Below are 144,179 nucleotides of genomic sequence, written 5' to 3' on the forward strand. Positions count from 1 at the left end.
GAAGAAGGAAAGATGTGGACAAACACATCTGAGTGCACCATCAGGGGAATACTAGAAAGCACCTCTCAGACACAAGGTTGGCCTTCGCTGAGCTCCTTGGCATTGCCATTTGTGTTGCACCTGAACTTACTACGGAGGAGAGACAGCAACTGAACAGTTTTTGTGTAAGGCGTTCATGTTCTGTTAGCAACTGGAAGAAGACACACAAATTCTCTGTAACCTACTGGTGTTCTGGATTTACTGTCTTCTTGAAGATGAGACAGCATGGCCTCTCTGCACTATTCTCTTCCAGGAAGGAAAACAAACAAACAAACAAACAACCTATCAGACCGCTTTCTCAGTGTGGCTTTCCCCTAAAACCTTCAAAGGCATCATCTTCTGTGAAAGAGCAGAGATGAGGACACACACTGTTGTAGCTAGGTATAACTGGACTCCATACAGAGACTGTAACTCACACAGCATTCTCTAACAGAGTCTAGCCACATAATTTTCTAGGGGAGGCAGAATAATTTTGGGGCAGAGGACATTCCCCTACTTGCAACAGGTTACCAGTTCCAGCTGTACCCACACACTCCCGCAGTAGACAAGAAGTCTATAAACCTCTACATGGAAAAACCTCAGGCAATACCTGCACAGCTCCATTTCAAATGACTGTTAGAAAGGAGAATGATGTAGTTAAGGGAATGGTACAATTCAAGGCAATAAAAGATCTCCTTTTAAGCAGTTGCACCGTGTGGGTACAGTTTTTTGTTAATAAAGGAGACGAAGCAAAGGAAAAAAATTGTAAAGGAGCTGTAGGCCTAATTGCCAAAATGAAGAGACTCAAAACTTCTACAGAAGCTAACGGGCATCATTAGTAGAAAGTGTACCTAAAGTTGTTTACACAAAAGCACATAATAATTTCAGTTAAAGAACTACATAAAATTGGCAATGCCCATTAGTTAAATTTGGGTGACGCTACTTGATCTGGCATTACAAGACATAATGGAAGCACTAGTGTTCAATAAAAAATAAATAAAAAAATCTTGTGGTCAAACTTTATTTCGTGTCTTTTAAAATACATCTAAGCATCAAAGAAAACAGCCAAATCTTGCAGCAATGCAGCACTTTGTTTTTGTTTGAATGAACTGCCTTAAACTTCTTAAACATTTAAAGATGTTGCTGTCTTGGTTGGCCCCGTCTTAACAGTTTTTCATTTTCTTCTTGTGAATCATATTTATTCTTTGTTTCTTCAGAGTTTCTCATCACTATTTCTCTTCTTTCACCACACCTATGAAGTCTTAGTAGTCAACTCCATCCATTTGTACATAAATGCCAATGTCCAGACTCTAACACCACCTTCTATGAAGCACAGCTTCCCCAGTGGCAGCAACACAATCCTACGGTGCTGTGCATTCTTGAATTATTCTTCAAGGATGACTGTATGTTCCTCACATTTCCAAGCTTATGTGCTACTTGTCACCTACTTGCTTCAAAATCAAAATGCACTATAAAATCCAATCGTACGTTTTCTTCATTAAGCTGTGATCAGATTTTCCTATCATTCAAGATTCATTAACACTGTAATGAAAGACAGCTTTCTGACCTGGTTTCTCATGTGAAACATTTATCCCGTATCTTTTTACCTAGTTGGGTCTCTAAGTTGACTAACATGGTCAGTGCAGTAAGGACAGCACTGCCTATGCAATCAAGGGAAACTGGCTGAGAGGAGCATCCCACTACTTGCACCTTCAGGTAATCAGGGAGGATATTGATGAGGTCTGTATAAACTAGACAGAGTAGAAGCAACTATGTCCCGAACATGAAAGGACACGTTCCAAGGCTTCAGTTTCCCTTTGTTCACTTTTTCCTCCATCATCATATTTAATACTACTGCTTATCTGTCAAAGAATTTTTGATGTGGTTTGAAAAGTAGCATTATATTCAGATTGACAATAAAGACACAATACAACTTAATAAAGGAGGCAGCACTTCCCCTCCCTCCCACCCCACAAGAAAGAAAATAAACCAACAACAACAACAAACTCGCACTCAAGAATTGAAATTCATAATTTCAGCCAATATTACTTGGATTATCTTTATTGAATGCTGTACTTTCTTAGAATACAAAACATTACATTTTTTTCTATCAAATTTTTTCTCTTTACATTTCTGCCAGCAGTACTTTAATTACCCCGACCCGTATTCAATAGCACCTTAGAAACAGTGGAATTTCAAGTTAGAAAAGAGGAAAAAAATGATTGTCAAAAACAGGCAGATATTAAGAATGTATATTAAATCTTCTGTAATGCGCACAAAAATTACTAGAATTGAGAATTTCACTATTTAGTATCACTTGATACACACTTACTAATGTACCTTTGGCAATCAAGTATTTAAATGACGTGTTCTACAGCCAACAACAAAAATATGAAAATCGTGACATTAATGCTTGTGCAGTTGATCATAGTAGTTGAGAGGCAACTTACTAGAACAAGGCTTACTGGCACCTAAGAAAAAAAGTTAACTAATTATTCACAAAAGATATGTCAAGTACAATTATTAAGTACAAAATGTCAAAGATTCTAGCCCATATAGAATCTATAAATAGACTGTAAAAAATAAAAATAAAAAAATCACATATTACCAGGAAAGGGAGCCCTGTACAAAGAATCTGATGTAAACAAAGCTGACAACAATAAAATGTCTCCATTGCGTACAGTGATTAACTGAATGGTAATTTCAAAAGGAAAAATAACCAAAATTCACACTTTCTAATATTTTTCAATATAAGTCTTTTAAAGAATTTCCAATCTCAGTTTAGCTGGTTAGTTCTGTTCATCCTCTGAATGGATACGTGGCACAATCTCTTCCACTTGAATTCCAATATCCCTTCAGATTTTGCCTCGAGCAAACAGAACTCAAGATGTCCCCCTTAACAAGAAATAGCTCGTACGTGTTACAATACACTTTTATCTCCACAAGGTTAGAAGCATGAAGGTTCTCACTGAAAGAGGGAAGCAATGCTGCTGTAAACTGAACAGCTACTTGATTTGTTTCGAACTTGAAGCACCAAGATATTTCATTTTTCAAATGAAGGATGTCTCCAATTCTTTCCATTCTGTTGTAAACGAAAAACCTTGCATCATAGGAAACTTTTTTTCTTATCGTACAGTTGTGTCCATGACTAGAGAGCATTTAGCCATCAGCCTTAGCACAAAATACATTACCTATTACATTCCTATTATTTTTTACCGACTTTTATTATTAACTTCACCTAATTTGAATAAATCTTAATAAAATTTTGTTACAAAATTGGAAGCAATATACTTAAGATTTAAATCAGGACTTAAATATTATAATAATGCTTATTAAAAACAAAATTAAATGCAAATTAATTTGCCAAAACGTGCACAAATGTACATAAATATGCATGAAAACATCATGAATGCAACACTGCAATATAATTCACAGCTTAATGAGACAAAAAATTAGCAGAATTTGTTTCCAGCTCAAAAAAAAATGAATTAATCTCTGCAATGTTCAGCCCATTAATCACAATTTCTGTAATACATAAAGAATACCAAGATTATCAACAGTCACGTACACTTTGAAATCAGGGGACACGTGTATTGACTTAAGGTTAGTTCCATTTGTGTAGAACGTTTGTAAGGATTCTCCAGTAGTTACATTCCACCACTGTAAAATAAAACAATACACTTTCAGTTAGTTAAAGTACGGTTAGAATAAATCATATAAAAAGGCCTAGCATGGCTAGCCCAATTGACTGCTTTCCTCGCAGAGGTAGAACTAAGAGAGAAAAATACAAGCAATCTTAAATAGAAGAGGTTTAGCAAAAGACTAATTACTAGAGATATAAGACTTTCAGACGAAAAGAAACTTCAAAAAGACTGAAGCTGTTCAATTTAAGGAACACATATAAAACAAATTCAGGCACTCCTCTTTCATAAAATACAATCAATAGAAGTAAACTGTAGCACAGCTAATTTTTTTTTAAGATTATGTATTTTTATACAACCAAATGAATACACAAAACTTATTGCCATACAGTATAACTGAAACTATAGCTAAACTGAAAAAAAAAAAAAAAAAAAGGCAAACCAAAAAAACCCACACACTTCACTAGAATCACAAAAGGATTAATCATTTATACAGATTAACCTTTTTCAGTTATGTCAGCAGGACAGACTTTTTTCCAGTTAGTCTGTACATCCTTTTTTGTTGTTGTTGTTTAGGCTGTACAGTAAGCAGTAGTAACAAAAAACAACCTTCTACCAACAGTTTATTCCATGCCTGTAGAATCGTTTCACATTTCTTATACTGCTCTCAGAAGAACTGGAGACCACAATGAACCGAAATCAGTCCAGCACAAACCTTTTACTTGTTCCAATAAGAAGTCTACCCTCTATTGTTCCAATATTTGAGTGCAGTAGAAAAATACTGAAACAGATTACCCTTAACTTTGATTACCTTCGACAAAAGCAGCTGACGTTACTACTTTTTAACTTATTTCATGAAGTATGTAACGATAGTAGTTGTGTGCATAATTCAGTTTTGTAACTACACAGCTATGTTTTGATTAAAAATACCTTTCCCAAAGTGTCTGTTATTTAATGAATCATTTGTTTAAAGGTATGTTCCATGTAGCATAATCTAACTCTGCTCGATATTCTGACGTACAAACTCCTGAAATGTTTCAGACTTTCACTGACTAGGATCTCCCTTTAAAAAGGGGTTTGTATGGGTGTGTTTGCATGCACATCATACTCATCCACCTGTAGATTTTGAAAGAAAAACAATAATACAATACTTTGAGAAGACACGGTGACAGAATCTGTTCTCAGTGACGAGAAAATGGCATTTGCCATTCCAATTTTCAAAAAAAGGGAAAGGACAACCCTGGAAAATACAGGCCAATAATCTTCACTGCAGTCCCTGGCAATATTATGTAACAAGTTTTCAGGAAGCCATTCCAAGGCACATGAATGACAAGACAGCAGTCATTAACAACCAGCATGGATTTACCAAAACAAATCATGCCAAACCACCCAGCTGACTTCTATGACATTAATGGTGGCTCTGTAAACACCACGGCAAGAGCAGTGGATGTGATTTACCTTAACTATAGTCAGGCCTTCACTATGGTCTCCCATATTATCTTGTAGTCAAACTGGACAGATAAAGACTGGGTGGGTGGAATATATTGTAGGTGACAAACTGGGTGGACTGCTAGATTCAAAAAGCAGCAATTTAGTCACTGTGTGTTGAGCTCCCTCCTCCAGTACAGGAAAGAGGCTGACAGACTGCAGCAAGTTCAGTATGTGGCCACTGAGACGGCTGGATGCCTGGAACAGGTCGTAGAAGAGAGATAGAGTATTGAATATGTTTAGCCTGGAGAAGGCTAACTGCCATCTTCAACTACCAAAAAGATGGTTAGTGATGACAGAGCCAGACTCTTCTCTCAGGGCCCAGAGAGCTCCCTGTTTCGGTTGGAGGGGCAAAATTTGTCAGGGCAAGGCCCTAAGCAATCTTACCGAACACTCTAAACAACTGGCTGGATTAGATGAGATCCAGAGGTCCCTAACATCCTAAACCATTTGATGACTAAGAACCGTCACAACACCATACTTTGTAACCACAAGACAAAACAGGAAGGAAACTACAAACAGGATGCATGCCTTATTCTTTAATAAGAAATGAATGTCAGAAAATGTTTTCAATGCAAAATTAGACAATTCAATGGTCTTTGTTTAGTGGTTACTAACTGACTTGAAAGAATTAGTCTGGTAGCACAACCAATGGTCATCCACTGACCAACAATCAACTACCCTTCGGCACTTTGTGAAATGAGAACTCCACAAATGGTCATCCATCCATCCATCCATCCATCCTACCCCTCCTTGGTCTCTAGCTGTTGGTACATGTGCACACACATGCACACACACACACACACACACCACTTCAACTAAGGTGTTAGCTACTGCATGAGGGGAAAAAATAAAACTCATGAGAAATTTAAAATTATGAGGAACCCAATTCACAGACTTAAAGACAGACCTATGCTTTTCCTGTCTAGTAGTTTCTCAGTTCTCTAGTTTCTAAGTTCCAACATACCATTTTCCAATAGTTACCCATAGAATGTCTTTCAAGGCAGAATATTCCCACTTGCAATTCCGTCTGAATTTTTATTTATGAAAAAAATTAAAACTCAGTTATCTTAAAAAAAAAAAAAGGAGCATTTTTCTGCTCATTAGAAAGAACATATTGCTGCTGAAATTGAGTGGATATTAAAGCAAACAGAAATGACTGAGATCCTTAATATTAAAAATGTTAATGAAGGGCTTTGCTAACAAAATTCTCAAGTTCCTAATTGTTTCTTGAACTCTGTGAGCAATAGCATTTATGGAGTTCAAAAACCAACTCCATCCTAGAAGTCTGAAGAATTCTTAAGACATATTCAAGGAGCTTTCAGATTGGAGAAGAAAAGTGAAAAGTGCCAGACAATCACGAAAATGGAGTGGTCTTGTTTTAAGTAAAACATGTAAGGCTTGTTTGTTTTAAGCATGTAAGATTTGTGTTTTCCTTTAGAATTATCACTGCATTGCCTTTTAATTAGGTATGTTAGAATATTTTATTATTTCAGGGCTTACCTTAAGATAGCCTCCAGATGACACAAGCATCTCACTGTCAGGTGAAAATGAGAGGTCAGTTACCCAGCCACCGTGTGTTGGTTCTCCTTCATCTACAGTAACTGGGGAGCAGAAGTGCAGTAATCCGCCTGTTAAAATGTCCCAAATCTAAGAGAGAGAAAAAGTTATGTATACAAGTGAGCTTAGGAAAAAAAAATCTCCAGTAAGGAAAGCTGAAATATGTGTTCCCGTGCTATTATTATCCTTTTTTTAAATAAATATTCTATTTGAAGTGACAGACTAACCACTCAAAATGGGCTCCCATCTTACCACTGTATCATATTTGCAGAACTTAATCATACATGCAATTCACAGTAGAATTGCCCATAAATCATGTGAATCAGTTCCTCAGCATTCATGGAGCATAAACCTATTAATATGTTTACAAACTACTGTCTCCCTGTATTAACATGCAAAGTATCTTTGTTATTTTCAACTGTCTGATATTCACTACAATGTTAATTAATTAGACATGCAGAACACAAACTATTAGAATTCTTTAGTATGAGAACTATCAATTGAATTATAAAATAAACAACAAGGTAAAAGCAGTACCCTTATATCTCCTTTGTCATCCCCAGTGGCTAGTAATTTGTTATTAGGAGAGAAAGTACAGCACCGCACACAGGCTTCATGACCTTTCAGCTCATGAAGAACACATAAGCTTTCAAAGCTCCATATCTAAATTAAAAAGAAGAGTAAAAACAGAAATTTTACAAACAATTATGATTTCATCCACTTTTTCTATAAAAGGTTTAGTGTTCAAATGTACAAAGTACTTTATACATATATAGGCATATATGTGTGTTTACTTATGTATGGATTATACCATAGTCTGTTTCTTTTTATTAATCACACAAGAATGCATTTGCTACAAATTACAGAACCAAGTGTGAACATATTTTTCGTTGGAATATGCTCTTTAATGCAACTGATTCGTTTATACGGAAGTTCACAGAATTGTCCCTAGAAAAAGGATTCATCAGTCAATTCAAAACCATATTTAAAAAAGCTAATGGGACACTTTAAAAAGCTAATGGGGTAGCCCCAGAACATTTAACATTTCACTACTTTTTGAGCCTAGCTTCTGAACAGAAATGATACCAGCAACTATGGACAACACTTTCTCTAAAAGTTTCAGAAATTTTCTTAATTTATATTTCCAAATTATATCACTAGGCTATTAATAGAGAAATCAATAGAGAAAAGTAAATGAAATGTTCTGCACAGACTTCTGCATTAAATGTGTATTTTATTTGTATTGAGGTCACCAGGACAGCCTCAAATTATATCCAGATCAATTCTGAATGCCTGTAGCAGCATTAGAAACATCTTCACACATATAGGAAACTTAACACTAGAAATACAACAGGATAACAAATAATCACCTGTTACCTCAAAATAAAAAGTATAGCAGACATTTCAGGCCAAACAAGGTATTGTGTTTATTTTTGTATACAAAGCAACCAACCTTTGCAGTTTTGTCAGCAGAAGTAGATGAAAACTTCCTACCATCAGGTGAAACAGCACAGGAAAGAACAGCACCTCCATGGCAAGCAAAATCTTTTTCTGTGTTTCCAGTGATGATATTCCAAACCTACAAAATACAAAAGTACCTTATTTTTCCACTATAACACTAAAAAAAAAAAATTAAAAGCATTCATCTTACAGGACAATGCATAGGAGATAAAGCTCAGCTTTTGCTAAAATGTAACAATATAAATCTTACTAGAAATAGAAAACATATTTTGTCTTAAGTCTCCGAGGCTTCCATTTTAAGATCAATAAACTGTATAAATAAATATAATAAAAATACAATAAAAAGATAGCAAAATGTATTACACAATTTATCAATAAACAATCTTTTACTTACCTTAACTGTTCCATCAAATGACCAAGAAAGAAGTTTTGCATTTTCCAGAAGCCTAAAGTCCTTGATAGCTTCCTTGTGCCCTCTTAGAAACACACATTCGTTCAGCTGCCAATTCCATACCTAATTATGAAGATGGAATACTTTAAAAATATATATATCAAACATAACTGAAGAATGAAATAGCTGATTTATTTTTAACCCGCAAGAAATACAAAAAGGTTTTATGGAGATGGCAACTTATTAAAAGGTAAGATATTGAAGAGGAATGCTGTAATACTTAATAATCAACCTATGGGATAATTTGCTTTAATATATTGATCATTGAAAAGTATGAAAGAAAACTGTTTCCCTGTAGTATACACAGAAACTGATTTTTTGAAGTGAATGTGATGCTTAATTGCTTGCCAGCCAAAAGAGTCAACTGTATCCTGGGGTACATCGAGCATAGCACAGCTAGCTGGTCAAGGGAAGTGACTGTCTACTGCGCTGGTGTGGCCTCACCTCAAGTATTGAGTACAGTTTTGTGCACCACAATATAAGGGCATAAAAGTATTAGAGAGCATCCAAAGGAGTGCTATAAGGATGGTGAAGAGTCTAGAGGGCAGGATGTATGAGGAGCAGCTGAGGTCCCTTGGTTTGTTCAGCCCAGAGCAGAGCAGGCTGAGGGGAGGCCTCATGGCGGCCTGCAGCTCCCTCACGAAGGGAGTGGAGGGGCAGGCGCTGAGCTCAGCTCTTTGGGGACAGCGACAGGACCCGAGGGAACGGCAGAAAGCTGGGACAGTGGAGGGTCAGGCTGGGGGTTAGGGAAAGGTTCTGCACCCAGAGGGTGGTCAAGCACTGGGACAGGCCTGACCACCAGACAAATGGTCTGATTTCTGTATTGTCCTGTGCGGAGCCAAGAGTTGGCCTCAATGATCCTTGCGGGTCCCTTCCAACTTGGAATATACTGGGATTTTATGATTCTATAAAAACTTAGTGGTAATTAAAAAAAAGGCAAAACCATCATTTTCTAGGCACCCCAAAAGTTTTCCGCTTTCAACCTCTGATTACTGCAATAAATACATTTCTGTTATCTGGAAGACCTCATACTTTTCTATACCTGATTTAAATTTCTTTTGTATTTTTAAAGTGTACTTTTAATGCAATATCATTTCAGTTTGTTTTGATAGCAAAATGACATTCGTATTTTTAATTCAACTATTCAATGAAAATTGAAGAAGTGTCATTTTATCTTACAGAAGCTATTCAACCTCAATTTAATTTAAATAGCGATGATTTAATTGCTTTTCAAATTAATAGGCTTTCTCCATCAAAGAAAGAACAGTAACCAAACGTGTTCAGATGACAACTGGAGCACTGTCCACTAGGGGGAGCTGAGGACCTAGGCAAGACAGCACCCACATCAGAAAAGGTGATAAACTGGCGAGCTGACCGTACTACTACTACCTTAACTAGTAGTGAGTGAGTGCCATAGCGAAGGCAGTCAAGCTAGCCTCAGATCCTCAAGTTCTGTGCAGTCAGAGCAAAACAAAAATCGAAGTAGGACATAGCATAGTCTATATGTACATTAGCAAGTAGGTAGAAGAGAAGTTGAAATAGATTGCTGAGCAAAACAGTGCTCGAGGACCAGCATCCATGGGGATTTTGGAGGTTTTATTTCAAACTCAAGTTTGGTTGTATTAACTGAATGTCCATACGTAGCTGGAGTACGCGCACTTTAGTTCACTTTAGGAATCCTGTCTGCATACCTGCAACTGTGCTGCAAGTGCAAACTAAAGCACAAAGTATAAAGGACCAGGAGATTCACTTCAAAAGTGCATCCCTGATATGAGCTCTAATACTAGTTTAGTAGCTAGGCTTAGTTTATTAATTTGAGCCTACGTTAGTGCAGTCATTCTATGTGTAGCTAGTATCTGTACTCAGCACCAGCCCACTCAGAGATGGGTCTTTTAATCCTATTCCCTTACACAATATAGGAGAGCCCACTGACAGACCTACGATACTTAGCCAATTCTGAGTTGCATCCCAAACCCTTCACTTATGTAATCTGAACTGTTATCTTGTTCGAAAATTAATCTTTCTTTTCACCCAACTTACAGGAGCTGATTCTATCATCCACAGTATTAAAAACAGAACTGTGTAATACTCATTAGTCTGTAGGGTATAAATAGAGGGTACAATTTCTAGAGCCCCTTGCCTCTGTCTGGTGCTCTAACTTGCTGCTTCCTGTTTCTGGTCATCCAGAGAAAAGTAACTTTTTATTTTCAATTCCTTGGCAACAAATAAATTACTCGCTATAGCATCACTTGCAAATTGCAAAAGCTGGAAAGCATCAATTAAAGCAACAACAGAACCAAGAGTACCAACTTACCCTAACACAACATAAAGATGCTCCATTCAAAATGCACAGAACCAAAATGGTTCCACACGCAGAATACAGAAGACATTGACTAAGTTTACATTAGGTATAGTAGAAAAGATTGTTTTAAATGACCTTTTGGGTACAATATAATCTTTTAAAATATATCTTCCAAACCTGTATGACTGCGTCATGAGCACTTGAAATCAGAGTCTGACAATCAGAGGTAAATCGACAATGCTGCACGGATGTCCTGTAGGCCTCCCGGTATTTCAGAACTTTCCCATCCAACAACTGTAATACCTTTACAATGAAGAATGCAATAAATCTATTTACTTTACATAGTTTATAGAAAGGAAGAGAAGAACTTCTAAATTCTTTTTAATTAATAAAGAGACTAAATACATCATTCTCAGTCAATGCAAAAATTGCATGAGCTCAGTACTTGGTAAAAAGAAATGCAGAGCTACGTTATTAATATTACCTCTAAATTATTGGCATTTCAGCAGCACTCAAATGTAAAAACTTTAATGTACTATACTAAAGAATATGATTGTAGAGTCATTAAAATGACAATCTTTTAAATAAAAGTATTTTTTCCTATTGTTTTAAATAAAGTTTACGATATAATACCTTTACTGTTCCATTCTCCTGTCCAAATGCTGCAAATTTTAGATCTTCACTTAAGCAACAGCAGCAAATTAGGGATTCCTGAGGTTCTGTCTGCATAATAACGTTGTCTGTATTTCCATTAATGAGCTGCAAGACAGGAAGTTAATTAAGTTAATAAAATATTTTAAAATGTAAAGTAAAATAAATTACAAGAGAGAGCTAAGAATGGTAAGAGAATAGTTTGTCAGTTTCTAAAATTTGAATTATCTGGATCAGTTACTTTCATAAATCAACTTCTTTAAAGGTCAGTGTAACCACCTCCAAAGAACGCTCTCTGAATGGGAGAAGTTTACAGAAGGAAGAACACCTCAGTATTAGAAGGCTTTTAAAAGTCTGAGTACAGAAAACAGTAACTTAACGTGTTATTCCTAGATTTCAAAAGCCATATAAGCAGCTCTGAGCTCAAAACTACTTGCCAGCCAGATTTTCCAATTCATGCCAAACAGAGCAGAAGCATGACTTAAAACTTACTAGCATATACAGTGCACCAAATTTCAACTCAGTGTTGCCCTCAAATTAATTCTCCAGGGGGAAGAAAAAAAAATCTTTAGAATACAATGATTTAAAAAAAAAATCTACCAGTATGATGTATTTAAAAACAACCATACAGTACATCAAAAGGTGACTAGGAAATCGTTTCTGAGAAATTACTAATTTACTAATTGCAAAAGGTAAAACATCACAGTTATGAGAAAAACTACAGATGTGATAGTAGAGATTTACTGTGGAATTACAGTACATATGCTTAACTGCAATTTGTCTTTTCGGTCAATTTCTCTTCTTGCACGAAGGTGAAAAATCTATTCTCTTACTACAATAAAGTCTTCTCTCATGACTGTACCTCTCCAGGATGTCAAAATACTGTATTTAGGGCAGCAAATCTAAGTACCAACTTCCTCAAGGAAAAGGTTCAACTAGAAAGCTATAATAGAAATGTACTACTAATAGACACACACCTCAGGTCTACTAATTTAGATGGCAGTCAGATTACACCATTACATAGTAGTTTTACAGATTTTATAATTCTGGAAAATTAAAAGAATAGACTATCCTACACCCATTTACATGCGAGGAGTAATTCAACTCCATTCATTGTGTTTTTTCTCTTCACTGTGGCTGTTACAGCTTCTTTTCTCACATATTTGAAATGTTCACACAAATTTTAATTTCAACATTTACCGCTTCCTGTTGGCTCTAAGTCAAAAATATCTTTATTGCCAAGGCTCTGATGGAGATACTTTAGTTATTTCTATATCCATATTACCTATTATTCAAATATCATCAATATTCCACTTAAAGTTTCCTTTTTTTTTTTTTTTTAAACAGGATTTTTAGGTAGAGTAAGAACTGGCTAATTTGCTGACAGGACAGACAAAAGACAGACAGAAAATACGAAGAGAAAAAGAGGAAATCCCAAGGAACTCTAGGACTAGAAATAAAGACGATGGTCATGCTGATTAGCCACGATTACATAGCTTACATGCTTGTGTCTGGCCGAACTAGGAGATAGGACACGACCCTACACAAAGAGATTATCTGCACCATGTCCTGCAGGGCAGCAGAATCTATTCCAACACTCACCTACCTACATATCCAGCAATAAGAATTCACTGATTTCACAGGCCAGAACAAAGGTTCTACCCTAGACAGCTGCTGCTTTAGGCTAAATACCTGGAATAGCTACCTCATAGCCAAAGGCACGGCATTGCCCATTTTATGGCTTCACACACAATCAGTTTGCATAAGCAGCACTCTGCAACAAATACGAAAATGTTTTTGCTTTTGAACAGTTGTAATCAAGTAAAAGAATAACCTGAGTGAATAAGAAAAGAATAGCCTGTTTGCCTTCACTTCAAAGAAAATCCTATCAACTGACATCATTTGATATATGAGAGAATCATGCTAAAAACAAACAAAACCAACAAAAAAAAATGTCTGTGCTTTTGCTATCACAGAATGGCAAAAAAATACGTTGAAAGTTGCTGTATTATTACTTGGCACACGGGGCGGTGGGGAGGAAGTCTCACAGTAAAAATAGTATATACACTATTAGTGATTTTTTTTAGAACACAAAAGGCTCTTTGCTGTCCTAAGGCTACAGGCTGACGTGGGCTTATATGTATCATTTCCCCAGTTTGAAATTATTACTTCAGCAGTAGGTCTGATGCATTAGGTACCTGTGTTGTGTAACACCTTGTCTATGTGTACTGTACACTGTGCACATTGCTGTGCATGTCTAAGCACACTTCCAGGGCTCACAACCTCCCCAGTCTTGAAGAAAAAACAGTTTTGTTCCTCCACATCGAGCTTCAGTTCCTACATCAGTGTGGAAACTTCCCCTCAATCTTGCAGTTTTTGCTTACTAAACTAGGCAGAGTTCCTAGAAATAAAAATGTTACCATACATTAAGAGTCATCTGCTACAGATTCAGCTGCTGAAAGTAATGAACAAGCAGTTCTTTCAGTTCTTCCTCTGTCTCCTACTGAGATTTGCAGATAACATTCAAATGTACCAATGCATTGAGAAATACAGCTTACTTGTATATGCTTCTGATTGTAAATTGCTAAAATCATCGCTTCACCATTGTGAAATACAGCGTCTAGTTCACTTTTTAGCACAGCATCAGAAGACTTGCACACCTTGTTCGTTTCCCAAATCTGTTGAAGAACACATTAGTTTTATTTCACTAGTTTTATTAGTTATATTAAAGGAACAAGATATAAAACTTGCTGAGTACCTATAAATCTAAGTCATATAAACTTGCAAGTAACATTAACTGTAAAACAGTGAAGTTATCCTCCTTCTATATTTATTTACTAGGTGAGGTTGTGCAATTACTACAGTGATTCCAATAGATGAAACAGAACTACTTTTTTTCCAAGGCTGACCAGCAGACTCCTCGGTATTTGGTATCATAGCTATACAGTCCACAATATTCCATTTCAAAGAGTGTTAAAATTCAATTACAATAAACATTAAGTACCGATTTCTATATTTCAATTGCTTTCAAAGTGTTAAGAATGTTAAGTGTTAACTTGGAAAGAAGGAAACGTTACTTTGGTAAGCTACAGTTCAACTTACACAATTTTTAATGAGGCATTACAAATACAGGAATTTGTCTAAAATATTAACACACAAATATATCTAATAATGAAAGGAACATCAACCTTGTAAGCTTACAAAAGAACCCTCAAAGTAGTTCACAATTTTTTATTTAGATAAAACCTAAAACAAGATAGGTTACAATTACTCTTGAACAGCTATTGGACTTAAATATGCAAAAAAAGGGGAACTCATTTTACTGTATATATAGATAACTTTATAATAATATTTACATTTATATTATATAAACATGTACCCATACATAATACCAAATACATGTTTGTATTATATATATGATTTTATAACAATTTAAACAAATAATATTATACACACATACACAAAATCATATTTAAAAAAAAGCGATCTTACTCGTATTGTCTGGTCATCAGAGGATGTCAGAAACAGAGATCCATCTGGGGAAAATGTCACACAGTGAACCCAGCTCATGTGTCCCCTGCAATCTGCTACTTTTGATAAGGATTTAACATTCCATAACTACAACAAAAATATGAAAGAAGAACTTAAATTGATTTAGATTGTATATTCAGGGAAAATAGTGCAAAACACAGAAGAAGTATACTTAATTACTATTTCTTCTAGTATTTTCTTACTTCTTACTCTGAAATCAGACAAGTAACAAGAACTGTGCCTGTTTATCACATTTTGATGGTCAGAGAAATGGAATCAGCAACCTCTTTGACTACTAAGAGAAATGAGGTGGGAGAAGAAATAACGAAATAGAAGGAACACCACATATCACTTGTTATAAAAACACATGTTGATCTGACCAAGTAGGTTGCAAAAATGAAACAAAAACAAACAAAAGCAAAACAAAGAGCCAGAAAACCCTGATACTTTACAGGCTTAGTTAGACATGCTAGTCAAAGTTATTTCAGCTGTTGTATTCCTCTTTAGTGAACTGCCACATTCTGTAACAGCATATAAGAGGAAAGAAGGGTGTTTTGTTTGCTTGTGTTGAATTAAGTAACAGGAAGGTATACACTCTGCAGAGTGGTAACAGTAACTTTAACTAAATACAGTAGCCTGGTGGTTTTATATACAACTAAGCTGAGTGTATAGCTTTGAAGTATTATTTCCCAATTTACATTTTATATTTTAGAAGCAAACAAAAATTATAACAATGAAGGACATTGAAAGCCTGTTAAAAGAGCTACATTTGTTTGAACTCTGCATACACAGAGTTAAAATGCATACAGATACAGACAAATGTATTATTTTATATTAGACCAAAAAAAAAAAAATCACTTACCTCAACAGAACAATGAGACAAAGCAACTGCTACTAACTCATCACCAGCGCAGAAGTCACAATATTGGATTGTACTGTGATGACTTACGATGACTTGCGTTAACAAATTGCTTGTTTTAACATCAAAAAGCTGTGAATACATAATTGCAATACTTAGCACAGTTGGAATGACTTCACTACAAACATAGTTTATCTACTCAGCAGCATACAACTTCAAATCTAAAACGTATTTCTCTCAGTCAATGCTTGTCACCCACATATTTTTACTTAACACACACTTAAAACTATGCAACTTATGTCTGAAACATCTAGGTGGCCTATAATATAATCTTTATTTGTAATTTTGATCTAGATAGTAGTATACTAACTACCTCTAGTAAATTATTAACGTGAGGTACTTACCAAAAGTTTATTTTTGGCGACGGCCAAAATCATGTCACTATTTCTGGACCAAGAGCAACATTTTACTAAAACCTCCACATCATCTTGCTCATCTGCATTTTGGAAGAAATCTTTTATCTCAATAGTTTTCAGTTCATTTGCTGAGCGCACTTCCCAAAGCTTCAGAAAAAAAATATAGAAAATACATGAAATCTCTGTTTACTGCTGAGGATAAAGAATACAACAGGGAAGAGCTATCTCCCAATCATTTCTATGGAGGAAAGCGAGGAAGACACACACACACACACAAAAACCACCAACAACAACAAAAAAAGAAGAGAACAGAAAGGAACACCAAAACAACCCTTTGCTACTTTCCCACTACCCCAATCAACAAATGGCATTAAATATTCACATGCCCAGATGGCCATCTCAACCTCTACTCTGCAAAAGAATAAAAACAAAAATAACATCCGCTCTGCAACTCTATTTAATAAAGCCCACTCACAATGAGAAATCTGGTATACATCCAGTTTTGTACCCTAATTTCACAGAGGCACCTGCCAATGAATTAGAGTACTTCTGTATCCTCCACCACAACTTTCCTTCTGAATGACAGCAGCTACTTCAACCCTTCTTTCCCAACTTCTTTTCAGCAACTCTACAGAAATATGTTTTAAGAACTGCAATTCTGGAATAACATAGATCTGTTGCAGCCAAAGGCAGTAAAAACAAATCTTACATTCTAAGGAAAAACAAAACAAAACCCTCTCAAATTCTCTTCTGGTACACACATGGCAAACAGCGCACAAATTACTTTTAATACTTATGTCTACTGATGGTTCATTTTCAGAGATGACAGATGTTTCAACTAAAATTAAAAAATATACATATGTATATATACATATTAACATTTTTTGTTTAAGTAAGTTTCAAAACACCCTCCACCCTTGCTTTCTTAGCCACGTACATTTTTTCAAAAAGATGGTGAAAAGTAAAAAGGATTCAAAATGAAGCTAGGTAGAATTTGTTTTGAACAGTAGACACCCAACTTTTTTTCTGGTAATGGACAAGCCTGTTCAAAGTTTTGCATTAAAAATAGTACCAATACTCAACTGTTTCAGGGTTTAATTCATTAAAATCTAATTATGCAAATGCAGAGCTTTCTTATACATATTTTGCATTTTATGAAAAAAAATCAAACCAAGCAGTTGATTTAACAAATATGCTGTGTACCTTTACTGTTCCATCTGTTGAGCAGCTGGCAACATATTCATCATTTGGCGAAAATCTACAGTGATTGACAGAATTTACATGACCAAACATTGTATTTCTACAGTACTTTCCCTTCAGATCCCAAAGCTGCATGAGAAACAAACAAATAAATATCATTATATTCATGAACTGTTCCAAGATAAATTTGAAAAGAGAAATTTCTCTTCAAAGAGAAATTTCGTTACTGAAAGTATTGTGCGGCATTGGAATAGGCTGCCCAGGGAAGTGGTTGAGTCACCATCCTGGAGATCTTCAGGAAACATGTAGTCTACATGTAGTAGCATGGTTTAGTGGTGGACTTGTCAGTACTAGGTTAAAGGTTGGAACAGATGATCTTAGAAGTCTTTTCCAACCTGAATGATTCTATGATTCGCACAGTTCACATTCTTAAAGTGCACTGGCAACCAAATCCTCAAACATTTTTTCTTAGTTTTACCCACATGCTCACAGACTTTACACTATGCCTGAGGCTCCCCCACAAATTATTTCAATCTGCTAGCTTTCATGAAAATTATTCACATCAGTATTATATAGAACATTTTGTACAGTGAGCACAAGGCCCTTAAACAGAACAAAGTTACTGAAATTTTCTTCAGACTGAAGAATAAACTTTGTCTTGCCTTTCTTTCAATTTCAAAGTTCAGAATTACATAGCTTATATACAATAACTAAAATGAAATCTCTCAAGTTATTCTTGGATTACTGCATCCTTATTAATAAAGGCAGAAGAACATTCCACGTGTTTAGGGCCACGTGCACACACAGACTGTTTTCCAAGCCTACAGCCCACACTTTCTTTCTGTTTCCAAATTTCTTCCCCTTCTCCTATATAAATGCAATACACTTGACTGCTCAAGTGAGAGTTCAAAACAAGAACAATTATCTGGACAGTGTTCTCTGAAAACAATCAGGTCTTTTCAACTATTATTTTACTATTCTATTCTATTATTGTGCATACTTCAGTTCTGTCATTCATTCCACATGAAAACTGTTGAACAGTCTAAAACTTCAGCCACATTTACAGCATGAGAGTGGTCATTTTAAACAGGTTTGTTCTAAATCGATTTGTTCCAAGATGTAAGTTTCTGGCAACAAACACATCTCTCAGGACATCCAGGTCAGCACAAAAGCCTCGTCTTTTCATCTTGATATTGGCTCCTTAAGTCTATTTTAACTCCAATTTACACAAACGCATGCTCTTGCCAGAACGCTTCAGATGAAATTTCACGTTGCAATTAAAACATCTCACAGCCTGCTACAACTGGAAAAGGCGGTCCTGCCCCCTCCAAAACTCCCACACCCCACTGTCTATTCCCAGCATTTCTCTTGTACTGACACTGGACAGTGGAGCCACTACAGGGAACTAAAGAGAAAACCAAGCCCACCAGAACTGGCTCCTTGAACCATACTATGCAGAGTAAGATCAGTACATGCATTGCAACAAATGCAAGACAGACTGCAAGCATAGTAGGTCCATCATCTTCAGTACCAGTAAACTATTTGATTTGCCCAACTGTGCTGTGAAATTCCACCCTTATCCAACAGCCTAAGTCATCCTTCATTCTCCTTTTTTCCCCCTTCCTCAAATACAGACTTCAGTTACCTTGTTTCTGCTCTCTCTGTACACATACCGCCTCTCAGTCTGAACAATGTCAGGTGGCTAACCTGACAAATCTCATTTTGATTACTCTTACTTTGTTGGCTTCCACTTTTATTTCTTTACTATGCCCTATGAATTTAGGAAAGAAAAAAAATTACACCTGCTACACTTCCATAAGGTAAAATTTTTAATCCTTCAGCACCCAGGGTGGATGTTTGTTTGTTTGGTTGCTGTTTTCCTGATGTTTTTTTTAAACACTCAAAATGTTTAAAATCTTAAATTTCTGCTTCATTTTTTCTTATTTTGTTTTTAAGCAGGTATTCCACTCCCAAACTTTCCCATTCCACCCTCTAAAAGTCTTGCCAAGAGTCCCTATCGTTGTACCCTACTAGTAAGGATTTGTTTATTCTCTTTCAGTAAGCACGAACATTTCTTCTATTCTGCCTTGTTGAAATCCAGTGACAGAGCTGCGGTAAGTACTCCTGATCTATTTCCTTCTCTCTTCTTTAAGTTAAAAAAACTAATTTACAATGTTTGAAGTACATTTATACAACAACAATTAGTCTGTTGTGGTTATTCTTATGCTGCTAATCATAACCTTTTCCACTTACTTTGATGAAAGTATCATTTGAGCACGTGGCTAAAAGATACTGACCACTTCTGTTATTGAACTGGCAGCAATTGACCTGCTCTGTGTGTTCTTCATATATGTGCATACACTTGCCTGTTCTTGAATTCCAGATCTAGACAGAATTGAAGGACAAAAAACACTTTAAAATATATTCAGTGTACTTGATTTCCAAATATACATATATAAACTATGCTGAAATACAAATAATGTCCTAAAATGTTCTCAATTACACATCAAAAATGTTTGGAAGAGAAATAGAAAACATGTATATTTATATTTAGGCACAAAAAGCTGTAATTTTAAATTGTTTCCACTAATGTAGCCGAGATAGAGATATATACACTTTTCAAGATAAGAATCAGAACACAGTATCTACAGTAAAAGTTTCTAATGACAAAGTGTCTACGACCAAACAGAACTGATCTGGTCTTGTTAAAATTCAGGTTTAGCTTATTATTAATTATACAAACTTTCATGGCAAAGTGTTTGAACAATTTAGAAATCAAAGGGGAAGGGGAAAAATCACAGTTCAGATTAGAATCTGAGAAAGACTAGAATATCAATCAAGGTTTTGCTGCAATACTGAAGAATTAAAAATAAACAAATAACTCATATATACCAGAAAAATAATATGAAAAAAGCTTTATGGGCATTCACATTATGTTATGGACAGGATTGGACTCATACATTATGCTCTACTTAAAATGAATCACCTGATAATACAAGGAAAATAAGCATCATACATACAGAATTGCAACTAACATAACTTCATTATAACCAACGAAGTATGCTTAATGTAACAAGGACGAGTTTTTTGTTTTGTTTTGTTTTTCAACATCGGGTTTAAGACCGTTTTTAAAAAAAAATTAGTCCTAAGACTCTCTTCTGTTTGAATTGGTTAAAACTGAAATCAGAACTATCGCACTGAAAAAAAAAAAAAAACTGTTTTCCATTTCCTTACCTTCACTTTTTTATCAGCTGAACAAGTTGCTACATACTTATCATCTGCAGAGAAAGCGCAACAGAGTATTTCATCTTCATGAGCAGTTATTTCCAGCAGCATCTCTCCACTTTCTGTCTTGAACACCTGAAGAAATACAATAAAGAATGAAATCTTGTAACTGGCATATAATTTTGAAACGTGATACGCAAGTATAAGTTTGTGTTCCTTCAAACAGATCTCTACACTCTTCATTAAATTGGTTGCATTTTGAAAGCATTTATAATTTCAAGGTAACATGAAAACATTTAATTGGAGCTTCAGTTTTGTAAAGATAATACAAATTGTTAGGGAAAGAAATACTGAAAAATTATTTTTAAAAAGCTTCTGTATGCATTACATGTTTCATTAATGACTTTTTCAACCCTTTAAGCCTAAGTCTAAACCTAAGTCTTCTAGCATTTAAGCCTTTTCTACTCTTTAAATCTAAGTCCATGCCCTCTCTCATTTTAAGAATAACTGCACAAAACAACATCTATTAACAAAACCTAATCTGTTATTAAAAGTACAAATTCCAGGTTGATATATCATGATATTCTTCTGATGAAAGAAAGAATTTTAACAGCAACTGATGATTTGGGGAAGAAAGAGGAAAAAAAGTAATAGTAAGAAGTTGTACAGAATTACACAAATCTGTCTTGATCTGGAAGAATAGAGCAGTTGGGAAGAAGTACTACAAATTAATCGTTTTTCCCCAAATTGTGAGATTTTGCTTTACAAGTGTGAAAAAAATCAAGTCATCCTTTCCTTTACAAGGGTACATACTCCTAAGTTATGTAAACAAATCACAAGCTCTTCTTTACAGCAGCATTCAGGATGCTACAATTGTAAAGTCCCTATTTTTCCCGCACTTTTTTTCATCAAACGGGAATATAATAATGTAATATAGTTGGTATTTGTTAAAACAAGAAGATAAATATCAAAGTAAAAGGAAATCTAAATTTACAGTAAATTCTGTGGAATATCTATTCTTAATCTAATGCTATATTTGATTCCATGGAAACAGTAGTAGTAGTTTTAAAACTTGAAAAACATTAGTTTTATTTCCATGCCACTATTAGGAAAAACACAATAAGTTCAAAGTTAAACAATGTAAAAATATTATTAATTTTACAATTATTTCTTTCATGTAAGTTTAGGTTAAATGCAGTCACAATCCACAAATTTTACTCTTTTTTTGCTAGAAAAATCAAGAAAAACAAGAAAACTGCAGTCTTAGTAATGAGGCCATGAAGGACAGAAGCATGGCACAGTAACTTCAACAGAGCATGAAACTAGTACATACACCAAGTATCTCCTTAAGTGGATGCCACGTAGAAGCCAGCAAATAAAATAAACAAACGACCAACAACACACTAAATAGGCAAATGAACAGCAACTAAGGACCACTCAATATTTTTACTTCAGTACTGAACTTATCAAGCATCCAAAACAATACCAAAGGCTTGCAGAAAAGTTGCTCTTTACCCTTACCTTTGTCTGTCTGGAATATGGATACTTTACCAGGTTAGTGGCTGGCTGATTGCTAGTTTTCTCAAGAGCTGTCTGGCTCCCCTCCAGGCAGACTGCTGGCAAATTTGGATTAGTCACTTTCCTCTCTGTCTCCCCATATCCGCTTCCTAAGCACTTTGTACCTGTTTCCCGTCTACTACTGTCCTCAACTTCTGGGGCTCATTTTTATCCATTTATAGATTTATTTCTTTCACATAAGAAAATTTACTTACTAAGCACCAACGTAGTATAACATCCATTACAATCCCATGGAAATTGCAGAGCTGTAACTAAAACGTCTTTTCAGTTCTGTAGAAAATCCACTATGATGGGAAATATTTTTGCAAACAAACAGAAAACATGCTGGGATTATTTCTTTGGCTGTTGGCTTTCTTGTATCATTAAACGGTATTTCATGTTCATGTATTACACTGGTTAGAGTAAAAACCCTGACATCAAAGTTTAGTTTTTGAACTAGAAAATAATACTCTAAACATGCAACTTGATATTTATGTAATAATACATTCCTTTCAATTACTTGTCTCCAGGATGTTCTAGATCCGTAAGATCTTCGTATCAAAAGAAAAGCAACAAGACTTTTAACAAACGTTATGAAAATAGTACACAGTGTTACATTTCACTCATGCATAGGTATTTTACCTGAAGTGTTTTATCAGCTCCACATGATGCTATTCTTTGTCTGTCCTGAGAAAAGCAGGCATGGTAAACCGCATCTCTATGTGGACGAACAACCAGACGGGAGAGGTTTTTCAAAGATTTTTTATTTCTGCAAGATAAGATAGTGGATATTAGATGAGTTAGATTTCCAAGAATTTATTATTCAAAATCCTCCCTAAAAAGATAACATTTGTTCAGACATCTTGAGCAGCAAGCTTTAGAAACAACTGGCCTCTCAGCCTTCATGCAGAAGAAGGGAAACACAAATTAGTCCTTTCACTGAGAATTTTCTTTGCCCTCCTCCAACACTTAAAGCTTAGGAACCATGAAAGATACTATGTGCATGAGAAACTAACATGCTACTTCATGTGCACAGCTGTTGCAGTGCAAGACAGTCTTCCTCATGACATCTTAATGAGGGGGTACGTGCTATGTCCAAACGTAAACTTCTTTATGAGACTTCTCGCTCTCCTACAGGTTCTCTTTGAATTTTACTCAAAATCATTCACTCATTTGTTTAGATCTAAGGAAAAATACTTCATTTTTACAGCAATGACTTATTTTTCATGGTTCTTGCCTCGCTTCAAAAAAGCCTTAGGATTAGTAGCAACTGTAATCATCCTGTTAAGCCAGGTGTTAATACAGAAAGCTGTCACTGTAATATGATGATTTTTGGTGATGAATATATTGTTACAAGATTTTTTTTTCTAGAGTCAATAAATCTATGTACTTTTTTGTTCTTTATGATCAACAGCTTCAATCTTCATGCTCAGCGATAAAAAAAAAAATGAGTAAAATATCTTGAGTATGGTTACTGAGCTTTAGAATGAAAACAAATTTCACTGCAAAACAGTGAGTCTTCAAAACATTTATTTTTCCCTCATATTTTAATAAGGCTCAAATTACTAGTCAAGAGTACAACTTATTCACCTGCATATTGTACAAACCATTTTGAAAACCCTGTTCTAGGATTCAAGACAAAGTCATCCATCTTCATTCTGCTGATTTCAGCTTAAGTCTCCTATATCCAAAGTAACTAAGATCCCTAAACTACCTGGAGATTGACTCTTCTAAAGCATGTATCTTCCCATTGTTTTGGTTACAATTCTGTTAGCTATGCAAAATGAAATAACCAAATATTCAAAGTGATGATAGAATTCAAGTCCGCCTGGTTTGATCTGCCTCGTTATTACCCTGATTACCCAAAAGTCATTTTGTTTTGTAACCATCAAGGACTGTAGAACAGAAACACTGAACGGGAGAATCTAATTGACAGTTACACGGTCAGATGACTACTGGGCTACTTGCTATCCTGGAAAAATATTTATATACATATACTTTTTTCCTTAAACAACTTAATAAGATACTAAAGCAGCAAAAAAATTATTTAAATGCCAGAAATATCAAATCTGGGCAGAGATTACAAAGCCTTTTAGTATTTCTCACCTCACTACTTCCAAAAAATTTGACAAGTTAACATAACTACTTTCTTTTTTTAAAGTGCATATTTTACTAGAAAATCTAACAACGTACTGCAAACACACCCAATATTTGCCCCACATTTCTAACTTTTCTAAAAAATGTATTTAGAGAATTTTCAAAGAATCTGAGTTTCACCTTTGTATAGATATTCAAAATAAACAATCACTGAGTAAAAAATATATTCCTTTATTTCTATGTAGGTATTACGAATTTGCAGCTTTACATATCCAGTTACCCTCCCCCCACAAACTCCTGAAAATTATTTCACATTCTTTTCCCATGGAAAATATTGTACTTCTTAAAGTCCTTATAAAAGCCATACAATGTATTTAGTTGTACATGACATGATTTTATTGAACCAAGGGATTAATATATCAGCAGATGGATACTTGCTACTTACATCCATTCCAAATAAAATGCTCCTGTTTCACTCTGAGCACGTAGCTTGGCTTGTTGATATACCTCTGATGTCTCTGGTTGACAAAGACCCAGCTGTATAATGTCAGGAAATGGCTGTCGTCCAAGAAGGTGCCCATTTAAAGACAGAAATTCCTGGAAATTCTCACGTACTATGCTATCCTATGTACAGAGCAAGAACAGATAATATTTGGTAACACAGAAAGTGTACATATTTTCTAAATGCCCTTTGCTTTTTTTAATTTCCTATACAGCTTATATTCTTACAGAAACTTTTAGTTCTTAGTTCTATTAGCAAGTACATATGATAGACTGAAATATTTCATTATCCTATGCAGAAAAGCATATTATCCTTATTTTTCAAGTAAGTTTAACTTCACACTGCCTTTATGTTTCACTTTTTAAAGTTTTCTACATAACACCCATAAATACATAAATAACATGCAGTTAAAGATAGAAAATCATATTTTGAACAGACTGATCATTTACCTTTTACATACCTTTTGATCCAGGACTGAACTATATTCCACATATTCATGAATCAGATGAGCAGGCCCTACCAATTCTGTTTTAGCTTTAATCCAATCTAGAGAAAACATAAGCTCACGGAGTTCCTGCAAGAAATACAAATTAAAGTTCACAGCATGAGTTCCAAGACTGCATCTACCTAAGAGGAAAATGAAAAGCATAGGAAAACACAAGAGGTATTTAATATACAATTAACTCCATGAATATACAATTAGCATTAACTGGAGTACAATTGACTCCGGTTAAAAAGTTATGTGATTTCCTGTTTCCTGCCTCTTACTTAATTGGATATGAAAATTCTGGATATAGAAGACTAAGCCTGGTATTATAGGGAACCAAAGGATTGTACCTTGGTACAACTAATCAGAGAAGGAATGGGGAGGATGAAGCAAATCTTGACTTCTGTAGTACAGAAGACCTGGTTTAGGGTACAACTCTGAAAAAAGCTTCTTCTAGTCCAGTCTAGCAAAGATCAATCTGCTAATAGTGATCTGTTGTTGTTGTTCACAAATGAAAAGTTTCAGTAAAATAAAAAAGATGCTATAGTTGCATTGAATTTAAAAATGAGAGAGCTACCTCAAGAAAAACAGAAGCAAGAAGTATTAAAGAAACATACTTGCTGGGGTCAGAAAAAACTGCTTAGAGAAAACACTTCAGACTTAAAGTGTATTACCAGTTTAAAAACAGTAAACACTGATTTAAGTACTGAATTAAAAACTTTTCATGACTAAATAAAGAAAATGAGTACCTCCTATCTTTATTAACCTTCCAACAAACAGAAATCATGTCTAAATAATGAGAAATAAGTAAAATAAAGAGTGTAAACTCTGGGAAGTGTACAGTCATAATGAGAGAGGCTGAAGAATTGTGAGATGCTAGTTCTATAAAATATAAAAAGGCTAATTATAAAAACATTATCTGTCTTTTTGCTTTCAATTTGTAAGAAGATGATCAATGAGATAAGTATGATTTTAAAAGAAAAGAACTGTAGCCCACAGTCATTTTGAAAGCGCCTGTAAGTACACAAAACATATTCTATATAATAAGTCAGATGAACCATCTCAGAAGAGGTTCAGATGAAAAGTTTTAGCACGTGAAACAAAGCAATTAGTCACCAACACCAAATGCTATTCAAAGCATAAAGAGATCCAAGTGAAATTACAGAAAGTAGTTTCTACTTCTGATCCATGGTTTGTATCTTATACTAACTTAGTACCTATAAAACAATAAGTGGCAAAAGCGACGGCAATTTTTTTAAAGGCTCCAAGGTAATCCTAGAAACAGAGATGTGCCCATCTAACTCCCGCCTAACATTAAATGGCTCCTGAAGTCTGTCAATATAGAGAACAAACATTTACACAGAAATGAATATGACATAATGGGAAAAACTAACAATAATTCTATAGAAAAAAATTAACTCTTCACCAATCTAATTGAATCCTCTGAATAAATCAATTTTACTTTTATCATATAATGTAGTGAGCCTGGATTTTCAGAAAAGCTTAAAGAAGATTTCTTACCAAATCTTCCTCAAAAGGAAGAGAAAAAACACAAACTGTTATAAGAAATCTTCTCATGAACTGGTTGAAAAGACAAAAACACAAAGGGTAGAAATAAAGTAGTTTTCATTGTAATAGACATTGTAATAGACAGTGATTATCAGTGGACACCCTAAAGAGCCTTATGTTCAGTGTCTGCATATCTGCACAAAAGCCTGGGAGCAGAGGTTTGAGAGGGAAGAAGGGCACGTGTAAGGGAGAGAGGTGGGGGATCTAGAAGAGAAACAGAAACCCAGTCAGAACTCACCTTCTGCATGTTGGCACCAGCCATGTGATATGCTAGGAAGTTATACCAGTACATGCAATCCTCTTGAGATGGAATAGGCATGTTAAGCTTGTAATATTTCTTGTACTGATTGACTATGTTTTTGTGTAGCTCCTGCAACACGAATCAAAACACACCTTCAGCGAATGCTATACCAAAGTACGGACTGATTTTAGTATTAAGGTTTTTATTATTGTTATTTCTCAAAATAAGATGTCAACAAATGAAATAAGAAAAAATTTTCTTCAAAAACTGTACATTTAATTTATTGCTAAAGGCTTTCCCCAGAAACATTCTCTGGATATTAAAAATAGAAAATCCAGCTGATAACCTTCCTTCTTAGACTGAGAACAGCTATCAAGTCACTACATTAATCACGGATAGCCAACAATAAAAACAACCCTTACATATGTAGAACTAAAGCAAGTCTAGAAGTCATATGTAAATCTAAAGCAAGCAACTTGCTTTTTCTTCTTTTCTTCATATCTACTCTTTCTGCCCTCTCCTTCAAAACTGATAAATTTATTTGGCCCAACTTTTAGGACATTTACCCGCAAGCACTGCCTTAAATTGAGAAAAGGAGTAAAAAGCATTTCTCTGTATTAAAGAAGAAATTTTCTATTCTGGTAGGGTCTTGATTTCTTTGGAATTATCAGTGGAACACTCCCTCTCCTGATGGAAACATCTTTGACAGAGATACAGTGTGTATAGAATCTTCTCTCAGATTAGCCTGAATACAGGCTAGGCAACAAGTAAATAGAGAGCAGCCCTCCAGAGAAGGGCTTGGAGTACTCGTGTATGAAAAACTTGACGTTTCATTGAGAACTTGACAATATGCTCTTGCAGCCCAGAAACCATATTCTGGGCTGCATCAAATGAAGTGTAGCTAGCAGGTCAGAGGAGGAGATTCTCCCTCCTCTACTCTGTTCTCATGAGACTCCACCTGGAGTGCTGTGCTCAGCTGTGGGGCTCCCAGCATAAGAAAGACATGGAGCTGTTAGAGTGGTCCAGAGAAGGACCATGAGGATGATCAGAGGGCTGGAGCACCTCTCCTATGAAGACACGCTGAGAAAGTTGGGGTCATTTAGCCTAGAAAAGAGAAGGCTCCAGGGAGACATTACAGCAGCCTTCCAGTATTTAAGGGGGTCTTCAGGACAGATGGGAAGCATTAAGTTCGACTGTACTGTGGGTCTATTATATGAACCTGCTCTGGATACTATTTAACAAAGGAACATTTTCTGAATGCCCAACTTTGGGAGAATAAGGTTAGCGGTAAGTAGATTAGCCAAAATTGTACCTGAAGCTGGTTGCGATTTTTCTCTGTAAGAAAGTCAAGTTGAAGATCATGTAAATAATAATGAAATGACTTCCCATTACGATCACAGAACAATAGTGATTTGTTAACAAATTCCTGCAGTATATCTTCGACTTCTTCGGTTTCCATATCCCAAAGAATACAGAGCACCTAAAAATGCACATTAAGACAGAAAAGATAATCAGAACTAATATCATAAAAGAACAGTTAACTGACAACAAAACACATGGTAAAAGTTATAGACATTTTACAAACTGTAGTAAGTTACCAGTTCTTTCATACCAGACTATGTATATGACAGATAATACAAATTACCCCTTTATTTGTCCATTTGTGCTGACTTATGGTGGTCGTATCTTTTCTTAAGAGAGACAAATTTCGTAAGAGTTTTCAAGCCCTCGGAGAGCTCAATTATTAGTTAGTACAACTAACTAAAGAGCTATACATGCAGTACACGTTAAACCAACATTATGAACAAGTTTACTCAGTTACAATTTTTTAGTTTCACTACTAAAAGTCATGATATAACAATGGATCCAATCTACCACTTATTATTATGTTGAATACGACAAGTTATACACAATTACAAATTTTATGACTAATTCATTGCTTCTCACTCACTAAAAATCACAGAATATCCCAAATTGAATGGGGTCCACAAGGACCACAGATCAACACACACACAAAACAACAACAAAAAAAGCCCACACTGCATTTCTGTTATTACCTTAGTAGGTACTTTAACATCTTTTGGAAGAATAGAGAGGTCTTTATAGTAGTCTTTAAAATCATTATCCAGTTGCTCAACACTTATGGACATTGCTTCATCAAGGGCTTCATAATCATAAGACGAAGATTTTCTTATTCTTTTAAATTGCTTGTTCTGCAGCTGTTTGAGATAGTACTCCCAGCGACTGGGGAAGTCCCGTAATAATGCACCTATCAAGGATATCACAAGAGGAGAACCTGAGGGAAGAAAATTAAATTAATCTTAGAGGTTTTCAAGGAACAATTCAATAGTTTAGTGGTTGAATAAATCAGGTAATTTTCCCAATTTATCAGGAAAATTCTTGAGGTGTAGAGAATGAACAAAACATGTTATCCATGTAGACATCTACAAACCCACCAAATTATTCTCTTTTCAGTATACTGAAGAAAAATACACTGAAGAGAACTACTTGAAAAATCATCATGAGACACTTTTGTTTAAAGAAACAGAAGGCATCCAACAAACACCTGTGTTTTACTTAAGGGATACAGCATCAAGGAATGTTCTCTCCTCTTTCTCTAAGTCAAAACAGAAGAAAAATCCATTGGTAAGTTAAAAAGTGGAGAGTATCATACCTTTGCATTCTCTTATAATGCAGTTAGCTTGTTCTGGCAGTTCTGATATTTTCATATTCACAAACAGGGACAAAACCTCCAGTCCTTTCTCATGTGCAAGTCCACTTTCTACATGAATCTCATATTTATTGCCTAGACACAGAAAAATAGGGAAAAAAATGTAAAGAATTTTTAAAATGCTATGGAAATGAGTATTTTCTGATAAAAATCTGGAGCAAAAGATTTGGTTCATGATTTTATGCGTAGTATTTTACATGCTTAGTACTAAGAATAGTAGAAAAATAGTATAAGTAAATAATCAAGTTTGCATTATGGACAAAAAATTAGATTTATAACCTAATAATTACAACTGCATTACGGGTATGTCATAGCAATGACTTCTTCATACTGTAATCAGTTTAATAGCAGCAGTGTCACACAGTGACAATTTATCCTGTTGAGAATCACTGCACTCTTCAATATAGACGTACAACTTTTAGGATAACATGTAACATGTATTTCATGTAAGAGCATAAGGTCTTATAGAACAGACTTCTAAAACTTTGTCACTTGTGCACAAGTTGACAGATGCAAGTTCTATCAGATTCTTTTAAAAGCTCACAAAATCAAACTGCATACATATTCATCCACAATTCGTACTGCAGGAGAAGACACTGTTCCTTACCAGACACAGCATCTGTTACACTCCTGTCCCTGCTGGTGATAAGAACTTGACATTGATTATCAAATGCTTTTAATACCCAAGAATCCCAAATGTCGTCCAGGACCAAAAGAGACCTAATACAAGAAAAAACATAGCAGATTTTAGATCAACTATTAGTAATAAGACTCAGCATTTCATCTTAATAATGAAAGAACATTTTCAGAATTAATAACATACCACTTTATAACTTTCTTCCGCTAACATGTAAGATATCTTAAAATGGCATTAAACACTGTGCCAGAAAGCTGAATGTATCTCCAGAATGAAGTTTTTAGTATTTATTACTTTTACTTTTTTTTTTTTAACCATTTTACCACTTTTTCCAATTTTTATCATTTATGGCTGCAATTGAAAGTGCACTTGATAAAATCTTAAAGAATATTTCTATTATATGTCAATAAAAGCAGAAATATTTACTCCATTTTTTAACAGAATTCCGCTTGACACAAGCTAGAGATAAACGTCTTGAGATAAACAATTTCAACTTCCTCTTAACTCAGAAATTTTCAGTTTTGTCCTTCTATCTTCAGAAAGCTGTATGAGACTAATCTTCTTCTGAAGGAAGACAATGGGGCTCTTTTTATGTAAACATCATTTTATAGGGACCACATATTCATATCTTATACCTAGTCACATTTGTATGTTACTCATAGAACCTCACAAGAATGATGTATAGCAGACTTCCTATACCTGACAGTGAAGTTAGTGAAAACTGTATTTAAAAAAGTCAGTTCCAAGAGAGAAATAAGTCCAAAAGGCTGGCTGGGAAAAAGATTTATAAAAAGAAATACTGATTATTTGCATTGTGTGTTCTGTGGAGAAAAAGTTACCAATCGTGCTAAGTTTAAATGCACTGCCTTTTTCCTGCCCCTGCCCCAGGAATACAGTTTTCAGCTACACTAGTCATTGATTACATTGTCCCATTCCCACTGAAATGGGCAAAACTTCCATATTTTACTTCTGCTAAATGATTCATAAATAAGCATTGATGGCAAAAGCATTTTATCCTTCATAAACAAGTGTATCCACATTACATCATATTTTCCAAGTTGCATATGAATCTTGGCTACCCAAGTTTCATTTTCATACAATCTCCCCATTAATTCTCCACATTTAACTTTTGGGTAAATCAAAGATTTTGCAAGAATACTACCATAGCCACAAATGACTAATTTTGTGGTACCTTCACACTTGAAAATATGCTGGGCAGCATGTATTACAGCCTGATCTTATGCTTTTAAATAGTCTCAAAACTTCGAAGTTCTCCCAGCCTTTTGGTTCCAGTGACTTTGTTGTACAACCATACCAAGAAATAGTGAACCCTAATTAGAACTATTTAAAAAGAAAAGAAAAGGAAAAAAAAAAAAGACCCAACAAACAAGCAAACAAAAACACTGAAAACAAACGCAGGATATTGATATTTAATTCTGAACTTTGTAACTTTAGGAAATTGAATCTATGATGTTCTTTAACCACAATATGACAATATACATAATGCTGTCTTGCTCAGAGAGTTTTCATTTGACTACTATTTTACTCCCAAGAAGCACACCATGTTTGCAATTTGAATTCGGAAAGTCATGAAGTATCTTTTTGTCACCAGAGAGATTTCTAGTGGAGACCAAACTCATTCACAAGCCACAGAAAGTGAAGCTTGGTTTCCAACACACTTGCACTGTATGAACCTCACACCCCATAAGAAGCAGTCCCTCTACCTCCAAGCCCACTGTGACATCCCATCATCAACAACACACATAATTTGTTCTTACAGCATTCTGACATATACCTAACTGGGCAGGATGCAGTACAGAGACTGTAACCTCTTCCCAGCTCAGAGAGGCTGTGAATGCCCCATCCCTAGAGGTGTTCAAGACCAAATTAGACAAGGCCCTGAGCAACCTGATCTAGTGGGTGGTGTCGCTGCCCATGGCAGGGGGCTTGGAACTAAGTGATCTTTAAGGTCCCTTCCAACCCAAACCATTCTATGATTCTATGAATGCTATCTGGCCATTTAGCAAGAGAACAGATACGTTCCCCTTGAACTCATTCTGTCCATCCCTTTTTTCCACTGTAGGCACCTACTTGGGTTTTTCTTCTTTATCCAACTGTCGATTTTCATAAACACACAAAATTTTCAAAGATATGAAGTTCCTACCTTCGGAGTCAACTTTGTCAATACGTTCCAAGTGTTTAGGATAGAGATGTAGAAGGGAAGGGAAACAGGACTAAAATGAACAGTATGGGCACATCAACATAGCTTCAAAATAACGAAAAGCAGTCAGACTAGAAAAGCTTTATTTCTCGTTCCTTTTCCTTGAGATGCAGGCATTCTCTGCAATATTCCTATCTAACATATTATCTTGCATCAGCATTTCCAGGTCAGCAGCATCCTACATGAGATGTACAGCAGTCTGTAAGACACTTCCAAGGCTGGAACTGAAATTCCCTCAAATACAACCAAGTGCCTACTGTTTTCCAAAGCCAGCATTTTCTCTTCCCCTCAGTATCCTCAGCATAAAGGCTTTCTTGAAATAACGTATCTGCTAAATAAGTCACTTTATGCACTACACACAATGTAGCACAGCATAGCAGCCATGTTAGACTGTCCTGCTGGTTAGCTTTACAGCTGCCATGATGTTCACAATACCATAGAGTTGTATCTCACAAGAAAATAACACACAGTTCGCACTTCTACTCAGAAGAGACTGTAATATTGCGCATGAATTAAACATCCAAATTCTGCTTTAGTGAGCTTTGTTTGTTAATGTTTTTTTTTTTAATCTTTTCTTTGCAAGAAAGACTTTTTTTCCTTACAAAAATGACTCTTCTACTACATATCATCCGTAGAAGATCACAACATTGGAGTATTATTCCTAAGGTATCTCACTCAGGTGCAGGGCTTGTTTAGTTTACTACAGGTTTTCCCAGGGAGTAATGAAATCCCCAACAAATAACAACTATTGCTCAAACATGCAAAAAGCTGTGCAGTGGCCAAGACTCTGCTTGATCAAATCAAGTCAATTTTCTTGAAGCGTGAAAGCCTTCTTGGCCATGACTGATCATCTCATGAAAACTTGCTTTCACTTTAAAACTCTAAAGCAAACATTTTAAAAAGACATTAACTGTTCTGGAAATGGAAGATTTTCTCCAGTAATATACACATGCTTTTACTGCTCTATGATCCCCAGATACCTGCAAAACACTGAAGCTGGAGCAATTCTTATTTCCAACCGCATCCATTCCCAACTTTCAGTATTCAATGACTAATACTTTTTTTTTTTTTTTTTTTATGTGAAGGTGACTCCTGCATGGCTGGTTAACATTTGTTATTTTTTTAAGCAGAAGCCTAGATATCCTGGTAAATACAATGATATCAAGACTACCCTTAAGTTACCCCATTAAAAAACATCTGAACAGGGAAAGAGTTTGACCATGTATACTACATATCTGCTTCAAGCATCTGTTTATGCTTCAGCCTTTTACCCTTATCTCAGTCTTTAGAAATATAAAAAATTTTAACGGTAGTCCCTACATGAGAATTCCAGAAGCATTGTTAGCTTTAACTTGAATATCACTTCCTAATGATCTAGGACAAGACTGAATGGCCTCAAGCTGTACCAGGGGAGGTTCAAGTTGGAAATTAGGATAAATTTCTTCTCAAAAAGAGCAGTCAGGCATTGGACCGGGTTTCCCAGGGAGGTGGTGGAATCCCCGTCCCTGGGGGTGCTTAAGGAAAGGTTGGACCTGGTGCTTAGGGACATGGTTTAGTGGGTGTTACTGGTGGTAGGGGACTGGTTGGACCAGATGATCTTGGAGGTCTTTTCCAACCTTAATGATTCTATGATTCTACAGTAAAACAGAAAAAGGGAAAGCAAAAAATGAAAGAGTTAGGATGTTCTCTTCTGTTGTTTTTTTTTAAGAAACAGAAACATGTAAACATAACACAGACACTTCAGATGATTAGACCAAAGTAACTGACAAAACTTTCAGAGTAAACGAATAATGTTTCATTTCACTGACATCACCTGGGATATTTGCGTAGCATCAGCAAACGAAGACGATCTTTAGCCTCCTCAATGTTAAGTGGTGGTCGCTGTGAAAGAGTAGAGTCATGTTCTAATCTACTACAGAGATTTTGTAGTTTTATAAGGAGCCCTGCTTTGTCCTGTTTTCCAACAGAGATCCAGTGAACTCCTCCTGGAAAGTAATCTGACAGGAGCAGCAATGTTAATCATGCTTTACATTTAAAACTGGAAGTATTTATAGCAGAGTAGAACAGCAATCAATAATACAATTTAAATTAAAATATAAACTGCAAAGTCAATTGCAAGCAACCTTAAAACTCTACCGTTAACACAGAAGGTTGATTCTACAAGACTACTGTTTGGTTTTTTTTAAAGGAACAGGCTCTGTAGGGCAAGTTTCCACAGAGAATTCACACTGCCACTGATGCTGCCCCTCTTCTCTACTTGCATTCCTGCCTGACCCTTGACAACCCCTTCTGCATCCAACCTTCCTGCTACTCTGACTCAGCATTCATTGTTTTCACCCTACAGAAAGAGGCTGGGATGTGAAATCATCACAAAACAGTGAGTAAGAAAGCATCTAGAAGAGTCAGCTGCAGCAGAGGATGCTGTATTCCCTATCCCTCCATCATGTTTTCTATTATCCCAGTTGCATTTTCTCCTCCAAGTGTCCTATGCAGAAAAAATACTAGTAAATTATTTAATGATGCACTGACTGTAAGCTAACGTAATACTAGTATAATCACACCACAAACACGTCCTTATTAAAATCTGTGTTATGGTTTGAGCACGATTTTTTAAACTCACAAAGCATGGGTAAAAGTCTGACTCAACAAGCAGAGTCTGAAAGGAATAAAGACTAAAATGATTATTTTGCATTTTACATTGACAGAAATAACAATTTCAGGTTAATTAAGGGTGTATCTACTCTCATAAACCAAAGCAAATTCCAAGGTAAAAAGCTATTCAGAATCTTTTTCCATACATTAGTAAAATATTCAGTGGTCCTAGAGCACTGTGAAAGCACTATGAGAGCACTAGAGCACTATGGATATGAAAGCTATAACTTACAAGCAAATATTTCAAAACCACCTATGGAATTTAGCAACGTAAATACTAAATTACTTTTAAGATGACGTAAAAATACTTCATCATACACAGCCAATATGTGTATACTTGTAGCAATCTATAAAAACAGAGATGTTTCTATAAAAGTACCTTCCAAGAGCTGGTGATCCCTTAAAGCTTCTGCTGTTAAAACAGTCTTTCCGCAGCCTGCCATTCCATAAACCGTGACCCAGCCTGGATCACTTCCCAAGCAGTACAGTTTCTGTTTAATAGCATCTACCAGTTTTGGCCGAGTGACAAACACAACCGGTCTTTGTGGTACTCCTCCTTCACAGAGAATTGTCTTAACTGAAGTTAAAAACAAGAAACATGAAAATGAAAAGCAATTTCTAAACATGACACCTCTTCAAAACAAAGCAAAACAGAAACAAAACAAAGAATTCTCTATCAATAACTAGTCACCTCTTTCCCCTAGCTCGTATCCCATACAAATGCTCTAAAAGCTATTGGACTAACAAGAGCAGATACTGAAAAAATATTGCTTGTTTGACATAAATTACTAAGCAGGTACCAGCTCCTCACCTACAGTAGCGTCCCAATTATTAACTATATTTTCTGCAAGCTAGACCTAGTTACATCAATCCCAAGAAGGGAAAAGATAATTAACAACACCAATAGAAACTATGGCAAACAAACACGGGAACTCAACATTACTATCCCCAACAGTCAAGTCACTTTCTCAGCCAGAAGTTACTGTCCCACGGATGCAGCAGAAAAGAAAATATGCTATGTAGGGCTTTTACTTTGCGGTTAACAGCACAGCATTGTGGTCCATGCCAGCCTTCCGTTGACTGAAGCTAAGACAGCAGGACTTGTAATAGGGCCGCTAAAGCATAACAGGAAAGTAAACGTGCACCTGATCTTAAGTAAAGTAAAATTAAGTAAAACGTTACAATTTAGGAAAAAAAAAAAACAGGAAGTTTCCAGTCTTTTAAAATACACATTACTAAATAAGAACATTTTCAAGATGACCTACAAAAGTCAACCATCCCCTCCTACTGTATTAAATATGTGAAATACAGGAATACTGATTACTGTGCTAGCAAAGCAAGTGAATGCACTTGTTGGTTACTCCTGCTTCATTGGAACAGGTATTATAGTCACTTAGCAAGGAATAAAAATACAACTTCTCTTTACTTTCAAGCACCGGGATCACTGTCGTTACACTTACCATAAGAAGTCATTCCATCCAGAGAACTCTTTCCATTACCAGAGGAGAAGACAGGAATGCCATCCTGAAGAAGTGCAGCAAGATCTCTGTACCCTTCATGAAGCAGTGCATTATAAAAGGATCTATATGAATTATTATCTTTTGTAAGAATAATGTTTATTAGCATAGCTGCTCGCTCCTTCTGTGTGTTCTAGAATAAATATTAAAACAGATGTTATACAAAACTGGGAGACTTCAGAAATCATCTAATCTATCACTCTGTCAGTTATAGACCAAGATTGTAGTTACAGAAACAGGCTACAATTGGAGCAAGCCCTCAACTCAACTTTATGAAGTGCAATAAAGACTGCAAGCTAATATACGATTAAGAATTTGCTGAATCCAGTAATGATAGGCAGAAATAATTATTTTTTAAAAGGACAATAAAACACGTAAGCAGCCTAGGGAGATAAAAATCAGTGAGAGATGATTCTACCTGCTGTTTCACTTTCTCTTCCTCCTGTAACGTTAGTACTTGATCAGCTACCATATGATCCATAATATAAGAGGTCTTGATGTCTCTCTCCAGTGCTTGACGATTCATGAGTAAATAATTTCTACTCTTCACATCCATGTTTCTTCAGTGTGGGGAAAAAAAAAGAAAAAATAAAAGTCAAGCTGGAACCAGAACATAACTTACAAGTACAATGAAAACAGTTTTAAATTATCTTAGGAATTTTTATGTTAGAGTCAGAAAAAGTAGCAGAGTAGCTGCATTAGTGGAAAACAGAGTGAATCTTCAGGCAAGCTGCTATTACAAACTGCAGAAACTTAGTTGATATTCACTTCTGTTCTGATAAAAATGACTTTCATACTACTGTTGCATAAGTTTAGTTATACTGTTTGAGACCTACTTGTCCAGCTTGGCTGGACAGCACAGCAGCATCAAGGAAGTACTACAAGGGAAATTTAGTATCATTCCTCTTCAACAGAGTAAAAAAGGTACATTAAATATTTACATTTTAATAGTTCACAAGCTACTGTGAATATGAGTAATAGTCTTCAGGTATTATGTAGATACCAGATGCTATTGTTTTAAATCAAAACGTCCAGCTGAACATTACCAAAATTAATCTACTACAGTCTGATACAGTGTTCAGTTTTGGACCCCTCACTATAAGGGCATCCAGGTGCTGGAGCATGTCCAAAGGGCAATGAAGCTTGTGGAGGGCCCGGAGAACAAGTCTTATGAGGATCAGCTGAGGGAGCTGGGGTTGTTTAGCCCAGAGGAAAGGAAGCGCTCAGGGCAGACTTTATTATGCTCTACAACTACCTTAAAGGAGGCAAGGTAGGAATCAGGCTCTTCTCCCATTCACCAAGTGACAAGAAAAGAGGAAACAGTCTTAAATTTTGCCAGGAGAGGTTTAAGGTTGGATATTAGGAAAAATTTCTGCACTGAAAGGGATGTGCTGCATTGGAACAGGCTGCCCAGGGAAGTGGTTGAATCACCATCTGTGGAGGTCAACAGTTGTGTAGATGTAGAGCTTAGGGACGTGGTTTAACGGTTTACTTGGCAGTGATAGGTTAACGGTTGTACCAGATGATCTTAGAGGCCTTTTCTAACCTAAATGATTCTATGATTTTCCACAATTGCTCCACTTGGAGGCATATAAAGCAGGTATAAATACATACATAAAGACTTCATGTAAACATATAAAGACTATACGTATAAAGACTTCAGTCTTTAACAATTAATGAGACTCATAGAAGACTACTTGCATTCACTGTGAGTATGGAAGTTTCCAATAATAATAAAAAAAAAAAAAACAGATATGTACTGATAATTTTGGGGGTGATGACCCACAGACATGAACTGAAGTCCTTTACCACATTTCTGTCACTTTATGAAAGCTTGCAGAACTAAAGATTCATGGCCTGTGAAAGCTTCTCACATACTTGCTAAGTGTATCTGTGTATCCTCTCCTCACTCTACATACCTTGAAATTTTGAAGTCCTTGGATCGTGCAATGGGGACACGAGGACTGCCCTTGAGGTTGGCAGCACTGGGCTGAACTACAACAGAAAACAAACCCTCACAGATTCCCACAAGATCAACCCAACGTCCTCCAGGTCCAGGACTCCCCACAGGTGCACTCTGATACCATGGACACACGACGGACCACCCAACACTGCCAAAGGCTGGGCTAAACCTTCCTTTGGCAGCCCCTGGTGCACAAACATACTTTTACGCGCTTCCAAGGTAAGAGCTATTTTTTAGGGAAAAGCTTTCCAGTACTGACCATGACACAAACTGCTCCTTTGCCCCGCAGTCTTGGGCAGGTACCGAGGCCGGCTATAGGCACTTTCCCTTTCCCTTTCCCCACCACCCCAGCCACGCAGCGAAACCAAAACAAAAACCGCAGCAGCCGCCTCCCCACAACCCACCACGGCCCGACCGCCCCCATGGGGCCGCGGCCGCTTTCCCCTCGGTGCTGGGGGGCGACGCTGGTTACCTGTCGCTCGGAGCCGCCGGCAACGAGGCCTCGCCCGGAGCCCAGCGCTCACCGCCCGAGCGGCGGCCCACGGGCGCTTCCGCCTTCCGGGCCCGGCGGCGGGTGGAGCGGCGGGGCCGTCCCGCTGCCGGCGGCAGCCCCTGCCCCGCCCCGCCCCGCCCCGCGGCGAACAACGCCCGGAGCCCAGAGGCCGGCGCTGCCGCCCCACGCCGGCGCAGAGCCGTGGCGGAGGCCTCGGCGGCGGGCTGCGAGCCCCAGCGGCCTGCTGAGGTGGGCACGCGCCTGACGTGGCGAGCTCGGGGCCGCCTTCCTCGCCCCGAGCCGTTGTTCTCCGCTGCCCCCCTCGGAGCTGGCACCCCGCAAGGCCCGCTCTCAGCCCCGCAGGTACCAGAGGAGATACAAAACAGTTTCTCTGCTAGGGTTTTGTGAGGGGGAGACGTGTTTTATTTTATTTCTTCCTGCGTACTTCAGGCGCGGAGTGCGCGTCCCGGTGCCGTTACTTGCAGACAGCCCAAAGCTTCGGACGCTTGTGACAGTCTTAAAGAGGGCCTTGTAGGCGTGCATGCAACCGAGTAAGCATCTCTGGTATCCAAACGTTTATATTTTGATGTGTGCCTAAGCTGCGGTGTTGCGGAGTGATGCGGAAAGAAGCACCGCGCTCCTGTCCCAAACGGTGCCAAACCGAATCCAGCACGGGCTCAATTAATCTCTTTTTAATTAAGTGCTGGCAGACTTCGGGTCTGACACTGCCTCTGGGTTTCCACGTGGCTGGGCAGAATGTGAGCTTCTGCAGTCTTTGAAAGTGGAGATTCACTTAGCTGGACCTCACTTTTAATGAAAATAACAATTTTTCTTTTATCTAAATGTATTATTTCATTAGTCTTCTGTATTTTTCTGTGAATGGCTTCATATTAGCTGCTGCCTATAGTTTCACAGATGAAATAATTTCAACAGGACCATGTCTAAATTAAATCTTTATTTCTAATGCTATATTTATAAATGAGAGCTAACGTTTTTTAAAACGTACAAATATTTAAAACAGGATACAGAAACTTCTGCTAATATCCTGACAATAATCACCAACTATAAAAATAGTAATTATCATGCTTATTTCAGTTCTTGTGCTTCTAAATATGTCTCCAAAATGGCTTATTCTTCAACAGCTAAAATATTTCTGGAAAAGTGAAATTAGCTAAGGTTTGAAGAGTCAGTTCAGTTTGTTCAGAAAAACAAATGAAAGTTGTGCTCTGTTGTACATTAAAAAAGTCTTCACAAAGTCTTATGAAAGTATTGTGACACTTTATGGAAGTTCACCTCACTAGGTAAGATATTAAGCACCAAAGGAAACGTTTTGGGGGTATTTGTGTAAACAAAAAGTCTCTTGTTTTGTTTTGTTTGGTAGCTCTCTCTTTTGCTCCTGCTTTTTAAAAACACAAAATGTCTGAAGTTAAGCAGAGGAAAAAAGGTATTTCTTCATCCAAGACCAATGAAGATTCACAAAAGCTTGAGAAGCACAGTAATCGTGGGAAGCTGGCAAGTCCCAGGATGAGCAATAATCAGAGTTCGTTTTGGATAGACTCGCGGACAGCCTTGAATGTAATTTTCCTTGCAGCTTGCCTGGTGCTGACCTGGTAGGTAATCCTCTACAGTGGATTTTAATATTTTCATTTGTATTCTGTACTGTATTCAGTCATGGACAACATGATTAGTAACATCCGAATATATTGTTTGTATTAAGTGACTGCAGAAACATGTTAAAGCTAGAAGGGTCAAGAAAAGAATAGCAGTATTCACAGGTGTGGAAATATCGTTATACAGTGAGGCATTCACAGAAGCTTAATCTGTTTAATCATGCTGAAAGTTTAAAAAGTGCCTTGCTCATGAATTGTAAATATCTGCTTTGGAGGCTACATCTAACTCTGAAGAGCAACTTAATCTTGCAGTAAGCACAACAAGGCTCAGTTGGCAGGGAATAAATAAATCAACAGTAGAAGGGAAGTAGAGTAGATTTGCTCAGCAGTGTGGTAAACTGTTCTTCATGCAGTCTTCAAGAAGATGACAACTAATCTTTGTAAAAGGTGTTCCAGTATATCTTAGTGACGTCCATACCTTAGTTCCATCAGAAACTGAGCTTTATGCAGAACTGCTATGATGAAATTCTCAGAACTCTAGTGCAAGAAATTAGTCCAGACTATTACACTCTTTAAAAAATCCTGCAGAACTTGTTCTTATTTTAGATAATGCAATCTGTGTGATACTAAGTCTTTGATAAATGCATGACATACATAAATAGATACACATAAAACATTAGGCAGAAACATCTCTAATCATTTTATTTGTGTCATTCTGTTTATCAATTTGTAGCTATCACTTTGAGCTTTCATTGCATACCTTAGTCCATGCAGACTATCATAGTTCTTTTAGAGACTTTTAACTGCTATGCAATCTACTAAAGAATATCAATTTACGATAGTGCGAGTATTTTAAATCAACTATATTCTTCCAGATAAAATGTCTCTTACTACTAAGAGGACTGCTGAATAGTCTACAATAAAGCTTGATTAGGGATTAATAGATGCCCAGTAAAAATCAGGGGTTTGTTTGGTTGTCTCACTTTGTTTCTGCTCCCAAGTTCACAGTGAGTGAATCCAGTATGTACAGAACTGAGATATCTACTATCTGTTCACGAAGCTAGCATCATCATAACAGAAGCTTTACTGTTCTTGGATGGTCACATGTTGATTAATGTTAAATGATTAATGCTGTTTAACGTTAGGCAGCATTAGCTTAACCAGCCTTTCTAAATCTAAAGGTTGCTATACATGATTTTGTGATGCTTTGTAAGAAAGTCCAAATTAGTCTTTTGTGCTTTATTTCCACCAGTTGAATTATACTTTATCAGTGAAATATACTACTTTAACTGTGTGGCAAAGCATTACAAACATATAATGACCTCACTGTATTCTCTGAAATCTTTGCCTTCTCTGATGTTTTTGTTTGAAAGGTACCCTGTGTAAAAATGAAGCACATCTACAAATATTTCCTTATTTTTACACATCTATTAGAAACTGGCAGTTCCATTACGAAGACAGATTAGATTCATTAAGTCCTGTATGTTTTTTTTCCCCATCACATATTGATCTGGCAAATTCTGTCAGCACGAATCCCTGTGAATCAGATCCTGGAATGCTTAACTATAGTTATATAGTTATATTTACTATTTATTTATTTGCAATTTGCAGGTTCCTATTTCAGCAGTCAGGGCGATTTGCTGATATGGAAAAAAGGTACAACTTCTTGCAGCAAGAAGCTGAAAAAATCCTGGACGTGGAAAATAAAGTCAACTTGATTTCTGAAAAGGTATCCAATTAAGATGTTAATGATTAACTTCTGATGAACATTTTTCATTGTCTTATTTCATTGTCCTTTAGTCAAATTTAACTGACTTTTCTTTTTGATAATTTTTTGTGTGTTCTACTTGCCTATGAATTGGCCTTTGGTGAATATTTCATTGAAACATTTGTGAAGACAGCACAAGAAATCAGGTCTCACTTCTGATTCGTTAATTTCATTTATTGATTTGCTACTGAATCTTGTTCAGGTTGCTCTTTGTCAGTTCTTTATGTCTTCAAAATGAAGATAAATGTAAAATCTACCTTTCAGAAGTGTTTTGTTGAAGATAAAGAATATTCTGAAGTACTCTGTATGATACTTGCAATGTAGCAATCATTGAAAAAAGTTTAAGGAGTGTGTCGCTTAGTATTATTTATTTAAATCCTAATTTACTGACCTTGTGTACATAGTAGAATGAACATTAATACATTAACAATGAGCACATTGATAAGGAAATCATAACCATGGTGAAAGTAGTAGCAAAACTCACTTAGTCCATCAAAAGCTATGCTGACTCTTGAAATATAAAAATGATTTTATTCTTATTTTAAAAAGACACCTTAGGAATGGGATTCATCTTAATTTTACTACTGCACCTACGTGTATCAATCCATTACCATTGTTCAAGGATGTAAATATAGCAGTTGTATCTCTTATTTTTTTTAGATGCTAAACTACTTAGAGAACTTACGTTTGTGCACATACTTCATTCTACCATTACTGTTCTGTATATAATTCAAATATACATTTGCTTGAAGAAAAGTTAGTTATGTAGTAGACCAGTTCTAGTAATAGGAAAGAAACACTGAAATGTTAGGAGAACAAAGTAGTATTTTATTTTTTTCATTGCTATGTGTGACACTATCAAGTAGAAAACTTAGGCTGGCTGCAGAATTATCATTTGTATCTTAGAAAGAATGAGAACAACATGGCTTATGTAAGCGATGTTGTTTTAGCACTGATCTCATAATGTTGTCGTCTATATATATAAACACCATAATTATGCTATAATTTGGGTGTTTATATATTGCATTCAGATAACCTAAATCCCGTGCAACATTTTGCAGTGTGATATATTTTACCAAAAAAAGTATGTATTCTATGGAAATTCATCAACAAACATACCTTTTTACTTGGCTCTTTAACACTAAATAAATCAATATTTTTAACAACAAAATGTGAAAACTAATATTAACATTGAGCTTTGTAACAATTAAAGTGGCTTCTAAGGGGCTTTATACTCTGATAAATAAATGTGAGTGGTTTCTAGTCTTACTTTTGTTAAGTAGATATGGACGTTGTTTTGTGTTATAAATACAGCTTGAGTCTTCTGAAAGTGTCCTACAAGATGCTGCTTCATCTATGTCTGTGATGACTGAGTTTAAGCAGGAAGTATCTTCCCTTCATAACATCATAAGGGATATTCAGAGCAATGAACAGACTCTCTCTATAAAGATGCAGAGCATTAATGAGAAGTTTCAAAATACTACAAATTCCTGGAGAAGAAGCTTGGACGAAATGAACACAAACACTAGTGGAATAAAATCTGAAGCGAAGTTCATACATACAGAAGTTACTTCCCAAATTAATGAAGTTGACCAAAGAATTAAATCCCTTTCAGAAAGATTAAAAGATTTGGAAGACAGCACAGCCAGAAATATTAAAACAGTAAAAAGGCAAGAAGATGAGGAATTCGCTAGAGTTGAACAAAAGTTGGATTTACACGCAAAGGCAGTCGAGAAGCTAGAAGAGGAACAGAATAGTCTGTTAGCCAAGGACGCAGACCTCAATCAGAAACTTGCAGCCTATGAACCTAAAATTGAGGAGTGCAAGACCTATTTGCCAACAATTGAAAATGCTATTCATTCTATTCTTAGACTATCAAGTGAATTGCTAACTATGGAGAAAAAGATAGAGGGATTAACAACAAAGCTGTATACTGTGGAAAACAATATGTTGAAAACTGTCTCTGATACAATGATGATGCAAAACATTCTTGAAGGCATGCAGTACAATGGCAGCATATTGAAACTGCAAAATAAAACAGTGGTTTTAGAAGAAGTAGTACCTGACATAAAAGTATCTTCAAGTGCTGAAGGAATAACTTTAGAAGGCTCTAAGTTAAAAAATGACCAGGATGGGGATAAGTGAATTTGGACTTAGGGTTTTCATTAATGAAAAAGCACTTTAATAGTTTATTTATAATTTGACTCCAGCATATAGGGGGAGGAGAGAGGGAGGCTGAGGGGGGAAATACAGACATCAGATTAAAATTTGTAATTTATATTTCATTTCCATTAAAAAGAAAAAAATTTTGGTTTTTATGTTGTTACTTCTTGTTACCGTATTCCATGGACTTCGTAACACAATGAACTAGGTTCTTGGCTCTAGACAGCTGTACACTGTAGATAATTTTTAATATGTTACATATATCATAACGTTTTTGTGCTTACGATACCGACTTCTCAAGGGGAAGTGGGAATCTCCGCATGTTATTATATGCAAGAAAGCACGAAATACATATTTAACAGCTGATGCTGAATTTTAGGTACAACAGCACTGCAGAAAACACTAGTAAAGTACCCCTTACTGAGAACCTTGTATTTTATTGGTACTTACAGGTGGGGGGTATATAGCAGCTGGTGTTATCTTTTATTTCTTTGACTTCATGCAAACAGCCTCATTAGACTTCACCTCCATCCTTTTCCTTCCTAAACTCAGTCACGGTTTTGTTCTCCCATTGAAGTCTTTGGACTAAGTATAGACTGAAGTCCTTATTCCTGCTGGGATTTTTATTCCATTATTTCTTTTGCAAGTTCAGTGTGATCAGTCATTGTATTAGACTGAGAGGTTTTTTTATTGCTGTTAGAAATGTTACGAGTTTTCCTCTATAGAATGTTCTCTTTTAGGCATAACGTGACTTGTTTGGCATTGGTTTGCATTTCAAAGGAGAAGAAACTGTTGACAGTGTCAACTGACACTGTTCCTAAACTTTGGTGAAACAAGGGCTGCAATTCACGGAAGCCATTGATTTTATGCGCTTCTGGTGGGGGGTTGGGGGCGGGAATCTATTCATAGATCAGTTTACACAGGGTATAGTGCTATATTATAGGGCTGGTAGCTATATATTGAAATTTGGATCTGAGGACCACCGTAATTTTGTGTCTACAGACATACATCTTGGTAATGTCCATTTCCTGAATTCTGGGAAGGAAATTGCTTAGTAGGCAGTATGAATGTATAATGTTTATGAATTAATTTAAGTTATTCAATTTTTCTACATTCGTTTGTACTGAATTATTCTCTAAGTAGTTAATGCTGCACATTGATGATACTAATTAAACTTGTACTTCTCAATGCTAAGAAAGCAGTTTCATATATTTATTGCTTAGGTACAGATTACATCTGTTTACAGTTATTCAATAAAAATACATTGCAGTGTATCACCCTGTCCTGGTGCATAATCTAATAGAAAATGAATTGGTCTTCCAGAAAAGAGTGCAGAATACATACTTTAATGTTCAGTGTTTGATTAAAAATACTATAAATATATACTATACTAAAATATTTTTAAAATATTCTTCACAAGTGTGTTTTACTGTGTTTTTATTTCATCTCTGCTTGGAGAAGGGTGGTAACACACCAATGGTATGGTCCCCAATTTAATGCCTTCCATCATCACAGTCTGTGTTAAAAATTGAATATACATAAGATGGAACAGGAAATCCTCATCTTTAGGAGGCGTTAACTAGGAAACCCAGCACAGCTCTTTACATTGTAAATTCTAATATTTTGTTTTTAAGCAAACAGTTCTGTGCTAATGAGGAATGACTGACACTAACAAGAAGTTTAAATGCTTGTTTCTTTGGTGTTATTTTTACTACTGGCCTCAGAAAAAAAGATTAGTATGATTTTGTGAAACTAATTATGGCCTCTAGAATATGTTTGTTTGCTTGTTCGGTGGTTTTTGTTTTTTTTTTTCCTCCAAGATCTGCACTGGCTTATTGTGGATTGAACAAATTAGTATCATTCGTGCAGGTCAGCGGGTCAAACCTATTCTGAAAACTTGATCAAATAATAAAAAAGAATAGAGATCATAAAACATTTTCTACTGAGTTGCATGGGAGCTTGCTCAGAAACAATACAAATGTGGATGATTAAAAGCTATGTGTCAGTCAAAGAAAGCAATCTGGAGTAAAAGTTTGCCAGCAGACAGTACCCGGAAGATTTTACATTGTCTAATGCCATTCCAATTAAAAAAAAATAGTAGTAAGATGGTTTTTTTGTTGTTTTTGTTTTTAAAATTAGTAGTGTGGCTAACCTTAATTTTAATTTGTTTAATTTGTCAACCTCTGTTTTAATGTTCTGTGTGTGCCTAGTTGCAGAATTATTAGCTTTTAATAGTCAAGCGGATGGTTGATAGGATACTTTTTATTAGTCGAGGGAGATTACTGACAATCATTTTAATGAAGATGCATCTTGAGTTGTGAAATACTAGTTAATTAGGAACATATGTTGTCGGTTCTTTAACAAATAAGCATTGTTATTGTTCTGCTTACCCTTTCAATTTGGTCATTAAGTTTTATGTTTGAAAGGAAACATAATTTAAAAGTGCATTTAAGTATTGAAAACAACCTGGTAGTCCTTTAATAGGGTATTAACATAAGTGCAAAAAACAGGTGCAGTACTGAATAAAAGATCTGTCCTTAGTGTTTCTCATAAAAATAGTAATAAAAAATATGGAGACTTTATGTTTTGCTCTGAGTTTTCAAATGCTATTCTGTTACCAGAGAAAGGAACCATTTGTTAGGGAGAAGAGTAAGATGGTAGCTATGCCTGTCATAGGTCTGGTTCCAGCCTTCATGTGCATTGATGTTTCCACTGCTGAAAACCAAGCTATTACTAGTGTGTATGTTTGAAGACCTGACCTGCTCTTCCATCTTTTTCTAGTATTCTGTGTAATTTGGAGTCTCGTTGTTTTAAAATTAAATTTAACCATTATATCATAACCATCATTGCCAATTTAGGTAGCTAGTCAACAGTTATTACTGACATGAAGAATCAGCATAATCCCAACCAGATTTCATCTCAGATATAGAAACTAAGTGATAACGTGAATGATTCTGAAATACTTCAACATGTCTGTACTGTATTATTTTCCTATGAGGTATGAATAAGAGAGCAGATATTTTCATTTCTTCCTCCCAAATTTGAAAACCAAGAACCAATCATTTAAAGTAACAAAACACAACAGTGAACTAGCAAATTCAGCCAAAAATCCAAGAGTAGCATGAGTTTTCCCTCGCTAACATAGTTTCCAGGAAAGTGGGCTATTCAAGTAATATTTTTCTGTGTGTGATGCATTTTGGTGGCTGTTTAAACAAAAGAGAATGACGCCTAATTCATTTTGTTTTTTTCTCGTGAATGTTTTGTTCAAAATTCATGTTGCAATCCCCAAAATAAAAACGCATCTGTTAATTATGCTCCATGACTTTGGAATTAAATCTTTAAAGTAGGCAGATTTCTAAAATGTTTCTGAATATCTTCCTGCATGAATCTTTCTGGATCACACAGATTATAAACAATAGAAAAATTTCTGTAAATCAAGAGAAATTTGCATTTGATGATTTGTTTCCCCCTCCCTCCCTCAGGTCATGCTACGAAATGATATAGAACCTTCCTGTATATTTTTTTTTTTAAGAACAGAAGTAGTAGTAATATTTGAATTTGTTACATATGCTGAAAGGAAAAACGAACGTTTTAATTGTCTTGCAACACAAGTTTATTTCCTAAAGACAGGGTTTACTCTCAATTTCAATATCAGAATACTAAGGTATTTCATTAGAGTATAACTTTAATCTTGATGTAGGAGTTAAGTTAGAAAAATTGTCAAATATTTTTATTTGTATTTCTCTAGTGTGAAAAGACTTGGAACTTATTGGAACAGCTGGAAGATCTCCAAGTAACTTCTCACATAAAACATCTACAGGAAGATATTTATACAATGAAAACATGGTCTAGCAGCATAATTAAAAAGAAAGAAGAACTGCAGAAGAATTTAACAACCCTTTTTCATGCAGTTACAAGTGCTGAAGAGAATGCAGCTTCTGTAGCAAAAAACATAACTTTGAAGATTGTGACAGTAAAAACTGACATAAGGCGTATTTCAGGCCTTGTCTCAGAGATGACTGCATTGACAAGTTCTTTGCAAGCGCTAGAAGATAAAGTAGAAAAAGGTGAAAAGAAGACAGTAGAAAATATAGGTGACCTGCTTACTAGTAGCATTGACCGAAGTACAAAGCTACAAAGCTTAGCATCCAGTAATGCAAGAAAAATTGAACAAATTAAGATAGCATTGTCTGAGTTAAGGAGTGATTTTGACAAACATTCAGATAGACTTTTGAATCTCGAAGGTGACAGAGCAAAAGTTCTGAAGACTGTTACATTTGCAAATGATTTAAAACCCAAGATGTACAATCTTAAAAAGGATTTTGCCATCTTGGAACCTTTAGTAAATGACCTAACACTGAGAATAGGAAGATTAGTTGAGGATGTATTGCGACGTGAGAAAGAAATTGCTTTACTGAACGAGAAATTGACCAATCTAACAAGAGTTCAAACTGAGATCGAAGATATGAAAGATGAAATAACCAAGATTTCAGAGATGAATTGATCACTGGGAAATGACATTGCCTGGAGAATAGTAGTGTTTGAGGAGTGTTACTCTATTATGAGTAGTACTAAGGAAAGACAATATTTAAAGGCTTCATTTGGAAGCACACTGAAACTTAACTAAAGACTTGTCCTCTTTCTTTTAAAAGAGGGGGAAAAAAGATCATACTGATTTTGAGGGACAACAAGCTATAATATGAGCAAAAAACTTCTCTGTGCATGTTTGTGTCTTTCTGAAGCGTGACGTGCTATATTTAATAAACTGCTTGTTTTGTACAATAAAACAGTATACAAGCATAAAATGTTGTATCTACCTTTACTTTCATTCAGTAAGCAGGACCAAGACTGACAAATCAGCTTTCCTTTGCTCCTTCAAAGGAGCAGTTTCCAAATTGTAAACTGCATAAAATTGCAGTTTCCAAATAAACAAAAGTTAATCAAACTACACTAGCAGTCTCAATATGTTAATTCTGACTTTTGAAACTATAGTAGTTCACTTTTTTTTTTCTAAATAATACAGGGAACCAAGCAATGCCCAGAAATACTGTTGACGCCCTGCAAAAAGTTTTTCACATCAATCATGGTTGATTTTCTGAGACCTTATAATTGTAATCATGTAATTGTAATCACATAATTGTGCAACATTATCATCTCTTTAAAACATCAAACTCCGTATAGGGGTGGTGCTTTGAAAGACCTTCTAAGCCTATTGATGGCCTCCCAGTGTCACCATATCCACTCAGGAATCCTAACAGTGCCATTTATTGTTGTTTAGCCTTACACTACTGTGAGCAGCAAGATCAGCAAAGAGAAACTACTTAAGTCTCAAAGTGTCAGACTGATGTAAGCCCCTGGCAGTATTTCTGTGGTGAAGAACAAGAGTTTAAGTGAGCTGAGGCATTTGAAAATGCAGTAGAAGAGAGACTGAAGTAACATGATGCTGAGGTATGGCTTAGCAGAGAAAAGAGGGGAAAATGACTTAATTAGGAATAGAAATAATTTTAAAAACAGTTAGGAGAGAGGCAGCAATCGAGAAAAATCCCTAAAAATGAAATTATATTAAAAAGTATAACAGTATAGTAAGGCCTTTACAACTTCTTAATTGTTTAGTTGGTCATATTTGAACATCTTGCAACTAGTTGGCTACTGGTTTGATGGAAGAGATGATCATTCCTCCCACTCACTATTCTCACCTTCATTCAGCATTTGGTATCTTTTCTTCTTCATGTTGCTGTCTCCCATACCTTGCTTGCTGTGTTGCCTTCATCCTTAAACCACTTTTTTTTTCTGTGCAACCTCATATTAGTCCTGTCAAAGAGGGCACCAAGCATAGTAGTCATAACTAGCAAAAGAAAATTGATTTAACTGAGAAATCTGTTCTAAGTGTTTTTCACAAAGGCCCTCATGATGCAATTAATCTTCTGGTATCAAAATCTTCAGAGGCAAAACTAGGTAAAAATAGATCACTATTAAATATTTTTGGTCCAAAATACACTGACTATGCAGTGTTTTTCCAGGCAAATACACTGCCTGCAATGAATAAATTTGCTTTCCAGTGTAGGAACAGAGACTTACAATTTGAAACAGGGAGCTGTGCAACCCTCATGACAAGTTATGAAAATATGAGTGAAGGTAGCCTGAATGTATCATAAAAATATCAGATTTTGACTAATATGAAGATTGTCGCCTCAACAAAATCTCTACATGGTTTAATCCACACAAGTGAGAGAAATGGAAACTACACTCCAGCTGCACAGTTGATCAGAGAAGTCTTGCAACAGCAGAAAGGTCTTTCTGAATGAAAAGAGCACTCTCTCTCTTTGAACAGTAACCAGAAAATAAGCCACGAAAAACAATTGGTGATTTCACTTTCAAACACAAATGAGTAAGCTACAAATACTAGAACATAAAACTTAGTATACAGTCGTATACGTGGTGTCCATGGGAAATTACATATGCAAAATCTGTTACAGAATCATCAATTTCCCTTCACCTACAAAGGTATGCAGGCCACCCTTCCTCCCTGGGAGGTTCAGGTCCAAATCAGGTATTATGATCCTTTCAGACACTTTGTTGCTACCAAGCAAAAGAGAAAAAGTTTAAGTCACAGAAGTAAAATTTACTTAAAATAATAATTATAATCAAAGTTCACACACCCACTGTAACATCCTCAGAGGGCGAGTTATCTGTGATACTCCCAGAGTCTGTACAGGTGTTATGAACTTTTACTTTGCCTTTCAAGTACAGATCTGCATTGTACTAAAAAAAAAAAAAAAAAAAAAAAGTTTTAGAGTACCTGTGGTCTAAGGACAGAGGTAAAGCTTGTTCTATAGTGGAAAAGGTGAGGTATGTTTTCACAAGTTTAGATCAGACTGCTAGCCTTGCCTACTTGCTTTAGTGCTGTCAGCAGTGAGGAGTGTAACAGATTGGGAAAGTTAAAAACTTTATTTATTTCATTTCTAAGGGTGCTCAATGATACCCTCTACAATTATTATTTTATTTATTTTTTAAGTGATAGATTCAGGTAGTGATGAATATTACAGCTATGCTACTTACAGCATTATCATCCCATACAGTCCAACCTGTTATGCTATTCAGGACGTTTGCTTTTAGCATGTAGAACTGCCAATTATATTCTAGACAGTAACTGATAAGGAGAACAAAAAAAAAAAAGTTAACAATGGTAAGTGATGAATACTGAAAAATGACACAAGTACAGTAATTCCAATGCAATAAAATCTGCTTTTAGATGTCAGAACATCAGTTCAGCCAAGAAGTTTGCTAGCAACAGCCTTCTCCCTCACCACTCAAGTCACAAAAATTGTATCCTGTAAGAAGGCCATCTAGCTATTAAGCTCATCTATCCAAGAGGTACTCATATTTGCTATAAAAAAAACACAAGATGTTTATTGGTTTCACTGTGAACTACATCATTTCTATGTAGAAATCCAAATGAATTACAACTATTTGTATTATTATAGCCCATTTTAAAATATGTAACAAGCATTTCAGCAAGTATCAGCATATTTGATCTGTAGTACACTCTAATACAAACACGGGGTGTCAATGGAGTTCTTATTCCAAATTTATGGAGACAGTATGTTTTAAACCAGAAAGCAAATCTCAGCTCCAGCAATAGCAAGAATGTGTTCTCCTCCATAAAGCAATATACACAAGTAGCACATACACAATCCATGTTTTACAAAACACTCTTGGGTTTAATGATCATTCTGGAGTTGCCTAAGTTATATTTTGTGCAACCCTTTGTGCAACAGCATTTTATATGTTAAAACCTTCCATCTCAAGCATCCAAACTATGGCTGAATATCAACGAAGTTAACAGCTGCAAGGCAATTCTCTCCTCGGCTTTTCCACTGGAACAGAACATTGAAGTGGAACTCTTTTGCCTTTCTCAGTCAAAAAAAAAAAAAAAAAAAGAGAAGAGTTGGCTGTCCCTTGAAGTCTTATCTCAGATTTACCTTGATAAAACTATCTGAGCATCTTTAATAGGAGAGTTTCAGGAAGGAGAAAAAGAATTTAAGATTCTCTTATTACTGCACATATTTAAAACAACTGCCCACAGGTTATCCAACTTTTTCTAGAGAAGAACTGCAAGATTTTGCTCCATACAACAGGAAACAATCTTGTCTGAGAACTTTAGCTTATCATTGGCTTACCTGATGTTTACCTCGCTGTATAAAATAAGTTTGTCTCGCTCTTCTGCCTGTCTTAAAAGTTCACAGTAGTGCCTCACTTTCCCAAGATTAGAAGTTGAAATTTTTTCAGCAAAGTCCAGTGTGTTAAAGCATACCTTTAAACAGATATTCAGATATAAACTATGATATTCAGTGCACAAGTGATGCTTTTTTTTCTTCTTCCCAGAGTAACTTGTACAATGTACAAAGTCTCTTTTTAATGCTCTCCTCCATGGATGGTCTTATGAGCATTTCATTTTGTTAAACTTCAATGCTTCCTGCTCACAACAAAGGCAACAGCATGTTTTGTACATGTACTTTTATCACTGAAATTCAACATCAACGTACTTCATAAAGTATTTTATTTACTTACAGAAGTTGACTGTAGTATAACACAGTTACCAAGAATGTGTATTTCCAAGAATGTATGGAAATGTACATTCTTGGAAGAATGTACGCTACTTGAATGTTTAGTGTCATGGTAGCAGGGAAATACAGTAGTTTTAATAGGTTTTACTTTGAATTGCTGCCTTTGAAAATGTGAAGTGTTAGTTTACTTGTTTAACATAACTATCCAGAATCTTGGAAAGTCAAAGGATATCCCAAGTGGCAGGATTCTCGATGCTGTATAATGTAGTAGCAGAACATCAGGTTCCAGTACGATGTATGTACCAGTCAAGGTATGTCTGCTACTCCAACACAGCCTGCTTTAATTCTCCTTTTGACTCTAAGGAAGTAGAAGCAATATAACTTATGTAAAGCCAAGCTAAGTTTAACATCATCAGCTCAAACACTGAAAGACAACATATCTGAATGGCTTTGCACAAAGGACACTTATGTTCCAGCTCCACTAAGTGAAGATAGTAGTACTGGACATGGTGAACCCTTTATATGCTATTAAGCAGTTTTTGGATTTTGCTCTGTGATTATCAAGTTTCTTGAACAAGCAAAACTCAAAAGGCAGCCTGCTAATTTTACACAAAAGACCGAGGGGAAAAAAAATTTAATTGTCTTTGTAGGCATTGCAAACTAGCAATGTTTTATGAGTCTAGAGTTCTTTAAACCAATTAAGGTTGAAAAAAATGGTATGGGCTTCTCGCACTGCAGAAATGTACAGTCCAATCAAAACTCAGTATTAAGGTAATTGAGCCCCCAAAAAAGGGGGAAAAAATCAAGTTACAGAAGTACCACGCTTAAGGAAAAGCTGGCAAGTTGAATCTCTACAGTAAGAGGCAATCACTTTTTATTTTACTATAAAGCTGTAGTAAACTTTTAGTGGTTGGATATCTTTGAGAATCTTCATTAACATCAGCTTTATTGTTGTTAAAGCAGCAGCTACCATTTAATTCCACACTACAAGCAGAAGGACTAAGATCTTTGGATACAGTTCAAAGGCAAGAGAAGCAGAAATTAGTCAAGTAAGCATAAGTTATGTTGGGATGATCACTTCAGTGCAGAAATAGTTTTATGTGTAAGGCTCCCCTCAACTCTATGGAGAATGCAGATGCCCTACCAGACTGCAGTCTCATCTCATTCATTTCAGAGTCCAGCTACTGTATAGTAACAGCCGGTATAGGCAAGTGAAAGAGGACAAAAAAATAACACGGAACTGCAGTTAGTTTCTGAATTAATACATGGAGAGATTCTTGGGACTTCTCTGGGAACAGCAAAAGCCTACTTTGTTGCAGTTATTTCATAATTCTCTTATTCCTGAAGTGTAGCAAAGCCTATTTATTTGGGAAGTATTTGAGGCATTTGCTGCTGTGAAATGAAGCTTACATATGCAGTAGTAAACAGACACTAAGCACTCCGTTTCTCATTTATTTCAGGCAATGACAGTGGTAGAATTTAAACCCTCACATGGCATGAGGGCACAGCCAATAATGATATCATATAGAGTTTGTTTTCTACATAGTCAAATATATAAAAGTTTCATGAAACTCATCACTGGGACAGCCAGCAAAGTCAGTCCATGAGTTGTCTACTGAGTTAAACCAAGCTTCTTCTTCAGAGATTCTGGCATTTCAGGTGGAGGTGGACGAGGAAGTCTGAAATAAACCTTCACAGAATCATAGATGAACCACTGTAGTGCAGTCAGGGTACCGATCATGATGATACGGGCAAACAGGCCTTTCCATACACCTGTAGAACAAAATAAAAGCCATGAGCATAAGAAGCCAGGGAATAAGAAAGCTCTTGAGAACACAAAAGACCACAAACAATACGAAATGCATGAAGGTAAGGATTTACCTTTGAATCCAAGCCTCATAAGAACCTGTGAGGCAGAACTGCCCTTTTCCTTGTTCAACACAGACACCACAGAGTCAGCAGGATGAGAAACAATTGCACAGAACACACCAGCTGAAAAAACAGTTTGACATTAGTTCTGTGGTATTTTAACTGTACCATTACAATGTACACGAAGCACAACCAACTGAAACCACACCTTCCCTAGACCAATAATAGACTGCACAGGAGTTACGCCAAACCTCCTGGTATCCTAAAAGGCCCATTCTTATTAGTGTTATGTGACTACCAGAAAACACCTCAGCCCCAATCATGCAACTAAACCTTCTGCCAAAGTAAAACTCATTCTGAGTCTCTGGAAGTTAAAAGTCCCCTTTCCGCCCTGATTTCTCCCCCCTTCTTTCAACCTTCCCAGACCTTTCCCAACACAGCAAAGACTCAAGTTTTCCTGCTTGAATCAGCTGTTGTTTCTAAACTTGACATTAATGTAGGAACAATCAAGAGCACCATCCTACTACAGACCCATTTAACCACTCATTCCACTCACAAATTGAATCAAGGTTTTTCAACTTCACATTTTAACATTACATGTAAATCCTCCCATTCTGATTCCACCTATTTGATATTCTGAAAAGGGTTAGGCTTCCAGAGTTACTGCACTCCATTAACAAAGTGCAGGACTTAAAGACTGCTTACCAATATAGCCTGCAATAAATGTGACTACCAGCTGTTCTCCTTTTGAACATTCACTTCGTGGCTTGGGAACAACATACTTGTAGAGAGCTTCAACAGTACGTTCAAAGCAGGCAAATTTCATCATTGTGTATGGAATCTGTCTCATCCATAGTGGAGCGACACCTTTATAGAAACTTAACCAGAGAAGAGAAACTCAGTTTCATTTTCTCTAGCATTTAAGGTATATTTGCAGCCTAAAAAAAATTGTTAGCTTATTGCTGTTATCTGCAAAACAACTTCTAAAAACTGACACCGTGAGGCCAGATTGTCACAATACCTATGGAACAGGAACATCCTTGTTTTATTCATTTCCAAGAACAGTTATCACTTCTCAGATTACAATGCACTGCACTAATGCAGTACTGCTACTATAAGTGCAGCAAGGCTCATGTCTGCATACCAGCCAAGTCCTGATAGTGATAAATGACTTGCATATTTACAGCCACTTTTATCAGAACAGAAGGCTAACATGCAGTTATATTACTCTCACATGCCAATGACTCAAGCATCTTTGACTGTACAACCAAAAAAGTTGCTGAGTATCTCTGACTGGAACTGCTGGAAACTGAAGTTATCCAGCAGAACTCAGCACAAAGATACTCACAAAGATGGATCTAAGGAGCATGTGGAACTAACAGACATCTCAGCACAGATTCTTTGATGTTAATTACGTTATCTTGAACTATAAAGACGAAAAGTATTTTAAGCTAAAGCCAATATTAGTTTTAGCAACAGCCCTTCATTAGGAAAAATATTCTAAATCAAGAACCTGAATCGAAATTAAGAGACTTACGCCCAGATGCCTTCTTCTCCAAACATTTTAGGTACAGCTTGCCGCAGAGTGTTAGCATATCCAGGCTGTGTCTGGATGCGAACTTTAGCAGCTTCCATTGGAGCCAGAGCAATGTCAGCAAAAAACTCTGCACTGGCAGATGCAGCTAGATATAGTGAAGTACGCCACAAATATGCATTTTCCTGAAGAGAATTTGAACACGTTTTCATTAATCAATCATCCTTTTGTGATTCCTCTGTGTTAGAAATACTGTTGCTGATGTACAGTCTCACACCAAACACTTAAGGCTTACCTCTCCAAGCATGTTGCCATATAGGATTTTGAAAACTTCATAGAAACCAAATTTACAAAGCCCCTGCATCGAATATCCAATAAAGGTTGGAGCCCATCCCTTAGCCAAACCGCGAACTCCATCTTCTTTGACCGTCACTGAAAATCCATTGAAGATGCTCTTGTATTTTTGTGGATCAACCTAAACAGAATAGACAGTTAATTACACGATATAGCTTATCATTTCCCTTCTCACACCCCCATTTGAAATAGGAAACTCTTAAATTCCTCACACAGGTGGATTCCTATGGTTCCCTGTATATCATCACAACCACAAGGTTACACTAATGCAAATGCAGTAGGTTGCTTGCTAGTCTCAAACCCTAACTTATTTCAACAGTCAGTATATTCCTCAGCAGTCAGGAACCAAGCAGCCTGAATTGTGCTTTACGTTTATCCTCTGTAGCCCTTCTACATAAGAAAGATTTACTGAAGTCACTATTCTAACACTGACAGTACTATTTTTGTACAATTACACTTAGATTTGATTCTTTAAAAAATCTGACAGCTTCTGTCAGCAATCTATTCAACCCTACATGTCACACCTACTTATGAACAAGGTGCTGCACCTATGCCATGGTACCAAGTCTTGAGAATCACCTGATTTTTAAGGAAAAAAGGTTACTTGTCCATTATTAGTTTGATCCCTCAAGACAGACAGACTAAGATAGGTAGAGAGAAGCATATCGAAGAACACTCAAGAACTTCTGCACTTGTGCTTTGACTTTACTGTAAACACTACATTGAAAATATTTTCTGCACACAAAAACTTTGGTTGAGGTCGGAATGGACCTCTAGAGGTCACCTGATACTCTGAGTATCAGATCTTATAAAAAAAAGTCAACCTGAATATTTTTGTTTCATCTGAAAGTAAACAACAGAAATTCTGAAGTGGGTCATTCTGACAAATTTTAAGTCATGTCCTCTTGCCTTTCATACTTGATATCAGCCAACATTTCCTTAGGAGGATGAAAAGTATCAAATTAGAAGCCAACCAAAGCTTTCATGAAAAACTATGGGACATGCATGCAAAACTGCAACCTCTAGTTCTTTGTCTCACAGTCTGGCAACAAGCTACTTGAAATGTTTAAGTGAATTAGTTCTCAAGTTTAAAAGACTCAATTTCAGAACACTGAAATTCAGAATATTTAATTGGGTACTGTAAAATGAGACTGTCTCATGTCAGATCCATAGAACATAATGGACATAGGAGACCACCTCCTCTTAAAAAGATATGAGAGGATAGGAAACAGCTTTCTTCCTGGAGAATCAAGGAAGAATTGGTAACATGATCTCCTACCGGACCTGTAAAAAGATAAATGTTGACAGGTTTTTACAAGGTCACACTGCAAGCCACATGGAACGTTTCTCATTGCACTTTTCTCTACATGCTAGAGAAGGAAGGGGATGCATCACCACCCTCATCACAGATGTCCAGAACTGTAGCCCAAGTAACACACACCTGTCAAGCAACTGAAGCCGTATGAGGCTTTGCTCCCAGTGATATATGCAACATTGTAGGGCTCTCAGGCGTTCTGTCCATTAACCCAGTTCTTAATCTGATTGTGAATTGTTTGAGATGCTACATCCTCTTTACCCACGATCAAAGTCTTCCTTCCCCTGAAACCCATCCTTGTCTGTGTAGTCAAGCTACCTATCTTGGATTTTGAAGACACACTTTGTCCATAACAATAAATGACTGCACTTCAGCTACACTTTCAGAAATAACACACACATGCAACTACAGCTTTTCCCTACTGGTAGAAACAGAGATTCTCCACACAGTTAGTTAAGCCTCAATCCAAATTTTGTAGAAAGCATTTTGTAGAAGTGTGTTGCCCACTCCTGATGCACCCTGTTTGTCCAATGAGTTACAAAATGACTAGTTTGAGACCAGAATTTCAAGTGTTCTTCAAGTGTTCTCAAGCATGCAAAAAACCCCTTCCCTGTGAAGTGCTAAGACCTTCTAGAACACAGTTTTAAAGAGTATCACATGCAATTCTCCTAGTGTGACTAGTAGGTCTGACCAGAAAGTAGTGTCCTCTTCATTTCCTCCTCATTTTCAGGCATTCTGTCATTACAAAATTGCCACTTTTAGAATTGGTGTCAGCCTATGCAACAGGGAAGCCATTAACTTTACATTTTCAGAGATTTGAAAGGTGTGCTTTAATTTGCTTCATTCTTGAGGCACAGACTGGCTTGAATAAACACCGTGGTGTTTTTAGCCACAGCTGTTCAGTAGATGATTTTAGTGTTGAATCTGGTATCATGATTAATTGTAATGAGACTTCACTACTTACAGTTTAATGAAGAAACACTTCTATCACTTCAAGGAAACTAGCCAAGCCATAATTCATGCAGTAATATCCAAGATGTTAATTGCTAAAATTATACACGCATGTTACTCCAAGCTAAAAAAAACTATTAAGTCTTCAAAACACTGATACTTTTTCCTTACTTCAGACACACATTAATTGTGCTAGGTAGCCTACCAGCCAGCAAGGAATAACATCGTAATGGGTGCTGTTTGTTTTTTGTCTGTTTGTTTTTTTAAGCAAATATAGTAAGCTGAACCTATCTTAAATACAGTCAAAAATAACTTACCCAGGTTAGCCTAAATGCCTCATCTTCCCTTGAAAGTGGTATTTTGTTAAGCTGCACAGCAGTAGACTTGAGAACTTATGCTCAATTTATTTGCTGTGTGTTGACCAGAAAAGGTTGTATAACCTACTGTAAACTCTTAATATGCTGGCTATGTACAGAAAAAGTTTAAGAAACGTATAAGTTAATACAAACCTGCATACGACATTTCACTAAATCCAGAGGTACGACAGCAGTGTGTGTCAGGCCACAACTTAGGACCCCACCAAAGCCACAGAGAGCATAAAACTTGAGCGAGCCATATTCACAACTGTATTCTGCAGCAAAAAATAAAGACACACCATGCTTTTACATAAACTCCATGCTCTGTTGGACAATGATGTCCACGTGATAGTTTAAGGCTCCATTTCATTAGTAGATTAATTATACCACACTAAACATGCTTTATCAGCTTCACCACATACTGACATGCAGAACAAACCTGTATTCTGCATTTAACCAGGTCTAGAGGAACCAGTGCTGTATGTGTTGTTCCACAGCTAATAATCCCACCAAGGCCACAAAGCATAAAGAATCTGCCTGAGCCATATGCACAGCTGTATTCTATTTAATTAGAAAAAATTACAAATGTATGATCAACCAGACATGGTAATGAAGATCAGAAAAGAAACAAGATTGACTGAGTGCTGTCTTCTCAAAATTATTAAACTGAAACAACCTCCCAAGCTATACTGGGTAACTATAGCATTAAAAATAATTCCCTTGTTTTAAATTAACACATTTTAGACTGTCAAAATCTGATTCTAGGCCTTCCAACTTATGTTTATGCCTTTAAAAAAAAGCAGTGAAAAAGCTTTAGCATACAGTACACTTATCTCATATAAATTAATCCCATAAACTACTAGTAGTAATTATGACTCAAAACTGCAATATCAAACATTCTCTTATATCAAGGAAATAAGCAAGGGAAGCGTTCCTCTAGTATCCTGGAAAGAAAGCTGCTCTTTTCTTTAAGCACTTTCCTTAGTTCTTAAGGAAATACTATAGTTAAAATCTCACACTAACATTGATTGTGAAGACCACAGAGATCAGATTAAGGTTGAATTTTTTCTTTATACAGGTAACTTTCAGATTCTTCATGCAGATACATTTTTCTTTCAAATGCAGAAACTGAGATTTACACGTCTTCTGTTTAATGAAACTCTAGATTTTTCTTAGACTTAATCATCACATTTAATGTTAATTAATAAGGCTCATTAAAGAAGCTTTTGGATCATGTTCAGTCAAGGGATATTTAACTTGCACTGCTCCACGCAGCACTGGGTATAAAATCATCCACTTTTAAAAGTTGTTTTTTTTTTTTTGATACATGAATTCTAATGGAGCAAAGTTACTGCAGTTAAAAAAACAAGAATCAGTTTCTCTTCCATTTTTTTAAGAAGCTATACAGGATAAGAACTATTATGATTACACACAACCAGAAAACACTGAATATACTATTAGCAGCAAAAATAAGCATAAGGTACCAGCATATTTCTGCTTCTGTAACAAATACTGTATATAAATAAACAAACCTATAATACAGAATAAGGATATAGAAAACAAAACACTTATAGAAAATATTCCCCAAGAGTAGAAATGCATAATTTAGGTTCCTTTGCTATTAGTGCTATATACGCCACTGTAATAGAACAGGCATTAAGTGTTACACCAACTTAGGAAGAAACATATCTAGAGAAGCACTAATGAAAATCGCGACACCAGAAATCTATCATTGAATTCAGAGTTTCTCTGCCGTGTTTTTTTTCCTTTTGAAATAAATTCCTTTGTGAACATGAACAAAAATTTCCAATTACATTTAAAAGCATCAAGAGATCACCCACTAACACTAGCTGACTTATTCAATTTATAGCTTCCCTATTATAGAAAAGCTTCCCCAAAGCGTTCCAGATTTTTCATCACACTATTTCTCACCATACTCTTCAAAATTAATCACGAAGACAATAAAAATGACATTTTCTCTTTAACCTGTGAGAATTTTTTAAACTTACTGCTCATTACTATACACATGCTACTCCTGGACTTGCATATACCCAGCATGGTTAAGCTAGCAGCTTTTCAGACAGTAGTAATATTCTGTTTAAAACTCATCAGAATGATTAGTTAAACATACACAGGCGAGGTTTTCTATGCAGATGCATTCAGAGCAGACTCCAGGTCTGAATTACTGGGCAGCCCTGTCCAGCTGTATCTTTGGCCTGTGGCATGGCAGTACCGTAGTACTTACTATACTGCCAAGATACCTGAACTGCTTTTTCACGCTCCCTTTTACACATCAGTTTACTGTTACTCCCCAACCTTTGTAAAAGCCATAGAAACTCAGAGCTTTAAATATCTACTTTATTAAAATGGTACTCAGACTGATCTGTCAGCCAGACATTCAGAAACAGTACTTAAGACAAGCAAGCCATTATCAACGTGCCGTATGCTCTTTACGTGTACCTATGCCTGCAGTTGTATAGCAGTATTAGGAAAAGAAAGCCATAGTAGATACCTGACTTTCTATTTCAGAAGTAGTCAAGAACGCCATTCTAACATACCTAGATGCCCACGTAAGATAAATGCCCTGAAGCTACTCAAATATACAGTGCAAAAACACGTCTACTCTGTTACGTAAAATAGTCATAGTCCTTGTTGTGATGTAGCTGTCATCTTTGCTTCAGATTTGAAGCATTAACAAGGACAAATTCCAAGAGCTGATCATAAAACACTCTGCCTCTTGAGCTGCGTTATGGTTGATGCCCCAAGCTGAACTCAAAAGGTCTTGTGCTTTGTACTGACTTTGTGTGACCTTGCATAAGCTCAGATATCTTCTGCAACGTGGTTATTCTCCGAACACAAAGGCCAAGAGAGCTACGTGACATGTGAAACAAAAAAAATACCAGGAAAGACTAGCAAAGACTAAGAAAGAGTCAAAGGTAATCAGTATCTGCCTACAAAATAAATGAAAATTTAACATAATACTCTCAAGAAATACATGTACTTACAGAATATATTTAGCACACTGAAGAGTGATTTTGGGCTTTATTTAGCTAAATTACTACTGAAAGCCAGAAGTATTTTTAATTTAATAAAAATCCAACACCCAGTTGTCTTTCGCATACTACATTGAATATGAAAACACTAACATACTTCAACAATTACAGTATTTCCGAAGATGCGTCTCGCTGAAATCATTTTACGGTAGTTTTTGATAAAAATAAGCACTAACATACTTAAACAGTTATAGTATTCAATAAGATACATGTTCTGAAAATCTTTTTACAGTATATTTTTTTTTTTTTAAATAAAAAAGCAGGCAGATGCTTTCCTATCAACAGCTTCAAAGAATTTGAATTTTAAGAACTACTTTCACTATTGGGAGTATCATCAAGGTCTGACCTTTGGAAGTCATGACTGCTATAACAAAACATGCAGGACGCATTTAGACTTGAACCTAAAAAGCATCACTGTATCTTATGTAACAGCTATCTTGAGTACGCCCTACATCTACTGAACTTACGAGGAGAAAAAAAAGCAGAACAGAATGCATATGAACGTTCAGGTTTCCAGCTGTGAATAAACACTCAAAAAAACCCTAAAACCAACAAATAAAAAGGATATTTCATCTCCATCCAGATTCACCGATTCATATGGTGCTTCCTCTTCTCCTCAGGAAGGAGCACGGGCCTACAGCCTCTGCCCCCGAGGCCGCAGGCCCAGCAGAGCTAGATGAAGCAACCTCCCACCCCCGAGGGGGCCTCCATCGGGGCCTCTGCAATCGCCCCGGCCCAGGACCTTTCCGTGTCCTCTACCGGTAACGGCGGGCCCCTGGTGCCACCCAGCACACGCCGCCCGGGGAGTGCCGCAGACTGCCAGCGCCTCCCCCGCCCGTGCCCTTCCTCGTCCTCCAAGCGGCCGCGCGTAGGCCCAGCGCCGGCTCCTCCCCACCCCGGGGGCCGCTGCTCCCTCTCCGCCGCCCTAACGGGCGCGGGCACCGGGCCCCGCTCCGCCGCCACCCCCCCGTCCCCCCCCGCCGCTCTCACCTTCAGCAGCGGACGCGGCCGCCAAGCTCCGCCGCGTGCTGGGCGCCTCGGCGGGCTCCGGGCGCTTCCTCACGCCGTCCTGCACCAGCTGGAAGTGCGGCGCGTAAAACGGGTTGAGCCGGGCGAGCGGCGCGATGGACGAGAACATGGCGACCTGCGGCGGGCGACAAGAGCACAGCGGGGCGGCGAGGGCCGGGCCCGGCACGCGTGAGGCGGCCGTGGCGAGCGGCGGCCCTGGCCGGGCGGTTCGCCCCCTCGCGCCCCCCCCCCCCCCCCCAACCCGACTCACCTCCTAAGATGGCGGCGGCGGGCGGCCCGCTGCTCGGCCGGCGGCAGGGCGCAGAGGCTGACCGCGGGCCCGGCGCGGTGACTTTGTCCTTCGCCGACGCCGCGGGGAGGAGCCAGGGCCCAAGAAGCCGCCAGGCGATTGGTGGAGGCGCACCGAGAACCGGCACCGCCGCGCGCGCGCGCGGCCCGCGCCGACGCCCTTCCTGCGGTGGGGGAGGGGGCGGCGGGGGCCTCAGCGCGGGAGCGGGACCCCTCGGCCTGGCACGGCCCTGGCAGCGCCCCCGGTGCCGCCGCAGCCGTGCTGGGTGCTGGCCCCGTGGCCGTGGCTCCCCTCGCCCTGTACACGCGCAGGCCCTCAACCGGCTTCAGCCATCCATGTCCCGCGGTCACCTCACGGTGACAGTAACCAGAGGCGGCCCTGGCCCCGCCTGAACGCCCTTTCTGTCTCCACAGGCCCTATTCTTAATAACGGGCTCGCTCCCACGGCCCTGGGTAAGGCCAAGCCCGGCGAGGAGGCCCAGCCACCGCCCCCACGGGCTGCGGCCTCCCCGGCTCGTTTCACCCTTGTAGGACGAGCACAGCAGGCACCCAGATACAGCCCGCACCTCGGTTACTGCAGCCACTTACAAGAGGGGCAGTTACTCAATTTGAAAGCAGAACATTTAACACAGCAGCCCTGCTTTAGCTTAGCTACCTTAACTATGCCTTTTCTAATATTCTTCTTCACATGCTACAAAACTACAACAACACAGATCACCTCTCTATTTACTGATGAGGTAAAAACTCCAAGGTTTCTCTAACTTCAAGGCAGCTATTCCATTATAGTGCTCCTTAATCTAAGCCCACAAGACAATAAAGCACCAGACACAGCCTCACTAATAATAAAATAAAGGGCTCAAAGCAGTTACACAACTAGTAGCACACCTGTACCACTACACAGAAGAAATATCCCTTTGGAACTTGCAGCAGCATGACCACCCGCTATGCTAACCTTACAACTTAGCTCCACTTATTTCACAATAACATTAATCCAGGCAGACTGTCAAAGACGACAAGCATAACAGCACTGTCACAGAAGTCTGGGTTGGCTAACTCCCCCTTGACTAAACTAGACTCCAGCTGCTGAGTAGGAAAAGGTCAGCTGAAACTTGCATACTTTAAATAGCTTCATTTAGCAAGCAGTTGAGAACCTGAAGTACAGTTCCCTTCATTGCCACTGACAGCAAGGACAACAGGCCAGAGTTGTTCTTTTTGCCATTACTTGTTCTACTCTACTCACTTGCATCTAACTTGATGGCAATATCTTTTATCTGAAAGCCAAACACTGACACTTATTTTTAATTAGTCATGTTTGGAGGTTATTAGCTGAGACTTGGGCTGTTATCTTGAAGTTACATACAAAGGACTCCAATTCTTGCAAACTTGTCTGATTTTTAACATGTAGAAAACCTCTGCTCCTTCCAATTATGAAACATGTGACTATATTTATATTCACAGTGGCAATTTGTGTGCATAACCAGTACTGATACTTGAAGAGTTACAGCCTGTAGAACAACCAGTTATTTGGGTTTAGCTAACAATTTCTAACCACTGTACTATTAAATACTATTAAAAGGCAGAACCTAGCATGTCCCTGTGAAAATACAGGGATAACATGTTCCTGTTGAATGCCTATCATTTTATGCACAGTTTCTTTTCCTACATGTGAAGGAATAAAATTGCAATAGCCTGTAATTTGAACCATCTAATCTGACTTCTGATCACAGTGAAAATAGTAATGGATGAAGACTTGAAAGACGCTACCTTTTCATGTCTGCCTGTCTCAGATTCATAGACAAGACAGCCATTTTAAGTTAAATCCATCTTTTTAAAATCAGCAGTTTCCCAAACATTGGGGAAATAGGAAAATACCAGTTTGGAAACCAAAGCTTTCCTAAACACATTTCTTTTTCTGTCATTAACACACACCCCAGAAGCATGCAATGAAGAAACTTTAGACCAGTTTCTGTTTTACAAGAACTTGTTTTAACAAGAACTTGGCACACATCTACCATTTTGGTGAAGCCCATGAAGTCAAAGCTCTTATAAGCCTGTTCTCCATGTTAACCTACTGTTTTCACAAATATACTAAGAGATAGCAAAGCATCCATCCACACCTTTGATAATCTGGTTAGCACAAGTAGCATCTGCTCCTGTGGTAAGCATGTATTTTACATACTCAGTCGCTGTAAAAATGTCAAGAGCTACTAAACAGTGATTCCAGAGAAGCAGTAACAGATCAAGTCAAAGCTGTGAGATTTCATAGCCCAAGGGAAGAAGCTTTAACACCACAGCACCTCCCTCACCAGGATCCAAAGTAACTAGACTGAACTACAGCAGTCACATCCTCAGAACACAGGAAGTAGCAAAACCTCTCCTATTCTTACTATTCACTACCATAAGCCTCCTCACCTTAGTCATTCTTTTCTAATTTGAGTTTTCCCCAGACATACCAATATATAACCAGTACATATATGCATATTTGTCACCTTAGGACTATTTTACAAGTTGAATTGACTCAAAGACCATATGCTGTATGAACATATTCACGTATGCAACTGTCATAGCCTGCAGTTGCACCAGTGCAAAGCAGCCTGGTGCATTCCCCGAGGAAAGAGAAAAGTAATAGGAAAAATGTTAGACAAATGTAATTAGACTTAACAAGCAATATTAAAAAAAACTGCAAAGTAAATGCTAAACAGACAACTGAAAGCACACTGAAATACCTGAGCTTGCAAACACAAGATTAAAAATTATACATCACAACCTAACCCATATCTCTTTTGACTAGCTAGGTGAGGCAAGCCAAAAATAATACACAACATATGCCACACAATTTTACAAGTTCCATTTGCAGTATACACATCTTTTTTGCTGAAGAGCCTTCTTACAGAGCTGTTATTTAAAGGCATTATTTTTGAACTAACCTGTTCCTATTTAACTTCACACAAACTAGTTACAAATAAAATAAAAATTAAGGCATTTTGTGTACAGAACCATCTGAGAAGGTGGTAGCAAAAACTGAGGATTTTGGTACTGTAGAGACTTTCACAGGTCAAGCCATGAGAAAAACAGTATTCTGCAGGACAGTACAGACATACTGCTAGCAAGTAAACCTGAAGAAGAAATAGTTCCTTCACAGTGCTTCCTACTTAAATGCAATTGATGTTTCCAACCTCAATTTTAAATTAAAGATCCTCCTTGAGAGTTTCCTGTCTTATATACCATGTAAACTCTCACAGCCTTACCATGAATCAGGTGCATAAAATTAAGTTCCAACACTGGAAGTGTTGGAACATGTAAGTGATTCTTAGCCTGATACCAGACACCTGAAACTGTGAATGTTAACAGATTACCACACACTTTAAATGGGAGAAGTTTAAGCTTCATGTTAGAAAGCTCTCATTCAGACTGGGAAAATAAAAATCTGCCATGTTTTCAGTATCCTACACAGCAAGACCAATGATGGAAGGGGGAATACAGCATAACATACACACAACAAAAAACATTTGTCCTGATTAATTGACACAGACTCTTTTAGATGTCTTGTCACCTCTAGCGTAAAAGTAAATTTAAATAATTACTACATAAGAATTCAACTGATCTTTGTAACTGGAATTTGGATGCTATTATATTACCAGCCAATACAATTGCTCTATTTTGTGATTGGTGCTGAAATTTTAACCCGATTCTGTCTAAATGTCAAGAAAAACAAAAAGATCACTCATTTCTGGAAGATAAATTGTTTCCAACTACAAGTGAACCACACATAGATCACTTTAAAGACTTATGTGGAAAAGTCTTTACCTACTGTGAATTAACGCTGAAGTTGAAAGGTGTCTTTTGGAGATTCTCCAAAACAGTGCGTAAATAAAAGAATGATGACATTTAATTGCATTGCAGGGTTTGTTTGTTTTTGATGACACTAGAAGTATTCCTGAGGAAGGTCGACTGAAAGTATTCCATGTAACTAGAGAAGATAAAGATATATTTCACATTAACACATGTAGCAAAGTGGGATGAAAAATAACGTGAAAAGGAAAATTCTTCATCACCAAAAAACTGCCTAGTTTTTCCCCTGTTCAAAGTAAAGACCTAATGTATGCTAAAAGATTACTGTACAAAAATTATAGTGCAAGTGTTATGAATATTTCCCTTACCAAATGTTGACACAAACCATTCTGTTTTTAGTATCAGATTTATTTACCTTTATAAACATGGAATTCCTAGCAGCACAAAACACCACTGATGCACCAATTGTCTTACTTTTGCTTTTTTTCCAAGCAATGCATTTATTTTGGTAAGGAAAACCCACACACATTAAAAACATCTTTATTTTCCTGCATTTTGACACCAAAAGTGAATGTCTTACGTTACAATTTTCTATAGGATGGACACAAGTTCAGCTACCTGAAATACTCAAAAAGCAGATTAGAAGAAAAAAACATTACTCTTAACAGAAAAAAACTATTGCTTTGCTACAAATTACCGAGTTTGTCCCAAAGGTCACAGAAAGTAATGTTTTCCCCATAACTACAGTCTACACAGTAATTGTACCTAAAGTAAAAACAGACTATTAACTAATGTTCTCAGCTTTTCATAAGTAGCACTTTAAGAATAAGTATGATTTATTGCAATTCTGTATGAAGCAATGAAACTGAACATCTGTATGCTGCAGATTTAAGCACACCAAAAATGTATACATTCACTTTGAAAAGTTGTTGCTTATCACTCCTTATTGGTAGTAGTGAAGCCAGCTGCCTGCTCAACTAAGTTACACAATATAGAGTGTTTCAGCATGCTTCCACTGAGAAAAATACTCAACTGCATGAATGTAGTAAATCTCACCTTTGAAGATGAAACTGTAAAAGAAAATGCAGCAATGCCCTCTTTATATAAGAATAAAACTTCATATGGAATTTTCACGCTTTGAGAATACCTCTCTACATGAATATTCAAAATCACATAAAGCTGTATTGGAAAGACCTCGCTTTTTTAAGAAAGACCACTGCCAAAGTTGAAGTTCAGATTAATTTAGATAACAACCTTTACCCAAAGAAAGGCATTTTAGTAGCAAATTATATTTGATGCAATTTTTGTCTTCCACATGTATTACTAATAAATAAGTTCGTCTAAAATACCTGTCGCCAATTAAGTTTGTACTCAGCTCCTACAACACTGTAAGCATTAAAATGAAGTGATACACTTAATGTTACGCTTAAACAGAGTTACTAATATGATTCTATGACTTACAGAAATGCAAACAAGTCTACAGTTACATTTACTAAAAAGTTACAGTAACCTACAGAAAAGATTGTTGTACTCTCCCTACATCCTAAGACACCAAGTTCAGTTAAAGTGTTACTGAAAAATGCATGGAAATGCATTTCTCTTTATCACTTGTTAAAAATCTTCTTCCACCATAATCTACAGACAACAGTACAACTTCTTTCCTGTACAAAGAAAGCTTTAAAAAACACAGCTTCACATTTTACTACATTTGCCCTTCTCAGCTTCCAAGATCTTGCAAAAACAAATATACAGTTTCTCAAAAATGAATTTAAAGGATGTCCACATTAAAAAAATAAAGCCTACAAAAGTTCAAAGATCTAAAAAAATGTTACTCCTATGGCAAAGTGATCTCCTAGTCCAAAGTCCAGAAAGTTACTGATGTCCATTTAATGTTAGCTTGTTTCATTTATCCAATTTATCAGGTTCCAATCACATTATTTGTGAGTAGTCCTTGAGCCGATGAGAGGGCAGAAGAGTTCTCTACAATTAAAAATAGGAGATCGAATGGGGTGTGCCTTTCAGAAAGATACTCATTTGGCACTGTTTCGAGAGACAATATTCAGATATTTAGAGAAAGGGTTTCCTTGATTAGTTTCCATAGACTGATAAACCAAAAACAAGAAGACTGAAACAAGAACAAAGAGAAGAATTTTTATCCAAAAGGGAATGGAGCGTTCTTTTTTTGTTGGTGGTTTCTCTGACTTGATGTCACTTGAGGTACCATATCTTGGAGCATACTTAGCAAAACTTTCCTCCATTCTGAAATCAGTGTGCTCTATAGGCCGGCTAGCAGCTCCTTTGATTGGTCTACGGCAGCTAGCGCTGTTAATTAAAGAGAAGAGAATGCTGTACATTTAAAAGAACAATCTAAAGTATACATGAAAATTTTTAGTACAGATGAAGAATTATAAGTTACTTCCAGTGAATGGGGTACCTGAAACACTTTGTAATCATGTGCTGTATTTTTAAGATACAATAGTTAAAGTTAACCATTCAGCATTCAAATAAACATCCCTTTAAAAAAAGATCAATGCCACTTTGTCAATCTATCCACTCATATCACGACTGGAAATAAAACTCTACAAAGCATTTCTGTCTGTCTTTACCCATCACTTACACAGTCCCTCCAGGACTTCTAAACCTAGGTTTAGCCAAGGCCATTAAACTGTTACCAGTGGCTAATGGCTATGTCAACACACTGAGCCAGGTAACAACATGGTAAGAGTTAAGGGACCCGCATACATTGTCATGCCTTTATATTCAATGAGAGCATGCAAGCATGGTTTTAATAAAAAACGGGGCATAGATTTAACTAGACTGATAAACCTCAAACAAGAGGAAACAGAGCTGAATGGTGCCCATAGAAGTAGTAACTGATTCTATACATCCTCCTTACAGCATGATTTTATGCAACTGCATTTCACACTGAAGTTTTAGTTAACACATTGGAAATAACGTAAGAGTGGACTTCACGGTATCTTAACACAGAAGAAATTACTACCTCAGTCTCTAAAAGGGACAGTCAAAATTTTATGAATTGATTATCCAGAGGGTTGTTTCAGTTTTTATTTAAAAGCTGAGTTCCAAAAGAACTTAATAACCCTTCCTAGTCTATCCTTATTCATACATAGTAGTCTTTGAGTACAACAGGACTGTTACTTAAAGGAAAAAAGTATTTGAAAGTTATTTATTGCTTTCAAAAAGAAAGCTCAAATCTGTGCTGGGAGACTTTTCCTTAATTAACAGCAGAACAAAAGCAGCTGCATCTAGTCAAAAACTCAAGTCAAATACTGAAACATTACCACAGAGAAGCCCCTTCATTTAACCTCCAGCATCCAAAAGTTCCAGTAATAATTACTACTATAATGCTATATTCTCTCCATCCTCTCCAGTTTAAATAAAGAAAAGGCTTTTTGACTAACAAAACTACGTACACAAACAGAATCGGTTCTCTCTCCTGTCACTGAGCCAGAATACAAAAAGTCATTCCTCAGAAATCTAGCAATGTAATTTAATGAAAACCTATTTAAGTTAAGAAGTATCTTTAACTGAGAAACAAGCCCCCCATAAACATCAACAATACCTAATTCCTGTAGGTGTTGATACTTCGTAAGGGAACATTTCCTTAAGAATATCCCTTTCTACTCTTCGTTCTTCTGTATGAGTTCTTTCCAGCACCTACGAAAACAAAAATAGTTATAGACCTAACAAACTTCAAAACAATAAGCTCCTATATAACTATCTCAGTGACCATAACCGCATGCAGTTTGCAAGAAAGCATTTGAGTCACCCAGTGACATTTAAGAAGTTCAATTCTTGGGTTTTAAAAGTTGGTTTAACCTTCATTACTGGCAGCTGTCTGGTCACTTTTGGTGTCTTAAAGCATTCAGTGTTCTCCTCAGTTTCCTTTAAGATAAAGAATATGTTGTATAAATCAAATACAACTGTCAGCCAATGATCTAGATGATCAAAAAAAATTAACCATCACCTCTATCATGGCTGTGTTGAGCAGGTCACGGGAATGTTTATGGCCAACATGATTAAACAAGCATTGATGGGGATACTCTGTCTCTTTTTGCTGTAATAAACAATGCCATAGTACAGTGAAACACCAGCCAACTGAAAACATATGCAGTTTGAAATAATAAAACAAGTTTTCCCACCACCTTCTATTTGACAACTAAGTCTAAACTGCAGTTACTCATGTTATAAACAAAGTAGACCATTTCATAAATCTCATGTCCATTGGTAGAGCAGGCTTCATAAGTGTTAATGCACATTTATCTACAGTAACTACTTGGAGCAATAAATTCCATTTAAATTTAGCCAAGCATAATCTTGTTACATAGAATTGCACAATATTACAGTACTACATTAATACAATTACATGGGCTTGCCAGTGCTTTAGACATTTCTCCAATAAGTACTTAATCTTGACAGCTTGAACAGGCTAAGAGTATAAGAATTTCCCCCCCCACCCTCAGTAACTGACAGGAATCTGCAGCTGCTTTCTAAACTCAGACTTTAAAGTAATTCTGCTATTTTAGTCCTTCAATTAAGGCACATTGTGGTTTTCTTCCTTCAGAAAATGCTGATATATGAAATCAATGCTAGGTAACAATTTTGTGCTATCTTTGAACTAGTTAATAGTTTAAAAGAAATAGTTACATTCTGTACAGAAAAATAGCAGCATATGGAGAAATAGCCCCAAACATACTTGGCTTGGGAAAAAAACGCAGGATCCTCCCACCTTCCCCATTCCCTTACAAAAAGCTGAAAGGGGAAGATAAAAAAACCTTTATATTCTCTTTGCCATATGACAATGCTAGTCTAGTTCAACTATTGTGCCACCAGGGCAATGACACCTTCCATCCCTTCTGTACCAAGAGCTCAACACATACACACAAGAATCTCGTTCACAGAAAATAAGCAATAGCAATCTAAATTTTAGTTTATTTACTTCAGCTGTCATCAATGGTTTCTTTGGTGTTCTTCTGGGCATGTCTGAGAGTTCACTGATTGACAGTGTAGGAGCTGCATGCTTGAAATTTCCAGGAACCCTATTGCCAACCTGCCGAGATTCAAAATTGTTCAAACTCAGAATTAACCAAAAACACAAAATAAAAGGGGGAAGGGGAACAGAACCAAACAACAAAACCCTTACATGTACCAAAAATATGTATGTTAGCAATTAATTCAAGAAGGTTATGTAACAGATACTCTGAAATAAGCACAGGAAATGCATTGCTTATCATTCCAAATAGTTTCTTTTAAGCCATTTAGAAACATAAATGCTGTTTAGTTCACACAAAAAGCCGAACTTTAAAGCAGATATTCTGCATGTGCTTAAATGAACTAAGTAGAAATCAAGGCCTTTACAGTGGTTCTTCTCAACCCTCCCCCAAAAAAGACACGAGACTAGGTGACTACCTAGTGCCATCTCAAAGTGATCACCACTAGGCACTAATATAGATACTGAATGTGGTTTCAAAGACTACTTAATAGAAGACAGTCTTGCTTTCTTTAAAATAATGTCTTCAAAAGGAATGGTTCTGTCAAAGATATATTACAGAAGAATACCACTCGCATGATTTGTTACATATATTTACTAAGCATATTTACTAGGGTTTCGTCGCTTGCAGTCAGTATAGTGTCAGCTAGGGAAGTACTCTCTGATATTACAGCATCATCTACAGGCAACTGTGCTGTAGCTTCCACCTGTTTGTTTAAAACAAACAAAAGAAAACAGTTGAATGAAATAGCCACTGGGACCCTAATAGCGAGAAAAAAAGCTTTTCTATTATAATAAGCCTCTCATCACCCTTTTCCTTGGTGTTCTTCTTGACACTCTGGTAGACTCCCTAGAAAATGCCTGAAGAGGTCCACTTTTTGAAGATCCACTTGTCCAGGCAGTCTCAGTAACTCCATCTTGAGAATAAGTCTATTCAAGCATCAAACACATGATCAAACACATGAAAGCCAGCTCTCAACATCAGATACCCCAAAACAAAAGCCAAAATAGCATGCATACTCCAGAACCAGTTTATCTAGAATACGTTAAAAACCCCCACCAAGAACAAAACCAACAACAAAAAAACTTGAAACCTTATGTTCAATAATGCCTGGCTAACTAGACGGGTAGTGTTGACCACAATACTCATGTTAGACAATGCTATTTTTCAAATACAGAACGGATTAAATAATGACCAAGAGCTAATCTGCTCACTGCAATAGCATGAAATCCATAATGCTGCAAGTAGTCACATCAAGTGATGGACAGCAGATATAACTTCTAGGCCTGTTACATTACCTACCTATACAAAAAAAAATGAAGCAAAAACCAAACAGTACAATCATAAGCAGAATGCAACAACTTGTTCTTTACCCAACACCGTATTCTCTCAAGCCAAGACAATAGTGGTTTAGGCACAGATACCTGCATTTCAACAGGATCTCATCTCCATAGGGGAGAGGGAAAGAGGGATGGAGAGATGTTTTATAATCTTAGAAGTTCCCACATAATGCTGAAAATCACTCAATTCTCACTTAACTGTGGGTTAAACGATCAAGCCTGAAACAGATCATTACACAACCGTGTAACAACATGAAGTGCCAGATTTTTATAGCCATTAACAAACAGACCATTCCGCATGCCTTATCACAAGCTATATTTAAAATTAAATTAAAATCCTCCTCAAACCTAATTCCAAGCACACACCTGGAAGGAAAGGGAGATGAGGGAAGGCCTGTTTCTTCAAAATTAAAGAATATTTTCCTTTTTATTTGGTTATGTTTAAAAAACTATAGAAATAAAAAACTCTGTTAATACTGAAGTCTTTGCACATTAACATCTCTTCCACTGGCACATTGCCAAGCTTTAAGTTACATTTGGTGCTAGTGGGAATTACACAGACCAGTGCTGCACAACAAAATAACTTCTCTGGAAGAATATTAGCCGCAAAACTGAATGCATTCAGAGTACAGACTGGAAAGTACTTATCTATCGAGGGGTAAAAAAAAGTTTAACACCCTTCTCAGTTCCCCACTTGTACCTTGTAAGTTACTCCAGTGAAACTATAAACTGCTTAGCTTCATGTTTATAAATAGAAGTTCTGTGTTACAGCTGCTACATATCCAGCAGAGGGAGCACAAGTGTTTTGCTGTATTCCAAAGTTACTGAAATACTCTGAAAACCAAAGGATGGATATTCATGCACAGACTTCACGCAAATAGGTTCAGATGCTTCATATAGAATTGTAGATTTCAGCCTGTCTCCAGTATTCTTTTAAATTTAAATAGACTTCTAATGAAAGGTCTCCCGATCCTCTTTATACATTCACCAGACACTGACTTCTCAGCTTTTCCTATTAACAAAAGCTTAACCTGCAACACCTTCAATCGTATCTCCTTCTCCCCATATCCTTATTTTTATTTGAGAGATGTTCTTCCTCAGAAGCTTAGAGAAAACACTAATTTCAGAGTAGTCCCATTCAAATACATTCCACTTCAGAAAGCAGAGAGGCAATTCCCTAATCCTACTATTGGAAAGCTCCCCCGCTCCAGACTGTTTTACTAGGAACTAATCTTTATTCCCCCACAATGAAAAGTTAGAAGTGCTTCAATAAATAAGCCCTTATCTCCTTACTTTTTCATGTTTGACACTCAGGTATTTTAAGTACCAGGGAGATCTTGCATGAGAAGTCTAGGAAAAGACCAAGTCTACTGCATGAAAAACATCCAGACTTCAGCAGGGCATATTCCACGGACAAAATAAAGTCTACACTTAGGATTATCCTCACCATTAATTCAAGAGGTGTTCTCTGCTTATTCCACAAATACTTGAAGTAAATAAACCCTATTAAAATGCAATACATTTAGATACACCAACACCCTGTATATGATCACAGAAAGCTACAGTGCTGTGGTTCAGAAGTATCATTCAACGTATGCATACAGGTAGTCAAAAACAAAAGAGCAGGGAAGAGTAAGAACAGCACAACCAGAATGCCACTATAGAAATACTTGCTCTTCTTGAGCCTTTCCACACTGTGAGGAGGCCTCAAGTGGCTTAGCCCACCTCTTTCTGTCCAGTGCCATCCACTAGGAGGCCTTAAGCTCAAGGTTTTCACCTTTAACTCTATGTTCACCTACTTGGTTGGAAGAGGACATTCAAGCTAGGGTTTTCTTCCAACTCTTCCAGTTCACTATGAGGAGGCAATTATGTACAAAGAACTGAGCTCAAATTTATTTAGTCCTCCACTGCTATCCATCTGATAAGACCCACAGACCTGATAAGATTCCCCCCCCTCCCCAATTTCTATTGCAACCAGCCTGCTCTAAGACTTACTTGCACTCTTTTCTTAAAAGAGAATAGCAACATCCATCAGTGCCAAGTCTTCAGTTCAGCACCAGATGACAGACAATCCTTTCACTATTCTAGGCTAAGAATAGTGCTGCACAGGACCTAGAAGTGTCTAACAAGTTGTTAACACCACACTGCCAACCAGTCCAGGCCCACCACACTTCAGAGCCCCAGCCTTAGATCCAGTGCCACACAGCAAACACGAGTTGCATATAATTCTGTAGAATGAGTATGGTTAATTGACACATAAGCTGCAATCTTAAGATCCAATTTCACAGAAGGGGAAAATAAAGGTTATAATCTTCCCAGTTTTCCAGTTTCATTTCCAGCAAAATGCATGGCTATGTATTTGCTGGCCCAAGACATTGGGTTTTGCATCCTCTTGGCTTCGAGCAGTTATAAAGCATTGGTGTTTTTTTTTGTTTGTTTGTTTGTTTTGTTTTTTAAACAGCAGTCAGGAGTTCAAAAGGTTGAACAAGCTAGAGTTCTTGAAGAATGTGTCATCACTTTGAAATGATACCTTTTTGGATTAATCAAGTGATATTACATTAACTACTGGTTACTAAAATACGGAAGTAGCAAAAACATTGCATCTATACTACTCATGAAAAAGATTACAAGAGAAAATAGTAATAACCTAATGTTATTACAGTGAAATTGGATGAACAAAAAAGTAAGCCCTTATCACTTAAAAAATGTCATGAAAATACAGAATAAAAAGGGAATGGGTTCCTAAAGATTATGCAGCTTTGTCTGTTGATAGCTGTACTAAATAACCCTAACATATTGAGGCTAGCAGGGATTTTGGGGTGGATAGCAACTTAGGAAACAATAATCCTAGAAGTACAAGAACTTTATAATCTTGATGCCCATTATAAACACCATCACAAGCTGAAATTGACTGAATAATGAATATTGATTTTGTGTGTTGAACCATGTGTTTGTTTTGATTTGTAGAAGTGAGATCAGTTTAGTCTGTATCCCTAAGAAGCCAGTCAAAAATACGCAGAACTAGTTATGGAACTCCATAATTGTGTTGTATTACCCAAGCTTACAGCTGTGTGTTACCTGCTTTAAGAAATATCCATAGTAAAAGGATGCTGATACATACACATGCCATCTGAATAGGAAGAATCTAGCATTTACCATACTACAGAGTAGTCAGACAAGTCTGATCCACTAAGATACTGATCTGCTAATATCAAACTATTAGCAGGTTAGGTTTTGTGCCGCTCCTGAATGTTTTCTGGACAAGTCCTTACTGTAGCACAACTCTGCTACTTATTGGTCAGATGAGTAGTGCTGTAAATATCCTAAGTAATCTAAGCTGTGCAACAGGATATTTACTGACACCGTCACATCGTAAGGACAGATCAGCCACCAAACTCTGAATCCAGGCTTTTGAACTGCTGGCTAAATACTGAGGTGCTTCTGTAAAATCCTTCTTTCACCAGGAAAAGAGAACCAATAATAGTATTTCTAAAGACAATGAGTACATACAGTGAGATTCAAACTAGTTATCATTTTCTTCTAAGGAGAAGCTTTCCAATGAATTAATGTCTACTCTAGTAATGCTGCTACATGTGTGGCTGAAGAACTATTATATAGAAACTGCATGTGTACACACATGCGGGTATTTCTGTATATGCCTGCATTTATTTATGTGTATATATATGCAATACATGACTTTATGGATTGTTATATTTAACTCAATTATAAACATATGAATTTATAAATGCATACATGTATCTAGAGATAGATACTAAAATAGATAGAAATATGATAATGTTTCTGGCATTTAAAAAAATATTTCTCAGAAAAAAAGATTGGGAACATTTTCCAAATCTCTTGTTTGAGAAACCGTTCCTTTTATTAAGTTGTCTACAAACAAAACAGGACTACATCAGTATCTCTGACTTATTTTCTGTCAGGCTTCCAAAGCTAAGCATGTTATGATTGACCTAGTGTTTTCCTCTACATAGAGCTAGAGATGCCGGCAAGAGAGACAAATAGTTTCTATCAGACCATAATTTTGAATGTTATCACACAGGCAAAAACCAGCAGCTATAGTTAATTCACAGAATTTTCATGCTGTATTAGAATAGGCTAAGAAAAACAAAACTTGAAAACAGCATAGCCCGTTTTGGCAAGTGTGATTATATTTAGTAAGTACACTGCCTGCAGTTAGTAGCTGTTCTAGATGCCATTAAATGAAGCATACCTGGTTGTGTTCAACAATTCTTCTTTGTTTGAGTGCTACTGGAGTCTTTGTCCTGCCTTTCAGTGGTTCTCTCTTCTCAAGCCTCAGCTCAGTCTTCGGATCTGTAAGTGGTTTTAATAATTATTTTTTTTTTTAAATAATACTACTGGTTAATAAACTACACTTGGTTTAAATTAGTACCAAAAAATAATTTTAAGATGCACCATTACTGTTACAAACTACTGTTTCCTTAAAAAAGTTGTGAAGTACAGGTTAAGTTTCTCCACTGAATGGAGATCTAAGTCTCCTGAAAAATAACCTTATAATTTCCAAATTCTGACCCAAGTATGTCACTTCTATCCTCAAAAAAATAATCCTACACTTCAGATAAGCTTTGACTAATCCAGCAGTTCCATTTAGGAACTGGTACCAAGTTACAATTGCTTTAACAAAAGTAACATCATACTGTGTATTGTAGTAAGGGGACTGAAGCTTTCAACATAGCTTTAGGTTGTGAGTTTAGTCTCCTTTAGAATAGGTACTTATACACAACTCCTTTTTGATACAAGAGAATTGTAAGTGATTAGCAGTCAACTCACCAGCAAGAGGATGCATCACTTCCAGTCCCCTTACTAAAACTCTTAACAGCATTACACCACAGATTTCAAGTTCAGTTATTAACATCCCTTGGGCTTAAGCCTGACTGTATAGAAACTTTCCATTTTTCCTTCAATGTTTGAACAGTTTGGTAATTAGATGGAGACAGCTGTCAAGTTACGATTGGGGTCTTGACTACCCCAGAACAAAAACGAAGCCCTCTAACAACCCCATCACCACCACCAAGTACAAGAAATCAAAGATCAAAAGCAAGCACAACAATACAAAGGAGATCCAACTAATTTCCTAGCTGTATTTCAATCCCTTATGCTCTCTCTCTGGATGCTCCTATCAAAACAATCCACAGAACTACATCAATCACCATGAACCACACAAAATCATCTTCAAACATTCCATCCAATGTATTCCTTAGAGCCTATATTGTTTTTACTTTTTGTAATGGGTGATGGCGTTTTAGGTCCCACCTCTCTTGCCCCATACTTTTTTTTTTTACGAACATGATATTAAAACACCCAGAAAATAATCAACTCAAACCAAGCTACGTCCATGAGGAACAGAACATAAGAGATTGTCATACACAAGAAACACATTAAACGATACTTTTAATGTACTGAAATTTAACAAACATTTATAGACTATCCCCTAATGAAGATAACTACTGGGTGCACTGTAAGACAAGACTCAAAGATAAAGTGCAATGAAAACTGGAACCAGATTTACAGGCTCAACTCCATGTGAAAAAAATGGACAAACAGAAGGGAACATTTTACCATTGGAGTGTCCTTTCCCAAAACAGGCTCCTAGATCACTGTGCTAGCACTCCATGATGAAGTATACTTATCACATGGTCTACAACAGTATATTAAAGCCTCAACAACAGATCATGCCCTCTTTAGATATTTCTTCTACTTCAAGTATTACTTATCCATAATTTGAGTAGTTCACATGCAAGTTCCACTTCAGTCTTACCTTCTTCATTGTCACTGTACTGGTCAGAATCATTACTTCCATTCTGTCTGGTGTTCTCAGTAGTTGAAGAAATCATTGGCAGAGGCATGGGTGACTTCAATTCTGGACCTTGCTCCATCAGTTTCAACAGTTTTTTCTCATAAAGTTTCCTAGTTGTAGCTGTAGCAAGGGAAGATACACGGTACAGATGCAGTTTTAGTCTTTCCTGATGACTGCTAGAACATGACCAGTATATAATCCCTTGCGAATTTCCAGACACGTTTTCTATTTTTAATCAGTCTGTATGACCCAAAGCATATACCTCCAGGTATATAATTCTTCCTCTAAGGCTTCTAAACTTTTGGTTCAAGAAAATTAAGACAAGCTTAGATCTGTTAGCAAACTGAATATTACAAGCATTTATCTAGGGAAGGATAACTTACCTGCTTTTTAGATTTTTTGTTTCATTTGCCACGATATGCAAGTTGTCATGCCCTTGCAGTGTCAATCTCACTAAATTTTGTGAGGGTAAGTGTCCATGCAGATTCCACTATCCTCTTAACCTCTTTATCCTGGAATTAACATACCTTCTCCTAGTTTAATGTTTGACCTATTAGCAAATTCAGCCCAATAAGCAGAGGTGGTATAAATAAGCAGCAAAAACAGAACCCCTTGTTTCCCGCAGTTAGCTGTTAGGACAGCTCACCTAATCTGACAGGACAGCTGTTTCAAACAAAAAATTATTACATACTGTCACATCAGGATTGGGCAGGCAAAAATCTGCAGAAGTGACCAGTGCCTGCACTGCTAGCAGCCAAAAGTCCAACCTCATCAGGAAACTTCTAAGAGGAAGCCATCCTTAAAAAGAAGTGGAAGACTCTCACAAGAAACAGAATCCACATGCTGTAAGAACTAAGGCTTTTACTTAAAACGAAAAACTTAAATGTTTTCTAAACATATTTTTGTAGACTGCAGAGGTATTTTCAGTTTTCAGAAGGCTTAAGTGCTATCTGAGAGAAAGGAGTTGAATAGGAAAACATAAGAAACAGCTAACAAAGTATTATGCATAAAAGACTATTTGAACGCACACAGGACTCCAGACTCTACCACTGTCACTTCCCAGGCTCTATCACTGGCACTTCCACTCAGGATTTCAAACATTCTACAAAAGGCTCAGCATGCTAGAGTAGACCATCTTCTACTGAAGAGCTGTGAAATCAAAGTACCTTGCGCACAGTCTTTTAAGGCAAGGAGCTTTGATCTTGTAACACAGGAGACTGCCTAAGGCAGGAGATTAAGTTGGGGTGGTGACTTCTCCCTATTCCTCCTGCTGAAGTAGGTCAGCGCGCAGGATGGAACACAAAGTTCAAGGGGCCAGAAAAGAAATAAGCAAAGATTTCTGCACAATGCAGAATAGGAAACGCTCTAAGGAAGGGCAAATTCTGTGTTCTTGTTCTGCTCTTGAATAATAATGCCTTATTATGTATTTTGTACTTAAGCAGGCTCAAAATCAACATCTGTACTAGAAAACCTTATTACCACACTGCTAAACTTTAATAGTTACATAGCTTCAGAACAGAAGCTGGAACACGTACAGCTGGCCTAGAACATGAAGAACAAACTGGATTTGCCTACACAGGAGTGCTCCAAGCATTTTCAGTGTAAATAGTTCAATGAAAACATCCCATCCTCAGCAAAACACAAGACTATAACAGTATTGGTTATGTAAGCGAACAAATCAGAAAAGCTCAGAGTACTCAGAAGTGAAGTTCAACACATTCAACAGGTGATCATTTTAGCTAGTTCAGTTGACTTACCTACAATTGGGCCAGGATTTATTCCATACTTCATAAGTTGTTCTTGAAGATCTTCATTACTCAGCTCTGTTATATCTAGGTCATCCTTCTCCTCTGCCCTAGGTTTGTCAGTTTTTTTCGTGGCTTTCTGCAAAAACAAAAGGCAGAATGTTTCCAGTTAATACATTTTTATTTATTTTTTTTTATTCTGAGGGCACAGGGAGCTATGAGAGTCCAGAAAAGTGATGATATTCACACACACCTCAACTTAAAGCATATATGAAACCCTTCGAACCACTTACACCTACTAAATAAACACGTGTTTCCTACTTATAAAGGGAAATAACCATTAAAAGATGCTTCTATGATAATAATAATAATAAAGAAATCTTACTCATTCTGATCACGTATTTTAATTTGAAGTATACAACAGGAGAGAGTTTCTCTCCAATAACTGGAGAGGCAAGCTACTAGACATTTAACCAGCACTAAACAACAAATATCTGTGTTCCATTAGCATTTTTTGCATTATCCTCCTACCTAGCAGGTCAATACCTCTTCCTCTAATGATAAGAAGGAGGTCCCTCAGTATTCACACCCTCCCATCCAAGTTCCCCAAAGGCCCATTCCCTCTCTTCTCCTAGTGTTCTCTGTGAGATTACACGATGTTACGAAACAAGTAGAAGAAAGGCAAAGCCAAGAACACCCTCAAATTCTGAGAAGCCTGCCTGCCTGGGCCACTGCTACTGTAGCTCTATCTTGCTAAACCCAACCCTGGCAACACAACTTGAACAGTTGGCAACACACCACCATCACATACAGATGGTTATCAAAATAATCTGCCAAGATGCTACTCCCAAATTAGCAGTTTCCACGATATCCAAACAGAGTGATCACGAAGGCTTCCCAAGTTGAACAAGTGTTGTTACTACAATAGACGTTTCCAGGCTCCAAGATCTGCAAGACTGACGAGGTATGACAGAAGAAATATGCTTAGGAACTGCTTGCTCTCAACTATGAGAAAATCCAATAGAAACACAAAGTACTTTGAAGTACTATCTCAAAGTAGGAGGATATAAACAGATATAAGTTATACACTTAATGTAATTCAACTTGATTGTCCAGAAGAGCTATTTGGGTCTTCTGCTACTTACTGAAGACCCTAAAATTCCAAATGCAAGTATGTTGTCATATTCACTCACAATTAACAGCTTTTCCTCGGTATATTTAGTAAGATAGCACTGAAGATTGTAAGAAGACCACCAATACAGGTCTACAGTACCTAGCTAGCCATTAGTGCCGGTTTAATACTGGTTTGAATATAAGCTTGGTCTTGATATTTAAAGCTAAACAACTACAAGAATTTCCAGAGTAACTGTTTCTGTAATTAAGTTAGATTTTCTTTAACTCTTGGACTGTGAAAATGCCAGCATGATGAACTTAAAACTAACTGTTGAAAAACAAGAATCTAAGAACTTAGGATTCTCAAGAAACAGACTCCAAGAAGTCTGAAGAAAGGATAAGATCACTGAAGTAGCAGATCTGACTAATGACTGATCAAGTGAGGTGTAAATCTGTCATTCAATTTCTTTATCATGTAAAAAAATCTGATTATTTTTTGAAATAACTAAACCCACTGAACCCACACACAAAAAAATAACCAAACTTAAACCACAGGAGACTTGAATTTACTTTTGAATCTGTTGGTCACACTTAACTTGAAATAGTGTTGCTATGTAACAAGAATTTCATATCTGGACTTTTTCCCCCCCTCAACTATTGACCTGTACAAACAGTGGAAGAGTTCCAACACGCATGCTGGGTTTTCTTGTTAGGATCTGTTCAGACTATTGTCAGCTCCAGCGTTTGCACACATCACCAGTCAGATTAACTGGGATGATACTTGGGTATTTCAGAAGACAACTAGCGTGGTGCAGCAAGTCAACATTCCAACACTGTTAAAGAAACTGCAACCATTTTAACTTACCATTGCCTTTATATTTCTTACATGCCACAAAAGAGGCTGTACTCTTTGAAAATAGATATCAGAAGAACTATGTAGCATTCTAAGTAGTTTACAGAAACCTTGGCTACCAGAAATCTAACTGCAACTTATGAGTAATAAGGTCCTCCAATGCAAGCGAACTTGCATCCTACAGTATCTTTGATACTTTTCTTCCAAGCACCATTTCACTTTGTCTTATTTTGTTTCACTTTGTATTAACACAAATCTAGACCATCAGAATAGTCAGTTTCAGCAGAAAAGAAGGGCAGTGGAGGGATGAAAAGTTGAAGGTAATTGTGTCCTTCAATAACAGGGCCAAATGCATTGATTACCTTGTGTTCTGCAAGGTCTCAAACTTTTACTTTTGAATACCTATTCTCCTTAAAGGAGAAGCAATTTAATTTGTACAAGTACAAAGCTGCCATTTAACCACTTACAAGTCCATAGGATTAGTCCCTAGAAGCAGGGACTGCTTCTAGAAGACAGGAAAGAACCTCTCACATACCTTGTCCATGGTGCAACCACATTAATCTCAGCAACATTACTTGAAGTTACCACAATCATATTATAACACACCACTACACTTTCTGTGCATCATAACTTTTTTGTTGGACTATCCTGTGAGACAGATCAAAAGAACCTGCAATAAAATTTATCACTGCAAATATAAAGAAAAATACAAAACACACATATTCCCGGTTTGGTGACTTTCAGTAAAATTAAAGTCTTACTGCAGTGCAGAGGAAGTGTTTAAAATGAAATTGTGTTGAACACCAAGATTTTCTGAAGTAAGGTGGTATAGCTGATAACTTTGCCTATAATGCTGTAAATATTCTTGCAGTGCTGTACCCAGACTAATAAATCCTTATCTGAAGATCCTGTAATCCCAACAAGAGCTAGCAGCATTAAAAAAATTCCAGTCATGCCCATTTTCTAGGAAGGAGATGGAAGAGCATCAGCATACTTCACTAGGGAGAGATTTGTTCATGTCAAATACACAGCCATTTGGTAGCGTACCTGTCAGGCTCAGTTTCAGAATAGAAATCCAACAGCCACACACCAGTTTGTCAGACAGACCATACCACTACCTTTACTAGTTCTAGCACTAGTCCACCAAACAAGAACTAACATCTCCAAGAAGTCGCTGAATAATACCAAAACTATGGGACATCAAGCAAAAGAAGTATTTTCAAATCTTGAGATAAATTGCCCCATACACTAGGATATTCAAGGGCTTTAATTGCAAGCAGGTGCAGCTTCATCACCAGCAGCAGAAAGGCTTAGGGCTTCTTTACTATTTCTCTCAATGAGGTTAAGACAGGCTAAGGAAGCGCAAATCACATCAACAGAATGCTCTTTAATTCTCTATTTGTACAGCGTCATCTCTGGCAGCAACTAGTTATTTCTCCTTGGAAAAAGATATGGAACAGCAGTTACCAAGTCTCAATAACACACTTGCGCACAGGGAAATAGAGAGGGCTATTCCCCTTGCACTTCTTATTCAATCATACACAAAGTTCTCTGCTGCAGAATAATTTAATTTTAAACTAAGTCCTCCTGGACTTTGGTATAATATTTACAAAGCTACATGGCAGACAAAATAAACAACGGAAAGGAAGTCATGAAGCAATAATTCAGAGATGCCGATACACTCAGCTTTGAGAATTCTACCTTTTAACCCTAGTTAGTACATGCCAGACTTGGAATTTCCATGCCTATGTATGGTAACAGTCCTAAACGATAAGATTAGGGACTACTTACCCCTCCCACTCCTTCCTCCCCAGGCACTAAATTCTACATTACTCAGCAAAAGGAATGTATCTGCTCTGAGAACAGATCAATGCCGCATGGTGAAGAGTTGTTTCACCACAGTCTCTGGTGAAAAAGTAAAAATTCAGAACAAGAAGCAAATCAAGAAACCAAACTCAGGATGTTCCCGGGACTCAACCAGCTGAACACTGACCTGGAAATGCAGCTTTTGTCATGTCAGTTCAGGAGTGACAGAGAAGTGTTAGACAAAATTGCTTCACCAGGACACTTGGGTCTATTTTATTTAAATATGGCCACTATTCCTACATTAGCATACTAACAAGTGTGCCTCCCAAGTTCAAGATCCTACAGCTGCAGAAAGTCTGAGGTGCAGAAGAGCCTGGCAGGACTTCTCACTGAGGCGGGAATTACTCAGTCGCTCACACTGCAGATGAGCACCATTTAAAAGCCCACAAAGGTGTTGATCTGCACTCTAGGTCACATTTGTACAACAAATCATCATCAGTAGATACAACCATACAGGAAACACCGAGTAGATCCTCTTTTGTCACCAGGTAGCTTATAAACTTTACATTCTCTCACCTACCCAAGCAGGCAGTCCCACCTTCCACATTCTTCATCTTACTAAGTGTACAGATTTATTATTCTGCCCATTTCCAACGGGGAAGGGATTGAAATTGTACAGTTATATCAGCTACAGATATTATTACGTATCAACTACACCACTAAGTGCAGATGCTAGCTCTGTGTTTACCTGGCTACCTGATCAAAAAAATAAAAACATTTGATAGGCATCTCCTGTAAAATTTCAATAGGCCCTTCAGGTCCAAATGTCATTATACCTTCATCTACAAAAGTAATGAGAAGATATCCAACTGATCTTTTTTAGATCACCACTTTAAAGGTAAAAAAAAATATCACTTTCAGAAGAAATTCTTCCAGGGAGACATGAAAGGCGTCAGTAACCAAAGCCAAAAAACTACGTGTTCTGAGGTCTGGATAGCTCCTGTTTGGCAACAATGTCAAGGCAATTTTTTTTTGGTACGCACTTGAAAGCAATGCTCTTCCAGCGGCAAAAATGTTATTTTGTAGTTATTTCCGTTTTGAGCTGTCTGTCTTGACATTCAGGTCACGATCAACCAGCACCATGAGCATCCAGATGCAGATGGTTCCCCCTGCAGCAAAAAGGTGTCTCCTGTACCAGCCACTGTCCTCACATACCAGTGTGCTAAAAAGGAGGACAAATCCCCCTCCTCCCCTCAAAAAAACACCAAACAAAAAACCCATACACATTAGTAGAGCAGGAGAAGCTGGATACTGCAGACATCATCAGAAAGCATGTTCCCGAAAAGCATTATTTTCAAAGCCTTTTCTTCTCCTGGTAAGCACGTATAGCTAAAGTGAGCCCCCCCCCCAGCCCAGCGCTCAAGAAGAGAAGTGTTACATATACAGAAGTGTCCACACTTAAAAAGACACTTTCAAATATTTCACAGGAAAGTTCTTTTAAGCAATATATTTGGGATGACATTTTTTCCTGACTTTGATTTGAGAAGTTTTATGTATTTCACAGCACTTAAAGTCACCTTGTGCAATGCAGGGTGCAGCATAAGCAATAGAAATTTTTACTGCATCACATTACATGTAAGAAAATGAGTTTCAGAGGAGATGCAAGATCTTACTACATTACAACAGTCTACTTGTGACATTCAGGTTCCAAAAAATACACTAACTGCCTAAGGAGTTTACTGTTCCAACGTGTGATGTCTTCAGGTCCTAAAAATACCATCTACAGAACAATTCCCCTTTCAGGTTTTATCTGCTCGTACATTCATGTTAATCACCGGTACGTTCACTACTGTATCGGAACAAAAAACAGTTCTAAAGCTCACACGAATATAAATGAAACAAGAACAGGCACTATGGGTGCATGAAGCTTGCTGTCCTCCAATACATCACTAATATATTGAGGCTTTTATTTGTTTTGAGAAAGGTAATCGGGGTGTAGTATTGATAAAGCTGTGCTGGAAGACAGCGGATTTAAAAGATCCAAGTTGCAGCAGGAGAATGAAAATGTTTTTCTTCTCAATCTCTGTTGATAAAGATCCACAGAGCAACGTGCACCTGAATGCATTATCAAACACCCAGAGCTCAGAGAAGAACGTCAGGATGGCAGCATAACCTGTTTAAAGCCATCACTGCCCGCAGCAGCAGGTTTAACGTTATCAATGACCGCAGTAACACCAAACCACCCACCTGTGCTGTCCGGAGAGCCGGTTTAGCTCCCATCTTCCAAACACCTGCAGCGTGGCTGCCCAGGGCACCCTCCAGGCCAGCAGCTCGCAGCCACCCCGGGGCACCCAAAGACAGCCTCCCTCCCTTAACCTCTCTCCGCAGCGCCTCCTGGCGGCCGCCCCCCGCCCCGTGCCGTGCCCGGCCCCGTTCACCCAGCCCGGGCAGTCCCTGCTGGCCTGGGGCTGGGTCCCTGCGGGCAGGGACACCAGAGGGCTGGGATCGCTGAGGGCAAGCCCTGGAAGGCAGAGGTGAGCGAGGCTTCCCGCCTGCGTTGCTGCTCTCCGCTCAAAGCGCTCGTTTCCTTGCTCTGGGCGCGGTTCTGGCCCCTCTCTCCCTCCATGCATCAGGCATTCGCTCGTCCAACAGCGGGAGCGAGAATTCAGCGCCGAGCCAGATTTGGTTTTAAATGCTCGTATAAAGTTAAGCTATGCCCAAAGAAACACACAAAGAAAAAAAGCACAGTGGGCCAGAACCCTCCAACATGCAAATCTACCTAAGTGCTCTCTCAGTGTTTTTTACAAGTTCATACTAGCCTCGACTGAATCACCTGGATGGGAGAGACTTTTGCAATCTTCAAATTAAGCAGTACTCCAGCTTTCAGGAGTGATACAGGAGACGGTAGCCCACTGTTTTCTTAATCCCATAGAATAACAGGAGATATCTTTACAGTTTTGTCAAGTTGATTACCTAAAGGCTTGAAACAGCCCGTTTACATGTTCCCCCTCAATATACACAAACCAATATTACAGTTTCTAAGACCTGCAATAAAAATAAAAATGGAACTAGTAAAGCATTGCAGCTTTGTTGGTCTCATCTCAGCCTAAAAATAATGCAGCTCTTCCTATTGTATCAGTGCAAGTTATAGAGTACAATTTTATTTCCTTACGCATGCAGCGCAAACTGTTTGCTGATCCTTTAAGTGCACACCTAACCAAAATACTGAAGACAAAACAATGCAGTTGCAAAGAAGAGTGAAAGGTAGAGGATGCTGAATCCACCTTTGTTTCCAGGCCCTACAAAGGCACTTTAAGGAAATACAGCATTCCTTTATCTATTCCATAATGCCTTGTAGCCTCAACATCCTCCTTTTGCCCCGTGCTTGTAGTTCCTCTCTCTCAGAAGTCTGAGTGCTTTCCCTCCTGTCCCCTCTTAGTCTTATCAAAATATTTTACTTTGTTTCCATAACAGAATCCCACTCCCTTGGATGTCGGGCTTCAGACAGGACACAGGACACCCAAATCCAAACAAATGCCACTAGCATATTCCGTGAAGTTTTGGAACACGAAGATACGCTGCTATGAAATTAACACACAACGCTAGCAGAAACAGCGCAGCACCTTACAGCTGTTGTTAACAGAACTGTAATGGTAACACCCACTCTGCAAACAACAGAAAAGTCACCTGCAATTGTTTAAGCTCAAGCACAGGAAAAGGGAAAGGAGGTTAAAAAACATCTTGGAACTTTAGCAGTTATGAGACTCTCGTTTTTCAGTTTCAAGCCCCTCAGCACAAGAAGGACATCAAGGCCCTGGAACATGTCCAGAGAAGGGCTACGAGGCTGGTGAAGGGCCTGGAACACAAGTCCTGTGAGGAGCGGCTGAGGGAATTGGGGTTGTTTAGTCTGGAGAAGAGGAGGCTCAGTGGAGACCTTGTTGCTCTCTACAACTACCCAAAAGGAAGGTGTGGGGAGCTGGGGGTCGGCCTCTTCTCGCAGATAACCAGTGACAGGACTAGAGGGAACAGCCTCAAGTTGTGCCAGGGGAGGTTTAGGTTGGAAATGAGGAGACATTTCTTCTCAGAAAGATCAGTCAGGCAATGGAACAGGTTGCCCAGGGATGTGGTAGCATCACCATCCCTGGGGGTGTTCAAGGAAAGATTGGATGTGTTGCTTAGGGACACGGTTTAGTGGTGACATTGGTGGTAGGGGGACGGTTGGACCAGATGTTCTTGGAGGTCTTTTCCAACCTTAATGGTTCTATCTACCTAAAGATTCTATTCTGTTCTCCTACAGGCTGTGAAACACAAACAGCCTATTGGACTTGAAAACACCTTTAACATGCTACAGGCAGACTACTGTAAGTTACAGAAATGTCTAGTTCAATATAAAGTTACTCCAGTGAATACCAGTTAAGTGTTTGAATTGAGCAGATATTAAGAAAAAAAAAGATGAGTAATTTGGTTAGAAACCTTCTTTTAGCTGCAATTTTCAGTTTCTTAATTCACCAACCGTTGTTTTTTTTCCCCCCCTTAAAAAAACTTAAAGTATGAAATCTCTTTCAAAGAGTCTGTTTCTCTACTCCTGTTTTACAAATGAGCTTTTAAAGATAGTATTTCAGAGAATTAAACACTTTTAGTGTCACATAAATCTCAAGTCCAGTAGCTGGCAATCACCGTACAAACCTTTGCGTGAGAGCAGTCAGTGCACCCTCCTTTAAATTATGAATAAAAAGAAAGCTTTCTTAATACATGCAAATTTACAGGGTACTCGTTAAAATATAAAAGGGAAAACATGTTTCCCTAAAGGGAAAGATTTTAAGAGGCAATGGCTCCCATCTTTTTCCTTACACACACATGATATTAAAAACGAGGTCTGGGAAAGCATGCAGCAGCTGGCTGGCAGAATATAGAGCAGAGGCACTGCTATAAAGCATATGCTGGGCCACACGGGAGAGCACCCTCACACCAAAGCAGCACCACACAACCCAAACACGCTGCTCTTCCGCAGCCTCCCCCTTCCACGTGGGGACACACACACACCCGGCGCTGCCCCGGGGCGACTCCGGGCGGCTTGGGGGAAGACTCCCTCCTGAAGGATGCCGCGGGCTCCCCTCCCTCACCCCTCCAACCCTCACCTCGCCCCATCGGGGGTCTCCCGGGGGGCAGGGGTCGCTCCACACGGCCCGGGGGAGGCCGAGTCGTCCCCGCTTCCACCCCCCCCAGCCCCGGGGAGCGGCCCCGCGCCTCCAGTGGCCGTCGGGGGAGCGGCGGGCGGGCCCCGGGCGGCCGTGAAGCGCGGCGGCGGCGGCACTCACCCTGCCGATGGCGGCGGCCCCGCGGCCCCGGGGGCCGAGCGGCGTGGGCTCCCGCTCCTCGTCGCTGGAGAAGTCGGGCTGTGCGGCGGCGGGCGGGTTGCGGGCGGTGAGGTGCTGCAGGTAGAGCTGCACATACACGTCCTTCCGCTGCTCGCCGCCCGGCAGGCTCACATTGTTGGCGATCAGCTCGCTCTTCAGCTTCTCCTTGGTCAGCACCGACGGATCGGCCAGGAACTCGGGCATCGCCGCCGCCGCCGCCCCGCCGGGAGAGGCGGCAACAAAGCGCGGCGAGGGGGGGGGACGCGCCTGCCCCGCGCCAGGAGCGCAGCTCGGCGGCGGGCGCTTCGCCCAGCCCGCAATAAGCCGCGCCCCGATTGGCGAGGAGGGAGACGAAGAAGCTCCGCGATTGGCCGCCGGGCGGGAAAGCCAAGAGGCGCGCGGGCTCGGGCCGCGTTAGTGCTTTGCGCGAGGGCTGGCAGCGCAGTTTAAATTCGGCTCGGGCGGGAGCGGAGCGGGGCGGTGCCGCCATCTCCCCTCCCGCCGCCATCTCCCTCCGTCCCTCCCGGGCGGTGTCTCCCCGCCGCCACCACCTTACGGGCGACGCTGCGGGCCCGCTATTGCGCCTTTATCGCGCATCTATCGCGCCTGTCGCGATAGTAGGGGGTTTTAGGGGGAGCCCACGACGTGTGACGTCGGCTCTGGCCCCGGCAGGGCTTCTCACACGCCAAAAGCCCTTCCCTGAGGCTCGCTGAAGCGCTGCCAAGGCGCCTGCCCTTATCGTTATCGCCGCCGAGGTGCCCGGGTTCCCGCACCGCCTCATCGGGAACCCGCCCGGGAAGCGGGAAATTTGGCGGGGCGGCTGCCGCAGCCGTGACGGCTTGCGTGTTAAAAACTGTAAACAAACAAAAACCCAATTTGAGTGGTTTCTGTCGTATTGCAAAATTGGAAAGGCTTGTCTTTTTTTTTTTTTTTTCTTTTTTGTTTTGTTTTTTTTTTGCTTGTTTTCAAGCTGACTTCAAAAATTTCACAGGAGTCTGCCCAGCCGGGGAAGAAGGGCTCACTTTAAAATACAGAGTCTTCAGAACAAGCTTGTTATGTTTTTCTGTGTTTACATACTGCCTGCTGGGAACGCACACTGCTGTGAATTTGCTCACATTTTACAATAGGAACTGTTTAGTATTTACATCTGGTTATGCACGCCACACTTTTGAGAACCGTATTGCAGTATCAGAGGTGAATGTAATTGAAATGTGAATATTCCAATTTGTCCATCAACCCTGGACGTGAAACAGGATTGTTAGTGTTTGCACCCGCTCCTCTTGAAGTTCCTGAAAGACTTTAAGGTTATTGACAAAAAGGAATTCCCCTGGTTTGGTTTGCTCCATCACTAAATATGATGGCTGTCGTTCTGGTTTGCCTAGCCACTGCCATGGTGTCAGCTGTAGTACAGCAGTGTCAGTGCTGAGGGTTATCTGCAGAAGGGAACTTTGAGGTAAAGCTGGGGCCTACCCACAACAAGTCTGATGCTTCCTACTCGGGAACTGGTGTGGTGTAACAACATCATGAATACAAGGGAGAAGCTTAGTTTGCAGAATTTCATTTACCTTAGTGAAAGTAATGATGTGAGGTGGCTGGCCATCATCTACAGTTCATTATAACATATCTAAAAGTATTAATTTATTCGTGTTGTGTATTTTATCTGTTCAGTGTGTTAGACAATGAGGCTGAACTGTGGGTGGAAGTTTTCCTCCCATGGAAGGAAATACGGTATGAAGTAATAAGTACAAAGTATGAAGTATCAGCACAAAGTTACACTCCCAGTTCTGATTTGTTTGTAACAAATGGATGGGTTAACTAGCTTTATGTTGGACCTGTATTTTTTGTCTTTCTGCTCTCAGGCCATGCTGGCTTGGAAGCACAAAGACAGCAGAAACTCTGCATCGTGCACTGGCTAGCTTCAAAATCCAATAGAGTGATTGTGGAACCACAGTGTCAGATTAATCTTATTTATAGTTCTTATCTACATTCCATTTGTGTTTTTAATGTTATTTCCTCAACCACAGAGATACACATTATCTGTCATGAGCGATTTTTTTGGTTGTATTTTTACATTGCTTGGACACTGGACTCTCATTGCCTTATCTTCAGGTGCTTCCAAAGTGACAAAAGCTAAAAAAAGCATCATATCACCCATATTACCTTTGTATCACCCAGTTTCAGAGCAGTAGACTTCTCTTTGAAGCAAAAAAAAACCCTTGGCACAAAACTGTCCTCTATTCCCTAGCTCTACAATTTTCATTTTGTTCCCTAAGAACAGGCATTCTCCAGGCAAGGTAAAGATACAGGAAGTAACATGTGAGAGAGCCAACATGTGCACATACATAATGATTAGCACTGGAAAATCTTCACTGTGAGGGTGCCAGCGCTCAAACAGGCTGCCTAGAGAAGTTGTGGAGTCTCCTTCTCTGGAGATGCTCAAACCCTGCCTGGACGTGGTGCTGGGCAGCCTGCTCTAGGGAACCCTGCTCCAGTCTGTGACTGTAACCTGCAAACCTGCAACTAACACCATGATTAGACCTTAATAAAGCTGAGGATCTGCGCCTTTATTGTTTGATTTCTTTGAAGGAAAGAAAGCTTTCATTTTGAAGCATAGTGCAGCACTCAAAGGGAGTAAGTTCATTATGAATCAGTTCAAAAGATCTTTCTAATATTTTACAGGAAAAGAAAAAAACACCAAGTGGTCCATATGTCTGTTAGATGATTTGCATCTTAAAGGCTGGAGTACAACTCTTCTTTTGCCATGCCTTGTGAGAAGCATTTCAGTACTTAAATGATTATTGCTAACAGCAAGTTCCGTTTTTCAAAGACCCGAATACCTACTTCTACCTGAGAAACAGGTAGTTAGTTGTGTTTTACTTCTTGTCAGTGTAAGTGGTGACAAAAAGAAGGTTTAGGAAAAAAGTGAAAATGGTGTAAGACTGTAGCCATTTTCATTGGTTGAAAAAGGGTGTAAGCTTGCCTAAAAATGTGAAATATGCTGAAAGTAGAAGCCAAAAATCCTTCCTTTGTAGAACCCTCCCAAATGTCTGGAATTTGTTAGCTTTCCTGAGTGTGAGGAAAAGATTTTCTGTCATACAGTCATCTTTGATATGAGAAGACTGAATGCCTCTTAATTATCTCAGATTTCTAGCTTAGAGTTTCCCCATGTTTATGGTACTTAAGCTCTAATGCCACCGATAGATGATAAAAACTACACTGACAAAATATGTTATCTCTATCTGCGTGTTCAAAAAATTATCCTAAATTCAATGGAATTTTTTGATAACATTCAATCCATAGTGAAATATGCATGTATCATTTGCATTCATGTTAGATATTTGCCTCAAAATACATATTAAAATAGTGAAAACTGTAAATCCATTCATGGCAAAGACATTTAAGGAAGTGCTACGGGCATGCCCTTGTCTTAGACTGTGTTGATATGGAAATTTCCTTATTTAAATGAAACGTAAAAAACCTATATGAAACATTAATTCAGTCTTGCTGTACAGTGAGTTTGACAATGAAAATAATACTGCCTCTTAGAAAGGCAACAGAAACTGGAAAGCATTGCTATAAATAAAATAAGCAGTTGCCCAATCATTATGGCATAGTGTAACTATACCTTCTAGAATCACTTGTTGCTTGTCCATCTTCTTGGCTAATTTAGAAAAATAATGTGGCTTTCTATGAGCACTAGCTTTCTTATCAGAAATGTCTTTTTAAGTGTAATCCAAGTAGAAATGGCAAAGCAGGAATAAAAAAAGCATGCCTTACTGAAAGTTACATCTCTTCCTGAATTTGCCAGAGGACGTGGTTTTACCAGGGCACCAAGCTGGGCTCCTGCACCCACTGGGGAACACTCTTGGTCTCCTGATGTGGTAGGCAGGCAGGTGGCTGCCCTTGTTCTGAATGCAGGGGTGTCCAGCTTTGTGGGAAGTCTGTATGCCTCTGTATGCAGGCAGGGAAAGAAAATTGCACAACTGGATGGTCTAGCTGGTTTAAAACTTATTACCGGCATTGTGATGGACAAGGGCCTGTATCAGTGAGGAATGGAAACTGAACTATCAGTTTCCACTTAAGTACACCGACAGTTAAAAATGAAGTGAAAAGAACAGTTCACAGGAGTGTCCTGCACTGAATCATTTCCAAACAAGATGTATGCAGTATGTATTTTTATCATATACGGACAAAGATAAAGCAGAAGCTATATTTACCATATGTGAGCTATTACTTCGGCTCCAAGGATTTTTAACCTTATGAGAATTTAAGTTATTGTCTATATGTCTATATTTAATTTGTAATAATTTCATAAGAAAAAAAAATCTGTATTAGGAGATCAGGCAGGTTACAAAATGCAGTATTCAAAAGCTAAAAGGGACAAAAGCACAGAAGCACATGTACTGTAGAAACAAATACACAGCAGAGTACTTGAGTGCCTCAGAATTAATGTAGGCAACTTGATAGTACATCTGTGGGACTGAAGAGAATTATTATCCCCATTTTACCAATGGGGAACTGAGAGGGAGAAAAAACGGTCACAAGATCTCAGACATTTCAAAGTTTGAACATAGCATTAATTCTTTCATTTAATTTTGAATTAAATTACTTTGATTTTGGGAGAACAGGCTCTCCCTCCAAAGAACAACTGACAGAAAATTAAACCTAATCATTGGTAGATGTGTGTTGCTGTTGAAAGGGACAGTTACGTTTTTCATCCCGTCCCAGGCCACACGCTGCTGACGCTTGCCTTGTCGGGTCTCGTAGCTGTGCCACCAGGCCCACACGCTGAGCCAGCAGCTGTTGCTGCACAATTGCAAGACGTGATGCAAGTGGAATGGGGGAAACGGGCAGGCAGGGATGGTGAGGGCAAGGCGAGACTGACCTCTGTGTGACAGCCTGCCCTCACATTAGATGCAGGGTGAAACCACACCCTGAGAGCGGCGATGCTATTAATAGATCTTCTGTATTGGCATCAGATGAACTCCACACCGCAAGCCAGGGGTGTCATCTGGCAGCAATCTGGAATGCTTGGAGCAGCGCACCTGCTTTGGCAGCAGAACAGGAATGCAAGCAGATTGCCACTACTTCTTACATCCACCTCTCCGATGGGTGCTAAAGCGGAGACATAACACATTTTGTAGGACCAGTGAAGCATGTAACAGACTATGCATCCAGTCTAGTTTTCCTCACCTTACTTTTCTGCAGGGGATCTCTGTATCTTAGAAAGTTTATGAAGAACATGTATATTCTTTTCAGGGTAGGATACACTGTTTATTTTAATTGGATATATATCTCTATTACCATTTAACTGATTCAGGCTTTTCTAAATAATTTGACAGCATTTAACACCGTTAGCACTGCAAGGGAAAGAACCCAGGCTACTACAGGAAAAGAACAAGTCAGAAAGTAATCAAGTAAGTCAGATGTTTTCATATTGGGGAATTCATCGTATGATTCTGAGAAACTTAGCAGCTGCAAGATCTTAAGTGGGTATCTTCAGAAACTTGTAAAGCTGAAAGTACCTTCTAGGAAAAGGGTAAATAAAGTGCTCTTATTGACTCTTATGACTAAGCTGATCTCATCTTTCATTCTTGGAGAAAAAAAAATGTTAGAAATACTAAAATAATTTGTAAGCATTTAGCAGATAAGGTCAAGACTAAATGTGTGCCAAGAAGAAATCACATCAAGCCAGTTCTCTTCTGTGATGAAGCAAAGGGCCTTGTAAATAGAGCAGAAGGAACAGGAATTATATCACAGAATCCCAGGATGGTTGATGTTGGAAGGGACCTCTGGAGGTCATTTGGTCCAACCCGCTGGCTCAAGCAGGGACACCCAGAGCAGGTTGCCCAGGACCATGTCCAGGTGGCTTTTGAAGACCTCCAAAGAAGGAGACTCCACCATCTCTCTGGGCAACGTGTACCGGTGCTCAGTCACCCACGCAGTGGAGAAGTGCTTTCTGGTGTTCAAACAGAACCTCTTTTGTTCAAGTTTGTGCCCATCGACTCTTGTCCTGACACTGGGCACCACTGACAACAGCCTGGCTCTTTGCACCCTCCCTTCAGGTATTTGGGCACCTTGATGAGATCCCCCCTGAGCCTTCTCTTATTCAGGCTGAACAACCCCAGCTCTCTCAGCCTCTTCTAACAGGAGAGCTGCTCCAGTTCCTTGATCATCTCAGTGGCCTTCCATTGGACTTTTTCCAGTATGTCCATGTCTCTCTTGTACTGGGGCGCCTAGAACTGGACACAGTGCTCCAGGTGCAGCCTCACCAATGCTGAGTAGAGGGGAAGGAAGGATCACCTCTCTTGGCCTGCTGGCGATACTTTGCCTAATGCCACGAAGAATACCATTAGCCTTACTACTGGCAGGGGCACATTGCTGACTCATGTTCTACTTGGTGTCCACCAGGACTCTTAGGTCCTTTTCTGCTTTCCAGCTGGGTGGCTCCCACCATGTTCTGGTGCCTGGGGTTGTTCCTCCCCAGGTGCAGGACTCTTCGCTTCTCCTTGTTGGACTTCATGAGATTCTTGTGAGACCACCTCTCCAGTCTGTCGCGGTCCCTGTGGATGGCAGCACAGCCCTCTGCTGAGGCAGCCACTCCCCCCAGTTTCATGTGGTCTGTGAATTTACTGAGGGTGCACTCTACTCCATTGTCCAGATTGTTAATGAAGGTGTTGAATGAGGCTGGATTCAGTATTGACCCCTGCGGTATTCCGCTCATTACTGGCCTCCACATAGACATTGCACCACAGTCCACTACCCTCTGGGCCCAAACAGTTTTTGATCAACCTTACTGTCTGCTTATGCAATATATGTTGTATATATACCCTGACTGTACACATACCCTGATTGTACCAGCATCTTTCAAATTATCACACAATATGACCAAACACAATCCAGGAAAACGTAGAGTAGATTAAACTGGTATATGTATACGTATATGTATATATATGTATATACGTATGTGTATATATATGTATATGTATATGGTTGCTGCAAAAACTGTCAATATTTTACTAATTTCTGCAAAAAATGTCAATTAGTTTCTGCAAAAGCTGTAAACAATTCACGCATTCCATTCTATACAATATTTCCATTAAAAATCTGTGTGATGGGATAGAAAACATAGGTATAAATTTGCACATTATATGAGCCTAGCAGGTACCGTAATTATATTGACAGACAAAATTAAGATTCAAATTAATTCTGAAGAACTGGAAACGATCTGGAAAAACAGAATGAAATTAAATAGGGATAAGTGCAAAATATTGAGCCTGGAGTAATCGAGTTAACCAGAACAGGACAGGGAAAAGGCAGTAGTTGTATCAGCCCTGCAGAGGAGTTGCTAGGTGCTGTGGTGGAAAACAGGCTGACCCTTAGTAACGATATCATGTTGTTAAGGAAAAAAAAAAAAAGGTACTAACCTCATAAACAGATGTACGGTCATCACAGCATGTGAGGCACTCCTCCTTGTCTGTTCAGAACTGGTACAATCTACGTTGACTGAAATACTACATCTAGTTCTGGGCACTTTAAAAATGCAACTCGTGGAAAGACTCCAAAGGCAGGCAATACAAATATGTAGAGGCCCAGCAAACAGGGTCTTAGTCTGAAACAGACAGCTATGGGGAGGCACAACAAATTTGTAATATGTAAGAAGTAGCTATAAAAAGGAAGGGAATAAACTGTTCACCATTGCTGCTGACAATAGCATGAGTACTGGATTTAAGTTACAACAAAAGAGACATCATGGTTAAACTACACGTATTAGCTTCATAACAGTAATAATAGCAAAACACTAGAATAGAGCACATAAAAGGCTGCATAATTTGTCTAAGGCTTTATGGGTATATGGAACAAATCTTAGGCTTTAAAAACAAAAGTATTTGTCTAAAAAAAAGTGTGATGATTCTGCTGAGTTTGGTTTCTAAGATTTGTGTATTCTCTTCATTTTCTGCCATGGTTTACAACACTAATAAACCATCCTTACAAACCTAGATCTCTCTGCCATGTTTCTCTCTGTCTCTCAAATTCAGGCCTTTGACAAGCCATTCTGTTTCTGTCCTAAGGAAATTTCGTTAAGTGTCAAACTTCCTAGGCCACCCAAACCACAAAAATACTAGCTCTTGGGCTCACTATCTCACATCTAGATCAAAAGAAATTATTTTCTGTGTCTTTCTGCCTTCGGCACCTCAGTGAGTGGAAATGGCAACTCAGAACATTGTTCTATGGCGTAGCCTAAAGCCACCACGTCTCCTGACATGACTCTCCTCACCTGGCTCCCCCAGTTCAGGGCTTTGTTTGCCCCCGAGGTTGCTGACGCCAAAGGTCTGGGGCCGCCCTGTACCACAGGCTGCCCGCCCTCACTTTCACTTCTCGTGTGAGCTGGAGCACGAACACAGGGTCTTCCTGCCAGGTTTCTTTATTTTTTTTTTTTGTGGCCTCAGTTCCACTGAAAGTTTAGAACTCCTCTTTCTTTGCATCTTTCCAACTTTTTCTCATAATTCCCACCGTCTTTGTGGAGCTCTTGGACACATGCTTACGTGTGAAGTTAGAAAGTCCTGTACGCGCACACATGATGACTAAAGAAGCGCCTAGGTTGAAGTCCCGCCTTAAAAACAAAACCGAACAGGACGGCGAGTCCTTCCTTTTCCCCCGAGATCAGGCCGGCTAAGGCCGGGGGAGGAAAAGCAGGAAAAGGAAGTGACCCCGACGTGATTCGAACACGCAGCCTTCTGATCTGGAGTCAGACGCGCTACCGTTGCGCCACGAGGTCCTGCTGAGAACCGTTAGGCAGAGCCTTACAACTCGGCCACCGCAGGCCGCGGCCGGGCCGGGGCCGAACCTTCGGGAGCCATCCCGGCGAAGCCCCCTCCGCCCCTGCTGCGGTAACCGAACCGACCCGAGCAGCAGCCCGCCGCCGCGGCCCCTCCCCTCCGCCACGGGCTCCTTTCCTGCTTCCCGCGCAGAATCGTGAACGCCCCTCGCCTACACACCCACTGCCGGCCCCTCGCAGCGGGGGCCTCTCGCTGCCTCGGGGGCGTCGAGCTCAGCGCCGCCGGCCGGCCGCCACACGCGGTCTGGCGGGGCCCGGTTACCGGCCAGAGGCCGCCCCTTGGCCAGACCCCCTGCTAGAAACGTTGGGGCCGGTGGAAGATGGACCTACGCATAAAAGCACGCCTGTGAACACCTTTAGCAAGGCAGTTCCTCGTTAGTATAGTGGTGAGTATCCCCGCCTGTCACGCGGGAGACCGGGGTTCGATTCCCCGACGGGGAGGCCACAAACGTATTTTTTCAAAAAAACAACAGCCCCAAGCCCCTCCCGCACCGCCGCTCCGCCAACGGCAACAAACAAAAAGCGGTAACGGGGAGAAGCGGCGCCCCCCGGGGCCGGCCCTTTTCTGGCCGCCTCCTTGAGGCCCGAAACGACAAAAACAAGTGCGCAGCAGCGGCGCCTCTCCCCGTCGGGGAATCGAACCCCGGTCTCCCGCGTGACAGGCGGGGATACTCACCACTATACTAACGAGGAGCCGCGGGGCTGCGCCGCCCGCGCCGCCGCTCCCCGGGCAGGGCCGCGGACTCGGGCACCGGCCACGGGGCCCTGGGCCTCGACCTCGTGCGCGGGGCAGCCCGGAGCCCCGCAGCGCCCTGCGGGGTGGTGAAGCGAGGGGCTGAGCCTCGGGGAGCAGCCGGTGGAGGGGGGGGGGGGGGGAGACAGCCCCACTGCGCTTCGTTTTCTGTGTGCTTTTGGGCCTCGTTTGCTTGCAGGGAGGGAGGGAAGTTCCCGTGCCTCGGGGCAGCGAGGAGCAAAGCAGCGCGGATAGCCTCCGCGTTCGTATTTTTGCTGGTTCACGCAGAGTTTTTTTTTTTACGGGAACCTGAGAAGCCCTGGAGTCAGCAGTCCTTGGGGTGAAGAGACTCCAGCACCTGCTCCTCACCTACCTAAAAAGGGAAAGAGAGAAATGGAAACCAATTCCTTCGAGATTTGAGAGTAAAAGGCTGAAGGACACATGCCGGCTGCGTGGCTCTGTCCTGGTTTGGTCAGCAGTAAGGTGGTTGTAAGTTGGTAACAGCGACATAAGACAGGAAACTATATTTACTTTATTAACTTCTTAGATGAAGCGTTAGCTCCACACGCAAGCAGGCGATTGCAATAAGCCATGCTCTCTTTTGATGATCTCTGCTACTACTAATACTTCTTTGGATAAAAAGACACCAGGGTGGCTGTTTCAGACAAGCACAGCTAAAGAACAAACAGCAATCCATATGTAGGCATCTCAAGATGTGACCCGTGACTGACGCATTTCAGAAAACTGGCCTACTCATTTGAGCATTTGAATATAAATATGTTCCTGAGCAGATGCAACAAATTCCTGTTTATCCTCACAAGTGAAAACCAAGAACTAAAGTCTCATAATAATTTCATTACTTTAGAGGTGGTGTCATGAGACGTACTGCTAGGGCCATGATCAAGTGATGGGCTTTAAACCTCACAGAGCAGGATCAAAACCAGTGGTGCTAGGCTGGTCTAAACTTGCTGGGCAGGTTCAAATTTTATTCAAAAGGTGCTGATGGTTAACTTTAACCTGCGGGACTTCCTGCTGGATCAAATATTGCCTGCTTGCATGTTGTGGGACCACCTGTGCTTGGCTAGTTTAGGCCTTTTCACCAGTCACTTCCCCGTGCTTTTGGTTCCTTGGTCCCCATGGTCAGGCAGCTGAGGTGGGACCAACTGTGTGTAACCAGTGGTGCTTGCTGCAGTCTGACCTTCCTTTGATGCTGCTCTTTGCCTCAGAGCTGGTTTTGCCTAAAGCTTTTACACAGACCTCTCCTTTCTCAGAACAGGACTTCTGCTATCTCCATAACATCTCTTGCAAATTTCTGGCATCGCTAAGTACTTTTGGACTACCAGAGCCAGGCTCGCTGCAAATTATGTAGATATTTTGTTTTGTTCCCTGGCTTTGGCCATGATGGCACAAGTGGATCTGTCTGGGAGTTCTGAACCTCCTGGAGGTACAAGGAAAGGCTATGGTGTGACACACTCTTGAAGCATTTTCAGCAAAGGTACAGGGGGACTCTGCAGAGCCCAAGCTAAGGCTCTGAAGAGTCTAAAGGAAGAACAAGTGGCCATATTGGCACTGCAGTCCAAGGAGGAGGCATCTTGCAGTGTTATGAGGAACTTGAGTGATGTTGCTTGCATAATTCTCATGGTGCTTGTGATTCTGCAGCAGAGAGTCGGTACCGCTTCTACAGTTCACCATTTCAAAGAATCCAGGGATGAATGGTGCATCAGTGGAGGTACCTTGCAGTGAGAGAAGGGCTGTTGACAGCTGGGACTGACCTCCTCGTTTCCCAGGCTTCCTCTGAAAGGCCCCAAGAACAAGTGACACAAAGTTTGCAACAGCTTACTAAAGATGTTCTCCTCTTTGTTATGTTTCACCCCATTTTCAATAGCTTAGTACATTGCTAAGGGTATCGTATCAGAACAGAAGCTGCTTTAGTAGTGAGAGTCCTTGGTCATGCCTCAACTGCGGCACTCCCATTTCAGGACAGCTACTGTTATCTGCATCAGCCATCTTACACATTTTGTATACCTTCTTCCAACCAGTGCAATCCTGAAACAAAAGTGTCCGTAAATGTGCAAGCTCATGCTCTTGCACAACCTCTTCCCACTCCCCATCTGGCAAGGATAATAATCATATCTGCTAAAATACGTACTATGACCTGAGCCGTTGATGGTGCATAGGCTTAAAGAAGGGTTAATCAACTATGCTGCTATGGTGAAAACAATAAACACCTTTGCTTCCTCATTGAAGCCGATATGCACTTCTGAAGCTAGTCTTCAAAGACATCATTGTGTGCTCCAACCTAGAAGATGATTAACTGCAGAACAGAAGCAGGAAGAGGCACTGAGCTATGAAGCAAAACTGTTGTTTTAAAGTGGATGGACTATTACAATGCTGCAGTGACTCACAGTTACACAGCAAATGCGTTCCCTGATGATTTGTCATAGAGACATGTAAGTGCAAAGCAGAACAGGTACTAGGAACTAGAATCAATGCTCCAAGGTGTATGAAGCATCTACCTTCTCTTCAGGATTTGCATATAGTTATTCCATGTGCCCAGCCCAAACCTCATTTCATGCTTTCCTCATCATGGTACGTTTAGTGATCGGCTATCACTAGAGTGTTGATCCCTGGAGCAACAGTCATCTGTAAGAGGCCCTTTTGTGACCATAAGCAGGAGTAGGTCTGGGATCTAGCTCAGCCTTGTAACTGGAATCTTGTTACCCCGCCTTCAGCTTGCTTAGCTGAAAGTCAGCTTGCGATGTACTTGCCCAGTTGAGTTTTGAGTATCATCATGGATGGGACATTCCACAACCTCTTTGCTGCTATGGGTTCTCCTCCCTCACTGTATGATTTTTTTCCCCTTGTATCTACTTGGAATTCGCCAAGTTGCTGCTTGATTGGTTGGCCTTTTCATTTTGCTGTGCTTCTCCAAGAAGAGTCTGGCTCCATCGTCTCTATACCATCCTGCTGGGTAGCTGAAGACAACAATTAGATAATCCTGTAGCCTTCTTTTCTGTGGAATGAATAGACCCATCTGTCTCAGTGACATGTGCTCCAGCTCCCTTATCTTTTTGGTGAGCCTGGTTAATTCCAGTTCATCAATATCTTTCTTGTATTGCAGAGCCCCAGTGCACAGTACTCCATAGGCAGTCTCAAACAAGACCAGTGAGTGTGGGGAGCAGTAATCACTTCTGTTGACCTACTGGCTGTGCAGTTACTAATGCTGCCCAGTATGTGATTAGCTTTCACTGCTACAAGAGCAATTGCTCCCTCGTTTCCATCCCTGTTGTTCACTGCAACATCCAGAGCCTTTTCCACAAAGCTGCTGTTTAAGCAGTCAGCTCCTGGCTGTTGCATGGGGTTATTCTATCCTTGGTACAGGACTTTGCATTTGCCTTTGCTGAATTGGAAGACATTCGTGTTGTTTTATTTCTCCAGCCTGGCAAGGTCCCAGTGAATGGCACTCCTGCCTTTGAGAGCATCAGTTGCTTTTATAATTGGAGATGCTGCTTGGTTTCCCAAACTGAAGGCTGGGCTGCACACAATATCCTCACAGTGCAGCTGTACTTGCATTCCAGAGTCCAGAAGCAGTGGATTTGACACAGTGCATGCAGGATACAAGGCAACATGTTCATGGGTAACAGAGGTACAAAGTCAAGTCACCTCTAACTTGAAGTAGCCACTTAAAATTTGGTCATGTAACAATGTCTTGAACTAGACCAAACCTCTTACATCAGGGCATGTCTCAGTATGAACTGCTTTGTTAAACCTCACTATAAAAATGATGTCTTCTATTAAATACATTAAGCTTTCTTTTTCGTAAAGACAACATGACTGATGGCCACATTAAAAAAATAGGAAGCTATTTGATGTTGCAATTGCTTTCTATTTTCTTGAGATAGCTTTTGATAGGCTTAGAATATATTAATACTTAAAAATATACCTGCTTCAGAGTAGTCAAGGTGAGTACTTGTCAACACCTGCACCGTGTCACCTCTAAAGTACTACAGCCTCTGGAAAATTGCCCTGATGCAGGAGAGTTATCTACAGGGTTTTTCAAACCAGAACCCATGAAGAAAGCTAGGAAAAGTGACCCAATTGTCAGTGGGTTTAGATTTGCTGTTTAGATGACTATAACCCCATCCAAAGGGGTCCAAACAGAGAAAGACAAAAAAGCTACCAAATAATGCTCCTAAATCAATGTAAAAATAAACCCTAGAAGAGAAAACAAGCTCTTCAGTGCTGTTGTCTTCAGTAGTTGTTGCCTGAGTCCATAAGAGATGCTGTGAACTGAATATATTTGGTTCTGATTACTCTTAGCTATTTTTTACACTCCTGCTGATGCCCATTCATACATACCCTGCCCTCTGTCTGCTCTTTATGTTCTATTTTACATTTAATTTTTGTCTGTGTCTTCACCCTGTAAGTTCACAGCACAGGATTTAGTTAGCTTTTTGCTAAAAATTTGTGAGTTATAAAACAGCATATTAAGTTACGTGACTCATTTATTTACAGTTTTCACCTTATGTAATTTCTGCACAGTGTCATGGATTTGTTGTGCAGTCTGTATGACTTAGTGATCTTTTTCTGTGCTAATGTACTATGATCAAGCTAAAACAAAGATTTAGAAGTCATTAGAAAAATTTACATCACTTAAGGAAAAGAGTGATGGGACTTCCTGTGTAAAATCAGCAACTGAAGAGCTGAAAAAAATTCCAGGTATAGGGGACTGTGACATTGTATGGCACTGCCTGGTGGATTACTGCGAGGAGGGACGTAAGGGACTTTCCCTTATTAGCATGCCTGGTATAGTTCATACAGTACTAAATGCAGCCACACAGCTGGGCAGCTTCCTCTCCGTGTTGCATCATGTGAGCTGTCTAATAAAGAGAGTCTGTTAAAAACTTGTTGGAAGAATCTCGGGGCTTGAAAATTTATGTCCTAAGAATTGTGAAATAAAACAGACAAGAAGTGCCCATGCAGAACTGCATTTTCTATTTAGGTAAAAAACATTATGAAAGAAGAGTTGAACAGTTGAATCTAGCTGTTTATGTTCCTATAGCATGGTGTAAATCTACTGGATACTCCCAATAATAAACTTCTTACCAGACAGAATCTACATTCTGATCACTTCTCCCCTCAAAGGTGATTGCCAAGCAATTGTATTGAATAGATACTATAAAAAAATGGAAAATTCAATTAAATTGGGAAAAGTAGAGGCTAGCTGTTTTTAATGAATGTTTTCAACTTCCGAGCAGCAAAAAACTGAGATGTCCTGCTTAGAAAGCAGAGGATAGGACTCAGTAATTAAAGGGAAGATGGTTGATTAAATTTGGGTACAGAATTCAGGTGTCAGGGATGTGTAGTTTCAGAGTAATCTCAGAAGAGTGTTTATGCAGCAAAACCCTTAGAGATGTTAGGATATGGCAAAATCTGGATACATTGTGTACTGATATAATTGTCCTTGAGTAATGCACTTCTGGATACCAGAATATCCCTATCATGTACCTGTAAGAATAGTCATAACTTCCTAGCTGTGATGAAAGACTGCAGTGGATCCAAACAATTATACCATTGGTCTGTCTTGGTCTAAAATATGGCATTTCTTAGGAGCTTGAAACTGTCAATAAATTGCCTCAAAGTAGACCACAATATAGTGCCTAAGAAGGAGAATTCTAGAGATAAAGTCGTGAAATAAATCAGGTACTGTCATACACAGCCATCATGTAATCGTGAGGTCCAACTCTCTCATCATATCACTTCTTGGAGTGAACACCTGCCATTCCAAAAAAAAGGAACAGTGAATTTAAGAAAGCAAAATGGAGTGTAGAGACAGGAAAAAACATGAGATAACAAAAGCCACAGAAAGTACTACAGGCAAATGCATCACAGACTGAAGTTAGGTGACTAAATCAAAAATGTCATGAGATAGAGGCATCACACAGAGAAATGAATCATACTGTAAAGAGGATGGGAAGACCTTTAAAGGTGTCCATTTTACACAATTGTGAATAAATGAATGTTCAGTGAATTTAACTTAATCCTAGAAAGTTGTTCATCAGAAATTTCTTTCATGCATTCTGATGCTCACTAGGTATAAACATCATGGACAAGTGCAGGCCAAGTAATTATGATGGGGTAAACTGGACATCTAAAACAGAGATGAGCTTAAGGATGAAGTGGTATTAAAGCCAAATAGTCAATGCTTGCCTAAGGTATAAAATTAGAAATAAACAAAAGAACCTGCAGAAAGCTTTGGAGAAAGAATTGTATGCTCCCACATCAGAACTTAGTAATGTCAGAGCCTTTGAATAGTGCTGCTCTGTACATTTGAGAGATTGTCCTAGTGTAGTACTGGAAAATCAGTAGGTTAAAAAATGTCAGTGTACTGAGCCAAGAATGAGTAAAAGTCAGTTTAGTTTTTATCTAGCAGTTCACAGAAGGGAAACTGACCTCACCTTGAAAATGCTATCAGAACGTGCTTTGGAAGTATAATGGGGGTGACCTCATTGCAGCTTTTCGGTACTTAAAGGAGACTTATAAAAGAGATGGAGAGCGACTTTTTGCTTAGGCAGACAATGACAGAACAAGGGGGAATGGTTTTGAACTAAAAGTGGGGAGATTTAGATTGGGTGTTAGGGGGAACTTCTTCACTCAGAGGGTGGTGAGGCACTGGCACAGGTTGCCCAGAGAACCCCATCCCTGGAGGTGTTCAAGACCAGGTTGGACGAGGCCTTGGGCAACCTGATCTAATGGGTGGCATCCCTGCCCATGGCAGGGGGGTTGGAACTAGATGGTCTTTAAGGTCCCTTCCAACCCAAGCAGTTCTGTGATTCTATGATTCTTTGTTTTGCTGCTTTTGTGAAGATTTTGAGAAGTTTCAGCATGACAGACAGATATGCATCACTAAAAAATGTCTTGGTGACTCACAAAATCCAGAGTTAAGAAAACCCCGCAACTGACACAGAAAGCAGCATTGTGAACAGACACTGAAACATCACACTGCATCATCAAGGTACATTTTGTCTGAGAAAGCATTTGGTATTAAGTGGAAAGCAAAATGAATGGCAGTTTGGAATCTTCTAAATAGCATCTGAGTTAATGGAGCTTAGATGAACAATGTAATGTAGGCTGGCAATCTTTCTCTAAGGGTTCAATTAGAGAAGACCTTCTGAGCTTGATGAATGTTCAAAAAAAAAAAAAAAGATAAATGTTAAAAAAATAACAAAAGTGGTAAAAGCAGTCTCAGCAAAAGACAAAATTGACAACTCATTTATTTTAACAACCAAGCACTAGATCACAGCTATCAGCACTCTAGCGGTTTATCGTAGTGCTGGCTTCACTGTGTGTTCCTGATCCTCTGGCCACCACCATGTACTATTTCATTGTGCTGTGCACAGGGAAGAGAAGAATAGCTTCTGTTCTAGACAAGCCCATGGCTTGATGGGGTAATAGTTTGCTCCCTTCCCCTTTCTTTGGGATATAGGGGCCACACAACATAGAAACCACAGTCGTCTTTTCCTTACTCAAGGGAGTGCTGCAAGGACTGTAGTAATCTGTGCGCACAGGGAAACACTGAGAAACCCCAAGTGGTCCTCATGGCTTATAAAAGCCAGTAAGGCTTAAGTCTTATTTCAGTAGTGTTTCTTTTGTTTTGTTTTGTTTTGTTTTGTTTTGTTTTGTTCCGTGTCATGCATGGTAATATTACGCCTACTTCTGGCTTTTCCACTTTGCAGTTTTGCTCACCTTTCCCTTCCCTTTTCACTATTCTTCCCTATTCTTTTACCTTTTTGGTTGGTTGGTTGGTTGGTTGCTTGGTTTACTCTTTCTCCTTAAGAAAAAATAGGATGCCCAGCTCTTGTCCAAATCATGGGGATGCAAAAGAGTGATTTAGATTCTAGAGGAAACTGCTGTTCCTCTTCAGCTGTGCTTGGAGAAGATTCTGGGATTGGCCTCTTTTGCTTCTGATGCAATTTTTAGGGGGTGGATGAACAATAGAAGGGAAATGGATAGGTTTTTAGGTTTGTCAAATGAAAGAAGAAAGATGGTATAAAACAAAACATTAAAAAGCCTTTACAGAAATTAATTGCTATTTCCAATGCTATTCATGATAGAGAAAAACAAATGTACACTTTCATAGCATCACGGAATGGTTTGGAAGGGACCTTAAAGACCATCTGGTTCCAACCCCCTGCCGTGGACAGGGACACCTCCCACCAGACCAGGCTGCCCAAAGCCCCATCCAGCCTAGCCTTGAACACCTCCAGGGATGGGACACCCACAGCTTCTCTGGGCAGCTTGTGCCAGTGCCTCACCCCCCTCTGAGTGAAGAATTTCTTCCTAATATCTAATCTAAATCTACCCTCTTTTAATTTAAAGCGTTTACTCCTTGTCCTATCACTATACTCCCTGACAAAGAGTCCCTCCCCAGCTTTCCTGTGGGCCCCTTTTAGGTAGTGTAAAGCTGCTGTAAGGTCTTCCTGGAGCCTCTTATTCTCCAGGCTGAACAACCCCAACTCCTTCAGCCTGTCCTCATAGATGTGCTCCATCCCTTTGATCATCCTCGCGGCCCTCCTCTGGACTTGCTCTAATACTTCCATGCCCTTCTTGTGCTGGGGGCCCCAGACCTGAACGCAGGGCTCCAGGTGGGGTCTCACGAGCAGAGTAGAAGGGGAGAATCACCTCCCTCAACATGCTAGTCATGCTTCTTTTGAGGTAGCCCAGGATACGTTTGGCTTTCTGGGCTGCAAGTGCACGTTGCTGGCCCACAATTCACCAGTGAGTGTTCAAGATGTTATAGATGGTTAACTATCTTGTTCAATTGTAATGGCCTGACACTTAAAAAAGATGCAGAAATGAATCATAGTGCACTTTAAATTTTGAAACGAGATGAATATTTAAAGGCAGTTGAAGAGCCAAAACCACAAATGAGGAACAGTTGAGAATGATGTGCTTAGAGCACAGCTGCTTTAAGAGCTCAACACTACTGTGTCTCTGCAATGCATTGTCTGACAATCACGATATCTAATTCTAGTTAATTCACAATCACTAATTCTAATAAAAGAAAAGAAAAAGCAGCAAGAGAAAAATATCAGATACATTGCTAGGTACAATCAGGTTCAGAGAAGACAGGGCATTTTATAACTTTCTCACAGTTGCTAAAGATGGGAGATGTTGATCTGCACTCACTGGCTTGGAGATGTCACTTCAAAGTGATGATAAAAAGGCTTAGTAATTGGTGTGGGGCAATATGTGAAGGGAGCCATTGTCAAGGTAACAATAATTAAAATAATGGGTTAATAAAATTCAATGCAATGCAAAATAACACATCTACTCCTGTGGAAAAATGCATAAACAATTTTTTTTTTCATTTATGTTAGTGTTTCTCATCAAGTGCAGTTAGAATGTGGAGGAGATTTTTGCTCCAAAAAGCACAAACAGTGTTCCTCAGAACAATAATCTTTATTTCTTTCACTGCTATTTGGCACGGCAATAATCATCTTTCCTTGAGTTTCTTTGCAGAACTAGAATTTCAAGTTTGCAATTGCATTGGCTCCCTCTGGTGGCATTCAGAAATATTCTACTTTACAGTCCAGCAAAACTATTTATTCAAAACACGTTTGATATCAGAAATTGATATTATTATTTTATTTTAATTGCAGTATTAAAAATAAGAGGAAAAAAATAATCATATCCCTGAAGTCCAATTCAGCCTACAAAAAAATCAGTTCATAAAAATGAAATCCTATCAGCAATCTGGGTCAAAATGGCTGGAGAAAACATCACTTGTTTCCCTTCCCTCACATTCTTTTAACTGAATTCATGGTCAGCATTTTACTATAATGCTTTTGGAAAGCAGAGGAGTTACAACAATGTCTTAGCTATGGCCATACCCTGTTTCACTTGGCAGCAGAGATCAATCAGTCTTTTACAGAAAGTTTTCACAGGAAAATTTCCGTTTTGAAATTAAGGCACTTGGCAGTTGTTGCCACTTGCATCCTGAAAGCTCTTGCCAGAGCTAAAACAGATGTGCAGTTAATGCCTGTTTTTGTCCACTTTTTTTTAATAATGAATGTGGATAAGAGAGAAAAGAAAGGGTAAAGAGGAGCAGGAAATGGGGAAGCAGTTAGATCATTTCCTTTATTTATCTATGCAGGAGGACCCACATTTTGAGGATGTTGCCAAGGATGAAACTAGCCTTTTTGTCTAAAGTTGGGTAACTGCAGTTACCCATCCTCAGCAAAGCAGGACTGACTGAGGGGAAGAAAATGATGAAAGCTGCATCATCAGTGCAGCCCAGTCTCCCATCTCTGCAGTCTAACTCCTCATTATTGAACACAGTAGGTTTCCTGAATGACTGAATGTTCCTGCCCCTTCTTCTACTTAATAATAGTGGAGAGATTAAGGAATATTGCCTGGAACCAGAAAGGGAGAACAGGTCTTGGTCAATTTAAGTCCACTGTATTAACATTCACGGGTTGATACACAGATATATTTCCAATGATAGCACTTTAGAAACTATGAAAACAAGAAAACAGAAAAAAAGTAATTTTTTTCTATACATATTGCAGAACAATATATCAAAAGATCGTCACTGAAAAAGCATCAGGCATTTCAGTATGTACTGAAACTTTACAGAGAGGAAAGAATGTGTTCACCATGATGGTCTGAATTTTTGGGTAGACCTGTGTGGAGCCAGGAGTTGGACTCAATGACCCTTATGGGTCCCTTCCAACTCGGGATTTCTATGATTCTATGATTCTATGATAAGTACTCATATTGGAAGAAATGGTGTAGTAGGCTCTTCTGTTTAAATGGATAAAGGGGGCACAATCTTTTCTGATATAGCTTAAAAAAGTAAAAAAGGGAAATGCTAAAAGTATTTTTGAACCATTATTTTTTAAATGGTTTGAATACTCTGCTTTTTGAAAGCACTTTAATGCTAAATACCTATAATATTTTGCAAATTCTCTGATCTTGGCCAAATTCTGATCCTACAAACTCTTCTGCTTAAGCAAACAAACAAACAAAAACCCAAACCAAAAACAACAACAACAACAAAAAACTTATTAAATAAAATTTAATGAATTTACTGGATTAGCAAGTCTGAAGATTCAGCTTTTCAGAATATTTCAGGCTTAAAACAAAAACAAAAACAAAATGGTATTATGAGTAACAGCTGTATATATGTCAGATATGCATATATATGTATGTCTGCTACAGAATGAAGAATTCTCTCTGATTCGTTTATTAGTATATTTAATCATAATAGCTTGGCATTCTTGAGGCTTATGTATGTAATTCTGCACACCTGCAAGTTCTTGGAACATTTCTTTAACCTTTAAGAAACACACCATCAGACAAGCAATATATTGCGTGTCAGCATGTTATTCTAAAACATTTAATATGAACTTTATTATTTGTAAATCTTGTTTCTTCATATGAGAAAGTTCTGTGTTATTCAGCAAATTCTTTACCTGACATTTCCACAGTTAGTTTTACATCTATGAAACCCACTAATTTTGGACAATGCCTTTTTGTTTTCAAAATCAGTTCAGTCAGTAATAATTCACCAAATTTTAAATAAAGCTAGCTTTTGAACCATGAAAGAATACAAGAAATTTGAGCCTTGTTTAAAAGGCAAAAATAATTGAAACTGTGCATTAAGAATAGCAAGTCATTCATAATTCTACATCACACAATTAAAAGCTAAGCTAGACTATTTATAGCTAAGCACTGTCAAGAGCAATATGTGTTGATGAGAGAACCTGACTGTTAGTACATTCCTAGATTAGGTGCATGCTAATAAGGCCTGTGCAAAGCAATAAAAGGGTTGAAGATTTAAGATAATATTTAGAAGCCAGAAAACTTGTTTAGATTGCTTAGGTAGACAAAATGGAAAATTAAAGACAAAAGGAGCTAAAGTAGGTAAAATTTTCATTTTCTAATTATTTGTAAAGCAATTCTGTTTTCTATAGATATTTAAAACATGCTGACTGGTAATACTTTTAAAATTTACTTCTAATAATCAATGATAATATTAATGATAATAATTATTAGTATTTTATATTAGTAATTAAATAATAATATATTAAAACACTATTAAATAATAATGAGTACATTGTAGTGTACATTTTCTTGAAGGTATTTTTTTTAAACAAAGGAAAGAAATCAAACACTTTTCAGAAGGGCTTAGTTGGGAACTGAATCACTTTTGCAGTACAACTTCCTGGAAGATTCCGAAGACAGTGGGATGCGGCTTTGCAAGACTGTATAGATCAGTCCGGGAATCTGATGTGTTTTTGTGTCAGAAGTTCAATCAATGTTCTGGTCATCACTTTTATTCAGAAACAATTCCTTAGTACGCAAAGGAGAGAGATTCTAAATTATCAGCATTCCTGTAGAATAACACTATATTTCTACAGGATGAAAGATTAACATAAAAATTAAAGTTTTTTTTTTTCTTTTAATATATATATATATTAATTTATTTTTTTTAGGTAAATGTATGTGTTTTAGGTTTTGTATGTTACAACATGCATCCTTATCATGTGCTCCCTGCTGCCTCCTGTAGCACAGCGTAACAGTCTGTTTTCCCTATATTTGGAACCGGAAGTAAAACTGTACTTAAAATTGGCACTGCAGGGCCAAATAATATTGCTGTTCTCTTAACAAGAGGTGTGCTTGTATCTAGAGCTGAGTCTGCCTACAATTTAGGGAGGGACAGAAAAGTGTTCTAGTTCTTCAGACCGGATGCAGAACTTCAGCTGAGATATTTCGGAGAAGGATGTTGTGGATAGATACATATCTCAGATTCGAATACCTTTGTGTTTCAGGATGCATTCAGAATTTGGGTGTTGCCTTGTGCTAGTGCCATTTGTAAACTTTCTTTGGGGAAAAACAATGACTTAGTTTGAGGTTTTGGTAAGTGAAATAAAGAGAATGTGTAACTTTTAAAAGACATGGAAAAAGACAAATAAAGCTATGTTTATAGAGAGGAGATTATGCATGGAATTCATGGAAAGAGGATATGAAATTTGGAAGGCTGTAACCACAGTTTCTACAGCCCATAAACCACAATATTTTCTTTATGCATTCAAAGATACAGCCAAAAGACAATCACTGTGCAGTCCACTCTCCCCCTGCACCAGGTTGCTTTCTCAAAGAGAAACCAGCATGAAGTTATGCATCAAGAATGGCAGTTTTATGGCTCACCCTGAACAGCTGGATCAGGTACAAAAGGATGGGGATGGGTGATGGTCCAAAAAACTGCCGGGAAGTCCAAAAACTGCCGGGCATGCCATGCACATTGTCCTAAGTTTACTGGTCAGGGATCTGAGTGACTCAGCAGGCTCTTTTGTCTGCCTTCATCTTCTCACTCTGTATGCACATAACTGTGATGCCTAAGTTACAGTCACCTATCTCCTAGCTCCTAACTGCAATACTTCAGGAACATACTGTGAACGCTTCCTCCCTATGTAGTCAGTAGAGAGGCAGACACAGGATTTCAGTGTTAGGACACCAGCGTGTTATTTCAGACTACCCACAGTGTCCAAAGTTAGGCAGGTAAAGGTAAGCATGCTTAACTAGGAAACTGTTATTCCTGCTTGTTTCATATCCCCCTCCTTGTCCCAAGAAGTTAGATTTATTTCCCCTAAAATTTGTCATGATTTTGGCAACACAGAATTTTTTTCTACCCTGACCCATTTTTTTTCTTTCATTAAGTTTGTCTACAGGAAGATGGTCATATACAAAAGGTTTAATTTGTATTCTTGATATTCTATTGCTAAGAAGATGGTTACACTGGGAATGAAGATTGCTTTATATTAAAATGTGTTTCATTAGGTAATTTAATTGATAGGTTTGGTATCTCACAAGGCAACTCCCAAGAAAAGGGAATATTTTAACTTACTATACTATGCATAAACACTTTCCAAGCATGGATGATAATTGCTCATCATTATGTCTGAAGCAATGGTCTTTTGGCAGAAACTTAACGACTGTTATTCCATTGGGCAAGATAAGGCTTTGGTATTCACTTAGTGAATTATTGTCTTAATTCTTTGTGTCTGGATGATCACAGACAATGTTATTAATAATAGATTGGAAATGAAGAATAAGAGGGACCATTCATCAAAGACCATATCCAAAGGACATACCAACTCCGGCTTGCTGGACTGATTGTTTTCTACAAGTGGTAGTGTCATTTGTACAGCAGATGCCTAATAGCAGCTGCTGAAGAGTGACTGAATTACATTGTTCTAAGGTAGATGTATGCATCTTGCTGCCTTTGCTAATTGTAAGAATAAATTTATAGAATACAAGTACATTTTCATAGATGAAATTCCTTTCAGGCAACTGAAGATTTGATATGACTAGTCATTACATGACTAACTACTCCTTGCTTTCCAAATGCTGATAAATTGGAATAGAGAACAATGTGTTGTAGTAGATAACATGAGGAGAAAGACTTTAAAAAGTCTTGGAAGTAGTTGTATCAGGAAGAGCTCCTCTATCATGCACCTAGTGGACATAGTTATGGTTCCTGATTTTTCTGAAGGGGAAAGGTTTTTCTTCCTCTTTTGAAGTACATTAAAATAGTTGACCTTTTATATACCCAGTATTTGCTGGGCAGTGGCTGCTGTTGTTCTGCAAACAGCATAATCTTCTCCAAGACATAACCATTTATGAGGAACTCACAGGAGGATTATGTCTTACAGGAGGAGTATGTTTCACAGGAGGAGACATTTGGAGTAGGCACAGGAAAGTCATAAAATTAGCATGCTGCAGGAATACCCCATTTACAACATCTCTTTAAGCAGTCCTGTAAACCATTTCTCATTGTCCTGGAGACAAACTGCAAGTTGGGGTGGGATGTTAAACAGAAGATGGCATGTGATGCCATTTGGGCATGTGCTGGGTATGTTGGTCATATTGAAGCAGAAGATCTGAGGTGCTGCCACTGCTTGTCAGGGGCTAATTTCAATACAGGGGCTGGGAAAATATGGGCTACAATGCAATACTGTTACCTCTTTACAGCTTGTACAGAGGTCACCAAAAAACTGCATCTGCAGGTGGGATAGGTTGGTGGGAGAGGTTGTAGTGCTGTATCGCCAGTGAAATCCAGGCCCTTTGGTAAGATCAGCAATATGGCCTCACCACTAAGAAGACTAATGGTATTCTTGAGTGCATTAGGCAAAGTATTGCCAGCAGCTCAAGAGAGGTGCTTCTTCCCCTCTACTCAGCATTGGAGAGGCTGCACCTGGAGAACCGTGTCCAGTTCTGTGCCCCCAAGTACAAGAGAAGCATGGACGTACTGGAAAGAATCCAATGGAGGGCCACCAAGATGATCAAGGGACTGGAGCAGCTCTCCGGTTAGAACAGGCTGAGAGATCTGGGGCTGTTCAGGCTGGAGAAGAGAAAGCTCAGAGGGGATCTCATCAATGTGCATAAATGCGTGAAGGGAAGATGCAAAGAGGATGGAGCCAGGCTGTTGTCAGTGGTGCCCAGTGTCAGGACAAGAGGCAATGGGCACTAACTGGAACACAAATAGTTCCCTCTCAATACCAGGAAGCACTTCTCTACTGAGTGGGTGATCGCGCACTGGCTATGTGGTCAATTTCCAAACCTTTTAATCTGATCCCAGGTATGAGGGGATCGAGGTCATGCAGCATCTTTCTTGTGACATGATAGATCAATAATATTTCTACTCAGAGTCAAGAACAAACAATTTTTATTTTTAACACTGGGAAACAGACAGCTTTTCATTTGACCTTAAAGTTCATTGGAAGGTAAATAAATGATAAGCTTGCACTTTGTCAAGCATTTGTTGCTGAAAAGGTCTTTGTTATCAAGATTTGTGAATCAAAATAATGGATTAAACTATGCTAGAGCATTTTAACAAGGAAACATAATAATACCATCCATATACAAGGATGTGGATCCCTCCTTTCTATCATAAATATCTATTAAAGTTTTACATTTGTTTATTTTTTATATATTACATTTATTATATTGCAATTTCTTAAAGTAATTACCTTTTGTCTCTGGTCATTCAATATTCAATGAATACTGAATTTCAATATTCACCTGTATGTCTGGGGAGAACAGAAGGTATATATATGTTTTTACTAGGGAGGAGTATATTCCCTCCATAGTGGTACTAGCTAACAAGATATGGGGAGGAAGGACTATTCTCCAGCTCTTTTCAACTCCTTCCAATCAAATACGGCCATCTGAAACTCTAAGGAGTCCATCAACACTTACATTCAGAAGATCTAAGGGTTCTAATTATAACCAGTTATTCACCACAGACATAGATGTCAAGGAGGAGAAAATGAGATCTCAGTGTGCACCTTCTGTTTTTTATTCACCTGCAGTGAGCGTCAGAGAGATAACTGGCTTCTATTGATTGCATATGGCACCACTATCTCTGGATACTGGGAAAAAGTAATGTGAACAGATTTGTGTAACCGATTTGTTCTAAATTTGGTACTCACTTCTGAATTAAAGCCTCAGTACACAAATCTGCGTGTACAAACTCTCTCGAGTTATTACATTTATGTCAAGAATTAAGCCTGGTGCTCAGGAAAAATTACACACTAGCTGGAGAGGAATAAAAAAAACAACAGGACAGAAGTGCATAATAGGAAAAAATAAAGACACAAAAGAAGAACTGGTTGTTGGTGAGGTTAAGGGAATAGGGCTCTCTGGCTTAACCCAGCTGGCCTGGGGGAAAAGAAAAATAGGATAAATAAAAATACACAGGAAAGAAGCATTGCCAATTAAGTTTTAATGTGATTTGGGCAAGAAAGTAGAAATGTTTAATAAAGATCTAATTAAACTTGAGTGTGTTAACTGGCAGGGGCAAAGATACATAAGGGGGGAGTTCTTAAAGTACTAGCACATATATATACTGGTCTCAACAATGTCATTTCTCCAAGCAGAATTTCAAAACATGACACTAATTCCAACAGTACTTCTATTTCCTAGACCAGTTTTTCTTTCTGTTTTTGAATCTCTGCACACTTTAATAGCTTCAGAAATGTTGCAGAGGGATAGTTAAATTGTTCAGTAGTTAAACTTGCAGGCAGTACTTAGGAGAGATTTGCAAGATGGGAGAAAGCAAGAAAAACAAAAAGTTCTGCTTAAAGAAAATAAAAATAGCAACAGAAATCAAAGTATGCTTTAGGGCAAGCTGTTCTTTATGATTGCAGCAAGTGATGTAGCTTTGCTGTACTATGAGGTTAAGACAGGCCATTGTGCATTGTCTGAAAAGGACTTGACATATGATTGTTGCCTAAGCAGAACAGATTGCCTTACTATAGCTTACAGGGATGGGAAGAATCACAGAATTGTAGGGGTTGGAAAGGACCTCCAGAGCTCATCGGGTCCAACCCCCCTGCCAAAGCAGGTTCCCTAGAGCAGGTTGCCCAGGTAGGCGTCCAGATGGGCCTTGAGTATCTCCAGAGAAGGAGACTCCACAACCTCCCTGGGCAGCCTGTTCCAGTGCTCCGTCACCCTCACCATGAATAAGTTCTTTCACATGTTGGTGCGGAACTTCCTGTGATCCATTTTGTAGCCATTGCCCCTTGTCATGTCCTCATAAATCACTGAAAAGAGGTTGGCCAAATCCCTCTGTCTCCCACACTTAAGGTATTTGTAAACGTTAATAAGATCCCTGGTCTCTCAGCCTTTCTTCATAGGGAAGATGCTCCAGGCCCCGTATCACCTTTGTGGCCCTCTGCTGTACTCTTTCCAGGAGATCCCTGTCTTTTTTGTACCAGAAAGCCCAGAACTGGATGCAGTACTCCAGGTGAGGCCTGACCAGGGCAGAGTAGAAGGGGAGGATCACCTCTCTTGACCTGCTGGCCACGCTCCTTTTAATGCACCCCAGGATCCCATTGGCCCTCTTGGCCACCAGGGCACACTGCTGGCTCATGGCCAACCTGTCGTTCACCAGGACCCCCAGGTTCTTCTCCACAGAGCTCCTCTCCAGCAGGTCGTCCCCCAGCCTGTACTGATACATGCGGTTGTTCCTTCCCAGGTGCAGGACTCTACACTTGCTCTTGTTAAACTTCATTTGGTTTCTTCCTGCCCAGACTGTCCAGGTCCCGCTGAATGGCAGCACAGCCTTCTGGTGTGTCAGCCACTCCTCCCAGCTTTGGGTCATTGGCATACTTGCTGAGGGTAGACACTATTCCCTCATCAAGGTTGTTGATGAAGATGAACAAGACCGGACCCAGCACTGACCCCTGGGGAACGCTGCTAGTCACAGGTCTGCAGCTGGAGAAGATGGCCTTCTGACAAACTTGAGGGTGATGGGGGCCAGACATGCTTATCAAATTTCCTTGAGATTTTACTAAAGAAATGATGTTACCAAAGTGACTACTCCAAACTTTAGACTAGTGCAGATTTCTGTGGGTAGGCAGAATATTGGATGCTTTGGGACAGAAAGTCCTCCTTCTGTCCTTTACTTAGTTTGACTAGTGCTCATCTGAGAAATTGCTCATTAGTGAGTATCAACACTGGCTTGGATGTCCCTTCTATTCAGCTGTCATGGGGTTGCTCTCTGTGATACAAAGATTTTGGTATGCTGCTTGCAGGCTCCGAAACATTCTTCACATTGAATAACGTATATAACAGATGTTGCCTTTAAGAAAACATCATATGATATTGACAAATTAATTTTTATTTTATTTTTTTTATTAAAAACAATTGAAAATATCAGATGATTAGGATGCACTTGGTAGACTAGACATTTGCATTGGCAGAGAGTAAAGCATACTCTCCAACCAGAAAGTGCCAGCACTTTGGCGTGCAGCCAGTCAACTTATTTGCACTACTCACAGTTACGGGATCAGAGCAGTTCACAGGAATATTTCAGAGTTTATAAATCTATATTCCAGCTACTGCCTTAGCAGGATGTTCCCTGTGTTCACTGTCATAGGACCAGATATGCCTAACCTACACTTTTGAAGACAAAATGATGCCAGTGCAATTTCACATACTCTCATCACTGGTGTCTGTTGGAGCCATTGGTCTGCAGTGGCTTTGACTGTGCCCCACGTGCAGGGTTGCATAAAGCTGGTGGGAACGTGATCATATGTTCAGCTGGTCTTGATGCATTTTTCCCACCTTAAATTCATGACAGTAAAAAAATAATCCACATGGTGGCCAGGTGGAATGAACTTTAAACCTTCCAAGTGCCATTTTAGCTGTTTCTATGACAAATAGCTTGTCACTGTTTCCCATATGACTCTATATGATATAGAAAATGATTAAAGAAAGCATACGAAGAAACAATTTTACCTGAAAGTGAAAAATAAGATGGCTATGAATGTTAGAGCTCATTTTCAGGGGGCAAAGTAGTATGATAAAAGCATTTAGAATGTAATTTGTGAAGTGAACCCAAGTCGAGGGGTATTCTTTGGGAAACAACTCAAAACATTGCCCTAGCTTATTGCTCAGGACACATTGCTAAACGTTTTTAGTGTGACAGTAACAGATCCTTTGTTATTAGCATACACATGAGCAAAGTATGATCACTTCAACCTGGGAGATAATTAACAGGAGTAGAAAACAGCATATCCAAAAGCTGGTCCCTCTCTGCTGTATCGCGTGATCCCTTCTGGGAGGCATAGGATGCAGTAATATCAACAAGTATTAAACTAGGGCTTAATCTCAAGCCTCAGGCTCTGCCACCCTCTGCATTGCTCTGTAAATCATCCTTTCTTCTTAGCAGAGCTTGGTTGGGTATTAAGGATGTGTTTATGTTTAAGCTTCAAAGTCAGCACTCGCTGATACAATTAACTAATCTACATCTCTCCAAGCTAAAGCTGGTTGTTTATTTTTATATAGAACAATTTTTCATCTGAAAGTGCTGATTTATCAAAACTGAAATGTTTTGTGGGAAGATGTTTTAGCAAAAAGTGAACAGATCTGTCTGCTGAGGAGGCATGTGTGAGAAGCTGCCAGTTTGACTAAGCAAGGGGCTAGTGGTAAGCTGAGAGTATGCAGCCCTGGAGCCAAGCGTGTGGCTCCTTGCAAGCTCAGCTCCTCTGTTCCCTGTTTTTAAGTATCTCACCTCAGGGCTGCCAGGAGCCAACACTTAGAAAGGTAAAAACACAAGAAGGTCTGGACATTTGAAAGCCATGATCTCAGATTTTCTTTGCTGTGACAACCTGAGTTTGCATTTGACAGGAAAGTGGCTTTTCTACATTGTCAGCAGAAAAAAATCCAGTTTCTAGACATTCATATCTGCAAATATATGTATGCAGCATTAGCAAGCTGTCTTCACTGGACTTCTTAAACCCTACCTGTTTCAAACATGAAAATATAGGTTCTGAGATACATAGCACCAGTCACCAAGGGACAATGCTAAGACAGCAGCATGGTATGAACTAGCCAAATAGAAATCCCATGTTGCAGTTACACCACTTTCAGAAAGGAGTCTAAGAATGCATGCATAAATAGATGCCATTATCAGCAATACTGAGGTAAATACAGACCCCTGTCCTGCTCCCTCCAGCTCTGGGCTGCTGCATTTAGGACTTGCAGTTTCACCTCATATTTGCCTTTGGACAAAGCACAAACAGAGCATCTGCTCTGGTCCCCTGAATAGTGACTCTAAAGATCTAGAGTCAGAATCTGTGAAGTAACTACTCTCAATTCCCTGAACAAGCTTGCTATTAACAAGCTTGCTATTGAACAGGCTCCTTTGTTCTTACCCAGCGAGAGTACTCATCTCTCTAATTTGCTTGGCAGTCAAACCACAACCTCCTACTATTCAACTTACTCTGAAACCATAAAGCATTGATTTGGCTAGTGTTTTATAGTAAGGAGTGATATAAAAGATGAGAGACACTGACAAAGGCAACCTAAGTACTCATCTACATAATTACATTGGTATAATTATACTGCTAAGATAATACCTGTATAACACACCCCAGACAAGTGTCTTTTTTTTTTTTTTTTTCCTGTAGCTTTATACCTGTTTTAAAGCAATGTGATAAGTCCTGTCTAGACTACAGTATTGTGTTTGCTAGGACTTGAAACTTTTAGTATTTAGGTATTCTGATTAGGAAAGAATGAAACTTTGGATGATACAGAACAGAACAATGCCTCCTCTCAGATCTGGCCTCCTGGGTCTACCTACAAGCACTTTCCATAGCATTCAGCTAAGTCTGCTTTCTTAGTACCTATATTCAAGCAACAAGTATCAGAAGGGAGCTGCTCACTTTCCTAAGGCTTCTGGCCATTGGTTTACTCTAATCTCATGTTGCTTTCCCAGTCTCTACACACACACATTTGAAAAGTCTGCCAGGATTATCAGCCATTCCTTGAAGTATGCTGGGAAGTCGTGTCTGAATTTTTATTCCTCATCAGCCAAAATATGTTGTTTTGTACAGTGGCAAATTGGGAAGGAATGTGAGAGAAGCACATGTAAAGAATTGTAGTAGTGCACAGTACACATTCCTGGTTTCTGATAATCCACAGTTTATGGATTTCTAAAGCCAGAGTTTGCATCATACCAGTGTTTAAAATGAGCAGTGTTCATTTCTTTTTATGAGCCTTGAGGGCTGTTTGGAGAAGCAGAAGAATATATATATATACATTTTGGGCAAGATTTTGTTTCTTTAATAGGAATAAAAATTTCCATAGGCTGTGTCAGGCCATAAGGTTCTTTTCTCAAGCAGGATTTTGGAAAGCATTTATTCAGGAAATATCTTATAGTCCTTTAAAGTTAATCATATATGGAATTTAATGCTGACATAGCAGGAGATGGAATGAACCACTTAGTTTCAAAGGTGAATTTTAGATTTTAGAATTCCCTTTTCTATCTTCCTGATAATTAAGTGATTCACTTTTATCTTGCCATGATACTCTTACATCTGTGTAAGTGTGGTTATTACTGGGCTTTTGTAGCTGAAATATTGCCAAGTTGTATCCAAATTTGTGTTTAATTTGGGATAATGAAACCACGTTTCTGCATTTTGCTCACTAGTGAGAGATATTTGACTCCCAAATTATAAAACAGTTGGACATATTTGACTATTTTAGTATCACCTATTTTCCCTTTTCTATCTATCTTTCAATGCAAATAACTTTTTAAAAGAAAGCCAATGCTGTGAATGACATGTAACAACATGTGAACTTTGCACTAGAGGTAAATACAATGTGGTTGTATTTTCATAGCTGTGAGAGAATCATCTAAAAAGGTTAGACTGAACTACTATTTCTTTTTGGTTTGAATACATAAAATAGATCAGTACACAGTCAGTGGACATCATCCATTTTGGCCTTAGACCTGTTGGGCCACATCCAGAGCTAATTGACATGCTTTACTCCACCTTCTTGTACCTGTCTACTGAGACAGAGGAGTCCAGTTGTTGACTACAGAAACCAAACAGTGTTACTTAAAACTCCTCGCCATGAAGAACTGGAAGTTAAAGCATGTGGTGGCCTACTTTGACACTGACGTTCAGCATGCTGTCATTATTTTTCTTGTCACCCTTACGTGGTGGTTGTGATATGACCTCACGTACAGAGCAGTTGTGTTTCTTTGTTTTGTGCTCTTCCCCCTGTCTGTCACCTGCTGTCTCTGGTTTTATATTTAAATTTTCATCTCCCAGGCTAGGACAAATGCTGTCACTCACTGTAGAGGAACAGGGAGGGAGTCGGCCTGCAGTGTCTAGGAGCCCTTCACTGGTAAATTCTGGGTAGAAATGGAAATAGGTTTTGATCTCTACAGTTAATTAGTAACATGATTAACATTTTGCCCAAATGTTAGTACTGCAAATGCACTATTTGCTCCCCATCTTTCTACAATTTATCAAATTAGAGGTTCAAAGCCATACTGTGCAGTGAAGGACAGCACCTTAGCCACCCCGAGGAGCACGGTGCAGTCTGGACAACTGGGCCCTGCAGCCTGCCAGCTAGAGGCACCTCATGTTTTCAGCACACAAAAACCCAGATTGGATTAATTCTGTGTGACCACAACGGGAAAACAAACAAAACAAATAAATTCATGACAAATATTAAACTGAAAACTTAGTCTAGCTCTAATTCATTTTTGAAAGCTTCATGCCTCTATGCGAAAAGCACTTTCAAGCCGGCGTTTTGGCACTCAACCTTAGCAGGGCTTGTACTGGCGTACGGAGGACATCTTGTGGTCAGTCTGGAAAACTCGTCCTCTGCCAGCACACTTTCAGTCTTCAGCTTCCTCGAGGAAGCAAGATACCCTGCCAATAAATTCTGAATCCACTGCATGTTTTCAGCCATGTTTAACTGGGAGGAACAGGCTCCCATGATGTGGTGGCCTTTTGCGTTTGTTGAAGTGAGGCCAGTAGGAGCAAAGTGCAGCCCCAGCATGCTGGCGGAGGTGGCTGTTGGGAGAGTTTGCTCCCTGCCCCGAGTACCTCCTGGTCCTCCTGTGGAGCCAGGGTTTTTGTCAGGTGGCAGTTGTGTGTGGAGAGTTTCTGTTCCCAGCTGGGGTCGGGGAGATAGAGGTGCTCAGGGCTGCTGAAAAATCACATTTCTGTGAGCAGTGTGCATTACTGGGGAGGGTGTGTGTGTGTGTGCGTTATTCTCTCTTTAACATACAGCTCGGAGACCCATCTGTCTGCCCTGAACAAATTGTCACCGTGTGGGGAGCATTTTGTGTCAGTCTGCTCCAAGAGAGGCACACAGTCATAAAGCTTGCCTCAGGAAAAGGGATTAAAAAACTGCCTTCTAAATAAATGTAACCAAGGCAGGAGAGTGGGACAAAGCCTCTGAAGCTGGATAGTGTTAGCGTTCATTATTCAAAGCCTGATTAGTGGGTTTATGACTGTGAACTGAGAGTGGGGCCTGCAGCGTGGGACAGCAGTGAATGGAGGCCTTGTTACAGGCTGGCCTCACAGGGCACTGAGGCGAGGGAGGAAGCCCAAGGCAGGCCAAACTGGGCCAGGCCGAGCAGGCCCATTCACATGCCAGAGCAGCAGCCAGCGGCAGGAGGCTGCCAGGGTTCCCTAAAAACACACAAGGAGGGCTGAGCAGCGAAGCCCTGGGTCTGGCTGATTACAAAGCAGGATTGGAGCTAATGGTGTCACCAGTCTTCTGCGTTCCTCCTGCTGTCCTCGCACCAAACTGCATCAGGCACTTGGCAGCATCAGGCACATGAAATAAAAAGCAATAATTTGTCAAGGGTGGGGTTGCCATGTGTCTGCCTCTGCAGAAGGAGGTTCGCAGGTACTGTTGTTGCTCATGTCAGATATGCTGAACAAGTGCTGCACGGACATTGTGCAGGAACCACCACAGTACACACATTGTGGGAAAAACAAGATTTCTGCTAACAGCCTTCAGTTTGGATCAGTGTGCAACACTGTGCCACCAATTCTGTCAACCCAGACACATGGAAATCCAAAACAAACGTAGCAAATCCTCCAAATCCACTGGGTAAGCATCTCCAGAGGGAAAAGGGGAATTTGGGGAAGTACAGATGTCAGTTAATCAGGGCTACAGAAGGATGGAGGACAAGAGCAAAATGGAGGACAGCAGTGAAAAGCATGCTGTGCTTATCATGGAGCATGTAAATGAAAGCCTGGCTTTGTCTTTTAAAAGGTATTAACTAAATCTGCACTTAAGATTATGTATATTTTCTCCCTGATCTTCATATGCCCTTTTGGGTCAAGAACTATCTGCTTTGTGTTTGTACAAGGTCTACCACAAGGAGGCTGATTTTTATCTATTTTATATCTGCTTCTACAACTGGACTGATCAGCTGCCGCATTTTGACTCTAGTGCAGACAGGTGAGATCAGCTATGTGAAAGACATGCTGATTAAACTTGGTAATTGTGCTTTTTATGGATCTGACAAAAACAAATGTCGAAAAAACATAGACTCTTGTGTTTTATCTCAGTTTAATTCTGCATATAGGGCAAGCAGATGTACACTTGACTGCTTTAATCACTGCACTCAAACATTTATTTTCATATCAGCTTACTATAATAGGGGTAAATCTGTTGGGATGGTGCTCTAATAGGACTTCTGTTGTCCTAAAGTGTTTTGTTTAGAGTTCTGCCCTTCAGTCCTGCCATAAAGCTCTTTGCTGCAAATGCCATTTTTGGGAGGACTTCCACTGTACTGTGCCCATCTTTTATTTCAGTGAGTACTACCATCTCACTGTTTTCTTGCACTCCCCTGTGCCAGCTTGTGTATTAACATCTTATGATGTAATCACCTGAGCATCTACTTTTCATATGATTGTACAATACCTAATGCAACAAAGTCCCGAGGCTACAGGTACCACCACAGTAGGGCAGAATTAATTAGAGTGGCCTTGTGGCCATTAATTTTGCCGACATGAAGTACTGTAAGCAGCACATCCAGCTCCTTCTGCATTGTGTTTCAAAGGATTCTCGCTAGAAATCGTAAGCCACAGTCTTGTGATGGACATTGCTTCTGCCTGTGATACCACCTGGAAACTTTCCATTGTTTCAGCTTAAAATAACTTGAACCTTTCTTTAGAATTCTGTACAGATGTAGTTCAGCTGCTGAAGAAATAGGAAATGTTATTAATCTGGATAGAAAAATATACACAATAATACCAATGAAAAGAAAATTTCAATTTAGCCTACTTCCATTAAGGATTTAGTTTCAGTAAATAGAACCAGCTTAAGGGAGACAAACAAGATTTGCCTCTGATATCAGTATGCCTGCAGGAACATGAGCAATTTTGTTTTATTTGTGCAAATTCTTTGATTTCCATTTTTTTCTTTTTTTATATCATTACAATTTTCTTCTGTTACAACTCTTCATGACACTGAAATGTAATATTTTTGTGTTCTGTCTTTGATCTTTAAACAGTAAGTTTTCAGTTGGAATTTTAAAATTAGGATCTTTTTGCTTATTTTGCAGGTGGAAAAATTATTCCACTAACGAGATCTTTGGTCTTAATTTCAGTCCTAGTCCGCTCCATTTATCATTCAGTAGACTGCTTAAAAAAAAAAAAAAAAAAAAAAAAAGTGTTCTTTTCTTCATAATCAGAGACAATTTAATTTCCAGGACTGTTCAGGACTGTTCTCCACCCCTCTCCCCCCCTTTTCCTTTTTTTTTTTTTTTTTTCATTTTCCTCCTGTTTTCTGTATTCTAAACCATTTCATTTCAGTCTGCATTTTGCTTCTAGGGCACGTTGTGCACATTTCTCTCCTCAGAGTGAGGTAATGTATGTTTCATTATGAGGCAAAGTAAGAGTAATCCACAGGTGATCTTTTGCCAAGGCAAGAAGGAGCTAGAACCATAAAAGCTAGAAAACATAGGAACTATTGCAAATGTGAAAACAGAACCAAACTGGAATGAAACAAACACTATTTGAGTTGCAGAGAGCTGCATTGTCTCTGATAGCCTGTTATTGCCTGACACTAACACACACTGCATATCTATCCATATTCTTAAATTTAATGCATATCCAATCATATATGCAGCAGAAAATATACTTGTTTTGCACAATCATGGCCCAAAATGTATCTTTAGGTATACCTGATATCCTGTTAAGATATCCTGTTCAGGCATGGCTTTCCTTACATCTTGCACATTTGCGCTAATGGGAATATGTGACATTTGACTGTTCTGTTGCAACCATTGTATCACAGATTCTGTGTTTTGTAGTAATTTGGCCTATGAATCAAAACTAGACAGCTTAAAAATACTTGCAGCATATGATCATATGTAGTTTGAGTCTATGTGCTTTCATAGGAAAAATGGTGTTTCATACTGTACTGCTAATGCCCTACAGATAAAGAATTCGCTACACTGATTTAGCTCACCTTTAACCTTACTTCTGTTATATCTGCCCTATAGCCTTTGCCAATCTTCACTACCACGATAGTGCAAGAGTCCAAAGCGTAAAGAGATGTTAGCACTGTGGCAGCTGTAGCTGCTCTAGTTGTTTCAGAAGCATTGCCTGTGGATGTCTGCCTTGCCCATCTGACATGGCAGCTGCCGTACCCGTAGCATAAGTGGGCACAATGTAGCTCAGGTGTGTTATGCCTGGGTTCATAGCCTACTACATCACTTTGCACAGTTTTAATAAAACATCAGGAATAGCTGTTATTACCAGAGTTTGACATGCAGTGTCTGAGAGACCGAAAACAGTTGTTTTTGATGCCTCACTTTTGGGCAAAAATCTCCCAGAAAGTGATGGGATAAGGATCTGAGAGAATTCAACTCTCCATATACAGGGGAGCTCTTTGGTGTATTTAAACTGGCACAGTGTTTTTTGAAAAGTGTTTGCCACTACTGCTGATCCCAGAGTACTGCCCACATGGGTACTGACAGCCGGAGTTGACCAGCTGACCACGCTCTTCCCATTCCTTGGCGGTGCTAATGATGTGTCATCAAAACTGTCTGAGACTGTTTTGCAACAAGCCACTGCACTTTAATACATTTGCTATATTTCTCTCTATAAACAAATTGATTTTTGAAATCAAAGCTTGCAGGCTATTCCCCCATAATGTAAATGAATCACTTTGGTATTCCTTTTTAGATGAATCCAGCAGTTGTGATAATGACATTTTTAAAGTGGCTGCTGCCTAATGCTGTGTAATTATTCTTAATAACGATTGATCCATAAAATAAAATTCATACCATTCTTAATACACAGTCTAACTAGAAGCAGTGATGGGGTTTGTGCAGAGCATGCAAATCAAGAAGTGTCTGAGTCCCTGTTTCATAGGGCGTTTCAAGCCCCGGCTGGTCTAAAAGTAGGTATTCTACTTCAGCTTCAGGAGTATTTCCGTTGTTTTCAGCAGTAGAGAATTTCATCTATGACCCAAACAGCAGTTAGACTCCATAGCATGTTATAAAAAATAAAAAGTAAAACAGTATTATGTGTGGATACTTGACGGTTTGTCCTAGACAATGCATGAAAAGAAGTCAAGAAGAACAGAGACAGTGCTGGGAACCCCCTTGTTTATACCAGGGATGTTCTCTGTGATAAAGTAAACTGCTGTTCTGGATGTTTTTTCAGTTGTAGGATCTCAGGCCAGTGTAACATACAGTCAAAAAAAGACTAAATTTTGGGACATTTTATAAGTGAAATGAAATGTATGCATAACTTTTTATTTATAAGTTGTCTTTGTAAAATGCATACTTTACTCACTTGTTCAAATACATATTGTTCAAATACTCATATACAGGGCATACCTGAAGGTAGCTATTATTAAAGACAATACAAAGAGGACAGGATGAGGGAGAAGAAAAAGATTTCTCTTTGGTCTTGAGTGAACATGATTCCAATGTAATAAATTTCTAAGTAAGCAGTATCTTTTTTTCCTGTGGAGTGGAGAAAGAGAGCATTACTTTAGACCCTGTGATATATTCGTGGCATTTGCTATAGCATGGTGTATATGTAGAGATTTTGTTAAGCAGCATCGTTTGGCCACTGGGACAGTAATCTAGGCCAATTCCTGCCTATTACTGTAATATTATTCAGCTTGTGTCTTTTCACAAAATCTGAGAATATCTTTTCTTTGTTGTTGCTCTTTGATGGAAGTTCCATTCTCCTAGAGTCCAAAGTTCAGCTGAATGCAGGCATAGGTATTATTTTTAATTTATGCATCTGCTGTTTTAAACCCTTTTAAAAGGCATTGTACATTAACTCTAATTTGGTACCTACAGTTCTTATCAACAGTTGTATTTTAGAAGCAGCCCATTCTACATGAGTTCAACAAACTGTTTTTGAGGGCTGATAGGTGCATTCGGTTACAAAGGCTTTCCTGGATTATGACATTCCCTTGCATTAGGATGTGAACTGCTTTCAGCAGGCTGCCAGTTAAAAGGGATCGGATCAGTTGTGACCTACTGAGTATGCGTGGGACCCAGCCCTTTGTTAGCACACAGACGCTAATACCTGGAAGGTGAAAGCACTTAAGTGACATTGCCAGTAGAAGAAATTTTTTTTTTGGTTTGTTGTTTTTGGTTTGTTTGTTTGTTCTTCTCTTCTAGAGGTGTAACAAAAGGAAGTTAATGCATTGGATGGAACATGTTGCATCTCTGACATTACCGCCATTCCTCCTCTGTGTGCCTGTGTGGACACTTTCCTTACCCAGGGACCTTAATCCTGGAGAGCTCCACTCCAGCCTTGGTCCTGCTGTGCTGGGGCACTTGCCTAAAGCACAGTCTCTACAGCTGAAAGCAGTGCCTGCATCTGTAAATTGGGGCTTTTTACCAACTAGAGAGCCAGCCTGACTTGGAAAACTGAGGATCTAAGATCAAAGAAATGAAGTTTAGGAGAGGGAAATGTAGATGATGATGCAAAATCAAGCACAAAATGGCTGATACCTGGCAAGATAGCAGAATTGCAGAACAGGGTCTGGGGCTTCTACTGAACCACAAACTGAAAAAAATCTGGCAGTGAGATACTGTTGCATAGCAAATCAATCTCCCTCTGGGATGTATTAACAAGAGTGTCACAGAACTGAGAAGAATTTACTCTTTGCAGTGCTGGTGTGACAGCATTTGGAGAGGTCAGAGTGCCATGCTTTGAAAGGAAGACATTCCAAAAAAGAGCAGTGAAAATAGTCAGAGGTGTTTAAAAAACATTATCTGTGAGAAATGAAAGAGGAAAGGATTTGTCACCTTCAGAAAAGAGATAACTGTAATTGGGGAGAGGTAATTCCGATAGCCTTTCAACCCTGCAAAATTTAAAAGATTATTATAAGAGGACAGTGACCCATCTGTGCTCAACAGCACAGTCTCGGGAAAATAGCAGCCGAAGTTTCATCAAGCATTACCTTAGCTAAATATTTAGGAAAAAAAATCAAACTATAAATATGCTTATGTTCTGGAACAGGCTTCTGAAGGATGTTTTATTTTGTACCAACATTTTTCAGAGAAGGCTATATAAATGCATTTCTCTTCATAGTGGGAGACTGAATGTCATCAGGTCCTTTCCAAGCCTACAGCGGGAATACCAGGAAGGACTGCAGGGCTACCTGTGTGACAAAATCCTCTTCGAACTCCAAGGCTACATCAGTGGATGGCGTTATCAGGTCTTCATGCTGACATGGGCCACTGCACTGTGTGCAGGATTACCTTCATGCTATAACGTTTTAATATCCTTGGTGGCTGTAAGTGTATTTTGAACTCTCAGGTCAGTTCGTGTGAGAAGCACAGCGTACACAGAGCTGCTTGCAAGACACCCCACTCCTCTCCGAGGCACAGCAGTACTCCCCGGTATCTGCTTTCATAGGATCATGACATGGGACTGTGGGATCTGCAACAGACCTGTGAAAATTGGAACCATTGTAAATGTAACCATTGCTTCTCCAGTGTGTCTGTGGCCTAACTCCTTTGAAAGCCTGCATCTATTTTCCTACCTCCTGGGCTGTGTCTGAAGTAAATAGAGATGAGCTGAAGGACTTAATGCTGGTGGCCTGGAAGGCAAATAATTCTGTGCCTGGGACTGTAACCAGGCAGCTAGCCAATATCAACTTCAGTAAATCAGCAACACTCACTGCTCTCAGCAAAAATCACTTCTTTCTGTAAAAGAGCACTTCTTGGAAAACTACACTCAAAAACCCACTTAGGAACTTTCCAGACAATTACTTTACATTTCTTTGGCTTTTAACTCCCTCCCCCATTTGGTTACAAAATTTGGGCTGCTCAAAAGACTGCTGTAGCAATCACAGCAGGAAAATGCAACACCACTACAAATCTGTGCATAGATCTTTTTGGCTTAATACACTTTTTTCTTTCCTTTTTTTTTTTTTTTTTTTTGAACTGGGGACAGAAGAGTATGCAGTAATGTTTTGATGGAACATATATATGGGAATAATTTGTATGTAATGACAAACAGGCTTTCAAATCTGTTATTACTCCTGTTTCTTTGGCAGGCATAAAAGCGTGCTGGGTCCTGTACAAGCAAGAAGAGGTTCAGGTGTAATTCTGTATGGTGTGTTGGAAATGGCAGGAATGCAGAAAATTGTGGTGCTGCTGGGGCTCTGTGCAGGTGAAAGCCGACTGTTTAAAAGTGCTTGTCCACACTTCTGTCACGTGGAGATCCCAGGGCAACTCTGTAATCTTTGACTGACTCTTTAAAAGATATCTCTAGAAACTGAAACACGCTATTTCATGCAAGAAAGGTTTCCTACATTTTGGATTTAGAGAGTCTGATTGCTGAAATGGTACTTTAATACAGCCTCCTCTTCTAAAAATTGGTTTTCCCAAAATGATCCCAAACTTTGTGAAATAACTGACAAATCCTAATTCCCAGAAAACTTTTTTTTTTTCTTTCTTATTTTTCATGTTATCATTGGTAAACACACCTCTAGGCTGGTATTAACTGGCAAACCCTTGATGTACCTCTAATAACTTTAACACCTGCCTTTTTTTAAGAGCAGAATGAATCCTGCTGAAAAATATTTATAGTGATCATCAACAATAAGTCTAGGGGACTTAAGAGAAAGTGTTGATCATTTCTATGGGGCTTCATAACTGCAGTGAGTTTGACTGCAATAAGTCACAGCTCCCAAAGGGACTTTGATTATATAGATTCAAACGCAGAGAGAGCAAAGATAAGTGCCAGAGCTTAAAAGCACTGAATCCTGCCTTAAAATTAACAATCACAAAGGCTATATTTATTTAGAGCTTTGATTTGATTGAATCTCTCAAAGCACAGATCAATCATAGACACGGTAACGAAGCCAATCACCATAATGTCTAAGTAAGGATGGTTATCCCAGTCTTATTGTTCCCTGCATTAGTCTAGAGATATGGTAGGATCAAGCTCTCTTGTTAGTCTCTGAGCCATTCCTCCTTTTCTATCTACAAATGACAGACAAGGGACAGAAACAGATATGTCTTGTAGTCCACAGCAGCATATCAATATCCCAATCTGCATAGCACACAACAGGAGTCACCTTGCAGATGGATTAGTGTGCCAGCTCCCTGTTGCAGGTAGGTATTACAATGAGTTACATAAAAGTTAATTAGGAAAGCAAAGAAAGCAGAGAGCCGAGAAAAGCTCTGATGATTTGTTTAAATTCTATAAACCTCCGATGTTCTGGAGATTTACAGTGAGGCTCATGGATTCCTCTTCTTTAGGGTAGAATATAGGGGATGGGTTACTGCTTGGTGAATTTGACTCCTTAGGTGCATAACTGAATAATCTGCAGGCCATACTTATCAGACAGGGTAATGTTTCACGAATCAGTCCCAGAGCTACATGCTAGTTAGAGTCCTTTTGATTGATTTCACACAGATAACATTTAATAGGACTGTCAGATCGCTTCTGAGTTTGGCTAGCTGGGGCAGACCTCCAAAAGGAGGAACTTGAAAGAGTCTGAGTACAAAACTGTTTCAAAGCTTTTAATGTCTTTGTTTTATTTGCCTGATTGTTGCAACCCACTAGTTACTTTTATTTTTATAAAATAAACTACATTTTTGTGCTAACCCTTCTATCATTAGTAATATGTGTGACCTTTAACATATCTGTCATATACCATTCAACCTGATACCACAGACAGATCAAATATTTACCCTCAAAGGTCTTGCATACTTTGAAACAAATACCATCTAGTCCAAATGCCAGAACTCCACTCCAGACCTAAGGAAAAACCTTTCACTGCATGAACTGCTTTGCAGCTTGGTGAGATAATGGCTGTATTTATGGGCAACAGTTTCCCTTAATGGGGATAAGAACTTTGTGGGCATGGGTTTCCAAGCACCATGATACTGTCTGTGTAAGGTGAGACAACAGGTCTACGTAACCTGGTGGATATCAGATGAATGTGGTGAGAAGAAAGTAGAACCAGGCGGCTTATGGACCTGGGAAAGGAGCAGAACTTCTTAATTTCCCACCAGTGTGGGCCATGATTCAAAGGAACTGGGTCACAGTAATAACTAATACAGCTGTTCTCAATCTCATTTCCTATGGATTAGCACCTCCTTTGCAAAGATGACTGCTGCTGCTGCTGATGCTCTTATTAAAAACTATCAGTGTTCTCCAAGGAAATTAAGCCCCCAGTTGAATTTCTGCTGCTGTGCCTCTAACTCCCCCTGACCATCTGCAAATCCTGGTGTAGGTCTGCAAAAGAACAGAGGATTAACTAGAGATGAAGATCAAATGTGGTCCCTCCAGCTCAGAGCTGAGTGTGGGTGACAAGGTGGCCAAAGGAAATTCACCATCTCTGCCCGTGCTCTAGATATCCTGTGGTAAAGCAAAAGAATTAGTTGCCAGGGGCAGCATGTGGAGCTTCCAAGGGTTTCAATCCCCCACAAGAGGGTAAAAACAATGGTGGAGCTTTTGGGAATGAGGCAACTCCAGGGGACTTCAGACAGAAGGCTAGCAGGATGGGATAAAGGAGAGTGAGGAATGACATTCAGCTGGAAAAATGATGATGTTACATTTTCCTTGCAGGATCTGGGCTGCATGGTCTTGCCACTTGACTCCTTTGGGCTTTCACTTCTCTGTTGCAAACTCCCCTTGTGGGAGATACACCACAGATACAGAAGTGATTTTGTTTTTCTCTGAGATTTAAATGTAAATACAATTCATTGCTATGAGAAAGTAATGTTTATTTAAAAAGCATACAACTTGAAAGAACTGAAGACCCTTGGTATTTGAGCTTTCTGTCTGGAATTGTGGTGCTAATGCAGAGAGCAGCGTGGTTTCATAAAACAGAAGAGCAGGAATGCCATAATCCCTAGCATTTTTCTCTTCCACAAAGGGGAGGGTTGGAAATTGCACAAACAGCCACTAGATGGCAATGTTTCACACACAATTTCAGTTTCAGCGATTTTTTAAGACTTGGAATGCAGGTGCTCATCTGATTAAAACTTTCATCCAAATCCTAGTCTAACACTTATTTCAATTCTATGTTTATATCACTGACAAAAATTGAACTGACAGTTGTATTATGGAGAGGCTACTGGCTCTGCATAGCTAAGGTCGAAACTTGTTTTCCATTATAAACTCAATCTTGGCCTTACCTCTGAAATTCTCAGTGAAGACCATTCCTCTTTCACATAGTGGGACCACAATGAGTAGCAAAGAGAGATGTTTTGTTCACATTTCGGATAACTCAAGCAAGGTACCCATTTGGTTCAGATCTATGGACAGCTGGATGTTAACATACCTTTTAACTTTTTTTGCCAAGTTTTGCAGTGTCTCCTCTGTGAAACTTCCTATGAAATTTAAGACTCCAAGGACATCATGCGCTGGGGCTGAAAGGCTCACTGGGTAAAATACAAAGTGAAGCTCCTGTGGCTGAATTCACACTTCTTCCCTTATGTTTGCTGCAGTGGAAATTCACCTATCCAAGTTTTCCTGAACATTTTCAGCAAATGAAAACCCAGTGACAAGTAACACAGTGACAGGTGCAAGTATTCACAGGAAGCAATTTTTTATGCTCATCTGTCAGTATTCATGCTGGAAGCACTCACACCTGGATTCGGCTAGAAAACAAGCACAGTGCAAATCAGGTGACTTGGCTGGCAAATTACAGCTGACCAACACGGCTCACAATGAAAATGCTGAATGCATAGAGAACATGGCATCTGTCCACTGTTTGTTGTTGCTGTTGTTCTTTGTTTTTTCTTTTAAAAAGAATAGTGTAATGCTTTGGGAGATGAAGTGAAATAAGAAAGTTGAAGAATCCTGATCATTAGAGTAGTTATTGTGAGAAAGGAAAACAGTAAAAATCACTGGCGATATTATTTACTTTGACTCAGTTGCTGCCTTACATACAGGTCTCCTTTCTATATAGCTGCTCTAGTTACCTATTGCTGGCCAGCTCAGGCAAGAAAATAGGAAATCACCATAACCAAGAAATCATTCAAAAATTTGGTTTATTGTTTCAGTCCAGGTTTCAGTAGTAATTCTGGGAGTTATGTTTACAGTGCATTCCTTCCTGTCTGGGTCCGTTTAATATAGCGTTTACTGGATCTGAGGAAACCAGTTCCTTTGGAGGAGGATTGTCTCTTGAGCTTTTTCTTGATGCTGCGATTATCCAGGAATAAATACACTTTCTAATCTGCCACTGATTTTGAGCAACAAGCTTTTCAGACATCCTTCAGAGAATTCGTAATTCCTCTAGATGTGAAAAGTCCATTCACATTCCTATATTGGCATGGGCTTTGAATCTTTTGCTTTACTTTTAAAGATTGTAGAGAATGCTCCTAGCAGATTTTGCATAACAGATAAAAAGATACACAGAGAGGAGGATTGAAAGATTGGTATTGCTGCAGAGGAGAACTAAGGTTAGAACTACACCTGAAGATCGTTTCCACTTTCAAGTGGTCTCAGTTTAGTCTTAGAGTGTATTCCCTAACTTCACAATCGCTCTCTTAGAGAATTAAAGTGCTCTTATATTTTCCTTCTCTGATACTGACAGGCACTCTCATGCTGTACACAAGCTTCTGTCTGGGAAGTGCATGACTTCTCTTGCTCTGCTGCTGTGTAGAGCTAAATTCACGAGGTGAATCTGTATTTGATCAAGCCATTTTGAACTTGGCACTTCCAACTTTCTTGATCATGAATGATGATATGCCACAAAACTACATAAACCATTATAATACAAACTTAAGGTACAGGCAGACAGTAAGTCGAAAATAAATTAGACTTACATTGCCTAGACCTTGCTGAGAAAATGATGTAACTTAGTCAGGTGATACCGTTTTGCGTCACTGAAATTCATTTATAAGGTCACCATTTCTCTAAGGAAAACTGTTGCTTCAGGTGTTAATCATTTGAGTATGAATGTCTGTTTTGACAGCACTTTTATCAGTTTGCATATATTTCAGTCAATTATTAAAAAGGGAGGTATTTTAAAAATAACTATAAGTGTTCATGGAATTAAAGCAGATTTTTAAAACCCTGAACACATTGTCCAAATATGTTTTACAGGGTATATCATAAAGAAATTTTTGTTAACAAGCATCTGTTGATGGCCTAGGAGCTCAGGTTCTTGGCTGATGCAGTAGGTCAGTCATACAGAAAGGGTAAGTCTCAATGGCACTCAACAGCTATTTGCATAAGCTTCTCAAAATACCCAGGGCCTAATTTTTGTAAGGGTATGATTTTATTGAAATGAGTGAGTTCAGGCCATAGGTCTAATATACAGCTGCAGCTATGCATGCAAATCTGGCCCCGGGAATTCACATGACATGTTCTTCTGTATATGGGGACCACACAAATAGTGATAACCTGTTACCATTTCAGTCTAAATGCCTTGTCAGAAAGGACCTCTTTGGCAGAGACAGGGAAATACTTTGAATTACGAAAGATTTAAGTGAATCTTTTCTTTTTCAAAAACATCAGAGGTTGCCTATCTGGATCAAAATAGAATATTTTATTTTGGGACCTTATATCATGACAGACTGCATATTGACACACTTGGGTACAAATCACAATAAGAGTTGTCCCCGTGTATCCCTTCAAGTAATGAGTAGTTCCTGAATGAACTAGACATATGTTTGAAGCCAATCATGCAGATTTAAGTCTTCAGCATCAAGCTTCTCTCTCAACACTGAATTTCTTTCATTGTGTTGTAGCGGGTTCAGATCAGATAGATTTACATAAAAAACAGTACCTTCAATTTTACTTTTTAGCAAAGAAGTTACTGAAGTCATCAGGACTTTGCTCAAGTAAAGAATTTAAGATTTTCCCCACTATTTGTGGTAAGGCAAACAAAGTAATTTTCTCCTGTCATCAAAGAATACATTTCTAAAATGCCATCCCTGCAGAAGCACATAATCAACTCAGTAAGAAAATGAAATTGAGAAAACAGAGAACAATGAAGAACAGTACTTCCACGAGTAAAACTTGGGGGTGACTTTAGGCAGGCAGAAAAAGAGCACTTAAAATGATGTATTTAGAAAGCATTTTTGGTCACTTATGAGAATCTTCTGAATATGACTACTGTATTTCCTTTGGAATTAAAAATAAATAAAACTGCACTAGCAAATTAATGGCCCACTATAAATATTCTAAGAGGCAGTAGTCAAAGTTTCTTAAAGTGAAACGTTCTGTAGTACATCATGGACAAACACAGAAGTAAGGCCAGAAACACCATGAAACAGAATGTAAAATGAGTCTGGTATTCTTCAGTGTGTCAGCTTTCATTGTGCTGTGAAGTTGACTAAATGTGAGGGAGATGGACTGATTTGAAAATGCAGTGAAATCATAGTATAAATTATTCCTAACTTTTTTTTTTTTTCGACCAATATTAATGACTTGAAAGACTGCATTTACTTCATATTGAATGTGACAATGAACCGATACTTTCTCCATATAAGATTTGTTAATTTTCTGTGTACTTACATCTGTTTAGGAATAGTAGCTATCAGATCCAAGAGTTCATCAAATAATGAGGGGAAGTGAGAAGGAAAAACAAGACTGTGGGAGGACATATAAGACCTGAAATACTGTTTAGTGCTGACTGATTGTACAGCTGGGTGAATTCAAGGGCTTCCAGGATGGAGACTCAACTGTTCCAGGAACTGACAGCTACCCTGTGACTGAGGTTTCAAGGGAAGCTTCAAGAAATTTGGGGAAAGATAATTAGGGAATAATTGGCCTATTAGAGAAATATCTTCCCTTGCTTCCTCATCTGTTGTCTCATCAGCTCAGCACAGAGATTGAGATTAGAAGACAGTTATGCTTTTAATGCAGGACTGGTGTTTTTCCTCTGGGCTACTTTAGGTAAATGGTGCTTCTCTCCTCAAAGTGTGACACCTTCAGGTGGCAGGGATGTTGACACCAGTGTCTTCTACAAAGACCTTGTAATGGAAGAGGCAGCATCATTTGTGAATGCTAGGCCAACAGCCTTGCTTCAGTGCTTAGTGAGGGCTTGATCATGTCAGCAGGACTCCAGACCTGTGATCCTTCACAGTTTCAAAGGAATTTTTGGCCTGTCCTACACTTTTGCCTTGTGCATGACGTGCCACCACAAGGCACTATGCCCTATCTGCTGCTCGATGACAGACTGATGCAGACAGGCAAGTGTTTCTGGTGGTTTTCTTCTTTTTGACCAGGAATGGAGGCTGTGGGCAATGAGGGCATGTCAGAAATACATCCCTTCCCTGCCTTGTGACAGCTGTGAGAGGAATCATAGAAGATCACGTGGTGAGAAGATAGGGAGGACAGAAATGCTTATGAACAAAGGAGCAAATGAGGTGGAATGTGAAACCCAGCATCTGCTAAGGTCAGTTGTACCAAGAACGGGAGGCAGAGAGAGACAGAGGCTCAAAAGGGTTCACAAGGAAGCTGGCTTTTAGTTTTGTTCAGTTGCACTGGAAATTAAATGTGGAAAATATCAAATAGTTTAGACTTTGGCAGGAGATCCTTCCCTTCTCCCCCACTATGGGAAAGAAAGGAACAGATTCCTTAGAAAACTTTTAAAATTGAAAGGATGTTTTGAGGTTTTGGAAACCAAAGACGAAATGTATTGAAGCCTGAAAGGGAACAATCTGGGGGTTAGTTATATTGTCAGCAGCAACTGTGTGTTTTATTAGAAGGCAAAGGTTTTCACAGCTATTTTATGCACCTCCATTTGCCAGCAAAATGTTTTCATCCATTTCTTTTAATGACCTTGCAGCAGTATCCATTAAACTCTTTTATTGTGTCATTTCCTGATTTCAGTATTTTAGTCCACAGAAAATTTTGCACAGTGGACCTACAGAAATGTTTCTGTGGCAGAGAACATCTGACCAGCATGAAAGGAGAAGGTGGCTCAAGCAGTTCCTCTCAACTGGGTCAGAGAACCAAACACTAAATGGTTGTGTCCCCTCGCTCACTGCTGCTCTCGTGCTTAAACTGTGATTTCAGGTTCTCACCCAGTTTTTGGAATAGACAAGATTTCTGGTTGCTATCTTATTTTGCTATAGTATATCTTTAGCAGTGTTATAGTCTCTAGCTGTGCTACCACTTAGCAGTTTGTATTTTTTAAAATTATCCCTTAAATTTTAATCTACTAAAAGGATACTCTTAAGCACACAGTGGAATTGTACCATTTCTTTGCTTTGACAGCATCTTGAAAAAATCTTTATCTGTCTGTAAATCTATGAAGAAAGTCTGATTTCCACCTTAATTCCAGACACAACAGAGTGAAGAGAAGACTCCGTATCTATTTCACTGATGTATGAGAGACTTAAAGAAAGTAACCATTGCAGAGATTGATTCTGCAGACTCAGCAACTTTGAAAGTAAAGTAGGAGGTTTAAAATCACCAGCTTCAGCATTTTCAGAATCTAAAAAATTGTTGTGAAAGTGAAAAACATCTCTCAGTCTGGAGTTACATGGAACAGCATCTGTTACATTATGACTTATGAATGATGATAAGAGAAGAAAGAACAAGCAAATAGGTTCATATATTTAGGAAGGCTTTATTTTGGATCCAAGAAACTATTTCTCATATGAAAGAAGAGAAAATTACTATAACATGTCCAAGAAATGTGTTACAACAAGCCTGGTTGTTTTCAGAACAGAATAGTCAGTAAAATGTTTTTGTGGAAAACTTAGTGTTAGACATACTCAGTATACACAATCTTAGCTTTGTTTTGGATGCTTAAGTGGCAACAGAACTTGAATTGATGTTCTGGGAGAGCCACAGGGTAGTGCTCCAGTAGTTTTTGAGTCTTGATCGGAAGCCTGAAGCAGGATTCTCAATCTTTCTATTCTATTTTGCTTTCCTATGAGGTGCCACATGCCCGTTATGCAGTGTAAACAAACAAAAAAATGTCTTCACCATTCAGGACAGAGAGAAGTAAAAATGCATGTTGATAACATTGAAGTGAGTTTTCCTCTGTGTTAACAGCATTAGCTTGTCTGAGGAGTGGTCTGAGAAAGTCACTGAGATGCAAAGGCTTCTGCTGATTAGTCATGCTTTGTTCAAGAATGTTCAAGGAATTTGCTTCTCGGTTCTTCAGTATTTTTGTACAAAATGAGGCTGATGATGGATTTGCAGACAGATCTGTTGAAGACACTGGGGATTGCCTGGAGAAGTCTCTAGGGCAGCTCTGGTAATCTTACTACTTGTGGGCTTGTGGATTTTTAAGGTATTATCATTTAAAAATTAAGATAATTCTAAGCAGGAAAAGGACAATCTTGTTTAGTGAGTCCAGTCAACTTCTACATTTTCCTTTATCCCTTTCATATGCTTCTGAGTTTTCCATTCAAGCAACAGTATTTATTACCTCCATTACTTTTAATATTTGCATAATTTCTATGACAACGTGAAGGGGGATCTTTGGGTGTCTTTTTGCCCGCACTAAAACATTGCCTTGATATCAGCTTGTCTGGAGTTTGGTGTGCCTGGGGAAATGCTGATCATCACGCACTCGCAATTCTTGTTAGCAGTTCTAAAGGAGCCCCATAGGAGAGAGAAACAGATTTAAGATGTTTCTCATGAGAAAATTAAGAGATCACAGTGACTACAGTCACAGCTAAACAGCTCCAAAGACAGTTCACTCCTCAGATCAGCATGTAGTCCATGCTGACTTTGCAGCCAGAGTGGGACAGCCCTTTGATGCCTGCAATTAACACCTCTCATTTCCACCAAAAGGTTGAAGCAACATTCACCCACCAACACTGGAGAGAGGATGAGTGAGACCTACTTATACACAGCACCTTTTGCTCTCCGTAACTTTTTTTTCTTTTTCCACTCAAAGCTACCAGCTGAAATGCAGCCATACACCCTGGAGACTGTTGGATTGCTTTGCCAAGGGACGCTTGTTTGCATAATGGGACCAGCTGGTCATGGCAGGTTATGTGATGCTGGCAGCTGCCTCTTTTCAAACAGCTTTAGTGGCTCCTAGCCCTTGCCAATTGCAAGGGTGAGATGCGGGGTCCTTAGGGAGCTCAGTCTTTATTAAGCAACCTGGAGAAACCCTGTTGTTTTAAAAAATTGAAGCGAATTAGAAGATTGATTGACTACTTCAAGGCTAGGTCTACCAGTATTTCTCCTAATCCAGAGAAAGATGAGTGAACAAAAGGTCTAACTTATGTACTTTTTTAATAGTCTATTTCTTCACCAAATCTTTTCTGCATTGGAGTAGCTCACAAAAAAGTGTTGTAAACATTTGCTACTTTCCAGCTTGATGTTAACTATGTAAGTCACATATATTGTTTCTGCTCTCTGATTGAATGATTTAGGTAATCAACCATGTCAATGAAAACAGTAACAATCAAACTTAAATGTTTTTTTGTTTGTTTGTTTGTTTGTTTGCTGAATAGCTCAGAATCCAAAGGTGAAAATCAATGTTTTGAACATCAGTGGAACTGAAGCTTGACTGCATGAATATTTACTGACAGCAAAGATGTCAGACTGGAAAATCATATGAATCAAATTTGGTTTTGCTTGTTATAATTGATAATAATAGCTGGTTGTGTGACAGTATTCCTCAATATTCTTTTGGTGTTCAAGATACAGCAAAAGCATACGACTAAGTGATAGTCTGATCCTCAAAGAAGTTACGATATAAGCATACAACATCAGGGTTTTACTGGCCTTGGGACAAATGTTTGCAGAATTTCCCTCTTTTCTTCCTGTCTCCTGTCTCTCACACACAGAAATATATTATTTTCCCAATTATAAGAACCACTCTGAAAAATTTGATTTAATGTTACCACTATATATTCCCCAAGATAGGGCTGCATAAAGCTTTTAGTTTCTCTAACTTCTGCAAGTGCTTTGTTTTAGACAGAAGAGAGAAATCAAATCACACTAATCACATTTCTGTGATGTCAAAAGATTCAGTTATATTTTTGGTATGGTTCTATAACTCATTCTGCAGAGGGATCTGCTGCAAAAAAAATGTCCTCTGTCGTAGTGCTAGCATGGAAATCTATCATCTGTAGTAATGGTTTTGGTAATTTATATAGCTAAGAGGGTCAGGTAAATACCTATAAAACTTTTCTGTGTATATTAACACCCTTACTATTAGACTCTGTTTAAAACTTTCCACCAATAATAATCATTCAAAATTGAAACTTCAGCTGCTGAACCTACTGGAGAGACTGCTTATTGAAAGCTTGTATTTTGACAGTTTTCATAGATTGACTCATAAATTCATAAGTAAAGAACGACAACTGAATTTAAAAGTTTGAGCTTTTAAACTAGACACACTAGTCTAAAAGTTGTGATATGTAATCAGGGCATTGAAAGATGCCAAGAAAACTATATGGAGTTGGAACGTGACATTTCAAACAGTGAATCCCTTCTCCGGATTACTCCAGCATAATTTGCAAATGAGATTTGGGGAAGGTACTCAATATCATGAAGTAATACATACATTCAGGAAAATCATAGTAAAATAATAACAAGGGGAAAAAAATTGTAAGCATCTTCTCTACTTGTAAGAGTAGTTTGGCACGGAGATGCAGGATCAGCCTCAGAACAACCCGCAAAGTGAGAGATCCAGAAGCCTCAGCTAGCAGTGGCTAGCAAAACACATACTCCTACGTTACATGATGTGGCTGCAGTATCCTCCATTTAAGCCAGGGCTGTTTCCATCCATGAAAGCATCATTTTATTTTATTTTATTTTATTTTTGCCTAGTAATTGAAGAATCTCATAACACAGGCATTCACAAACTGCAATGTTAGAAACGAATGAAGTTCATAACCCCTAGCAAGATTACAGCAATGAAATCAGAGTCTGGTCAAATGCCAGAGGAAATCAATGGCAGATAATCTGCAGGCTTCAGTGGGGTGGGATTGAAACCAGAGCATCTAATTTCAAATCTGATCCTCACTTTTTCTGTGAATTTGGGCAAATTATTTCTACTTTATAGCCTTCGTTTCTTTTTGGAATAGTTGTGAGGCTTCAGCTGGTGCTTCAGCTTTCAGAAGAGTGTCAAAACCTTAAATGAAAATATGAACAATTTCAGACATATAAACCAATACCAACAATGCTAAATATGGGCTTTTTATCTTAATTGAAAGCAAGTAGCAACAAGATGATGATATGTATAAAGTGTACTAGAAGTGCACTTAAACTTCTGACATAGATCCAGTTAGAAAGAGAGATATTGTAGGACTAAAATGAAATATGTAAGGATGCTGAAGAAAAGCAATAAAACATCCAAACCACCCAAATGCCTGCCATATGAAAACTTTCCCTTACATACACAGAAAATATACAGATACCGAAAATATTGGCAAAACAAAGGCAGAAGGACATTTCAAAGTAAGCAGGTGCTTGCAGAAATAAAACCATTCAAAGAATCTCAATGAACAATAATATGACTACTTAGCACTTAAATAACGAAGAAAACATTTTTTATTTCTTTTTCCTAGTTCTCAATACTAGTGCAACTTAACAAAACTGTGACTGAAGAAATAGGAGCATTGTCAAAAGGTTATTGGATTTCATAGATGCAGGATCAGGATTTGGATATTCAAATTTCCCCTTTCTGAGTCTGAATCATCCATATTTCTAGCCCC

General features: G+C 38.8%; 4 protein-coding genes and 4 non-coding genes across 18 annotated transcripts; 2 read left to right on the forward strand and 6 right to left on the reverse strand.

The window, feature by feature from the left end:
• Positions 1–2,061: 2,061 nt before the first annotated feature.
• APAF1 (apoptotic peptidase activating factor 1) lies at positions 2,062–39,602 on the reverse strand. 4 transcript variants are annotated; one of them, XM_040556418.1, is made up of 28 exons: positions 39,450–39,602; positions 38,934–39,009; positions 37,433–37,574; positions 36,958–37,147; positions 35,877–36,074; positions 34,659–34,842; positions 30,595–30,707; positions 29,931–30,062; positions 29,314–29,552; positions 28,569–28,736; positions 27,254–27,385; positions 25,420–25,533; positions 24,903–25,081; positions 23,003–23,129; positions 20,813–20,938; positions 19,832–19,963; positions 17,582–17,707; positions 16,367–16,525; positions 15,966–16,094; positions 15,065–15,190; positions 14,131–14,250; positions 11,555–11,680; positions 11,099–11,224; positions 8,563–8,682; positions 8,161–8,286; positions 7,245–7,370; positions 6,651–6,797; positions 2,062–3,678 (listed from the first exon to the last, which is right to left on the reverse strand). In XM_040556418.1, the coding sequence occupies exons 3-28, from the start codon at positions 37,568–37,570 to the stop codon at positions 3,535–3,537; spliced, it is 3,747 nt and encodes a 1,248-aa protein (XP_040412352.1). In that variant the 5' UTR covers positions 37,571–37,574; positions 38,934–39,009; positions 39,450–39,602; the 3' UTR covers positions 2,062–3,534. The 4 variants fall into 4 exon arrangements, 3 of the variants coding, with proteins under 3 accessions (XP_040412352.1, XP_040412366.1, XP_040412375.1); XR_005819749.1 differs by lacking the exons at positions 2,062–3,678; positions 6,651–6,797; positions 7,245–7,370; ... (5 more) ...; positions 15,065–15,190; positions 15,966–16,094 and having other exon boundaries at positions 16,389–16,525; positions 19,876–19,963; positions 39,450–39,582; XM_040556432.1 differs by lacking the exons at positions 2,062–3,678; positions 6,651–6,797; positions 7,245–7,370; ... (9 more) ...; positions 19,832–19,963; positions 20,813–20,938 and adding an exon at positions 21,744–22,416 and having other exon boundaries at positions 39,450–39,582.
• Positions 39,603–39,612: 10 nt separating this feature from the next.
• LOC121069950 (IKBKB interacting protein) lies at positions 39,613–49,811 on the forward strand. Of its 2 annotated transcripts, none has more exons than XM_040556513.1 (4): positions 39,613–40,021; positions 40,852–41,080; positions 42,692–42,809; positions 48,760–49,811. In XM_040556513.1, exons 2-4 carry the CDS (start codon positions 40,887–40,889, stop codon positions 49,513–49,515), a joined length of 1,068 nt encoding a protein of 355 aa, XP_040412447.1. In that variant the 5' UTR covers positions 39,613–40,021; positions 40,852–40,886; the 3' UTR covers positions 49,516–49,811. The 2 variants fall into 2 exon arrangements, with proteins under 2 accessions (XP_040412447.1, XP_040412436.1); XM_040556502.1 differs by lacking the exon at positions 48,760–49,811 and adding an exon at positions 44,163–47,095.
• A 5,205-nt stretch (positions 49,812–55,016) lies between these two features.
• SLC25A3 (solute carrier family 25 member 3) lies at positions 55,017–64,473 on the reverse strand. Its single transcript, XM_040556525.1, has 8 exons — positions 64,290–64,473; positions 64,001–64,154; positions 60,111–60,232; positions 57,277–57,456; positions 56,985–57,166; positions 56,153–56,325; positions 55,460–55,570; positions 55,017–55,351 (listed from the first exon to the last, which is right to left on the reverse strand). Exons 2-8 carry the CDS (start codon positions 64,146–64,148, stop codon positions 55,191–55,193), a joined length of 1,077 nt encoding a protein of 358 aa, XP_040412459.1. The 5' UTR covers positions 64,149–64,154; positions 64,290–64,473; the 3' UTR covers positions 55,017–55,190.
• LOC121064247 lies at positions 56,579–56,819 on the reverse strand. The gene has a single exon (XR_005816445.1). It is a non-coding gene; the product is annotated as a small nucleolar RNA SNORA53 (small nucleolar RNA).
• A 4,170-nt stretch (positions 64,474–68,643) lies between the features above and the next one.
• On the reverse strand, positions 68,644–91,690 carry TMPO (thymopoietin). Of its 7 annotated transcripts, none has more exons than XM_040556458.1 (11): positions 91,143–91,690; positions 82,065–82,191; positions 80,269–80,427; positions 78,703–78,803; positions 73,941–74,060; positions 73,742–73,837; positions 73,080–73,190; positions 72,108–72,197; positions 71,960–72,025; positions 71,703–71,797; positions 68,644–70,441 (listed from the first exon to the last, which is right to left on the reverse strand). In XM_040556458.1, the coding sequence occupies exons 1-11, from the start codon at positions 91,383–91,385 to the stop codon at positions 70,150–70,152; spliced, it is 1,500 nt and encodes a 499-aa protein (XP_040412392.1). In that variant the 5' UTR covers positions 91,386–91,690; the 3' UTR covers positions 68,644–70,149. The 7 variants fall into 7 exon arrangements, with proteins under 7 accessions (XP_040412392.1, XP_040412384.1, XP_040412409.1 ...); XM_040556450.1 differs by having other exon boundaries at positions 73,080–73,193; positions 91,143–91,554; XM_040556475.1 differs by lacking the exons at positions 73,742–73,837; positions 73,941–74,060 and having other exon boundaries at positions 91,143–91,555.
• Positions 91,691–99,888: 8,198 nt separating this feature from the next.
• TRNAW-CCA lies at positions 99,889–99,960 on the reverse strand. Its single transcript has one exon. It is a non-coding gene; the product is annotated as a tRNA-Trp (tRNA).
• Positions 99,961–100,389: 429 nt separating this feature from the next.
• On the forward strand, positions 100,390–100,461 carry TRNAD-GUC. The gene has a single exon. It is a non-coding gene; the product is annotated as a tRNA-Asp (tRNA).
• Positions 100,462–100,641: 180 nt separating this feature from the next.
• TRNAD-GUC lies at positions 100,642–100,713 on the reverse strand. Its single transcript has one exon. It is a non-coding gene; the product is annotated as a tRNA-Asp (tRNA).
• Between the last annotated feature and the right edge of the window lie 43,466 nt (positions 100,714–144,179).

Source organism: Cygnus olor, chromosome 1 (genome assembly GCF_009769625.2).
Source record: "Cygnus olor isolate bCygOlo1 chromosome 1, bCygOlo1.pri.v2, whole genome shotgun sequence".
Classification (NCBI taxonomy): Eukaryota; Metazoa; Chordata; class Aves; order Anseriformes; family Anatidae; genus Cygnus; species Cygnus olor.

Bases quoted from the DNA above. Each gene is read 5' to 3' on its own strand.
- TMPO (XM_040556450.1), bottom strand. From the start codon at position 91,385: ATGCCCGAGTTCCTGGCCGATCCGTCGGTGCTGACCAAGGAGAAGCTG. The intron at 73,194-73,741 runs GTAAATATGCTT...TTTGAATCTCGG, and splicing joins CTGCAAGCGACGAAACCCTA to CAGGTTGGCAATAGGGTTCC. The intron at 71,798-71,959 runs GTTAAACCAACT...TTGTTTTCGTAG, and splicing joins GACAGCTGCCAGTAATGAAG to GTGCTGGAAAGAACTCATAC.
- SLC25A3 (XM_040556525.1), bottom strand. From the start codon at position 64,148: ATGTTCTCGTCCATCGCGCCGCTCGCCCGGCTCAACCCGTTTTACGCG. The intron at 60,233-64,000 runs GTGAGAGCGGCG...TTTTTGCTGCAG, and splicing joins GGCCGCGTCCGCTGCTGAAG to AATACAGTTGTGAATATGGC. The intron at 55,571-56,152 runs GTAAGCAGTCTT...CTGTTTTTTCAG, and splicing joins ATTTATTGCAGGCTATATTG to CTGGTGTGTTCTGTGCAATT.
- APAF1 (XM_040556418.1), bottom strand. From the start codon at position 37,570: ATGGATGTGAAGAGTAGAAATTATTTACTCATGAATCGTCAAGCACTG. The intron at 36,075-36,957 runs GTAAGTGTAACG...TTTTAACTTCAG, and splicing joins GGATGGAATGACTTCTTATG to TTAAGACAATTCTCTGTGAA. The intron at 8,287-8,562 runs GTAAGTAAAAGA...TGTATTTTGTAG, and splicing joins CATTTGATGGAACAGTTAAG to GTTTGGAATATCATCACTGG.
- LOC121069950 (XM_040556502.1), top strand. From the start codon at position 40,887: ATGTCTGAAGTTAAGCAGAGGAAAAAAGGTATTTCTTCATCCAAGACC. The intron at 41,081-42,691 runs GTAGGTAATCCT...TGCAATTTGCAG, and splicing joins GCTTGCCTGGTGCTGACCTG to GTTCCTATTTCAGCAGTCAG. The intron at 42,810-44,162 runs GTATCCAATTAA...TTATAAATACAG, and splicing joins TCAACTTGATTTCTGAAAAG to CTTGAGTCTTCTGAAAGTGT.